General features: G+C 36.6%; 11 protein-coding genes and 1 pseudogene across 14 annotated transcripts; 9 read left to right on the top strand and 3 right to left on the bottom strand.

The window, feature by feature from the left end:
* Positions 1–14,446: 14,446 nt before the first annotated feature.
* LOC137730348 (putative laccase-9) lies at positions 14,447–19,684 on the top strand. Its single transcript, XM_068469411.1, has 7 exons — positions 14,447–14,545; positions 14,844–14,995; positions 15,600–15,844; positions 17,573–17,698; positions 18,058–18,649; positions 18,936–19,291; positions 19,545–19,684. Exons 1-7 carry the CDS (start codon positions 14,447–14,449, stop codon positions 19,682–19,684), a joined length of 1,710 nt encoding a protein of 569 aa, XP_068325512.1.
* A 28,008-nt stretch (positions 19,685–47,692) lies between these two features.
* Positions 47,693–50,737, top strand: LOC137727668 (uncharacterized). The gene is made up of 3 exons (XM_068466488.1): positions 47,693–48,089; positions 48,175–48,324; positions 50,112–50,737. Exons 1-3 carry the CDS (start codon positions 47,693–47,695, stop codon positions 50,735–50,737), a joined length of 1,173 nt encoding a protein of 390 aa, XP_068322589.1.
* A 2,297-nt stretch (positions 50,738–53,034) lies between these two features.
* Positions 53,035–60,438, top strand: LOC137729920 (putative laccase-9). The gene is made up of 7 exons (XM_068468973.1): positions 53,035–53,181; positions 53,407–53,558; positions 53,937–54,181; positions 56,385–56,510; positions 58,580–59,171; positions 59,691–60,046; positions 60,299–60,438. The coding sequence occupies exons 1-7, from the start codon at positions 53,083–53,085 to the stop codon at positions 60,436–60,438; spliced, it is 1,710 nt and encodes a 569-aa protein (XP_068325074.1). The 5' UTR covers positions 53,035–53,082.
* Positions 60,439–80,491: 20,053 nt separating this feature from the next.
* On the top strand, positions 80,492–82,825 carry LOC137727666 (laccase-15-like). Its single transcript, XM_068466487.1, has 5 exons — positions 80,492–80,596; positions 80,707–80,858; positions 80,996–81,243; positions 81,572–81,700; positions 81,864–82,825. Exons 1-5 carry the CDS (start codon positions 80,492–80,494, stop codon positions 82,823–82,825), a joined length of 1,596 nt encoding a protein of 531 aa, XP_068322588.1.
* A 3,140-nt stretch (positions 82,826–85,965) lies between these two features.
* Positions 85,966–89,526, bottom strand: LOC137729499 (uncharacterized oxidoreductase At4g09670-like). Its single transcript, XM_068468460.1, has 2 exons — positions 88,937–89,526; positions 85,966–86,772 (listed from the first exon to the last, which is right to left on the bottom strand). Exons 1-2 carry the CDS (start codon positions 89,399–89,401, stop codon positions 86,155–86,157), a joined length of 1,083 nt encoding a protein of 360 aa, XP_068324561.1. The 5' UTR covers positions 89,402–89,526; the 3' UTR covers positions 85,966–86,154.
* A 9,343-nt stretch (positions 89,527–98,869) lies between these two features.
* LOC137728849 (uncharacterized aarF domain-containing protein kinase At1g71810, chloroplastic) lies at positions 98,870–109,818 on the top strand. 2 transcript variants are annotated; one of them, XM_068467632.1, is made up of 21 exons: positions 98,870–99,385; positions 99,471–99,515; positions 99,716–99,754; positions 100,604–100,774; positions 100,891–101,043; positions 101,282–101,317; positions 101,528–101,571; positions 102,466–102,556; positions 103,062–103,103; positions 103,215–103,323; positions 103,812–103,926; positions 104,020–104,069; positions 104,202–104,280; positions 104,893–104,943; positions 105,748–105,889; positions 106,037–106,081; positions 106,606–106,710; positions 106,823–106,864; positions 107,077–107,247; positions 108,173–108,292; positions 109,415–109,818. In XM_068467632.1, the coding sequence occupies exons 1-21, from the start codon at positions 99,014–99,016 to the stop codon at positions 109,517–109,519; spliced, it is 2,127 nt and encodes a 708-aa protein (XP_068323733.1). In that variant the 5' UTR covers positions 98,870–99,013; the 3' UTR covers positions 109,520–109,818. The 2 variants fall into 2 exon arrangements, with proteins under 2 accessions (XP_068323733.1, XP_068323734.1); XM_068467633.1 differs by lacking the exon at positions 106,037–106,081.
* A 1,356-nt stretch (positions 109,819–111,174) lies between these two features.
* Positions 111,175–113,417, top strand: LOC137729744 (monooxygenase 1-like). 2 transcript variants are annotated; one of them, XM_068468763.1, is made up of 6 exons: positions 111,175–111,287; positions 111,669–111,815; positions 111,909–111,959; positions 112,261–112,429; positions 112,530–112,761; positions 112,848–113,417. In XM_068468763.1, exons 1-6 carry the CDS (start codon positions 111,205–111,207, stop codon positions 113,384–113,386), a joined length of 1,221 nt encoding a protein of 406 aa, XP_068324864.1. In that variant the 5' UTR covers positions 111,175–111,204; the 3' UTR covers positions 113,387–113,417. The 2 variants fall into 2 exon arrangements, with proteins under 2 accessions (XP_068324864.1, XP_068324863.1); XM_068468762.1 differs by having other exon boundaries at positions 112,845–113,417.
* Positions 113,418–114,933: 1,516 nt separating this feature from the next.
* LOC137729344 (monooxygenase 1-like) lies at positions 114,934–117,572 on the top strand. The gene is made up of 6 exons (XM_068468270.1): positions 114,934–115,179; positions 115,506–115,652; positions 115,750–115,800; positions 116,398–116,566; positions 116,653–116,884; positions 116,971–117,572. Exons 1-6 carry the CDS (start codon positions 115,097–115,099, stop codon positions 117,504–117,506), a joined length of 1,218 nt encoding a protein of 405 aa, XP_068324371.1. The 5' UTR covers positions 114,934–115,096; the 3' UTR covers positions 117,507–117,572.
* Positions 117,573–117,921: 349 nt separating this feature from the next.
* On the bottom strand, positions 117,922–123,925 carry LOC137729342 (cleavage stimulating factor 64-like). 2 transcript variants are annotated; one of them, XM_068468268.1, is made up of 10 exons: positions 123,682–123,925; positions 123,386–123,464; positions 122,664–122,838; positions 122,113–122,146; positions 121,784–122,007; positions 121,630–121,707; positions 121,207–121,242; positions 120,575–121,105; positions 120,008–120,235; positions 117,922–118,342 (listed from the first exon to the last, which is right to left on the bottom strand). In XM_068468268.1, exons 1-10 carry the CDS (start codon positions 123,710–123,712, stop codon positions 118,193–118,195), a joined length of 1,566 nt encoding a protein of 521 aa, XP_068324369.1. In that variant the 5' UTR covers positions 123,713–123,925; the 3' UTR covers positions 117,922–118,192. The 2 variants fall into 2 exon arrangements, with proteins under 2 accessions (XP_068324369.1, XP_068324370.1); XM_068468269.1 differs by having other exon boundaries at positions 120,575–121,111; positions 123,682–123,904.
* A 2,442-nt stretch (positions 123,926–126,367) lies between these two features.
* LOC137727663 (pentatricopeptide repeat-containing protein At2g17525, mitochondrial-like) lies at positions 126,368–129,152 on the top strand (annotated as a pseudogene).
* A 2,600-nt stretch (positions 129,153–131,752) lies between these two features.
* LOC137729209 (plant intracellular Ras-group-related LRR protein 9-like) lies at positions 131,753–133,977 on the top strand. The gene is made up of 3 exons (XM_068468071.1): positions 131,753–132,794; positions 132,927–133,093; positions 133,184–133,977. The coding sequence occupies exons 1-3, from the start codon at positions 131,778–131,780 to the stop codon at positions 133,815–133,817; spliced, it is 1,818 nt and encodes a 605-aa protein (XP_068324172.1). The 5' UTR covers positions 131,753–131,777; the 3' UTR covers positions 133,818–133,977.
* A 4,242-nt stretch (positions 133,978–138,219) lies between these two features.
* On the bottom strand, positions 138,220–142,032 carry LOC137729724 (NAC domain-containing protein 17-like). The gene is made up of 5 exons (XM_068468734.1): positions 141,482–142,032; positions 140,313–140,590; positions 139,923–140,219; positions 139,012–139,609; positions 138,220–138,779 (listed from the first exon to the last, which is right to left on the bottom strand). The coding sequence occupies exons 1-5, from the start codon at positions 141,669–141,671 to the stop codon at positions 138,415–138,417; spliced, it is 1,728 nt and encodes a 575-aa protein (XP_068324835.1). The 5' UTR covers positions 141,672–142,032; the 3' UTR covers positions 138,220–138,414.
* Between the last annotated feature and the right edge of the window lie 2,147 nt (positions 142,033–144,179).

Below are 144,179 nucleotides of genomic sequence, written 5' to 3'. Positions count from 1 at the left end.
TTTCCAGGTGAGATTTCGTGGATTTTAGCACTTGAAAGTGGTATGATTGTGTTCCTCTCGTTGTAAGCTTCATTTTGGTACCAATTTTATGAAATTTGGTTGAAAAACGAAGAAGATATCACGATTTGAAAATTTCCCGGTTTTTCGGCGCCGGAGAAGACGACGGAATATTCCGCTGACGCCGTCAGTGTGCCAGGCACGTGCCTGCGCGTGTGGCCGTGCCTTGGCCGACGCGTGGGGGCGCGTGCGGTGGTGAAAAATTATTTTAAAAATATGAGGATGTTCCTGAGGTTGAGTAGATCACGTTGGTGTATTCATACACCCCATTTGAGCATTGTATGAGAAGTTATTTCTAAAGGTTGGTTATGTGCTTTAAAATTAACGTTTTTGTAGTTGTTTCGCATATAGGTGATACCTATCCCGAGGACGAGCGTGGTCACTCGAGGCAGGGGGGCTACGACCCTTCCACATACCAATGAGTGGGCTTTTGGTTTTCCGTATATACCTATATACATATATTTTCCCAGAAATTGATTGAAATGTTTATTCATTTATATGCCATGCATTATATTACCGTTGTTTATGCATCGTTAGTTGCATTATTAGTTGTTTATATATATATATATATATATATATATATATATAGTGCGGAAGTAACAACAGGCGAAACTAACAACAGGTAAGTGCCAGGTAAGTGCGGAAGTAATATATATATATATTACTGTTGTTACTTCCGCACTATATATATATATATATATATATATATATATATATATATATATGCATATTTGGTGCTGCGGACGCACAAGTAAGTGCCAGGTAAGTGTTATTCATGTTTACATTCAGTAGTGATTTGAGATGCTTAGAGAGCTCATAACCTGCACCCCTGGTGTTAGTGCTCCCGCCCAGAGTTGGGCATAGTCCTTCACGTGATGTTCACCTCCCGCACCACACGCTCAGCTTGGATCCAAGTTAGGTGCACAGTCCTGTCGTACAGACCACTTTAGGTGGTTCCGACTCGTAGGTGACCCGCGATTATTCGCCCAGCCTTCACGTGATCGTAGAACTTGAGCGTATATATATGTTACACCCAGGCCTGTCATACAGACCACTTTAGGTGGTTCCGACTCGTGTGCAGGTCTAGTTATTGATATTGAGATTTGAGCTCTAGATTCTGCCGTACAGGTCACGTTAGGTGACTCCGGCTGCCAGACTGTATGATATTGATGTGTTTACACCTGAGCACTTGCATTCTATTTTGAGATTTTGGCATGGCATATCCTGGAGCATGATTGGCATATATATATATATATATGTATATCTATTTTCTGGGAAGTATACAGGTTTTACGGCGAGGGGTTAGAACTTATTTGTTAAATGGTTTTCAAAAAGCTTTGTTTTTGCCCACTCACGCTTTTGTTTTGCGCCCCTCCAGGTTCTAGTTGACTAGCAGGTTTGGTGGGTTCCCAGAGGACTTTCCCGGCATTTCTGACAGACGATCACCAGCGTAGGACCACCTTCGGGTGTACTATTGTCGCATCATTTTCTTTTGGACTGCATTAGGCGTTATGCTCTGAACTTAGCGTCACACTTACGCTTGCACCTATTATCATTTCATATGGAACCAGTTTTTTATTTATTCGTATTACTATTACCATTATTATTTTATTAGCTTCCGCACTGTGCACATGGTTACGTCACTTCCACGTGACGGCCAGCATGCCCTGATCTCGATCGGGGTGTGTCTTAAACACATCAAATAAGATTACATAAACTCACCAAATAAACTTTAAAAAAAAAAAACACCAAATAAAATTACATAATCTCACCATATAAACATAAAAAAAAAAAAAAAAAAAACACTAAATAAGATTACTTAAAAAACAATACACTTTATTCTTCAACCACAAGCCTTATTTTAATTATCTTCGCCTTCGTGCAATCCCCACTGGTGGTCAATCAAGTCATTCTGGCGGGTTACGTGCTAGTATGGCTCTTGCAATGAAGTGTACCGCTGAACGATCAATTCATTGTAATGTCCATCCCGTTCCAACGGCTCGTGTTGCACGGGATCTTCGGTCCGGTTATGAGCATAGTAGATTTGTGTTCTTGAGTTGTTCATCGGATCCGGCTCGTATTCATTGACGGCATCATAATCATACTTGTCTTCAACAATCATGTTGTGGAGAATAATACACGTCATCATGATGGATCGAAGAGCCTCGACATCAAACATTCTAGCCGCAGCCCTGAAAATCGCCCAACGAGCTTGCAGGATACCAAAACAACGCTCGATATTCTTCCTACACCCCTCTTGACACTTTACGAAGTGTTTTTCTTTTTCACTCTGTGGATGTGGCACTATTTTGACAAATGTTGACCACCTTGGGTAAATGCCATCTACAAGGTAGTATGGTCCTTCGTATTTATTACCATTAACCCAATATGTGCATCTCGGCCCATTTCCTTGTAGCAGTTCGTCAAACACTGGAGATTGGGCAATGACATTTAGGTCATTCTGAGCTCCTGGAACACCAAAAAAAGCATGCCAAATCCATGTATCAAATGAAGCCACCGCTTCCAAAATGATGTTTTTGGCTCATTTTTTGTCGCCATAAGCTCCTTGCCACGCACTTGGACAGTTTTTCCAAGTCCAGTGCATGTAGTTGATGCTTCCAATCATGCCAGGGAAGCCTCACATCTCACCCTTCCTCAGAAGCCTTCGCATGTCCCTTGGCGTGGGTTTCCGGAGGTACTCATTGGTGTAGAGGGCTTCAATTCATGCCAGGGAAGCCTCGCATCTCACCCTTCTTCAGAAGCTTTCGCATGTCCCTTGGCGTGGGTTTCCGGAGGTATTCATTGGTGTAGAGGGCTTCAATTGCAAAGCAAAACCGTATCAGGGACTCCAGAACAGTTGTTTTTCCCATCCTTGCGATCTCATCCACTTGATTTGCAGATGCTCCATATGCAAGCATTCGCAAGGCAGCCGTAATTTTTTGCTCAGGAAGAAGACCTAGAACATGAAAATCATCCTCTTTTTGCACAAAGTATGGATCATGGTTGCAAACAGCAATCATGATTTTATCGAACAAACTTCGTTGCATTCTAAAATGACATCTAAAACATGATTAGGGAAAATGCTGTTGGGAATAAAATAATCTTCCAAGAGATCTTTACCTCGTCTTTCCCTTCTTCTATCGATGTTTGCCGCACGTCTGGGTTTGGCTATCTGATCCACAGCTTCCATGATACGGTGGGAATGTGAGGCCCTCCGCCTTCTATGGTGATCATCCTTATCCTCCTCCATTGCGAGGGCCTCATCTCCACCTCCACCTTCGTCAAGATTGACCAATTCTTCCTGTTGTGTCAACAACCTTTTCTGTTGCTCTTGCAACTGTTTATACACTCTCCTTGAAGAAGACATTGTAAGAACTCAAGATTTGAAAACGATAAAGAAGGATTATGAACTAAAAAAAAAGATTGAGTTTAGTGTGAGGATAAATGTAGGGATGTAGGGTTTATATAGACAAAAAAAAAAAAGGATGAGGTTCTGGACAATGCCACGTGACACTACGTGATTGGTTGAAAATCTTATCGAAATCTTGGCTAAATTATTGTAAACAGGAAGTGACAAGTGACGTGTCGGGATTGGTTGAAAATCTTATCAGAAATCTATCCACAAAATAATACGTTCGGTTAATGACACGTGGTGTAACAAGATTGGTTGAAAATCTTATTGAAATCTTGCCTAAATTATTGTAAACAGGAAGTGACACGTGGCTTGTCGTGATTGGTTGAAAATCTTAGCGAAAATCTATTCACAAAATAGTACGTCGGATAATGACACGTGGCGTGACGAGATTGATTAAAAATCCTATCCGAAATTAAAACTTAATTTATTATTTTATAAAAAATATTATTAATATTTTAAATGGACTGGGTGCTAGCGCATTTTGTAGTGGTGGAGATCGTTTGTGCCAGCACATTTTTAGACTGGGTGCCAGTATATTTTTTTAGGGGTGGAGATGCTTTGACCTATTACTATTCATTAGGGTCTATTACTGTTCACTGAGTGGATAAATAGGCTGAATACTGGCGTAAAATCTTTAGAGATGGAATTACTCTTAGAGAATGGTCTGTAACAATAAATATACTCAATGAAATATCACTTTACATTGCAACGAGACATGTTGAGATAAAGTTTCGTATTGGTAGTAGAGTGAATACATACCAAATTCGTTTGACATTAAAGAATAAAATACTGTGATAATGACTAATGAATGAGTTTGATCTTATCCCATCTATAGTTGATTCCACCTGTCCTTTTGCATCTCACTCTCACATCAGAATCAAAATCTGTTACTAAGGCAATTAATTTATTTGTATTACAAAACTCTGGCTTCAACTAAGCAAGGAAGCAATCTGATTCTGCGCGCGTTTGCCAAACCTCAGTGGTCCACACTCATCTTTGTGACAGCATAACAAAATCCCTAAACAGTTTATTAGGGTCTATTATTGTTCAATGAATAAATAAATAGGCTGGGTGCTGACTCAAAGTCTTTAAAGATATAATTGTTTTTAGAGAATGGTCTGTAACAATAAATATACTCAATGAAATATCACTTTACATTACAACGAGACATGTTGAGATAAAGTTTCGTATCGGTAGTAGAGTGAATACATACCAAATTCGTTTGACATAAAAGAATAAAATAGTGTGATAATGACTAATGAATGCGTTTGATCTATCCCATCTATAGTTGATTCCACCTGTCCTTTTGCATCTCACTCTCACATCAGAATCAAAATCTGTTACTAAGGCAATTAATTTATTTGTATTACAAAACTCTGGCTTCAACTAAGCACGGAAGCAATCTGATTCTGCGCGCGTTTGCCAAACCTCAGTGGTCCACACTCATCTTTGTGACAGCATAACAAAATCCCTAAACAGTTCAGTTCTGGGCAGATTTGTCAAGGCGGCTCGGAGAAAAACAAATCAAATTTAGGAAATGCAGTGTCAAAAGATGAGTCACGGACTCCCCACCATCAGCAACGTCAACCTCAAAAGCTTACTTATTAAGAGTCTAAGGAACATTGACTAATGCTTGCGCTGCATTGGCACACACAAAATATTGCAATAGGACCAGAAAATCAGCCAAGCGTGTGGCTGCTGCAGCCTTAAGAGCACGAATATTTCATGTAATCTTTTTCATGTCCCAATTTTTCAAGGGTGACTCCCCACCATCAGCAACGTCAACCTCAAAAGCTTACTTATTAAGAGTCTAAGGAACATTGACTAATGCTTGCTCTCCATTGGCGCACACAAAATATTGCAATAGGACCAGAAAATCAGCCAAGCGTGTGGCTGCTGCAGCCTTAAGAGCACGAATATTTCATGTAATCTTTATCATGTCCCAATTTTTCAAGGGAATGGCTAGATACATCCTCGTGTAAATAATTTTATTTTATTTCATTTACCATTCTGTGAAGTGGTTTGGAAATTATAAGGATTTGGGATCAGTCCACTTGAGGAAAAATGTACTGGTATTAATTTGAAGGATGATTGTGTAATGTAATTAGTCCACACATAACAGATAATGTAATATGATATTCACAGCTGAAACATACATGGCGTATTATTGACTATAATCTTACCATTACATGTAATATTTGACAACATCGTCTAACAGTTGTAGTCTAACATTACATTTCTTGTAATTCAAAAATTAAATGTTAAGTCATGTTGTCATCAAGGACGGAGGCACCACGGGCTCATTGGTGACGGATGCCTATACTCACATGGTATGCCCAAAAAAAAAAAAAAAAAAATTCAACCAACTAAAAGGCCACCTAATAACCCATTCTAATGAAAACATTTTGCCAACGGTACCCCACCCATTATGCCATATGTACTAGAAATTAAGCATAATCTACCTGATTTTATTCTACTTAATTTAAAGTATTATTTTTGTTTACTTGCTTTATTGGTTGTTTTTCTTCTTCTTGCTTGTGCATACTATTTATTGGACCTTAACATGGTTTTGATTTATCAATGTTGATTGTTTTTTTTTTTTTTTTTTTTTTTTGGCTTAATCGGATAAATGGTCATTGTGGTGATAAGGTAATCGGAAGATAGGTCCCATGGTAAAAAAATTAGGATTTAAACCCTTGTAGTGTTAGTCCATTACCAAATTTAGTTCAAAAGTGATTTTTCTATTAAATGTAGGGATAAAAATGTATTTTATCTCACTCTTTCTTTTTATTCACTCTCTTTTAATCTCTGTAATTTGTATATTCATCTTCTCTCCTATCTGTCTATCTCCAACCATTTCGTGGGTTTTCTAACCGGCCAATTCCCATCCTTGATGCAGCCAACCTTTTCTATTTTTTTTACCCTAGCAATCAAGCAGATAGAGGAATAAGAGAAGAGACCAAATCCTCTAGCCGGAGAAATACAGTTTTAGAAACTATGGATGCATACATATATCAGGTTCTAATTCCAGATTTGAAAAGAAATCTTCGAAAGAGTGAAGAATGAAAATGATGGTTTATAAACTTGATATATTTATGCAATTAGAAATTCAAATCTCGTGTCATACATACGCAATGTGCATTAGCCGGAGGTGACATCTAGTACTTGAAATTCAAAGCATAACCAATCTAGTATTTGAAATTCAAAGCATAATCAAGGTAGCCGCTTTTCACTACAGGTTACAAACTTTTTAGCCTAGACAGGACATTGTTGAATATGATCAGTAAGAATTCAAAATTCCAAGCTAATAAAACTTTTTATCCAATTTCAAAACTCTGGAGTCTGGCCCAATCCAAATCAGAACTCTACTAATCCAGCAAGCGGCAAGCATTCGTTCTTGGCCACTCTTCAGCCCCTCAATCTCGTTTAGTGACAGAAGTCAGAGTAGATCAACAGCTGCTGTCAAATTCCGAAGAAGCTCAAGTGCTCACAATCATTTGAAGAACCTCAAGTTCTGGCTGCTGCCAATGATGGCCTCAGGCAAGAAAATACAAATTCCAAAGAGAGAGAGAGCAGAGAGACAAGGAAGGAGGTGTTCATTTTTACCCCTGTATTTAACGGACATTTAACGAAAAATCACTTTTTGATCAAATTTGCTAACGGACTAACACCACGAGGGTTTAAACAATAATTTTCTTACCATGGGGACCATCTTCCGATTACCTTATCACCACGATGATCATTTATCCGATTTGGCCTTTTTTTTTAAAGAAAACGATTTTCACACACCCATCTTCTCTCCCTATATATCTAGCCACTAGATTGAATAAATTAAAGGAAAATCAATGAACAAAAAATAAACAAATGTGTGCCTAGAAGGATAAAAGAGGTGTGTGGATATCATTTCATTTCTCTTGATAATTCTTTGTTTAATGCATCTCTGTGTTAAGCTATACGTTAATTGGTAGCTATCAAGATGAAACTCAAAATAAATAAAAATTAGCCATATGGATTGTGATGAATTCTCTGTCTAATTGAACTATAACATGGTTACATAAAGGGAAAGAGATATTTAGTAACATTGGACTGTTCTTAAAACATTATGCAAATGGACGAAAATTGTAAAGTACCATTGCACACAAAACATTATGGATTAACATATAAATATTTCGTTTAATATATATACTGCGTATGCACTTTTTAATATTATTTTGTTGTTTTAGGATGCTTTCATTCAAAAAAATCTCTTGCTCTGTCCCTGGTAGTGACACCATCCAACGTGAAGGTATGGAGCCTAAAAAGTGAATACTGATAATTGGAAATTGCATGAGGCCCCTTAATAATTTTATTAAAATAAAGGGATTACTTACCCTTTTTAAATAAAGGGTACCAGTTACTATATTTTAGACAATACCATAAAATCATATGACTCGCTATTATTTGAAAAAAGTTGACGCTTCATCTTAAACTAGTTGACTAGATGGGAAATAGCCTAACTTCTTTTGTGTACATGCTAGGTCTCTTCCTTTTTCGATGTGAGATTCATATTCTCAACATGCCCATTCACATGTGGTGAATATTGAACCCTAATATGTGGACAACACAAATTAGGTGTCGTAGAATACATGTGGTTGTTGGAATTTACACATGATCAATATGCTTTGATATTATAAAAGAAATTGGGGTTCTATCATAAAAATAATTGATAATATTAAAAGTAGCCTAACTACTTAAAAACACAAACAAATATAAGATTCATTCTTTTCACAATGCGAGTTTCACTCTTTAAGGCTCATTTATGCGAAAAAAGGAAATAATACAAAATAGGTAATCATTTAGTACGGTTAACTAATAAATAGATGATCCAAATAGTGTGCATTGCTAACCAAATAACTAAATGATTCTCAATATAGTTTGTTCTTTACGAATCCTATAGTTATGTTTGGATGAGGATTTTCAAGTTTCAAGGGATAGATGCCATATTATTAAGGAATAAACCAGAAAATGCAACATATAAGGGATTAGAAAAACCTTTCATAAGCATTACATAAGCATATGAGAGGGATTTTCTAATCCCTAATTGGCATCTACAAATTTCTCTTACATGCTTTTGTAACTCGCTCATGAGTCATGAGGGTTTTTCTAATCTCCTCTATATAACATTTTATGATCCACTGCTTCATAACTTGACATCAATCCCTTAAAGCTTGAAAATATTTCATCCAAATATAGCCTTAAGGATGACCTCAAAATGAACAGTTTTGATCATTATACATGACTCTACCACTTAGTTAAAAAGGTCCATTTGATTCAATTCATGAAGCCCACTATGAGTTTACTGCATTTGTATTTATAAATACTAACATTTCTACATGCACACGTTTTTCTGCACGCGCTCATGTGCGTGTGAAAAACCATTTCTAATTACAGCGCGGTATGCGCACGTGTATAAAATTCTATTTTATTTTCTCCATTTGTACTCAATATAGGTAATAGGGCATATATAAAACTGATTCCTCCAATCTTATGGTATATAGAACCTTAATTTGTTCAATCTTAATCAAGTATATATTTGAATAATTCATTAGAAAAAAAATTATACACCATATGGATTAAAATATAAAACAACTGAAGGCCAAAAAAATCTTGACTTATCTTTTCGGTTTTTCTCTCATTTGGTTATGTACATGTACATTTTTTGTGTCACTTGTGTTTGATAATTGGCACGATATTGTATTGAACTTAAAAAAAATACATCACTACCAAAAATTTGAGGTTGCCCTACAAAGTTTCAGGCAATGAACAAAATTTCATCGGATAACCTTCACTTACACAACGAACATTGCCAGTGGTAAGGCAAAATAAGTCAACAACATGGGTTGAGTAAAAGTTCTTAGATGACGAACATAGTTCGTAGGCCATAAAAAGATTCGCCGGGCAAATATTTGGCGCCAAAGAGGAAATGCTTTAACTGACGAGTACAAACAATACAATATGGTCTTTTTGACTTGAGTAGTACTAAGTAGTTTTAGGTTGAATGCAATAACTATAACAACCGGCCAAATGGTTGTTATTCCAAACTGTCGGTGCTTGACCTGGTATATATGATTTTCTGCCGTAACCAGAGTCGTCTATTTTTGAGTTTTAAATTCATGATAGACATTCTTTTAGTAATATCCCTGATTATTGTAAGACTTGGTTGTGTTAATATAATGCATTACACACGCATTATATATATATATACAGGTATTTTTTTCCCACGTACGAACCATCTATTTTGTAAGTCTCGTTTCATAAATCATCCTTACAAAAATTCAATTCAATCCGAAGTAATTTGCCTATTTAATTATCAAGATTAAATTTCATTATTTCTTATATAAGAAAGTATTCGTTAATTTCTTTGAACTCAATTAGATGTCTTAAACGTTTCCGATTTGGCTAATACTTTGCAATGATGAACTATGAGGTGCAACTTGAAAAATAGACGGTTCGGATCGTTAAAGTTTGATGTGTTGTGGACTCCACAACTAATCCCCATTTTTATAAAAAAAAAATGAGGATCTCTTCCCTTAAAGGCTTCCTATATATATATATATAGGAAGCCTTTAAGGGAAGGGATCCCCATTTTAAAAAAAAAATTGGGGACACCCTCTTGACCATTAGATTTGGCTTTAATGAAATTCTGTGGTTGAGATTAAATCACAAACCATAGAATCTCAACCACATAATTTCATTAAAGTCAAATATAACGATCAAGAGGATGTCCCCATTTTTTGTGAAAAATGGGGATCCCTCCCCTTAAAGGCTTCCTCTATATATATATATACCCTTTATGCAAGGGATCCCCATTTTTTGAAAAAAATGGGGATTAGGTGTGGGACCCACTTCACATCGAATTTCAACGATGCGAACCGTCTATTTTGTAAGTCTCGATTCATAGATGATCCTTGCAAACATTCAATTCAATCCGAAATCATTTGCTTATTTAATTATCAAGATCAAATTTCATTGTTTCTTATATAACAAAGTTTTCGTTCATTTCTTTGAATCCAATTAGATGTCTTAAATATTTCCGATTTGGCTAATATTTTGCAAGGATGATCTATGAGGTACAACTTGAAAAAATAGATTGTTCGGATTGTTAAAGTTCGAGTTGTAGGATAACTAATCCCCATTTTTATAAAAAATGAGAATCCCTTCCTTTAAAGGCTTCCACACACACACACACACATATATATATATAGACACACACGCCTATCATTAAAGAAATTGGCTTCGCTACACCGTGATATGTAATTATAATGTTTAATGTATTACGCTAATGGAGCAGGTAATATGTGTGAGAGAATATATTTTTGGACTCGAATCAAGCCAAGGAGTAGGTTAACTGCCAAAATTGATCTTCATCAAGAAGCACGTGATTTCATGGTAAAAGAATGTATGCATGCTACATTGCAGTCCAAGCCAAGGATTAGCAGGTCGCTATTCAAACTTGTTCAAATTAATCTCAAATATGCACATGAAAAGTTAGGGTTTAATCATAAAATCAATTGATAATATGGAGAGTATTTTAATTATTTATAAGTACACGTAAGGTTTTTTTTTTTTACTCAATATAGGATACATATATATTCTACACCTGCAAATGTGTGATGATTTTTAAGTCTAACACATGAACAAAACAAATTTGATGATGTGAAGCATGTGTGACCATTTGGTTTCACACGTAGAACAACATGAAAGTTGGAGTTTCACCACAATCCATTGGCAATATAGAGAGTAGCTATATAGCCTAAAAACTTGTAAGTACATACAAATATACAATGTCCATTCTTTCTCCAACGTGTGATTTCTGCTCTCAACAACACCTTCATACGTAAAATGTGTTAAATCCATATTATAGCATCACTTGAAAAAAGTATACAAATTATATTACAATGATTGAAACAATATTGTCCATATATATAGAAAGCCAGAAGACAAAAGTTGAATTACTCATTATTCCAAAATACTCTTCTCTAATTAGGATTTTAAAATAAAACAATTTAATTTAAAAAAAAAAAAAAAAACTAAACTAACAAAACAAAACTACCCACTTAGAGGCTAGGTTTTTTCCTTTATTTCTTAAATTTTTTTTTTAAATAAAAATATTTAAAAAATAAAAAGGAATAAAAATTATAAATAAATAATAAGATGTAAAAGAACAAAGCGCGTTACAAAAGGCAAGTACTAAGGAATGGGGAAAAAAAAAAAAAAAAAGGGGAAAAAAATATGTTCTTAGATCATTAACTTCTTCGTGCAATAGCAGGGTAACGTATTTATCCTGTCACTATCCTAGTTATTTGATTTGGCATTTACTAGAGTATTATGGGGGCGTTTGTTTGCCCTCACTAACTGGAACTGGACTGGACTGGACTAGCTATTAGTCCAATACTGTGTTTGTTCCATGCTGGGACTAACATTAATGAGACTAAAGGGGACTAGTATGGACAAAACCCTTCACTAAGAGGTCTTAGTGATACCCCCCAATAACCATGGGACTAGCTAAGACTATCCTCTATTTCTCGTCCTTGTCATGCTCAATGACCACTCCCGACAAACTCCTCGTCATCGCCGGTCACCTAGATCAATCATTAACTTCCCGACTCTCTTTCAGATCCATTTCACAACCAATTTTCATATAAAATATACCAAATTGAAGCTGGGAGTGACAAGATTATGATTTTACTTGAATCGAGGTCAACATGTGGTCGAATGTGGCCGGAAAATGGCCTGGAAGTCTCGGCCTGTTTGGGCTTCTTCAAATCCATGACAAATTCGAGCATGCAAAGCTAAAATCTCGGTCCAGGGATGGTGATGAATTTTTTGGCGGTGCTAACTTCATTCAATTTAATGAGGGTTGGCCAAACTGCAACTCCTCGGGAAAATTGGAGCCGTGAGGTTCCGTTCGAACAACGCATAGCTAGAGAGGGAGGGAGGACAGAGAAATAGAGACTGGAATCAATAAAGAGTTTGACTAGGAATGAGAAAGAGACATGAATTGAGAGGTGTGAGAGGAAAAAAAGAGGGAGAGGGTGGGACGATGAGAGAAGAGGAAAAGAGTGAGACGGAAATGGTAGGAAAAGATGGAGAAAAAGATAAGATCATAATAAAATATTAATAATTTATATATTAAATAAAATAATATTAGAATTTGTTATTATCCAGCTTCTTAGTCCAATACTGCACCAAACGCTCCACTAAGTTAGTCCAGTTTAGTCTAGTCTAAGCCAGTCCAGCTTAGTCCTTTAAGCTAATCCAGTCCGAGATAGTCCGGCGCAACAAACGCCCCCTATTAGTCTTGTTAGTGTGTCATATCACTTTTACGTTGATATCGAAAATGGAGGAAGATTCTCTTCCGTGCTATTTTCATCCTTTTCTTTCTTATCTTTTCACTTTGTGTTTTTTGTCTTGTTGTTTTTATAAAAAGATGAATATAAGATGTTAGCGTAGTTTAATCGTAACAGTTCAAGTAGGAAGGATGGGAAGGATCTCCAACGCGTGATTTCTGCTCTCAACAACACCTTCATAAATAAAATGTGTTAAATCCATATTATAGCATCACTTGAAAAAAGTATACAAATTATATTACAAGGATTGAAACAATATTGTCCATATATATAGAAGGGCAGAAGACAAAAGTTGAATTATTCATTATTCCAAAATACTCTCCTCTAATTAGGATTTTAAAATAAAAAAATTTAATTTTTTTTAAAAAAAAATCTAAACTAACAAAACAAAAATACCCACGTAGATGCTAGTTTTTTCCTTTATTTCTTAAATTTTTTTTTAAATAAAAAATATTTAAAAATTAAAAAGGAATAAAAATTATAAGTAAACTAACATTTACCTACACATTTTATGTGTATGAACACATTTTTTTAGAAGATGAGAAGGAGAGAGGGAGAGAGAGAACGTGGGGGGAGTAGAAGGTTTTTGTTTTTGGTTTTTTTTTAATTTTTTAATTTTTTTTTAATTTTTTATATTGGAGGTATTTTAACATCACATGTATGTGAGGCTTTGAAGAAAAAAAAAACAAAATTTGGTTGTGTGAAATTACATTTTCACCTCATATTTCTTATTCATGTTCTGTTTTAATTAGATGGTTAAACTGGTAATTTCGTAGAATTTTGATCGATAATACGTGTTTTATTAATTAGTAGAGATAATAAGATGTAAAAGAACAAAGCGCGTTACAAAAGGCAAGTACTAAGGAATGGAACGAAAAACAAAAAAAAAAAAGGGAAAAACAAGATGTTTTGGATCATTAACTTCTTCGTGCAATACCAGGGTAACGTATTTACCCTGTCACTATCCTAGTTATTTGATTTGGCATTTACTGGACTATTGTTAGTCTTGTTAGTGTGCCATATCACTTTTAGGTTGATATGAAAAATGGAAGAGGATTTTCTTCCCTCCTAATCTTTCTTTCTTTTCCTTCCCTCATACTTGAATTGTTACGATTAAGCCACGTTAACATCTTATATTGATCTTTTTATAAAGACAACAAGACAAAAATACAAAATAAGAGGAGCAGAGAGAAGAGCATGAAAATAGGAGGGGAGAGAATCATACTCATACATGACATATTTTGTGCGGAATTCAAGTATTAGTGCCTATACGAAGTACCAACAAAGCATAGTTGCATTGATTCAGCACCTATGTTTTCCCTTAGGTCATTTTATACTTCGTTTTTCATGTGTTTGTGGTTTTCTTTTATTTTTTTGTTTGTTAGGTACGTAATGTGATATGTTCAATCAAGTGGAAAAATAAAAAAGTGGGAAGGAGTCGTGTCTACTAATCAAAGAAGCAACTAATTGCTACGAAGTCTTATTCTATAAATTGCAGTCGAGCGGAGATCCAACTCGCACAACATCTCAAGGGCGACCTGAAGGACACAGGGTGGGAAGTTAGTTTACAGACAAACATCTGAAAATGGGGAACTGTAACAACGTGGGTTTCCTGGTCTTAGTTCTTGTAGGGTTTATGTTCCTGAGCAAGGCTAATGGCGCTATCCACTATTATGATTTCGTTGTAAGTGCTTGCTACATATACTGCATGCCAACTTGTTGTCTTGATTTTGAGAGGTCATATATTTGATTATAGTAGAAGCTGAGTTCGAATATCATTTGCCCTATTGTCTCACCCTTACTGTAAATATGTGGTTGTATTTAAAAAAAAAAATGTCTTTACTTCATATTTTCTGCATGGTAATTTGGGAACGTTTTTTATTTTTGGTTTCAACTCTTGTGATGAATATATAACATCGGATCTTTTCTGGGTATTTCACTCATCGTGAATGTGTTATTGGCTCGTTGCTGATATCTCGCAGCTGCAAGAAACAAATTTTACAAGGCTTTGTAGCACAAAGAGCATCTTAACTGTGAATGGAACCCTTCCGGGACCAACCATCACTGTTGACAGAGGAGACACCGCTTTTATCAATGTCCACAACCAAGGAAATTACGGGGTCACCGTTCACTGGTAAACTTCTCTCGCAGCCTCCCCTAGTCGTAGCCCATGGCTAGCTCTGTGTGTGAGTGCGTGCTTGTTTTTTTTTACATTGACCAAGAGTCATTGTAGTTGAAAGATAGAAAGCTTAGCTTGGTGGATACTTACCAAAAAAGAAAAAGAATGATGAATAATAAGCTCGGTGGAAAAATCATAGTGATAATTGACAGCTAAGCTAGCTAAGCGCGTTTTTAATTTAGATTCATTAAGGCTAATGAACATTGAGTAGCATTCTTTTTCAAACAGAGAGAGAGAGAGAGAGAGAGAGAGAGAGAGAGAGAGAGATCGTAAATAGTAAGTTGATTAGTATTTCATTTCCCCTCGAGTTAATGTAAACATATTGTTCGATAGAAAATAAAAAGACTGAAGCAATGGATGTGAAGGAACACCTTAAATTTGTGTCTTCTGACTTTTGTATACGTTACTTGAGTTCCCACCAATAGCTTTAATGCATGTGTGTATTGTTGTGCATCCTCCTAAAGGAATTTGTATATGCATATGGCTTTTAGCTTGGTTTGTTTTTGTTTTATAAGTAAACACATAATTCACTGCTCAATTTGTTGTTTAATTTGTACAGGCATGGAGTGAAGAACCCAAGAAATCCATGGTCCGATGGACCTGAAAACATCACTCAGTGCCCTATTCAACCAGGAACAAACTTCACATACGAAGTTATATTCTCTAGTGAAGAAGGAACATTATGGTGGCATGCTCATAGTGACTGGACACGTGCCACCGTCCATGGTGCAATTGTTATTTTACCGGCTGCCGGCACCACTTATCCATTTGCAACACCAGATGCACAGGAAACAGTTATTCTAGGTACTTTCATTAGTTTCATATCTATTAATTCTTTAATTATTTAGTTATAACCGTGTTACTTTAGGCACATAAAATTGTGGATTGATCACAATACATGCAATTACTTAATATACTTTAGGCACATAAAATTGTGGTTAAATATGATATTCTCCATTTTGAGTTGCATATGTGACCATTAAATAATGCATGTAATAAATAAATGCATATACCCTACCAAATCTTATTTTTAATATAGGTAAATCCGAAATACAATACTCGAGAACATCTGAAATTATGGAAGTGATTAGTTTATATGCCTAAATAACTTAATGAATGTAAAATGAAAAGATTTTATTTATTTTCCAACCACCACGTTACTTTGGTATATACTTTATGGTTTGGTGGTTAAGTAGTCATCAGAACTATCAGGTCTCATCATTTTTGTTATAGAATATGGATTTGGATCCTCTCTTGAGCTTAGGAGGCTAAGTCTATTGAGCAAAACATACGGATCATTAGATTTTGATCAAACGACTACAATTATTATAACTTTTAAAGGATTCTCTTGTTTGTAGCCGTTGAATTTTGATCCAACGGCCCATATGCTTTGCTCAGGAGGCTCAGCCTTTTAAACTCATGAGAGAATCTAAATCCATAAAATATCACATGATTCAAAGAATGACGTAATCGGGATTTAGATGTAACACGTGCACTGTTTATTCCATAGAACCTTCCAAAAGAGACTCTCATTGTTTTTCTTTATATTCATCGTTGAAAAGGCATCGTTCTAATAATTTTTTTTTACTAGAAAACATCCAAAAGTCGTTAATTCTAGTCTTTCTTGCGTAATTTGCGTGGTTGATATTGTTTGTAGTATGAGTTTCATATCACAGAAAAGAAATACTTTGTATTATACATCATCAATATTGTCAATTATGTTATAAATACACTTTTGCTTATAACTTTCAGATTATAATAACGCTTACCATTATACTTATTATCACTGAGTGAGTTTAATTATGAGATTTGTGTCTATTAGCTGCATATATCTTAAAATTTAAACTTATCTAATGGTGATAAATAGAGTAATAAGTATCATCATCATTTATTTTATAGTAAACCTAAATTTTCTCGTATATGTTCAACTTTAAAATATATTATAAGCAGAATAGCATATTATTTGTCTATCTACCGGATATACGAAAAATATCTCCATAAAACAAAAACTAGAAAAGCCTTTTATTAGTGTTTTTGTGGTGTCATATACGGAATCAAAATTGTCAGTATTTCAATATTAGCATAAACTTATTATGCGTGATGTGCATTGAGAAGTAAAAAGACAAAAACGGGTTGTATTTTGAAACTCTGGAACGCATTCCCTTTCCCTTTTTGCAAGTTTCCATACTGTGTAAAGGGTAATGCTAGGTAGATAAAAAAATTTAATTCAAATTTGTAAACCAAATGATGTGTCATCAATAGAAAATAAGCATATTAGCCAATACTTAAATAATAATCCAATTATAGAAAACCACATCATTTTTTATTAAAATTTAGTTTTTTTAGCATTATTCGTGCGTAAACAATAAAAAACCAACTTCCAATTTGCAAAAGATAAACAACTATTGTGGCCTTGTGGTGCAAAATTATTTCATCGTACAGTTGTACCATTGGATTTATTGTAGAGTACGTAAATTATAAATATTAAATTGCACATGTATATACATTAAAACTAAGTATCTAACTTGGCAGGATCATGGTTTAAGGGGGATGTGATGGAAATAATGGAAGAGGCTCTCGCAACAGGTGGCGAACCAAATATTTCAGATGCCTTCACAATTAACGGACAACCCGGAGATTTGTATAGTTGTTCCAATGGTAAGACTAATTAAATCTCATTTAAAAAAAAAAAATGGAGATCCCTTCCTTTTAAATGTTTCCTCTATATATATATATATATGCATTGCATGGAAAGTAAGTTTAGCTTTATTTGGTCTTCGCAAGTAAATTTAAGCCATATACTCTCTACACCAAGTTCATTATTCAAATATAAGAATACGTCATCTCATGAATAGTCTCTAAACTCCAAACAGCTGATATAGTGTTAAGTGTTTTGATTCCTTCTAAACATAAATTGTTTCTGCTACCAACCTAAAGTTTCACAAGAATCATCTGTTAGGGTTTGTAGTGATTTGTGTAAAACAAGTACTAATTAATGGATTTTGTGTTGCATGCAGAGACAACATACCGATGGATGGTTGATTACGGTAAGACCTATCTTCTCCGGGTAATCAACGCCGTGATGAACGAAGAACAGTTTTTCGCCATCGCGAACCACACCCTCACAGTCGTAGCACAAGATGCTTCATACATAAAACCTATAAACACCACTTACATCATGATAACTCCAGGCCAAACCATGGACATTTTAGTAACCGCAAACCAACCTCCCAGCCAGTATTACATGGCTTCTCATCCTTTTATGGATGGAACTAATGTTACACATAACAACAGCACCACCAGTGCAATTGTTCAATATAACGGCAACTACAGCATCCCATCAATCACTCCCTTTCCAACTCTTCCGGCGGAAGCCGATACAACTGCTGCTGATAACTTCACTAAGCAAATCAGGGCCTTGGCAAGCAAAGAGCACCCTATTGATGTCCCACTGGAAATTCATTCCAGGATCTTTATAACTATTGCAATGAATGAAAGAATTTGTGCTAATTCTTCATGTGAAGGCCCGAATAATAATGCACTTTCTGCAAGCTTAAACAATATCAGTTTCGTGATTCCATCTGTTTATGTACTGCAAGCATACTATTGGTACGTACAATATTTTTCTTCAATAAAACAATTATTGGTGATTTTAATATTTCTATTATGATGGTTATTTTTGCCATTTCAATTATGACAGTTGCTAATGCTACCATTTTTATTGCTAGTATGGGCTGCGTCTTGAAATCCTACTTGCCATGGAGTCTAAATTAATTATATTCTGATCCAAGATTGATGGAAGTAACTAGTCTCATAAGAAATGGAGAAACAGCAAAGTATAACTCCATATTTATCAATTAACGTTAAAAAACTTGACCTTCCTTCGTTTGTACAGGGGAAATAACAGTGGAGTTTACAGTTCTAATTTCCCGGACAATCCGCCTAATCCTTTCAACTACACTGGAGACGTGGGTAACAACACAATATATTCGGACTTTGGGACGAGGGTGAGGATGATCGAATATGGTGAAGGAGTTGAGATCATCTTCCAAGGAACCAACATCATCACACCCGAGAACCATCCAATGCATCTCCATGGTTTCAGCTTCTATTTGGTCGGAACTGGTTCCGGAAATTTTAACAATACAACATCACCCAAGACCTACAATTTGGTTGATCCCCCAGAAGTTAACACCATTGGAGTTCCAAAGAATGGATGGGCAACCATTAGGTTTAAAGCCGATAATCCTGGTAAGTTATATAATTTTGAGTGTACCCGTTACAACGTCACATGCATGGTCTCTCTACTGGAGAACCATATTTTATAGTCTGATACTTATAATAAATACTCAAAATTTTATAATATGGTTGGGTTGGTAATACATATTGTGATAGTATCATTCTCTTAGTTTTATAGCTACCAAAGTAACGTGCGTTACATGTTTGAGGTATTAAGGTGATTAATTAAGAGCAACCACGAAACTAATTGATTATGATTTTGCAGGAGTATGGTTTGTGCATTGCCACTTGGAAAGACATACCAGCTGGGGAATGGATACTGTGCTCATAGTTAGGAATGGAAATACCACAGAAACCAGCATTCGCCCACCGCCAGCTTATATGCCTCCTTGTTCCAAGTCTTAGATATTTGGACTCTCTTTTCTATTATCGATCTCCATTTAGAATTTTGTACTAATTATGATTTGTGGGAATAATTGTAAGATTCAAGTACTTGCCTTTGAGTGATTATATATGTTTGTCTTCATCCTGAAATCATTAAGGTAGTTTAACTGCTTAAGCCTGATTTATGAATTATGATCAATCTTTCCACGCAAAAAGCTCGTTTCAAAAGTAAAAGTGACATCTTAAAGAGCTACATGGCTCTCATTCTTTTTTCTTTTTTTTTGAAACTCATGGCTCTCATTCTTATGCAGTACTAGCCCAATATGCTAGCAACCATCTCATTTAAACCTTTTTGTTCTATCTTTTCTTCTTTCATCTTCATCTTGCAATGTTGCATGCTGATCAAATCAGCCTACTTTCTAGACCACATTTAAAGATCAATTCTACAAAGAATCAACTGAATCAGAAAATCGTTTGATTTAACTGTTCAGCTAACACTATCAAAATCTCAATGTCTGAGTGAGAAACATGGCTTGTCTATTTATTGAATAACCAATAGATGACTAATAGCTTCAGATCTAGTTTAATTGTTTCATAGATGATCTTTAAAGGGTGATGTAAAAGGTAGAATGTGGTAGCAAATTTCTGCCGCCTTCGTCTTGATGAAAATATACCTACAAAACAATCAACACCTTTGATTAAAGGCCAAAGCCTACTAAGGCAAGACCTTTAGATTTCAACACTTCCCACCAAAAGTTAAGCTTTGCATTTACTCCGTCATGAGTTCTATTATCAACACTATATCGTCCGCGAAAAGCATACACCAAGGAATATCATTTTGGATATGTCCCGTTAACTCATCCATTATCAATGTAAAAGATAAGGACTTAAATATGAGCCCTGATGTAACCCTACAGTTACGGGAAAAGTTTCGGTTTGTCCTTCATGAGTTCTTACTACAATCCTTGCTTCATCATACATATCCTTTATAGCTTAAATCAATAAAGAACATGCGTAAATCCTTTTTCATACCTTTATATTTTTCCATCGATCTTCGTAAGAGATGGATTGTCTCCATGGTTGAGCGCCCTGACATGAACGCCGACGATGTCTCTTGCCTTAGTCCATACTCAATTACTCTCTCCTAGAGTTGTATGACTCATTGGCTTAGTACCCCTATAGTTCATACTCGACACTAAAGTAAATTAAACTTTCGTATAATGGTTCTCGTTCGATCGTGTTCAATGAACTCACTCACTATTTAGCACATATATAACTCTCTTAGTGTGTCCACACCAATGACTTAACACCAATGATTCTGCAAATTGAGTGTACACGGTAGATATGTACTAATCTTTATTGATTTTTAATGCTTAATTGACAATCATATAATAAGGGACATTTATGATATGCAGGAGAAAGAGAAGATGTAACAACCCGTCCCGGGATTTACGGAAGAAAATAGGTATTATTTTGTATTTTCACTAAGTTTGGGGGATACCTTCCTTTTTAAAATTGTTTTTGAACCTTAATTGGTGAGCCCAAGGGGCTCACCCCCTGTTTTGTCCCCCGGTTCCCTTTCCCTTTTCTTTTTTTTTTTCTCTGAAAAGTTTCTCCTCTCTTCTCTCTTTCTTTCTCCGTGCTCTCTCCTTTCCCCCCCTCTCGGTGCTCCTTCCTCCGACAAGAACACACACACACACCCATGCCCACACCTATAACTCTTTTCTAACCCCGTGGTTGTGTTTTGGATGTCAAACCATGAAGAAACCACCTCGGAGACATTTCCCAGTTTTCCGGCGAGCACCGCCCCTTTCGAGGCAATTTCCGGCCAAACCACGACGAGTTGGTCGACGTGCGAGGTATCAATCTCTTCGTCTCGCTGAGTCCTACAACTTTTCTTTTTGTTCACCTAATTTCATTGAGTATTGAAGAAGTTATACTCATTTGAATCTTTACCCAGTTTCCGGCGGACACCCGTGGCTTCCAGGCTGTTTTCCGGCCAACTCCAGCCACAATGACGGAAACCAAGGGTATATTTCGATTCCTTACCTTCGGGGCTTCAATTTGGTATATTGAATGACATGTTTTGGTTGAGTTTTGAGCTTCATCGGAGCTTGGGAATTCTCCGGTCGAAAACCGGCCTTCTCCCTCCTTAGAATCCGGCGAACACCCAAGGCCTTTGGGCCTTTCCTGCCAAGCCCAAACCCATTACCCTTTTAATTAGGCCATTGGGCCGTGAGGTTTCAAACCCAAACCCATTTTCCTTCTAACCCAAACCCAACCCACCTAAAACCTAACCCAATTACCCTAACCCAAAAACCCTAAAGCCCAAACCCGTGACCCTGACCAGTTGACCCGTTGACTTTCACCCGTTGACTGGGTCAACGGTCAGCGTTGACTTTTAACTTTGACGAGTCAACGGTCAGCGTTGACTTTGACCGTTACTTTTTGGGTTTTCGTGCGGGACCCCTCCTAGGTTAATTTCGACGTCCTGAACCCGTTTCCGATGTCCGTTTTCCCAAATTCAATCGTTTGAGTAGAGTTTGACTAAATGTACCATTTATGTGCTTAGGGGCGATTATCTGTAGCGTTTCCTTTTTCGCTAGATGGCGTGGCTTTTCGACGGCAAAGTACTGTGAGTGGACCCCTTCTAAAAATGCATGTTTTGATAATATAAATGCATACATGAAAAGCATGATTTGATGATTATGTTTTATGAAACGTTTTATGAGATAACATGCTTACTGAGGCTAGTTTGAATTATACTATTTTTCCTATAACCCATGTTCTTATAGAATATCTGATGGATGACGATATGATATTTAGAACATGTTTAGAACACCTCTTTATAGTATAGATGATGGATGATTTTATACTATGAAGTTGATTTTCAATATATGTATGTTCACTGGTTTTGTACTTACCTAGTGGTCCTTTCCGCTACGGGACGTAGGGATAGATCCGGTCCGTCCCGGGCAACGGTTTGGTGTTTGCATAGGGCCTGGAGTGTGTTTTCCTCTGACTGTCTGCTCAGAGACGGGGAACTGGCATGGAGCCTGAAGAGTTATATCGGACATTCACTAGTGTTTATTATTTATGCGAATTATGATTTGAGATATTGCACGACATGCTAGGTGTCGGAAAACCTATGTTTCTCATTATATGTGTGTTTTCATAAAACATGGGGGTTAGTATGTTGATAACTGTTTTATTATATATATATATATCAACTTGGTCCACTCATGTTTGTTTTGCGCCCCCTTCAGGACTTAGAATCGAGGCATACAATCCTGACGTCCAGGCACTTCCGCATCGGCATCTTCGAGTCCTCTCGGTGTAGGACCCACTCCTTTGTTTCATTCAATTTTATATTATTTTCTTCTAGTGTTCTAGATTAGAGGTGTGCTCTGAACACGGTCCTTATTTGCATATTCATTATTCTTTTATATTTATAAGCCTTATTTATCCCTTGTTTTCAACATTTGCACTTAATAAATGGCTTTTGTCACCCTCGGGTGTCGGCCAGCACGTGCCTATCTTGGTATTCGGGGAATATCGGGGTCGGGGCGTGTCAGAAGATCTCATTAATCTAACTTATTTAGATTACAAGATCTTCATTTCATATTCTTTAGACTTACTAATTGAGCATATAACTTTTAATAAGGCAACTACAAAATTATAATATTTGTCTTATAGTTAAACTAAATGTAAGTTTAATAAGAGAAGTATTCTTTTATGGGTGGTACGGAAGTCAATAGTAGGCAGTTAAATAGATGCATGTGGTTTAATATACTAGTAGATAAGGTGTTGGGTTTCTATCTATGTGTCTCGGGTTCGAAACCCCTCCCCTCTAAATTATTGTAAAAGAAATGTAGAACACTACACTTTCCTAATGCATGTAGTAGTTTAGAACCTTCCACTTCCCCTTAATAATAATAAATAAATAAAAAAGAATTATTCTTAAAATTGTTGATGCACAAAATCGGCGAGGACTTTGGTACACAGAAAGTGTCAAGTTTGTGACCTTCGTTAGATTGCTCTGGTCATTAGTGTGGATAAGTATGTAAATGAATAGAGATAGGAAAGCAAATAACACAAGATGTACGTGGTTCACCCAGATTGGCTACGTCCACGGAGTAGAGGAGTTCTCATTAGTTGTGAAGGGTTTACACAAATACATAAGTTCAAGCTCTCTTTTAGTGAGTTCTAGTGAATAGTTTAGTACAAATGACATTAGGGATTATTGTGGGAGAATGATCCCCTTTTATATAAGAGAGTTTCTAGCTTTGTTCTGACATTGACACGTGTCGTGTTGTGATTGGCCTCTGATATCAACACGTGTTGCGCTATGATTGGCCTCTGATACCGACATGTGTCGTGTTGTGATTGGCCTCCTGGTTGGAGGAAAAGTCTTGTAGATCCTTGACGGTATGCTGTTGACCGGTACTTAGTAGTTTCGGGATTGGTCAAGTATGGTACAAACAAAAATATCTCATCAAATTATGGCTTTTCGGGCCCGCTCTAATAACAATACACTAGGAAAGTATAGCAGTGTTATGCTAATAGCAATCTAATATATATGAAAGTGAGGAAAGGGAATGAGATTTTTGAATTAGTATTAGATCGCCGATTATGAGACACCCACGTTTGTTCTGAGTATGTATGTGCTGGTAAACAGGGAAAAGTTAGGATTTGTTCACTATTGGGTTTGAGACAAGAAGTAGACAAAAACGCAGGCAATTCTCTGGTTTAAAGCTTTGGAAGGACATGTGTTGTTTGATTGTGGTCAGGAGTAGGTTAAAATGCCTTTAGTTTTTTTGAGCTCCACTGGGGATTAGTCTTATCATTACACTACCACAAGATTTGGGTTACCCTACGAAATTTGCCAGACAAAAACTAATTCAGTGGCTAACATATTTTTACACGGCAAAAGGATGCAATCGTAGGGCGAGTTTTGTCAACATTTTGCGGATTACTCAAAGGTTTTATGTGAAATCCCGTTCCCGGATTTCACTGTTTAAAAGTACGTATTACGTATTTCCTATTCTTAGTTTCGACGCTTTTATATTTACGGCGTATTTGATCCCTACGTATTTTTCTACTTATTTATATATATTTGGATAGTACTCGTCGATAGAAACGCGTCGATGCAAACAGCATGTGATTCAGAATTATAACGAAGATTTTGTAAGGTTTTGAACGTCGATGATACTTTGGTAAATTGATAATTAATTGGACATGTGATTTTTTTTGTCTAGATGAATGCCACGTGGGCACCCAAAAAAATTCTGGAACTCTGTCTCTCCTCCATTTTCTCTTCCGTTCTCTCGTTCTCCGTAGACTTCTCTCTCTCCTCTTGGCTCTCCCTTTCTTCCCGTGAAACAAACCACCACCACCACCAAAATTTTGGCTTGTTGAACACGAAAACCACCATTATTTGCATGTCCTCACCACCATAAACCCAGTTTTGAGTTTTGATTCATTGAAAACAAATCCTAACCTAGAGTTCGAAGAACAAGGTTTTGGGCCGAGACTTATTCAGACAATTTTCAGCCATCTTTTGAACTCAAAACAGATATAAATCGATTCCTCTCGTCGATTAAATAAATTTTCATTTTGGATCGTGTGATTTGGTTGAAAAATGAGAAAGTTATAACAATTTGAAGTTTGCCCAGTTTCCGGCGAACCCGTGACCTTCCAGACCATTTTCCGGCCAAACCACTATGATTTATCCATCGGGAAAGGTACCAATCTGTTCGTGTCATTCTAAGCTAGATTTTCGTTTTTGAATCACTCAATTTGGTTGAGTATTGACAACGTTATGGACGTTTAAAATTTGCTCAGGTGTAATCTCATTCTACATTTCTCTAGCTTTGTTTTGATATATTATGGGTCGAATTTGGGTGAGAAACGAGTGAGATATGAAGTTCTAAAGATTGCCCAGAAAATCTGCAAAATCTGCATAATCCGGTGAAATTTCGTTAAGGTCCGCCACTTGAACATTATAGCAATCGATGATCCGACCGTTGAATCGTCACCAAACTTTGATACATTATAGTACATAATTTAAGGACCTTAGGAACTTACGAATTGAAAATCTAATGGTTGGATCTTACAGAGCAAGTGACGTAGGATCATGGACCCTAACTTTGAATGACGGTTGATTCTCATTAAATGTTGTTGTGGGAGACTTGTGGGAGACATATGGGAGTTTTTGAGTATGTGAATTATCAAAGGAAATCTAAATGTGGACTTGTACTTTGTTTTAGGCGACAATATTGCATGACGTCTCGATTCTTGTGCTAGGGTGCGTTAGTGTGGACTCCAGGTGAGTGACTTTAATATATGTGATATTGGTGATTACCCTATTTTCATATTGTTATCCTGTGTGGATATGACTTGGTTTTATAAATATGTTTTCTATTGAATTGTGATTTTTAATACTTAGCCATTGATTTATGTTTATGAAATGAGATTTGACGTATATATTTGAAATTTGGTTTGATTTGTATGATTGGCATGTTGTGATGAAATGTGAGAGCTAGTAGTGGACCGTTAACCCATTGTGATGGGGATTTGTTGCTTCGATATTATTTCATTTCCTGCTTCGTTAATTCGTTCTAAATTTAGTATTTGTGCCTTGTTTCACTTTGTTAAGCTTTTGTAAATCGAGTAACTTGTGCCTTGTTTCGTTTCTTTGAGCCGTTGTACATTATGGTTGCTGGCCTTCCGCTCGGTTCCGTTGAGTGATTCGAAACTGGGTTTCTGCTGGGGTTCCGTTTAGTGGTTCGGTTCCCTGCTCCGTTTAGATTCCGTTGAGAGGTCTGGAATCCCTCGTGATTCGCGATTCTGTTGAGTGGCCCAAAATCGTATCCAGCTTGGATATCATTGAGTGGTTCGATATGCATTGTACTCCACGATTCTATTGAGAGGTCCAGAATCGTATCCACTCAGATTCCGTTGAGAGGTCCGGAATCCCTTCTACTCCACGATTCCATTGAGTGGTCTGGAATCGTATCTTGGTTGGATTCCATTGAGTGGTTTGGAATCCCGCTTGGTGTTTTGGTTTCGTTGAGAGCTCCGGAACCCGATTAATTGCTTTGTTGATTCTTCGGATTGAGTTTGGATTGAGATAGCTTTAGACATGTAGGCTTCGACCGAACTGTGTCTCTCTAGCCCTACTTTTCATTATGTTGTATGAGTTTATGGTTGTGAGCTTTTGTGACTTGTTTCAGACGAGCGTTGGATGTATGGGTGATTCCTTCAGGATTTTCAATGACTTGATTATGATTTCATAAAATATGATGTTATATTTGACGTTGATAAACCGAATCGATGGTTGGATATGACATACGTTGAATTATGGTCACTCACACTAGCTTCGCGGCTTATCCGGGTTGTTGGTTGCCCGATGCACCATTCCAATGGTGTAGGGATGATTGTGTATGTATTATTATATACAAGGAGCTTTGGGGTAGCAGACAGAGTTCTGAGAGCTTGGAGTGTTAGGTTACCCCTATACTTTCCTTAAAAAGATGTGATTATTGTTATTTTTAGTTTAGTATTTCAATATGTATTTCCTGGCATCCCCCAACTGTTCACCTTCGCGTGTCGATTAGGGATGTATGTCGGGATCGGGGCATGACACTTTATACGATTGACTAGTGTTGTAGGGTAAGTAGAAATCTGTAAGGCAAGAGTTTGGCGCAAAGGAAAACTTTTAGCGCGCAATTCAGTGAGCCTTAGGGGACAAATTGACCATTCATCGGCCAAGTTCAAATTTCACAACAAAGAATTTCGTCACCTAAAAATTTTAGTTCGTCTTGTAAAGTACCACACTGACACGTTACAAAACGAGTAGAAAACAAAGTTGGTTGATTGCATTGTGTATGTTATGCAACAAAGTCTTTCGTCGGGTAAACTCTGCTTAACCATTTAGCTCAGTGATAGGAACATATTTATGCTACTTAGTTATGTTGTTTCCTTGCATTTAGTGAGTTAATTACTATTTATTTTAGTCTTTTAAGCTATTTTCGTATGTTTTTAGGTCCTAATGGCAAAAGGAGAAAGAAAGGGCATTTTGAAGCTAAATGGAGCAGTTTTGGGCATGGATTGGATAGCTTAACTATGGAGCAAAGAGGATGGACGAAATTGAAGTCAAGAAGGGCTAGGAAAGGCTAAAAATCTGGAGAAAGGAGTCCAAATGCAAAGAAGATAAGGAAATAGCAAGAAATAAGGAACCTTATCCAACCTTATCTTATCCTATCCTAACCAACCTTATCCTTTCCTAACTCTAACATTATCCTATCTTATCCTATCCAAATCAGGTTGTGCCTTATATATAGCTATTTAGGAGGGATTAGTTATGCATTTAAACACTTAAACTCATATTCTAGAAGTATAAACCCTTTGTATGCCGCATATAGGCCATTCCTTGGAGGTTTAGGAGTTGTAATCCCTCCTACACCTATGCCATGAGTCCTTATCCATTTAGGTCCAGAAATCTGCCCTTTATCCCTTCTAGAAGTCTAAATTCTGCCAAAAATACCTAGTTTCCAGAAGCCCTTAATTTCTGGCGAAAATTACCTATCCCATTCCCCTTTGGTTTCTACAAAGACTTAACCCTTTTTCCATGGGATTGTGCAATCCTTGTCCTTCACTAAGTGTGCATAATTAGCCCATATATACAGCCTTATGCTGCACCCTTTAAATCATCCATTCACTCATTCATTCATTCATACTTTCAGCCATCAAACACCACAATTCACCCTACACCACCCTAGTGCTGCAAGCAAGGAAGGAATGAGAAGAAGACTTGTGCAATCTGCCATCCAAGGAGGGTTCGAAATCTGCCATTGGAGTGTGGAGCGTTTCTAGGTGTATTCTATCCTTAGTCTTAGTTCAATGTTTAAATTTAATTATCTTCGTTTTACGAACATGAGGAACTAATTTCTTTTTAGTTAGAGGTGAATTCGAAGCCATGATTATATGTTTTATATGAATTGATTACGTCCAGTTATTATTTCTTAAGGCATGAATGTGATTTGCTTATCTAAGTTATTAAAACTGGTTTATGTATGTAGGTTGGGGGTTAACACTTAATTTGCATGCATGAATTTGATGCTAGAGTATAAGGGGGTTTCATGTAACAGTTATTCACTTATATTCACGAGTAGTGGCGGTTGCTAGTCACAATCGCGTTAAGTAAATCCTTAGTATGAGTCTCATGCGTTTCATAGTGATGAATACCTTGTCAATTCTTATAGTTTTCACAAAACTTAATGACTTTTGATATGTATCTTTGTTATGCATCTCATATAAAGAACTTGAAAAAGATAATTTGGTTTAGATGCGTATTCCATCTAATTCAATGAAATAAGGAAAACTTGAGGGTTAGTTGTGCGATGCAACTAATTTGGGGCATTGTCATTCATAGTCTAAAGGAATAATAACTGGACATTGGTTTGTATGGATATATCATGTGTGGAGAAGGACCCTCTAACTAGCCTTTCACCCATTTATTTTACTTAAATTCGTTTTTCAAAAGTGTTTTCCATAAAGTTTTTGTTTTAAGTTTAAAATTCGTCAAAAACAATCCCCATTTCACTTAGTCTTCATATTTGAGTCAAAACTTGTTTTCCTTGAGTCTTTTGAGTCAAGTTAAGGTTTATTTTCGTCCAAAACACTTGTTAGAGTCTAGTTTGAGTCTTTTTTATTGTTTTGTGCTGTTTTGAGTCTTTTTAGTTTGTTTTGAGTCTTATAAGTCTAGTTAAGTGTTTTTAAGTGTAGTTTTGTGTTTTCAAGTTAGTTTAGAGTAGATTAGCATCCCTTTTAATCTCCGGCCTAAAACGATCCCTACTTTCATATACTACAATCATAGGGTTTTAATTTGAGTGTTAGAATATTTCACATCAAATTTTGGCGCCGTTGCCGGGGATTAGCAAAATTGCTAATCTAAAGTGACTCTTAAGGTCAAGTGTGCCGTGTGTTTTCTTTTCTTTTGTGTCTTTTTGTGGTGTTTGCCGTGCCCTTTAAAGTGGTTACTGATTTGTTTTTGTTATTTGTCTCAGGTACTAGTTTATGACTCGTCGTTCTCAACCCATTTGTGCAAACATATTGGAATTTAACGACGATTTTGAACGAACTTTGAGAAGAAAGAGGAAGCAACCAGAACTTAATCCACCTAGTTCGAGTTCAGAGTTCGAATCTGAATTTGAAGAAGAAGAAAGCATGGCGGTGGACAATCGAACAATCAAAGAACTTTCGGCCTCAAGGTTAGACAATGTCGTGCCTATTTGCATTCAATATCCTAGGGCAGCCCCGAACAAGACCGATGAGTTTGAATTAAAGTCAAGCTTGCTGCATCATATTCCCAAATACCATGGGCTGTCCATGGAAGATCCAAACAAGCATTTGAAGGAGTTTGAAGTTGTATGCTCAAGCATGACACCCATTAACGTGGATGGGAATATTTTGAAGATGAAAGCCTTTCCATTCTCTCTTTTGGAAAAGGCTAAAGATTGGCTATATGAATTGGCGCCCGGAACTGTTACTTCTTGGGAAAGTATGCAACGAGCGTTCTTGGAGAAATTTTTTCCAACTTCAAGAGTAATTCTTTATAGAAAGAAAATTAGTGGCATTCAACAAAACCAAGGGGAGTCTTTCCCAGCATATTATGAGTGTTTCAAAGCCCTTGTTGCATCTTGCCCACAACACCAAATGAAGGAAGAGCTTCTAATTCAATACTTTTACGAAGGACTCCTTCCAATTGAGAGACAAATGCTAGATGCTTCAGCGGGAGGTGCTTTGGTTGACAAAACACCGGTGGCTGCCAAGGTCCTAATTGCAAATCGAGCCTTGAATGCACAACAATACGAGGGACTTGGACAAAGAGACCCTCCACGGCAACAACAAATGAATGAGGTAAGTGCAATTTCTGAAATTCAATCTCAATTAGCTAATCTCATTATGCTTGTGTCTCAGGTTGTTGAATGATCCAAAATGCAAGGTGCGGCCATATGTGGAGTGTGCTCTATGTAAGGACATCTCAATGATCAATGTCCTCAATTGATAGAGAATGGAGGATGGGAGAGTGCCCATGCCATGGGGTACCAAGGTCAAAATCAACCAAGGAATGATCCATACTCAAATACATACAATCCGGGATGGAGAGATCAACCAAATTTCAAGTGGAGGGAGCCTCAACAACCTCAACAACAAGGAGGAATTCGATAGCCACCCCCTGGGATATATCAAAGGCCATTTGCACAATCTCAACCTCAATCACAAACTGCCTAACAAAACTCAGGTTCGCTAATTGATAATGATCAAACTTTTCAATTACTAACTTCTATATCGCAGAGATTACAAAATCAAAATAATAGAATAGCGAACCAAGAAAAAGAGAAGAGTGACATAAAGAAGCAAATAGGGCAGATTTCAGAGTTCCTTGGTCAGGTTAGAGAACAAGGCAAACTTCCTAGTTGAACCATTGTGAATCCAAAGGGAAGCTTTGAATATAGGGTAGGAACGTTCAACACCAATCAAGAAGGATGCATCTAGAACCACCATCGAGGAAGGAATTGGAAGGGAGCACAAGGAGCACGCCACTACCCTACAACCACCCAATCTGGCCGTGCCTAAGGATAAAATTGGCAAGATGGTGGCTGTCCTAGGGGCATTGCCACAACATCCTAGTAAGTCTCCAATCCCAATTCCAATTCCCATTTCAACAAATAGGTTGTTACCTTCTTTGGTGCAGGTTCCAAATCGATTTTAAGGTGGTGGGAGCGTCTACTTGGACTATAGGAACCAAAACACCACAATCAGGGAGGATCACTATCCCCTCTCATTCATTGAGCCATACTATGAGAACTTTGAAGAGCATGTCGTGGATGGTGCAAGCTTCCATGCCGTGGGCCCAAATGAAGCTTAAGAGGAAGGATCGTCCGGCTGGAAGACGTTAAAGCAAGCACTTCTTGGGAGGCAACCCATGCGTTCAAATAAAGAAGACCTAGGAATCTCCGGCTCTACAACCAGATTTGCGTTCCTAAACCCTACTCTTTATTGCTTTTATTTTTCCATGTTTGTCATGTTTGTTAGTTGTGTTATTTGGTTGTTTGTTTGTGAGTCTATGCTTAAAACATTCAGGACAATATTTGGTTTAAGTGGGGGGGGGGGGTAAAGAAAGTGTTTTTTATGCAAATTCGTGGGATTTTATCACCCATCATTTCTAAAGTTGTTTTTCACTATTTTTAAGTGTTTTGAAGTGTTTTTATGTGTCTAAAACAGAAAATCCAAAAATTTGAAAAACAAACAGAAAAAGAGTGTTTTGAAAACCCAAAAAGAGTTGTTTTTAGAGTCGTTTTTGTTTTTGTTTTTGTTTGTGTCTTAGGATACCTTCCAACACAATGATGAGGATTTGGTTTTTAATTGCATGACTATTAAAGAAAATTACGAACATGGATGGAAGTTTCATATGCTCTTTGGTTTATGCTTAGTTGTAGTTGACATTTACGAATTCACATGTAATCACAAAGGAAAAAAAAAAAATCAGTTTTTGTAACATGCTTGAAGGAAGAAACTCAAACTAATGCTACAACCCTGAGAGACTTGAGCCTAAACTTTATTTGGAGAGTTATTAATCTTGATTTTTTGTTTTCTAAAGTCGTTGCATGATCTCATTATTCTTTGCTTGGTTTCTACTTAGAATGCGTTTCATCACTATAGTTCCAAATACTAGAACTCATGCCCAATTCATTCAAAGCATAAAATTGAGTGCATAACATAAAACAAGATGAAGTTGTTTAGTTAAACTAGAGCCAAAAAGCCTTACCCTTTGCATATGTATTGTATGTCAACCCCTTTGAGCCTTTGTTAGCCCACATTATCCCTACCTAGCCTAGAATAGGACTATCCATACCCTTGTTCTTAAAGTATAGTGAAGCATGACTTAGAAGGAATTCCTTTTGATCTAAAAATTGCAGAAAAACAAGTGTGGGGGAAGGATTTTCGTGGGAATCTAGGGGGATGGATGATTTATGTGCCAAAGGAAAGATTGGGGCACGAAAAAAAAAAAGTTAAAAAGAAAGAAAAAAGAAGAAAAAGTTGAAGAAAAGAAAGAAAAAGAGTTGAAAATAAGTGAGAATGAACTCACAAGTGTTGATTGTTGAAGAAAGGGTCCAAAAGTTTGAATTTGACCCTAAGTTATGTGTGAATCTTCCCTTCATGTTTAAAGTTGGTTTCTGCGTTCAAAAGTGAATTCTAAGTGTTTATTTCATTACTTTGCTTACTATTGCTTTAAGAACTTTTGTTTATCCTTACCTTTCTTTGTTAGCCAATACCTTAGCCCGATTACAATCCTTTGACTTCGATCTTGATTGTTATGTGTTTCAATATATGGAGTTTAAAATTGGTTTGAGCATATGGTATCTCTGGTTCTCGCATCTAAGAAGTGGCATTCCATTCATGAGATCATACACAAGTTAATAAATTCCGGAAATTGCCTTCTTTGTTATGACATATGTGAGTATTAGTTTACATATTTACATCAATCTTCTCACATATACCTAGTGTAGGGAGTGTAGTCAGAAAATCTGTGTGAAAATAAAGTGTATCCAGTGAGGAATTGGGGGATTCTCTAAGGCATGTTACTACATTCAAAATCATGTTTTAATTGATTAAATGGGAGCTAGTGTGTGGTAACTATGGTTAAGTATATGCTCGAGGGTAGGGATAACTAAAATCTATGTATGCGGTGTTCTTTAATGTGTCATGTTCATTGGAATTCCCTAAGGTACATGTTGGAAGGTCTAGATTGTGTTTTGTTTATTTCGTTTTGCTCGAGGACTAGCAAAAGCTAAGTGTGGGGGAATTTGATAGGAGCATATTTATGCTACTTAGTTATGTTGTTTCCTTGCATTTAGTGAGTTAATTACTATTTATTTTAGTCTTTTAAGCTATTTTCGTATGTTTTTAGGTCCTAATGGCAAAAGGAGCAAGAAAGGGCATTTTGAAGCTAAATGGAGCAGTTTTGGGCATGGATTGGATAGCTTAACCATGGAGCAAAGAGGATGGACGAAATTGAAGTCAAGAAGGGCTAGGAAAGGCTAAAAATCTAGAGAAAGGAGTCCAAATGCAAAGAAGATAAGGAAATAGCAAGAAATAAGGAACCTTATCCAACCTTATCTTATCCTATCCTAACCAACCTTATCCTTTCCTAACTCTAACATTATCATCTCTTATCCTATCCAAATCAGGTTGTGCCTTAAATATAGCTATTTATGAGGGATTAGTTATGCATTTAAACACTTAAACTCAGATTCTAGAAGCATAAACCCTTTGTATGCCACATATAGGCCATTCCTTGGAGGTTTAGGAGTTGTAATCCCTTTCCTACACCTATGCCATGAGTCCTTATCCATTTAGGTCCAGAAATCTGCCCTTTATCCCTTCTAGAAGTCTAAATTCTGCCAAAAAATACCTAGTTTCCAGAAGCCCTTAATTTCTGGCGAAAATTACCTATCCCATTCCCTTTTGGTTTCTACAAAGACTTAACCCTTTTTCCATGGGATTGTGCAATCCTTGTCCTTCACTAAGTGTGCATAATTAGCCTATATATACAGCCCTATGCCGCACCCTTTAAATCATCCATTCACTCATTCATTCATTCATACTTTCAGCCATCAAACACCACAATTCACCCTACACCACCCTAGTGCCGCAAGCAAGGAAGGAATGAGAAGAAGACTTGTGCAATCTGCCATCCAAGGAGGGTTCGAAATCTGCCATTGGAGTGTGGAGCGTTTCTAGGTGTATTCTATCCTTAGTCTTAGTTCAATGTTTAAATTTAATTATCTTCGTTTTACGAACATGAGGAACTAATTTCTTTTTAGTTGGAGGTGAATTCGAAGCCATGATTATATGTTTTATATGAATTGATTACGTCCGGTTATTATTTCTTAAGGCATGAATGTGATTTGCTTATCTAAGTTATTAAAATTGGTTTATGTATGTAGGTTGTGGGTTAACACTTAATTTGCATGCATGAATTTGATGCTAGAGTATAAGGGAGTTTCACGTAACAGTTATTCACTTATATTCACGAGTAGTGGAGGTTGCTAGTCACAATCGCGTTAAGTAAATCCTTGGTATGAGTCTCATGCATTTCATAGTGATGAATACCTTGTCAATATCTGGATGAGATCAACAATTTTATTCAATTTGCAAGCAACCATGTCATTGTTGTGAATCGTATTAGGTGTCCTTGCGTGAAATGTAATAGTTGTGTTTGGATGACCCCGGTTGTGAATATTTTTCTGTCCTAACAACCGTTGTTGAGTTGGTTCACATAAAAATACAGTGCAATATGACCAATCAGAATTACAATATAATGATGGAGATTTTTAAACGTATGGTTTTGAAACCAAATGCATTGCCTGTAAATGATTCTGGGTCAAGTAAGATCTTGAAAGATTTTGGGTTAGCATATGACAAGATCCATGCATGCATTGAACAATTCTGTTTTGTTTTACTGTGAGTTCGAGAAGTTAGATAAATGTACCAAGATCCATGCATGCACGAACAATTCTATCTTGAATAAGGTGTTGTATTATTTTTCCTTACAACAAGATTGTAGAGATTGTAGATGTCGACCCATACTGCACCTCATATAAGGTGGCATAAGAAGGAACTAGTTAATGGTGATACATTGTGACATTTGGCTAACGGCGAAGCATGGAAAGAATGAGATAAGATCTACCTCGATTTTGCTGCAGTGCCAAGATATGTCAGACTAGGACTTGCTTCTGACAGTTTCAATTAGTTGGGTAATTTTCGCCTAAAGGTACATGGAGAAAGAATTTATAGTCAAGAGTCTTTGAATACCTAGGCCAAAATCACCAGGCGATTCCATTGATGTATATTTGCAGCCGGTGATTGATGAGTTGATAGAATTATGGACAATGTACAAATGTACGATAGGTCTATGGGGAAAATGTTCATTTTGAGAGCCACAGTTATGTGGACAATTAATGGTTTCCTAGCTTATGATGTGTTATCAGCCTGGAACACAAAAGGGTTTATGGCATATGCCTAACATGCGATGATGACACATCGTCTTTTTGACATGTTGGAAATGTATGCTACTTGGGTCATCGAAGATGGCTCATCTGAAATCAAGAGTGGTGTGACAAGCCTGAAACATTTGATGGGACAACAAAGTATGAACTAGACCAAAAGAATCATCCGGAGATGAGATGTTGGTCAAGTTGAATACACTCCAATTTGAGGAAGGCTCAAGACCAGTGGAACATCTTAATTGTACAAAAAAGAGTATATTCTTTAACTTGAAATACTGGTTGAAATTGAAAAGCAAGCACATTGCTAATCATATATATATTGAGAAGAATGTATGCAATAATGTGGTAGGAATGGCTCTGCCTATCGAGGGAAAACCGAAGGACACCATGAAGACTCGTATTAGTATGCAAGCAGTGGGATAAGTTCTAACATGTGGCCTACATTGGAAAATGGTAAATATAAGAAAAAGAACCCCAATTTTACTTTCAGGCTGATTGGCAAAAATGTGTCCTTAAAGTGGCTGCAAGGTGTGAAATTTCTAGACGGGTACGCTAACAATATAGCAAGACATGTTAAAATGGACACTAGGACACTGTCAGGTTTGAAGAGTCATGGTTGTCATGCCTTCCTCCAACGGCTACTTCCGATTGATATTCGACCGTACTTGGACTTCAAGGTTGTTGAGACGATAATTTATTTGTGTCGGTTCTTTCAACAACTATGTTGTAAAACGTTGCGCAGGTCATAAATAGATGATATGAAAGAAGATATTGTGCATCCTATATGTCAGCTAGAGAAAATATATCCATTAGAATTTTTCATGAGTATGGGGCACCTAAAGATACATTTGCCATATAAGGTGAAGTTTGTTAGGCCGGTGCATAATTGTTGGATATATCCAATTGAGAAATAATCTTGTCACTACATTAATTTGTTAATATTATTTACCAAGCGATTTAAGATTATTGTCTACGAAGGACAAGAATTAGCCTCACTCCTCATTGCATAAAAATTAATATAATATTAAAAAAATATTAGACATTGCACAACGGAAACGGAAAGTACTCTGTATGTAAAGATTTCTTGCCCGGTGGAACGTCCGTTTGAAGTGTCCTTAGGGTTTAGGGTTTAGAGTATAGGGTATTCGTCGGGCAAGAGTTAATAATTCCATCAGGCAAATATATTGGCATATTTGACACATTCACTTTGTGGACAATTTCCTGAGTCGGGGAAATTAAGTTCGACAGTTGAACCTTTAATATAGTTAGCAGATACTGTGAGATTCTATACACTAAAAATAAACATTAGATAGCATGACGAATCCCTTCAATGATTAGAAACTAAAATTTAATATTTGATGGTCATTTAATTTCCGATTTTTTTTTTTTTTTTTTGTGTTTTTTTTTACAACTACGCTTACCGATCCTATAATAATGGACCCGATCATGAATTTAAAATACTTATAATAGTGATTACAACAAAATGATACATTACACCTATTAGAGCTAAGGATGAAAACACCAGTGTTGGTTAAATCGATTGCATTATGAGGATTCAAACTCCAAAAATTTAGTTTTGACGATCCAAACATCAAACTTGTTTGAATATAGTACGAGATCGCAATCATTAGAATTAAAGTTGCATAGAGTACGGATTGGTTCAAAAGGTTTCGGTAAAGTTTTCTTCCCTTATATTAGGCCGAGAGCTCTTCGTTTCTGCAATTCGTTGGTTTTCAGGTGCAAATTCACTCTCACTCTCTCCATTTCTTCCCAGATCTCTCCATCTTTTCTCAAATCTCTCCATCTGTTACCATTCCACAAAGGTATCACATTTTGAAGTTGTTAAATTTGGAATTAAAATGTTTGTTCTTAATTTATATTGTGAATTTGTTATATGTGTATATATATATATATATATTATATATTTCTTATAATATTGTCAATGTGTTCTTCATTGTAAAAAAATTGGAGAGATTGTGATGGTATGGAATTAGGATGTCATTGAAGACGGGTGGTACGGCTAAGTTAGGGAAGGGGACGGATGGTGCGGGCGGATGTGAAGGGGAATGCGTTACGAGGTGACGATAAATTTTTTATGTTTGTAATTTTTTAGTACGTATCAGAGCAACTCCGTACTAAAAAACCCCCTAGTCAAGAGTTAATTCAATCCACCCAAAGGAATAGTAATTGAATGCAATGAATGGTAACTACTCAAGTGCATCTTCATCCTTAAACTGAATTGCCTAGTCAATTCGTATTAAAATATTATTAATTTTTTTATTTATAAAATAATAGAAAAATAATTTATTTTTATTTTCGGATAGGATTTTTAATCAATTTTGTCACGCCACGTGTTATTATTTGAAAGTACAATTTTTGTGGATAGATTTTAATGTAGAATTTTAACCAATTCCGTAGTGCCACATGTCATGATTTTGTAAGAATTTTATGAATATATTTTCGATAAGATTTTGAACCAATCCTGTCACATCATGTGTCACTATGTTTAGAATCCATTAGGATAGATTTCGATAAGATTTTCAACTGGTCATGTTGTGTCACATGGGATAGATTTCGAGAAGATTTTCAACTGGTCATGTTGTGTCACATGACATTATCTACAACTTCATCTTTTTCTTTTGCCCATATAAACCCTACATCCATCCTAATTCATACACCAAACCCAAACTAGCTTAGAATCCTTCATAGTTTATAAATCTTGAGTTCTTACAATATTTCTTCAAGGAGATTGTATGAAATTGATGAGCAAGAGAAAAAATTGTTGAGGAACATGAAGAATTGTTCAATCTTGAGGGTGGTGCATATGAAGTGTTTATAATGAAGAATTACATAAAGTACTAAAAATAAATAAGAAATTACCTAAAGTCTGTGTAGCTAGGATATGTGTAGCCAGGACCCCTCCACTTGTTCCCTCCTTTCTTGCACGTCTTCTTTGCACCATGTCCTCTTTTTCTGATGTCCAAAAATATTTTAGAATTCGAAGACATTCCTTCTAGAGGTTTGTTCATGTGTCACGACCTTGGTTAGCCATCATTTCTTCTCTAAGCATCTCCCTTTCTTGATTAAGTAGTTCTCTTTATCTCTCATTAGCCGTATCACGTCTCTCAGCACTTGCTAAGATTGCCTGCATAGTTGTAGCTTTTACCTCATCTCTAGCTGTGTCCCGCGCCAAGTTTAGTTCACCTTAGCGAGGAAGTTCCTCCATATATTTTGTATACTCACTCTTGGAAGAACTCCTTTTTTTCTTTGCAGCCTTTCTATTTTGAGGCCTTAAGGACTAATGAGTTGACTCTGCCACTCCTTCAGGCATCCATTCCAGCACTTCAAATGAGTCACATTCCTGTTGGTGTGAGCCCGCTTCTGGCAAAGAGTGTAGAGGGATGCCGTGCATGATAACTTTTGGACCGTTCGCACAATTTTTGTATCTAGGACAATCTTTGACAACATTCCAACATTCCTAGTGATTGGTTGAGGTTTTTCCAAACGATCTTGAAGACCTTGATTCGTTCTTGTGGCGCCAAGCTTCTCGCAAAACAAGGTATTAACCATATTCCAAACTTCTTGCAACTGCATCTCATTACTTGTAATCGGGTCGTGAGTAGCTTAAACCCAACATTCACACAACATAATATCTTCGACGACCGTCCAATTAGCCATTTTTTTGCACATAAAAGTACACGAAAAACTGTGGTTGAAAGTATTGAAAATATTGAAATGTGGTGTAATGTGGAAGATGATGGTTAGGTATTTATAGGGAAAAAAAAAAGTAACTTTTCATTTTATTTTTTATGCATTTTTTTTTATAATTTTTAACAATTTTTATTAAGTTAATTAATCTGGACCGTTGGATTTCAAAAAATTGAAATCCAACAGCCAAAAATTGGACATATGGCCAACAGTAAGAATTCTGACATTTTTTTATTTTAATTATCTGGCCGAAAAACCTGGACCATTGATTTGAAAATCGAACAATCTAGATTTTTCTATGTCACTAGCCATTGAGTTTAAATTTCAAAAATTTTTTACCATTGGAAATCCAACGGCCACGGACACGCCGCGTGGCCCATCATTCCGCGTCACTTAGTGAGCCTGTAACGAGGCCCTGCTCTTCTCTGCGTTGTCCGGTATGTGATCCCATACACAAGTGTTTCCCACGCGCCAGCTGCAAAAAAAAATTTAATTCACATGGCTGACGTCAACCTATCTTCAAGTTGACCGGGTATTGGGTCAGTCAATTTTCTGCTAGTCATGTTGCTAGCCTCCCCCGAAGGCCAGCTGATTCGATAAAGTGCCCTATGGCTATCCATAAATGGGTGTACATCTTCCCCAATGTGAAGCACGCCCTAATGATAGATCTCTCAGTAAGTTTATTTTTTAATTTAATACTTTTTGTTCAAACATGTTAATTTTAATTAGGGTTTATATTATAAATGGTCTTTGAAATTAATCAACCTCATCAATATGATCTCTGAAATTGAAAATCAATCAATGTAGTCCTTAAAAAGGGATGCCTCAAATCAATTAGTTCTTTCATTACAATTCCGTCAAAATTTCTATTATGTGCTGAGGTGACACGTAACTAACCCATTAGTCTAATTAAATATTACTATATGGATTCAAAATGTTTAAATTCAACACATAAGTGGTCCCACTAGTCTAATTAAATATTATTATATGGATTAAAAATGTTTAAATAATAATAAAATTTTTAAAGTTTTATATAATTAAAAACTCAAAAAATAAAAATGGAAAAAAAGAAGATGATGTATTGTTTATCTTCTTCTTCACCTTCCACCGGAGCAAACCATTACAGTCCCCACCCCACCCCGTTGCACATGTAACCACTGCCAAACAGATGACCCATCAGATCTAGAAACATGCAGAGGCCACCTGAATTTGGTAAAATAACATCTCCAGGTGATGGACCAAAAAAAAGTCTCCAAGCAAAAGATTCATTCTACATAACACATTTATAACATGCATCATTCCAATCCACTTACTTAACTACTAAATAATTACCCCCTAATTATTCTCCTTATGCCTGCTAATTCACATTGAGACCAATTTCTCATTCTCTTCTCCTCCTTCACAGAACCCAAATTTCGATTTTCCAAATTCAGTTTGAAATTTGGAATCGAATTCCCAAAAAACATGGACGAAAATCCCAATCCGACAAGACCACCATCGTTGCCCAAAAAGCCGCCCATTTCGTATTACGTGAAGGCGCTATCGAGCGGGCTCGGCAATACAATGGAGGCCGCATGTCTTCAATCTGTCGACGTCATCAATACCTGGTACCAGCTCGACTAAACAGACACCTACAATGGTATTGTCCACTGTGGTTACATGTACGACAGTGCGGGGTGGGGTGGGGTGCAGTTGTAGTGGTCAGTGTTCTAAAAGACCCGAGGCATTTTCTTCCAAATCGGGTGGAAAAATCGGCTAGGCTCTAGGCAGCCCTAGGCGGGTTTGGCGGTGTTAGGCGGCTAGGCGGAGCATGTGAGACCCAGTTATGTGCCACATCAGCAAATAATAGAAATTTTGACGAAATTGTAACAGAAGGATCATATTGATTTGTGACACTCATTTTCAGGGACTACATTTATTGATTTTTAATTTCGAGCCTATCTTGATAGGGTGAGTCAATTTCAGAAACTAGTTGTGATAAAAAAAAAAACCTTTTAGTTATTGTATTTCATTGCTAGATTCTTGTATCCTTATAACTAACACTTATTTCTTGTGTATTTTGGATCAATTTCAATATCAACATTGAAGAACCGGTTACGGTGAATTACGTTAATAGGTTGTAGACTATAACATTCAAACAACAGATGGTCGAGCTCCACACCCATTACAATACTTATGCAAGTCATCAAGGAGCTCTGAACCATTCGCCCGATGAATTTCAGAATAGGAGAGACTAGTGAGAGTGACTCTATATAAATTCTGAAAATAAGATATTTCGTGGAACAAGTAAAGCCATTGGCCGAGTAAAACTTTTTGTCAACAGAAACAATTACGTTTTTTATTTTCAATAAAATTGTATGGACTCTGATATTAATTAATTAAATATGGGTTTAATATTCTTATATTAATTTTTTTTTGTTAAATTTTATAATGAAATATTTTATTTATTTTTATTTTATTAAAATCTTTCCCAACCACACCTTTTTCCGCTAACAAAAATAAGTAAATTTTATTTTATTAAAAAATATTTGAGGCATTTAATTAAGCTCAAATAAATTTTTGTCCACTGTGTTCTAAAAATATTGAAATTTCATCTTGACAATCTAATGAGTAAGTTGTTTCGAATTGAATTGATTTTTTACAAGTATGATTTAGGAATGTAAACTTAAAAAAAAGACGATTTGGATAGTTAAAACTCAATGCAAAAATGAACTCCACAACTAATCTCTATTTTTTCATAAAAATAGAGTTCCCTTTAGAAAATGGGTCTATAACAGTAAATCTACTTGGTGAAATATCTTTTTACATTGCAACTAGATATTTTGAGGTAAAGTTTTGTATTGGTACCTAGAGTGAATACATACCAAATTATGTCGGCATAAAAGAATAAGTATTAATTGTGATAATAACTAATGCGTTTGATCTGTCCCATATATAGTTGATTCCAACTGTCTTTCTCTATTAGAAACCAGAGAGAGTAAAAGTTAAGGAGTGAGGGAAAGAGTTTTAGGCAGGCTACCAATGATGAGATTCATCTCACATCAGAATCAAAATCTGTTGTTAAGGCAATTAATTTACTTGGATGACAACACTATTCTTCAACTAAGCAAGGAAGCAATCTGCGCGCGTTTGTCAAACCTCAATGGTCCACACGCTTTCTTGTGATTGCATAACAAAATCCCTAAATACTGTTCAATTCTGGGCAGATTACCTCACTTCAGAATCAAAATCTGTTATTAAGGCAATTAATTTACTTGGATCACAAACTCTGGCTTCAACTAACAAGGAAGCAGTCTGCGTTTGTCCACACGCTTCCTTGTAATTGCATAACAAAATCCCCTAATAGTTCAGTTCGGGGCAGATTTGTCAAGGCGGGCTCTGAGAGAAACAAATCAAATTTCGATCTTTATTTGTATGAAAAGCAATGATGTGTCAAAAGATGAGTCACGGACTCCCCAGCACCAGCAGAGTCAACATGAAAACATACTAATTAAGAGTCTAAGAAATATTGAACAATGCGTGCACTCCATTGGCACACTCCGAATATTGCAATGGGACCAGAAAAATAGCCAAGCAGTGGTCGCTACAGCCTTAAGAGCATGGAATATTTCAATGCAATATTTTTCATGTCCCAATTTTTCAAGGGGAATGGCTAGATACATACTCCTGTAACTTATTTTGTTTATTTTAAGGAAAATTAATGAAAATGTTTGAAAACTTTGAGTTTTAACGATAAGGACAAAATAAAGAGTAACATGAATAGAACCAGGATTGACTTTTTAATGTAAAAATGTGGATTTTTTTGTTAAAATAAACAGTACCAGGAGTTTTTCGTTAAAATTCCTTTTATTTTATTTACCATTTTGCGAAGTGGTTTGGAAATTATGAGGATTAATTTGGGATCAGTCCACAGTACCCCTTAAAGAAAAATGTACTGGCATCTTCTCATTTGAAGGATGATTGTGTAATTAATGTAATTATTTCTACACATAACAAAAAGTGTAATATGATATTCACACTTAAACACTAACTTTATTATAGTAATAACAATATAATGACATGTTATATTGACTATAACCTTCCCATTGCATGTAACATTATCAAGATGTAACTCAAAATATATGTATTGTGATGAAGTCTTTGTATAATTAATAACACTGGACTGTTCTCAAAACATTAAGCAAATGGACGAAAAATTGTAATATATTGCACGTTAAACATTATGAATTAACATATAAGTTCGTTTAGTATATATATTGCGTTGAACTTTTTAAATTACTTTGTTGTTTTATGATGCCTCTGTTCAAAAATATATGTGACTCCGTCCTTGGTTGTGACACCATCCAATGTGAAGGTATATATAGAGCCTAAAAAGTGAATAGTGATGATGGGTTATGATGCCCTTTAATAATTTTATTATGTACCCTTTTAAACTTTTTACACAAAGGGTACCGATTTCTATCTTTTAGACGATTCCATAAAATATTCTAACTCATTATCTTCTAGGCTACTTGATCAGTCAATATTTTACTATATATTTTACCTTAATCTTAGTATAAATTTATTGATTATTTTGATGAGATTTTGATACTTTTTTTAATTATATTTCTAATGTAGAACACTTGACTTCCTCTTGAGCATAAAGTAATCAAACAGACGAGTTTTGGAGCGATTCCAGTTGGAGGATGTTCGCGAGTCTTTCAAGATGATTTTATAAAAGTTTCAAAATTTTCTACTCAGCCTTTGACTGTGGCAATGAAATAAAAGCTCAGCGTGCAGCTTTTCCAAATTGACGTTTCTAGACATTTTGGGTATTTTGGAGGTCAAGATGGCATATTGTAGGGGAGGCCTTTAGCTTTCAAAAGAGACCTTTTGGGACCAAATCAGAGTTCATTTGGTACGTAAAAAATCTGAATTTTAGTTTAAATAGGAAACATTTTATTTGTTGTTTTATTATTTTATTATGTTTCCTAGTTTTATTGTAAGACCTTTTAGGGTTTTATTTTGTAGTAGTATAGCCATTAGGGTTTGTAAGGGAGAGGAGGAGGCGCACTGACACACCCCGACCGAAACCAAGGCGTGATGGCCGTCACGTGAGGGTGACGTAGCCATATGCACAGTACGGAAGCAAAATATAATAATAAAAGTACGAATAAATAAAAACCAAACTACAAAACAATGTAGTTAAAGTGCAAGTGTAAGTGTGATAAACAATATTCAGAGCACAGAAAACCTAGTGCAGTCCAGAGGAACAGACACTAACTAAACACACCCAGAGGTGATCCTACATTTGTGATGTTCTGTTAGAACCACCGTAGCACGAGGCCTTTTGGGAGCTCACTGGTTTCGGAGTTCATCGGAACTCCTAAGTTAAGCGAGTAGCGCGCAAGAGCACTCCCATGATGGGTGACCCATTGGGAAGTTCTCGTGTGAGTTTCCAAAAACAAAACCGTGAGGGCGTAGTCGGGGCCCAAAGTGGACAATATCGTGCTATGGTGGTGGAGCGAGCCCGGAAAGTGATCCGCCTCGGGCCGGGATGTGACACACACTACTTTAGAGAGTTTTGACAAATCAAGTCTATTTTCAAGGTGTTTTCTATCATTGTTTTTGATAATATTTTGTTTTATGATTGTTCATAACTAATTTCTTTTGCTAGGGCGAAGCCTCAAGTCTTAGCAAGAATATGTAGTTTCTTTTCAATTTAGTTATGATATTATGCATGCATATTTTGAATTATTAATCACCATTTTAAACTATCTAAGTATCTTAGTGATTCACGACCATTAGGATATTTAGAAAAGTAATTTGATGCAATTTTGGTCGAAAGGTTCCTTGATATTGACGCTGGCTTCTTGTGGTTAATAATTGTAATTTCACTTACGATGAACACCACGTCTTAAGGGTTGCATGGTTTTTCAAAGAGTTTTCATAAAACTTAATGAGCCTTTCATGTTCATATTTCATCTGAATGTCCAGACGGGTTGCATGTTAGATATACGTTCTATATTGGAGGTTCTAAGTATGACATATAATAGGAAAGCCAAACCTTCGAAATATGCATGGGTAATTCATAAGTAATTGGAGGTTCTATGTTGAGCCGTTTATACTACAACTACGACATTGTACTCTTGTAAGTATTTTTAAGTGTTTTTATCTCTACTTTTGCAGGTGGTAAAAATTTCTATCAAGAAATTGGCGTCGTTGCTGGGGATACCCGCATGACAAGCGGAAATAATTACCACTATCTTTTAGATGATTCCATAAAATCTTCTAACTCATTATCTTCTAGGCTACTCTTTGAAGAAAGTTGACGTTTCACTATAAAATTAGTTTGACTGTATGAGAAATAATGTAACTTTTTATAAGCACATGCAAGATTTTTTTTTTTTTTTTTTTGGGTAATGTGGAATTCATATTAGTAATATATCCATTCACATCAAGGACAAAGCTACATAGGAGCGAAGGGGGCGATTGCCCCTCCGTTCGCCGGAAAACAAAGGCAGAAGCGACGCTTGAACCCCCTGGTTCGGCTGAAAACTGGGAAGCACCGCGTGGTGGTTCTAAAACCAGAAACCTGTGCAGCTCCCTGTGCACAGGGTTTTTTTTTTTTTTTAATTTTAAAATCCAGGGCAAAACAACGTCGTTTTGGGCCTGGTAAAAAAAAGAATAATTTTTTTTTGGTAAACGATGTCGTTTGGGTCTGATCAAATAAAAAATAAAAATAAACGGGGGGACCACTGGTCCCCATCCCCATCCCAATCCCACCCCGTTTCAATTAACCCTCACCCTTTTCCCATATAACAAATCCCATCCCCTACCGAACCTTTATTCCCCTTTTCCCCCACACTACAAAACCCTCCCAATCCCATATTTAACTTTTCAAAATTGTCCCAAATCCCAGAACACAAGAAAGCAGCCACCCCCACCCCCACCCCGTTCCATTGGTTGGCCACCAAAACCACTATCCAGTCCAGAGTCGAGACGCCAAGCCAGCAGCTCCAGGTAAAATTTTAATTTTAATTTATTTCAAACCCTAATTGATTATTGAATACAAAATTTTGTTTACTTGATATAGGATTATAGGGTTATACATTATATGGTTATTGATTATAGATTATTCATATGAATACTATAATTATTGATATTCTTCTTTTTTGGAGTACATAAAAGAGGATTGATACATTATATACACATATAGGAACTTGAATCATACATAGTCTAGCAAGGAAAAAAAAAAGTTGAACATGGTGAAGACTTTTACATCATATTTACATTAACATAATAAACCCCAGTTCAACCAACTAAAACCCTCATTCAAATGCATTGTTGCTGTTGGTATTGATTAATTACATTCGTAGTCTACTCTAGGATAAAAATTAAATTCTTGATTATTCATATGATTGTTGGTACTGATTAATTAAATTTGTAGTATACTCTAGGATTAAGAGTCTAAGTTTTTTTTTTTCCTTTTGTTATACAGTTACGTAATGGAACGAACACTATAAGAAACAGTGCTTAAATCCTTCTCCAAATATTCCGAATAGTCCTCCTCTTCCTTCAAATATTCCGGGTAGTCCTCCTCCACCTTCAAATATTCCGAGTAGTCCTCCTTCGAGTATTCCGGGTAGTGCACAACAAAGTGAGGTTACTGAGTTGGATGAAATATTAGCTAATCTTCCTGCAGACCCTGGACTGAGACGTCGAATGCTTGATTATCCACTCAATTGTCACGAAACAATTCGTAAATACTACCTCCAAAATGAACCTTGTCAACCTAAATCTCACATTATGCCAAGGAAAGCTAGCAACAATTGATGTTTTATCACTGGTTGGTTTGATAAATTTAAGTGGCTGGAATATAATATTGTAAAAGATGCTGCATTTTGCCGTTATTGCTATCTTTTTTAAAATGTGATTTTGATAAAGCAGGTGGTAGTGGAAGTGATGTCTTCACTGAAAAAGGATTTACAAATTGGAGGAAAGGACCCAAAAATTTTCGAGTCCATGAGGGAGGTGTTGGAAGTCTTCATAATAAAGCTATGCAACAAGCTAAAGACTTGATGACAAAAAACAACACATTGAAACATTTGTGATCAAGCAAACTGATGAAGCTCGCGTTAATTATCACACTTTACTGAGTGAAGCACTTGATTGCACAAGATGGTTGTTGCGACGGGGTTTGGCTTTTCGTGGGCACGATGAATCATTGAAATCGAGCAATAGGGGTAATTATATATAGCTTATGCGATTTTTTGCTGATCATAATGAGAAAGTTAGGAATGTTGTGTTTGAGAATGCTCCCAAGAATCACAAGTATACTTCTTCCGATATTCAAAAGGATCTTGTTCGTGCTTGTGCTATTGAAACTATTAATGCAATCACTAAAGATATGGAAGGTACATTTTTTTCTCTCTTGGTTGATGGATCACGTGATGGTTCCACTAAAGAGCAAATGATGGTGGTATTGCGTTATGTGAATAAAAAAGGAGAAGCAATTGAAAAGTTTTTGGGTGTTCAACATGTCTCATCTACAACTAGTAGCCCGCTTGAAGAGGCCATTGAGAGATTGTTTGCTACAACAAATTTGAGTATGTCCAAGTTACGAGGACAAGGCTATGATGGAGCTAGTAATATGATAGGTGATAAATGGTCTTAAAACAAAGATTTTGAACAAATACCCTCAAGCATTTTATATTCATTGTTTTGCACACCAACTCCAACTAGCTCTTGTATTCGTGGCAAAGGAAAATGAGGATGTTGCCAATTTCTTCATCAATGCTAGTAGTTTGGTGAATCTTATTGGATTGTCATGCAAGCATCGTGATGCATTTAGAGAGAAACAACAAGAACAATTTCAGAAAGCTCTTGATCTTGGTAATCTTGAAACGGGAAAAAGGTTAAATCAAGAAAGTAGTCTCATGCGTCCATGTGATACACGGTGGAACTCACATTATGGTACTATAGTTGGTATTATTGTTATGTTTGAAATCGTGGTGGATGTGGTTGAATGGATTAAAAGTGATTGCAACCAAGATAATCTCAGTGAAGCAACTAGGTTATTCAAAGACATACACACTTTTGATTTTGCGTTTCACCTTTTCTTGATGAGACTTATATTGGGAATTACTAATGAGTTATGACAAGCATTGCAAAAGAAATATCAAGATATTGTGAATGCGATGACATTGGTGGAAGTATGCAAGTAAAGACTACAATTGTCACATCACGGCCCGGGACGGATCACTTCCCGGGGCCGCTCCACCACCGTAACACGATATTGTCCGCTTTGGGCTTACCATTCTCTTACGGTTTTATTTTTGGGAACTCACGAGCAACTTCCCAGTGGGTCACCTAACCTGGGAGTGCTCTAGCCCCCTTCTTGCTTAACTTCGGAGTTCCTACGGAACCCGAAGCCAGTGAGCTCCCAAAAGGCCTTGTGCTAGGTAGGAATGAGAATATACATTTGAGGATCACTCCCCTGGGCGATGTGGGATGTCACAATCCACCCCCCTTAGGGGCCCGACGTCCTCGTCGGCACACACGCGACCAGGGTTAGGCTCTGATACCAAATTGTCACAGCCCAGCTCGGGCCCCACCACAACCTGAGCCCGACTCCACTGTAGCACGATATTGTCCGCTTTGGGCTTACCATTCCCTCACGGTTTTGTTTTTGGGAACTCACGAGCAACTTCCCAATGGGTCACCCATCATGGGATTGCTCTAGCGCCCTTCTCGCTTAACTTCGGAGTTCCTATAGAACCCGAAGTCAGTGAGCTCCCAAAAGGCCTCGTGCTAGGTAAGGATGTGAATATACATTTAAGGATCACTCCCCTGGGCGATGTGGGATGTCACAATCCACCCCCCTTAGGGGCCCGACGTCCTTGTCGGCACACCACGGCCAGGGTTAGGCTATTGGTATCAGAGCCAATCCCTGGCCAGAAGTGTGCCGACGAGGACGTCGGGCCCCTAAGGGGGGTGGATTGTGACATCCCACATCGCTCAGGGGAGTGATCCTTAAATGTATATTCCCATCCCTACCTAGCACGAGGCCTTTTGGGAGCTCATTGGCTTCGGGTTCCGTAGAAACTCCGAAGTTAAGCGAGAAGGAGGCTAGAGCAATCCCATGATGGGTGACTCACTGGGAAGTTGCTCGTGAGTTCCCAAAGACAAAACCGTGAGGGAATGGTAAGCCCAAAGCAGACAATATCGTGCTACGGTGGTGGAGCGGGCCCGGGAAGTGATCCACCCCGGGCCGGGATGTGACAATTGGTATCAAAGCCAATCCCTGGCCAAAAGTGTGCCGACGAGGACGTCAGGCCCCTAAAGGGGGTGGATTGTAACATCCCACATCGCCTAGGGGAGTTTAAATGTATATTCTCATCCCTACCTAGCACGAGGCCTTTTGGGAGCTCACTGTCTTCGGGTTCCGTAGGAACTCCGAAGTTAAGCAAGAAGGGGGCTAGAGCAATCCCATGATGGGTGACCCACTGGGAAGTTGCTCGTGAGTTCCCAAAAACAAAACCGTGAGGGAATGATAAGCCCAAAACGGAGAATATCGTGCTGCGGTGGTGGAGCGGGCCCGAGAAGTGATCCGCCCCAGGCCGGGATGTGACAACAATCCTTGAGAGATGATGACTTTGAGGACTTCTTTCATGATGTAGAAAAGTTTTATGAGAAGCATGATATTATCATTCCTAACATGGAGGATTTGCATTTTGTACCAGGAAAATCAAGGCATAAAGCTTCAAAAATCACAAACTTCCATTACTATCGTGTGGACCTCTATTTTCAAGTCCTTGATATGCAACTAAAGGAATTGAATGATTGCTTCATTGAGGTAAACACCAAGTGGCTTCCTTGTATGGCATGTTTGAGCCCGGTGAATAATTTTGCATCTTTTGACAAATCAAAAATTGTTCGTTTAGCCCAACTTTATTCTCAAGATTTTGATCGTATGGACCTCATGAATCTTCCAATTCAACTTGACAATTACATTCATGATATAAAGATGCATAGTGAGTTTTTATCATTGAGAGGAATTAGTGATCTTGCAAAAGAGTTAGCAAAGACCGGGAGATGTGAAAGCTACATGTTAGTGTACAAGGTTCTTACATTGGCTTTGGTGTTACCGGTTGCAACCGCTTCGGTGGAGAGAGTTTTTTCTGCTATGAAGATTGTGAAAACACCATTGCGTAACAAAATGGGAGATCAATGGTTGAATGATAGCATGGTTGTTTACATTGAGAGAGATGTATTTACTTTTATTGATAATGAGCTTATTATGTGACATTTTCATGACATGAAACCTCGTCGGCAACAATTGTAATTTGTTTGTATTGATTAATTATGGAAGATATTACTATATAAAAATGTAGTTGTTGCCATTTTTCTTTAACCTTGCACTCTTTTAAGTTCGCCCCTCCCTTCGAGAAATCCTGGCTTTACCACTGATTCACATGTGGCAAATATTCAACCCTAATATATAAACCCTGATTATTGGAAAACTTGGTCGTCTTAGTATGGTGCATTACCGACACATACACACACACACACACACACACATTTATCTTACTAAAGAAAAGTGGCTTAGCTACACCATGATATATATGTCATTAATGTATAATGTATTACGCAAATGGAGCAGGTAATATGTGTGAGGGAAGGTATTTTTGGACTCGACCATCAAGCCGGGAGTGCAGGTTAACTGTCAAAATTGATCTTCATCAAGAGGCACGTGATTTCATGGTAAAAGAATATATGCATGCTATATTGCATTCCAAGTCACGGATTAGCTGCAGGTCGTTATTCAAAACTGGTTCAGTTAATTGAATCAGTTGGTACTAATTTCCAGGCCAAACAAAAAACTTATACTCAAGAGGCTAATACTTCTTAACTAATTCGAACTAATCTCGGTTATGAGCTCAATAAAGTTAGAGTTTCACTATAAAATCAATTGACAATATGAAAAGTAGTCCAAACTTACAAGCACATAAAAGATTTTTTTCCTAATGTAAGGTACATATATACTCTTAACACGCTTCCAAATGTGTGACAAATTTTTAAGTCTAACACATAGCTAGACAACCCAAATTTGGTGTCGTGGAGCATGTGTGGCTATTGCACTTCATGCATGGGACCAAGCTCTGACACCATGAACAAAGTTAGAGTTCCATCATAAAACCATTGGCAATATGGAGAATAACCTAAATACTTATAAGCACATGCAATGTCCTTTCTTTCTCCCTTGGAATTTCTATTCTCAACAACACCTTCATATATGAAATCTGTAAAATCCATATTATAGCAAAGCTTGAAAAAAGTATACAAGTAATATTACAACAATTCAAACAATGTTTTCTATATACTAGCCTCTTGCCATAAATTTCCTCTTTTTCATTATATGTATAGAGTTAAAAAAATGAATTTACATGTGTTTGAAAAAATAGCTATATCAGTAACTACTCCCTCTAGATTTATTTAGAATTTTTACAGTTTTTTTTTATATAATTAAATTGCATTCTATAAAAAAATAAAAAGGGGGCGTTTTAGGTATTCTAAAAGCTTCACATTTTTTGTCTTCTCAGTTTATACGTATAGAATAGACATAAAGCCTGAAGCCAAAAAGGTGAATCGTTCATAATTCTAAAAATATCCCTCCCTAATTAGGATTTTATAATAAAACGATTTAGGTGTTTATTTTCCTTTATTTCTTTATATTTTTTAAACAAAAACTTATTTTAAACGATATAAAAAGAATAAAAATTTATAAATAAAGAATAGCAAATTGCCACACCTATGAATTTGTGAAAGGAGGCTAGTACCAAAGAATGGAACAAAAATGGAAAAGATATTCTTGCATCATTAATTAATTAACTTCTTCGTACAATACCAGGGGTTAAAAATATTTACCCTGTTAAATTATTCTAGTTATAATTTGATTAGGCATTTACTGGAATATATATTTTGGGGTGTGCTACACACACACCTCTTTTTACTTCTCACACACCCCTTGTTAAGTTATGTCCTATGATCTTCTTTAATTAAGTCAATCCGACGGCCGCAAATTAAAAAGGTATGTAGGAAGTAAAAATGGGTGTGGATAGTGCATCCTATATTTTTAGAAATTGTTATTAGTACTTCAGAAATCTCATTTGGCACTCCAAAGTTTCCATAATTAGAAAGAAAAATTCACCTATAAGGAGTCTAAAATAAAATTTTTAGAATGTTAATAACAGTTTCTATATTTTTAATCTTGTTAGTATGTCATATCAGTTTTGTGTGGAATTCAAGTATTAGTGCCTAAAGTTACCAAGTATCACAAAGCAAAGCATAGTTGCCTTGAACTAGCACCTATGTTTTCCTTTAGGGCATTACATACTTTGTTTTTCATGTGTTTTTGGTTTAAATTTTTTTTTTTTTTTTTTTTTTGTTTTTATTTATTTGATTGTTAGGTACATAAATTGAAATGTCCAATCAAGTGCGAAGAAGTCGTATCTACTAATCAAAGGAGCAACTTGCTACGAAGTCTTATTCTATAAATTGCAGTCGAGCGGAGATCCAACTCGCACAACATCTCAAGGGCGACCTGAAGGACACAGGGTGGGAAGTTAGTTTTCAGACAAACATCCGAAAATGGGCAACTGTAACAACATGGGTTTCCTGGTCTTAGCTCTTGTAGGGTTTATTTTCCTGGGCAAGGCTAATGGCGCTATCCATTATTATGATTTCGTTGTAAGTGTTTTCCACAGATGCTGCATGCCAACTTAACTTGTCTTGTTATGAGAGCATATATTTGATTCTCGTCGATGCCAAGTTCGAAGCAAATTAGTATCATTTGTCTAATTTCCTCACCTCTTATTGTAAATATGCGGTTGTATGAGTATTTATCATCACGGGTCTATTCTGGGTATTTCACTCATCCATGTGTTATTGGCTTGTTCCTGTGATATTGTGCAGCTGCAAGAAACAAACTTTACAAGGCTTTGTAGCACAAAGAGTATCTTAACTGTGAATGGAACTCTTCCGGGACCAACCATCACTGTTCACAGAGGAGACACCGCTTTTATCAACGTTCACAACCAAGGATATTACGGTGTCACCCTTCACTGGTAAACTTCGCTCGTAGCCTCCCTTAGCTAATCACAGCCCAGCTTGAATAACTAAAGACTAAACAACTAAATAGTAAAAAGGTTGAGATATTCTTCTTCATCTGTAAATAACGAGTTCAATAAGATTTTATTCCCCCACCCTATATCGTTCCATACAAAATAAAAAGACTGAAGGGTTGGAGTGTGAAGGAACACCTTAAATTTGGGTCTTCTGACTTTTGTATAGGCTAGGTGAAATTCCCATTAATAGTTTTTTTATTCATTAATGTATTGTTGTGCGTCCATAAAGGAATCTGTATGTGGCTTTTAGCTTGATCTGTTTTTGGTTTCTAGATAAACACATAATTGACTGCTCAATTTATTGTTTAATTTGTATAGGCATGGAGTGAAGCAACCAAGAAATCCATGGTCAGATGGACCTGAGAATATCACTCAATGTCCTATTCAACCAGGAACAAACTTCACGTACGAAGTTATATTCTCCAGTGAAGAAGGAACATTATGGTGGCATGCTCATAGTGACTGGACGCGCGCCACCGTCCATGGTGCAATCATTATTCTACCAGCTGCCGGCACCACTTATCCATTTGCAACACCAGATGCACAAGAAATCGTTATTCTAGGTACTTTCATTAGTTTTATCTCTATTAATTCTTTAACTATTCAGTTATACTTGTGTTGTTCAGGCACATAAATTGTGGATTGAACTAATGATCACAATGCATGTACAATTTAACGATCAAATATAGTCAGATATAATATACTTTTTACTTTAGTTGCATATATGAGCGTTAAATAATGAATGTATTAAACAAATGCATATGCCCTTGCAAGATTCTATTTTTAATATAGGTGAATGAAATATAATAGTCGGTAACATCTTATGGAGGTGATTAGTATTGTATGTTTAAATAATTTGAGTGATTATATTATTAATTGAAAGTATTAATGAATATAAAATGATAAGACTTATTTATATTTCAAACCTCCACGTACGTTACTTTGCGTATTGTGGGATCTGAAGGTGTAGTGGTTAAGTAATCATATCAGAGCTATATGGTCTCATCATTTACAGAAATCACATGATTCGAAGAATGACATAATTGGGTTTTGGGATGTAATGCGTGTACTGTTTAGTTGTTAAGTAGTCATCAATCTCATCACTTATAGCACCTTCCAAAAGAGACTCTCGTTGTCTTTCTTTATTATATGCATCGTTGTAAAGGCATCTTTTATTCTGAGGATCCATTGAATAAAACTTTTATTTTGAGGATCCATTAAACATCCAAAAATCGTTATTTTAGTCTTTCTTTCTTGCTTTTGCAGGATTGTTGGACATGCCATAACTAATAGGGTAGTTAGTCAATTCGTTGGATTATTACAGGATTGTTGGACATGCCATAACTAATAGGGTAGTTAGTCAGTTCGTTGGATTATTAATAGATACTCATTAAAACCTATTTTGATTTGATTTCATCTTACATCATATTCATCATTATCAATCTTAACTCTATATTATAGTGATATCTAATTAAATTGGTCTTAACGGGCACCCATTAACAACCCAATGAGTTGATTTGTCACATCTAACTATAACTTGATTGTGTTGCGAATTAGAATTCGAAATTTGTGTTTATCTATTGTATAGATTTTAAAATTTAAACTCATATAACAATGATAAATAGAGTGATGAGAAAAAAATATTTTCTCAATTATATTATGGGTGGTTGATATTGTTTTGAGTGTGAATTTCGTTAGATAAAAGGGTAATGCTAGGGATACCAAAATTTGTAAAGCATATGACGTGGTTGGTAAAATTTGAATTATTATTTAAGTGTTTGATTAACGTCTTTATTTGTTATTAGTGACACATCATATAATTTACAAATTTAGTTTAAAGATTCAATCTACTTAGCATTACTCTAGATAAAAATGAACATAGTATTCCACTTCAGCAATATTGTTAACTATTTTATACTGAAACCTCAACTTTTTCATATACGTTCAACTTTAAAATATATGGTAAGACAATAGCATATTCCTTGTCAATCTTCCGGATATACAAAAAAAATCTTTCCATAACCACAAATATGTAAAACAAAATTAGAACCGCCTTTGATTAGTGTATCTTTGGTGTCATATACAGAATCAAAATTGTCCGTATTTTCAATATTAATTTCCCAAACTATAATACATGATGGGTATAGAGAAGTAAAAAGACAAAAGGGTTTGTGTTTTCAAATTCTGGAACGCAATCCCTTTCCATGTTTGCAAGTTTCCATATTGTGTGAACACGCAAACCAACATTTAATTTTGACAAAAAAATGAACGACCATAGTGGCTTTGTGGGGGCAAAAATATTACATCGTACAGTTTTACCATTGGATTTATTATAGGAAACTTTAACGAAAATATTTCGGTACTGTTTATTTTAATAAAAAATAATATTTTTACATTAAAAAGTTAATTATGGTACTATTTACTTTACCTTTTATTTTATCCTTATCATTAAAACTCAAAGTTTTCAAGTCATTTTCATTAGTTTTCCTTTTATTCTAAAAGGGAAATGAATCCTCTTTGGATCTCTCCCTCCTAATCTACCAAGTTTAGGGATCCGGACCATTGAAATTTGATTCAATGACTACAAACAGGGTTCCACTTTAAAAGTTATAATAATTTTAGTTGTTGAATCAAATTTCAATTACTTGAATTCCTGAATTTGGTGGATTAGGATGAAAGGATCCGGAGAGGATTCCTTTCCTTATAAGAGTACATAAATTATTAAGTTGTACATATTATATTAAAACTAAGTGTCTAATTTGGCAGGATCATGGTTCAAGGGAGATGTGATGGAAATAATAGAAGAGGCTCTCGCTACAGGTGCCGAACCAAATATTTCAGATGCCTTCACAATTAACGGACAGCCCGGAGATTTGTATAGTTGTTCGAATGGTAAGACTAATTAAAGATTCAATTAACTTAATCTAGTTTAATAAATAATGGGGAAACTTAATATAAATCCAATTTTATGAGCCATTATTAGTTATAGTCCAATTTTGTTTTAAATTTTAGGTTAGGTCCAGTGATTTATTATCCACTTAAGCTTATTTGTATTTTCTTGCCAAATTTACCCTCAAATTGACTAATTAAGTAATTACTGTTTTTTTAATTTGTGATTAATTTTAATCTTATCCTTAATTATAGGATTAGGGATTGAAATCTCTTTTTTTCTTTTCATTTCCCCAACCGTTAATTTCTCTTTTCTTGTTTCAATTCTCTTTTTTGGTTTCTCCCTCACAATATCTTTCTTTTCGTGTGTTATTTTGCCGAATAATCTTCTTCCATAATATTCCTCTTCTCCTCCTCTTCCATAAGAATGATCAATATACATTTGATTGGTTAAAAAAAAAATTGCATTAGCGTTTTGGATTCTTCGTCTTTTTTTTTTTTTATTCTTTTTCCTATATATATATATATATTTTTTTTTTTTTTAATTTTGAAGTTCTATGGAATTAGCATTTTCTCTAGTGTTTCCTCCCTCAATATCATTTTTCTTCCCGATTTTTTTTGGTTTTATCTACCTATATCACTTGTCCTTTTTATTTTTTATTTTTTTTATATTATAATGTACATGTATCATGAATAATTGTATTTATCTACCTATATATATTATATATTTTGTTGATAATTTAAGATTAATTGTGTTTATCTACCTATACCAAAGGATTTCTTTTATAATACTCTACCCATATTAGAGATTAATTGCATATGTATCATATGTTTTTTTGTTTGTAAATTAACTACCTGCATCGCAGATTGATTGCATTGCCTACCTGCATCACAGATTAGTTGCATTATCTACCTACACCATAGTTTAATTAGATATTATTTAAATATATCTTCATGACATAATTTATATTTATGTACCTATATCATAGGTTTTTTTCTTTTTGTAATCTACTTTTATCAAGAATGTATATCACAGTAGATTTTGTTGTTGATAAACATGCCAAGAATTTTAATTTTTTTCCTTGGATATTGAATAGATTAAAGGCTTTAATGATTCAAAATTTGGATAAATCAAGAAATTTAAATTTATTTTTATTTAGATTATAAAAGAGCAAAATAATAAAAAAGATTAGTTGAACCTAAACTGATAAGGCACATGGAATTGGACTCAATTGGAAAGTAGCTCAATTTTTTTAACTCACATCTAAATGCCCCTTTAATAATATACAACGATACGCGTGAATGGTGAAGACTAGAATGTGTCTTCTTTTTGGCTTAAAGTCTAAAAGGTGTTTATGTAATAGAATAACATACAAAGAAAGTGATGGGTTTTGGCTTTTCTGACTTGTAGTTAAGTTAACATAACATGATAATCTCCAAGAAAATGATGGAAAATCACTATTCAATTTTTTTTTTTCTTGTTTGAAACGATGATTTATATTCGGTGCATCTGATTTTCTTTGTTTAGTTTAAATTGTTGAAATGATATTTTATAAAATAAAAATTAATATTTTCTTAATTCAATCATGACTGTGATCTTCCATATTCCTCAGTAGTTCAGGCTATATCTACCATCTTTGCTTAGTCAAAAAACCATCTTGTAAAAAAGACTATCAAATTTCTTAAAAACTTAAGTGACATCTTTTTTTCGTCCATAATAGAATATGGACAGGAAATACATTGCATGAAAAATGTTAAGGATAAGGGACAAAAACAGACCCAAAATTAAAAGTAAGTTTAGCTTTATTTGGTCTTTGCAAGTAAATTTAAGCCATAAACTCTCCTCGCCAAATAAATTAATCAAATGTAAGTATACGTCATCCCAAAATTGTCTTCAAACTCGATACGTACAAACCGCTGGTATAGTGTGAAAGTGTGCCTTGATTTCTTCTAAACATAATTTATTTCTGCGACCAACATAAACTTTCACAGGCATCATTCATTTGTTAGGCTGGGTTTGTAGTGATTTTTGTAAAACAAGTAATAATTAATGGATTTTGTGTTACATGCAGAGACAACATACCGATGGATAGTTGATTACGGTAAGACCTATCTTCTCAAGGTAATCAACGCCGTGATGAACGAAGAACAGTTCTTTGCCATCGCGAACCACACCCTCACAGTCGTAGCACAAGACGCTTCATACATAAAACCAATAACCACCTCTTACATCATGATAACTCCAGGCCAAACCATGGACATTTTAGTGACCGCAAACCAACATCCCAGCCAGTATTACATGGCTTCTCATCCTTTTATGGATGGAACTAATGTTTCATATAACAACAGCACCACCAGTGCAATTGTTCAATACAACGGCAACTACGGCACCCCATCAATCATTCCTTTTCCAACTCTTCCGGCGGAAGCCGATGAAACAGCTGCTGATAGCTTCACTAAGCAAATCAGGGCGTTGGCAAGCAAAGAGCACCCTATTGATGTCCCACTAGAAATTCATTCCAGGATCTATATGACTGTTGCAATCAATGAAAGAATTTGTGCTAATTCTTCATGTGAAGGCCCGGATGGAAATGCGCTTGCTTCAAGCTTAAACAATGTCAGTTTCGTGACACCATCTGTTGATATACTGCAAGCATATTATCGGTACGTACAAATATTTTTCTTCAATAAAACAATTATTGGTAATTTTGATATTTCTATCTGATAATTTTCTTTTTTTTTTTGCCATTTGTATTATGATAGTTACTAATGCTGCTATTTTTATGGCTAGTACAGGGGCACAAACCACATTTTGTATCATTCTACATGTTATAATAATAGTAGACATGGTTGATATTTTTCACTTTTAGGGTATGTTAATAGAACACATATTTAGGGGATATAATTTGAATGAAATAATAGCGTCACGTAATCATGCTCGAGTACACCAAAAAATTACAATGGTCCCTTGTAGTTGCAATTTGAATGATAATAATACTTTTGTACTTTTGTAATGTGCATCGGAGTCTAAATTATATTCCGGTCACTGAATGATGGAAGTCACTAGTCTCATAAGAAATGGAGAGACACCAAAGTAAAACTCCAATATTTTCAATTAACATTTTGATTAATTGACCTTATTTATTCCTAACAAAAAAACTTGACCGTACTTCGTTTGTACAGGGGAAGTAACAATGGAGTTTACAGAACTAGTTTCCCAAACAGGCCGCCTAATCCTTTCAACTACACTGGAGACGTGGGTAACAACACAATATATCCGAACTTTGGGACGAGGGTGAGGATGATCAAATATGGTGCAGGAGTTGAGATCATCTTCCAAGGAACCAACATCATCGCACCTGAGAACCATCCAATGCATCTCCATGGTTTCAGCTTCTATTTGGTCGGAACTGGTTCCGGAAATTTTGACAGGACAACATCACCCAAGACCTACAATTTGGTTGATCCCCCAGAAGTTAACACCATTGGAGTTCCAAAGAATGGATGGGCAACAATCAGATTTACAGCCGATAATCCTGGTAAATTCTATAATTTTGAGCACAACAACCATCACAATGTCACATGCATGGCCTTTCTACTGGCGAACGGCCATATTTTATAGTCTAATAATAAATACTCAACATGTTATAATATGGTTGGATCGGTAACACATATTTTGATAGTATCACGCTCTTACTTTTATAGCTGCCTAAGTAATGTGCATTACATGTTTGAGGTATGAGGTGATTAATTTAGAGCAACCACGAAAATAACTGGTTATGATTTTGTAGGAGTATGGTTTATGCATTGTCATTTGGAAAGACATACCAGCTGGGGAATGGATACTGTGCTCATAGTGAGGAATGGAAATACAACAGAAACCAGCATTCGCCCACCGCCTGCTTATATGCCTCCTTGTTCCAAGTCTTAGATATATTTGGACTTTTCTTTTACTGATCTCGATTTATTTAATCATGATTTGTGAGAATAATTGTAAGATTCAAGTCTTTGCCTATGAGTGGTTATATGTATATTAGTCTTCATCCTGTAGTAGCATAAGGTAGCGACTGCTTAAGCCTGATTTATGATCATTTTTTCCAAACCCAAAGCTCCTTCCAAAAGTAAAAGTAACATCTGAAAGAGCTACGCGGCTCTCATTCTCATGCAGTACTAGCCCAATATGCTAGTAACCATCTCATTTAAATCTTCTGGTTCTATCTTTTTTATTTTCATTTTCATTATGTAATATTACTTGATAATCAGAACAGTCTACTTTCTGGATCACATATCAAAAATCAATTTTGTAAAAAATCAACCAAATCATAAAATCGTTTAATTTAATTGTTAGACTAACATTGTTAAAATCTCAGTGTTTAAGTGAGAAACATGGTTCGTTTATTTATTGAATAACCAATAGATGGCTAAACGATTTCAAACATAGTTAAATTTTTGCAAATATAGATGATCTTTAAACTGTGATCTAAAAAGTAGGTTGTCCTAATTATTAAGTAACACTGCAGGATAAGAATGAAAGTCGAGAAGATCTAAATGAGAAGGTAGTTACTAATTCTTTTTGGACCCTCTTGAAATTCAATGAGAATCATTAAGAATGTCAAACGTATATCAAACCTTTTCTATATTTCCTCAATGAAGAGAGTTTTACATTGTTCCAACTTATCCAACCTGAACAGTCCAAGTGCAGGAATAATACACTTTGTGAAAACAAGAACCGAGGCCGAGGGTCTGATCAATGGAGGCCCAATCCAAAAAGCAAGATGAATTGGGGTCCCATTCCAAAATCATAGATTTGGATTTGCAAGATTAATTGGGGTCTCAATCCTACTATGTGTCAACTTTCAACCGTCAATATATATTTATGTATATAATTATTTGGGGTTTTATTATATTTAATATTTGTACACATTACTTACCACATCATGTTTTGTGAAAAGATTGTAAAAAATATATAGAACAGTCGATGTGAATATTAAATAACATATTCATGATGAACATATCATTATTTGATGTATTTGGTTGACTAAAAGACCTTTGATTAAATACTTTTTTGTGAAAATGACCTCCAAATTAAGATTACGAAATTGAATAATTTTGATAATAAATTTATACAATAAAGAAACATTATTCGCAAGAAATACACTTCCCATTAAGTAATGCTAGTATTTTTCGTATCAAAATAAAAAAAAAGGCACAGAATTGAAGTGCATGAATCAAAAGAGAACTTTGGGCTGAAATAAACTTTCCAGCAAGATACACTGAAGGCAAATAAATCCTCCTGGCCCACACAATAGCCTCTTTGTCCAATTTTCCTTTCAAAACAGTTTTGTTTACCCTCATGACCTTTTGTTTAGTTTTTCGGTTTTAGCCCATGTTTAGGCCCTTTGTGTAGTTTGTAAGGTTCATTTTTCGTTGTGTACATGATTTGGACCCTTGGCGTGTAGTTTGTTAGGTCCATTTTGCTTTGTGTTTTCGTTGGGAATATATTAGGCAAACTACACAAAACTACATTAATTATAAGTCGAACCACAATTTTATACTTTATATTTTAAATTATTGCAATGTCATATTTCGTCTTATTAATTCATTGCAATATCAGATATCCGTTAAATTTTCTGTTATGTTTGATTGCTAAATGATGAATTGGTAACCGCTGGACCCACATTCTCATCCAACTAAATTAAAAATTAATTAAATTTAAAAATTATATGTAAAAAAAAAACTGTGGGGCCTACCCCTACCACCCATGACCCCACTCGAAACCAAGATGATACTCGAACACTGTTTTCCCAAACTTTTTCCCACCAAATTCCCATGACTAATTTTTGGAAAAGAGACAAACCCATATCGGCGACCTTAAACTAGAAAAGGCATTGAGCGCTTGCGCTCCAGTGCCAAGAGCAAGCCCGGCGAGACAGCTAGCTCAAAGCGTGCTTAGCTTTCAGGATACTCTCCCTCTACCTGAGCACAAACAAGCCTCTAAACCTGAGCTCGAATTTTGATCCAAAGAGTACGACTTCGACTTGGAATTCAAGGACTCTGGTTTTGCCCTGTGGGGAAGGCTAGATGGATTGTTGATGACTTTGGCAGCGGTGGGGAGGGAGGTGGGTTGTTGTGGTTGTGGAAGGAATGAGGTGGCGGTGCGGTTGAAGAGGAGGTTGGAGGGAGAAAACCCAAAAAAAGGTGTTTGGTTCTAATGCTTGACAGAGAAAGAATGAGACATGGTGGGCCCTTTTTAGATTAGTTTTTTATATTTAAGTTGATTTTTTAAATAATTAATTTTTTTATTACCACATCAGCAATTAACGGTTAAATTGATGAATTTGTTAATATAGATGTGACATTGTTACGAATTCGTAACTTGATGTATGACATTGTAATGTTTAAAAGATGAGATATGAGTTTATCATGTGACCTAAAGTTAAGGTGTTTAAATGTAATTTATCCTAATATATTTTACCATTTGTACAAATTAAATAGGCAGGTTGCATAAATATTCTCACGCGCAGCTCGGCATCTCTAGAGGTTCAAGCAGCTGACTACGCTCAAAGCTCCTACTCGTGGCATAAAAAAGTCAAAAACATTAAAGATAGGATTAATCACCAATTCTTATGTTTAATACATTCCTAATAGAAGATCAATCCAAACAAGTAAGGAATCTTCATCACAATCAATCAAGGATGTTACCTTCATCATCCTAAAATATTATTTCTTAATTAATATCTTAGTATAATTTTTTTCCTCATCCAGCCCACAGATGACATATCCTTAGCTAATGGGAAGTTGCCACGTGTAGGGCAAAACCCTACACCCCTACACCTAGGCCAACGACTTCCTTATAATTACCTCATCTCCATCAAACTTAGGTAACCATTTGCTACGCATACAACCCCTAAACACTCACACTCTTTCACAGTTATTGACTTAGGCATAGGAGATCCAGGCCAACCCCCTCCCCCCTCTGATCTTAGGCTTACTCACAGTTGTTCTCTGTTTTGTAGCTTGCTCGGATTTGTGTCTTCACAATCCACGGCGGTGCGCAAATTTGGTTCCAACATCATTTATGCTCTATTCTTCTCACTAGATTTCTTTTTCAGATTTTCTTTTTGAAAACATGTTCTTTTAACGGAAGCAGAAAAATGAATGGTACGAAGCTTTGATATCATGTTTCAATGTTTACGGTTAACTGAAATATGAATCGATGTTATATAGTTTCTAAAGACTATAAACTCCGAGCAATATTTTCGCTAACCATAAAAATCTGAACATGATATCAGCAATCCGCATCTTTCATCTTTCTACATCCGCTAAAATATCTTGTTTAAAAAAAATAAAAAAATTAATTTGAAAAACCAAAATTCGATGAGAAGTACGGAGCATAAAAGTAAACGACAATCAACGGTTAATTTTAAATCTATGGTTTATGGGATTATGGTGGCAAATTTCGGAGTTGACTTTATCACAAAAGTTATAGAGATTACAACCGTTTCCCTTTTTTTAACGATTTAAAGTATATTTGTTTAACGGATAACTAGTCAAGTCATATTATCCATTAATATTAACAGATCGATTTCGGGTCAGGTCATATTATCCATTCATTTTAATGGATGTTACACGACGAAGACAATGCGAACAACAAAAACACGACACGAATACTAGGTTCATTAAATTTGCATCTCTTGATTGAAGATGCTCTTATATGACTTTGGTGTTGTATGCAAAGTCAAATTTGATATAAAAATTAATTTGAGTTACAATTTTATTTTTATCTTCTAAATTTTACATCTCATCTATTAAAGATCTTTCTAGCCAACAAAAAAAATATAAAATGCCCATTCCAAACTATTTTGCACATCCCATTATTAGAGATGCTTTAAAATTTTGAATCTAACCAAACTTTTCATGGCGAAGGATAATGTTCTCATAATATTTATCCATCATGGTGGAAGAGTACTCATAATTGAGAGCCATTTTCTAGTTCATCGATCTTGTTTGCATCGAGTAGCGTAATATTGGGAAGACTTGCAAGACTTGTAACGACTATACAAGGAAATATGAGAAAATAATTAACTGATTTTGAGGGTCTACAGCTGAGAATAAAAAGACGCCCAACCAAACCATGCCCATATATACCAAGTCTTTCTTCTTTGGGATTGCTAGGGTTTCACGCCACGTTATATGTATAGAACAAACAATGCGTTCAACATTTTCGCTTTCAAATGTCGAAATCTGCACATCTCTTTCGACAATGTACTAGTAAAATATCGTATCTTGCTAATACAATGCGTATGTGTGTCTTATTAGATATATATAGTGTATACCTAGAGTATAGGAGCTCAACTACCTGCAAAAGAAACTTGAACTCTTTGATTTTAATATTTTTCTCTTATTAGAAATTTAAGGCTTGGTGGCATTCCATTTAATTATCAAATTAACGCACAAATAACATGGTATTTCAGTTTGGCCTAAATTGTTTTTCATTTGGTTGCTTTGCAAGAATAATCATTGAACTGGGACTTAAAAATTGTCACATCCCGACCTGGGGTACCAAATTGTCCATCTGTCTGAGGATGATTTGTTGTACTATAAAATAATCTCGAACCCAGAGCTTCCTGAAAAGCTACCCAGAACTTAGAAGTAAATCTAGGGTTACAATCCGAGACAATACTAACAGGAACTCCATGATACTTCACAATCTTCGATATAAATAATTCAACTAATCGGCTTAATGAATACTTTTCCCTCACTGAAATAAAATGTGCTGACTTAGTAAGCCGATCAACTATCACCCAAATTCCATCATAACCATTATGTGTACGAGGAAGCCTGTACACAAAATCCATAGTAATGTTTTCCCATTTCCACTGTGGAACGGGAAGCGGCTGCATCAACCCAAACGGCTTCTTCCTTTCTACTTTGACTTGCTGACAAATTGCACACCTACTCACATACTCAGCAATTTCTCTTTCCATACCCAGCCAATAATAAAATGGTCGAATGGTATGATACATTTTAGTACCTCTGTGATGCATTGCATAAGCCGAACAGTGCGCTTCATCAAGAATTGCTTTCTTTAATTCCAAATTATTCGGCACATACATTTTACTTTCCTGCATAAACATGCCATCAGTTTCTCGAACTCTAAGATCTTTCTTTTTCCCCTAACGTCTTGCTTCAATTAACTTCTAGACTTCTACATCATCCATCTGGGCCTCAAGCACTCGATCGATTAAAATTGGTCTAACTTGGAAATTAGCAAGTAAGGCTTCCTCCCGATCTTCTACCCCTAACTTCACTCCAGTTGATCGACATGACAAGCATACAAAGCGTTAATACGGCCTTGAGATTTTCTGCTAAGTGCATTAGCTACCACATTTGCAAGACAATGGTGATAGTCAATCGTGCAATCATAATTACTAAGTAGTTCCAACCATCTCTGCTGTCGAAGATTAAGATCCCTTTGAGTAAAAAGATACTGAAGACTTTTATGATCCGTAAAAATCTTACATTTTTCTCTGTAAAGATAATGTCTCCAAATCTTCAGGGCAAAGATAATGGCTGCTAACTCCAAATCATGTGTAGGGTAATTCCTCTCATGAGGCTTTAATTGTTGTGAAGCATAAGCAATCACCCTACCATGTTGCATCAGCACACATCTCAGACCATTCAAGGAAGCGTCACTATAGACCTCAAAATTACCACTATTATTTGGAAGTGCTAAAACAAGTGCATGAGTGAGATAATACTTCAACTGCTGAAAACTCTGCTCACAATTATCATCCCACTCAAATTTAACCTCTTTTCTAGTCAATCTCATCAGTGGCAAAGCAACGACTAAAAAATCTTTAACAAACCGTCTGTAATATCCTGCTAAGCCAAGAAAACTTCGTACCTCAGTGACGGTGCTCCCAATTCTCCACCACTGCTACCTTTTAAGGATCTACCTGAATACCTTGAGCAGATATGACGTGTCCCAAAAATGCCACTTGATTCAACCAGAATTGGCATTTGCTAAACTTAGCATACAATTGGTGTTCCCTCAATCTCTTCAACACCAAGGTGAGATGTCGAACATGCTCTAATTTAGACTTAGAGTATACCAGAATATCGTCAATAAAGACAATGACAAACCTATCTAAATATGGCTGGAATACTTGATTCATCAAATCTATAAAAGTTGCTGGTGCATTCGTTAATCCGAATGGCATCACAAGAAACTCGTAATGACCATAACGAGTCCTGAAAGTTGTCTTAGGGACATCCTCAATGCTGATCTTCAACTGATAATAACCAGACCTCAAATCAATCTTAGAAAATACACAGGCACCTCGAAGTTGATCAAACAAATCATCTATACGCGGCAATGAATAACAGTTTTTAATTGTTACCCGATTTAATTGCCTATAATCAATGCATAGCCTCAAAGTCCCGTCTTTCTTCCTCACAAATAACACTAGGGCTCCCCAAGGTGAAGTACTAGGCCGAATAAAACCTTTATCAACTAATTCTTGCAACTGGATTTTCAATTCCTTTAACCCAGCAGGAGCCATTCGATAAGGAGTCAAAGGTATAGGATCCGTACCTGGAAGCAAATCAATAGTGAACTCCATCTCTCGGTCTGGTGGCAATCCAGGTAAATCATCAGGGAATACGCCAGGAAAATAAATTGTCACATCCCGACCTGGAGCCCACCATATCTCGGGCCCGCTCCACCACCATAACACAATATCGTCTGCTTTGGGCCCAACCACGCCCTCACGGTTTTGTTTCTGGGAACTCACACAAGAACTTCCCAGTGGGTCACCCATCATGGGATTGCTCTCACGCGCTACTCACTTAACTTCGGAGTTCCTACAGAACTCAAAGCCAGTGAGCTCCCAAAAGGCCTCATACTAGGTAGGGATGGAAATATACATATAAGGATCACTCCCCTGTGCGATGTGGGATCTTACAATCCACCCCCCTTAAGGGCCCGTCGTCCTCGTCGACACACCACAGCCAAGGTTAGGCTCTGATACCAAATTGTCACATCCCGACCCGAGGCCCACCACATCCCGGGCCCACTCCACCACCGTAGCACAATATTGTCAGCTTTGGGCCCCGAGCACGCCCTCACGGTTTTGTTTCTGGGAACCCACACGAGAACTCCCCAGTGGGTTACCCATCATGGGATTGCTCTCGCGCGCTACTCACTTAACTTCAGAGTTCCTACGGAACTCGAAGCCAGTGAGCTCCCAAAAGGTCTCGTACTAGGTAAGGATGAGAATATACATATAAGGATCACTCCCCTGGGCGATATGGAATCTTACAAAAATAGCCATAGAATTAAAAGTTGGAGTGAACCCCTAAAAACCCTATTTGAAAGCGAAGTATGAGTAATTATTTGTTACAACAAGGTTCAAACTTATAAACCTGTTGTTTATGTTATAAATAGGTCAAAGTTAGAGGGATAACCTTTTAATGGTAGGTGTGAGGCAGATGTAAAATGTCACACTAAAACTATAGCACAAGAGGATAACAAATAAAAGACGGAGGAATAGATGATATTATTGATCTTTTCTCTCGTTCTCTTCTTTTATATTTTTCTGTATCTTTTGATTGCAGTCGAGTGCTCTATTTATAGAGCAACTCGTATTACTACATTTGAAATTTACAACACACTTTTTTACAATATGATATCCTACATTCCCAAAGTCATTTTTCAATTTGTTATGGGAATTGACAATGTGTGTGTGTAGTCATAAACAATACCAATATTAAAAACCAAGAGGGCATTGAAAAACTCCACTAAGACACTGTGGGCATTCACTACCCATCAGCATTTTCAACAGTTTAGAAAATTTACATATATTTATGAAACGAAAGGGATTTGGGCCACACCTCATATGGTGCAATACCATTTTTTTTTTTGGCCACCTTTATTTATACAATCATCGGATTCAAAAATAAACATAAAAATAATTATTTGTCATTATTATGTATTCAGTATAATTAACATAACAATCAAACATAATTTATATGAATATATACATAAATTAGGAACACTGCACTATTTAGGTTTCATTTTGTCGTCGATAGTTGGTTGGGAATTCTGATAGAATTAACTTTTTGAAAGATAGATAATTGGTCGAGCACCTAATTACAAGTGAATAGATTTCACCATTTGGCCGCATTGAGAATCCCTTGGACTAAAAAGCAACCCATTTTGCTTCTTATATGCTAAAAAGAAAAAAGAAATATCCCTATGTTGTAAATAGTGGGTATGTTTGCCCACATGTGTATAGTAAAGACTCATATGCTAAATAGTAACCCTTTTGTAAGTTTCCTTTGAAGTGACTCTATAAATAGAGCACTTTGATTGTTCAAAGTGATGAACACCAAAAAGAGAAAAGAGAAGAAGAGGAAGAGAGAAAAGAGAGGAAGAGGAGAGGGGATAATAGAGAGAAAGTTATTTTGTACTCTTATTATTCTAAATTACAATGGAAGCACCACCGCTGCCTCGAGGATGTACTCCAGTCACACTGACTGTAGAGGAACCTCGTAAATTTTGTTTCTCGTTTTATTTATTCCACTTCACACACCGTCAATTTTACAACACGTTATTAGCACGAAAAGCTCTCGTGTCAGTGGAAAGCACAACACCACAAATCCTATTCACATATGTCGTCTGGAATCTCACAGATAAGAAAATCTTTTCATTACATCTTAAAATCTTTGTACTACTGATTTTCCTGAAGCAAATATATATATGTTGTTGTATGACTGTACATCATCCTTTGCAGAAACAAAAGAGTACAGACTCAAAATTCGTAACGAATTTGACAGCCATGTAAACAGCCTCGGAACTCTAACTTGCAAACATCGGATTGAAATAATTTCTTCTTCAAAGTTGTTCATCCACCCCGTACCTACAACATATCAAATTTTTAGAAAATTCCAACGGTGCGATCATCGTAGATGCCTGAAATACCAAACCAGTTTCCAATTTCCGTAAAAAATTAGACAGGCACCTTATGAGTGCCAAAACTCCATTTCAGTAGCTCAGATCAAAACTATTTCTTCACAAAAGTTGTTTGGTATCCTCTTATCCATATCATACTAAAATTTGAGCTAAATCTAACGGTTTGATCTTCGTATAAGTTGTTGACACTCTTGGCTTCTAAACTGATGGGAACCGTTTCGATTTTTTCGAAACTCATCGAGGAGGAATACCAATTGGAACTTATTGTTACTACTACTTCCTGAGTAACTAAAAGAACTTAGAGTTGTGAAATAAAAGCAAAAATAAAAAGAATGAAACCAAAGAAGTGGCAAACCAAGAAAATGAAAAAGCAAAAGATGAGGATTTAATCATTGCATTTTCTGTTTTGGCATATTTATGTGAATGGTGTTGGATTAAAGCTCATGTCATAAGTTCTATTTATTTAAAGCAATTTATTTAGAGTGGGTAGAATTATTACCGTTTGCTTTAAAGTTTTGATGTTTATGTGAATGGTGTTGGATTAAAGCTCATATCACAAGTTTTATTTATTTAAATCAATTTATTTACAGTGGGTGGAATTATTACCCTTTGCTTTAAAGCTTTGATATTTATGTGAATGGTGCTGAATCAAAGCCCTTGTCATAAGCTTTATTTACTAAAGGCAATTTATTTACTATGGTTGAAATTACCGCCTATTGCTTTAATTTATTTATTGTACTTTTTTTTGTTACGATAAGTACATACTGGACCCGAAGTTCCTTGATCAAATCAGAACCTGAAGTTTCTTGATCCTCATCACATAAAATGATTGGACCCGAAGTTCCATCATGCAAAAAGATCAGACATGAAGTCCCTAGATCCTCAAGATCGGACATAAAGTTCCTTGATGAGTGCGTTAAGTTTAAAGAGCCGAAGTGCCACAACTTAATTATAATAAATGACATAAGAGTCTCAATCCATAGGCTATTAAATAAGGACCAGAAGCTCCTTGATGTATGTAAGTGATGATATAATGCATATTTGCTGGAGAGTTTACATCTCAAAGTCTTGATGATTATTGCATATCACTGGGCATTGATGTTGAACGTCATGTTCCTCATGTCCATACCCAAAAATGGTTTAGCAGAAGCATTTATTAAGCGAATGAAATTGATTACCCGCGCTCTGCTCATGAAAATGAAATTGCCAAGCTTCTACATGGGGACATGTCATTTTACATGATGCAATATTAATTCGGTTGAAACCTGTTGCCGACCATCAATATTTCTCAATACAACTCGTGTTTGGGCACAAGCCAAACATTACACATTTACGAGTTTTTGGTTGTGTTATACATGTGCCTGTTGTACTGCCACAACGTACTAAAATAAGGCATTAATACAAACTGGGAATTTATGTTGAATTTGATTCACCATCTATGATTCAACATTTGGAACCTTGATTGGGGATATGTTTACCATGTGGTTTGCGGACTATCATTTTGATAAGACAATTTTCCCGCCGTTAAGGAGAGAAAATAACTTCGTTCCAGAAGAACAATGAGAAAAATATCATTCCAGAAGAATGATGAGAAAAGATTGTGCCAGAAGAACGAAGAGAAAAGACTGTGCCAGAAGAACAAAGAGAATTTGTCTTATTTTGATTCATGAAGCAATCAATATAAAAACGAAGTAAGAATAATTGAATGATGCAACGATATGCAAATCAAATGCCAGATGCATTTAATGATGCAACAAAAGTGATGAAATCACAAATACTTACTGCAAATGTGCCTATAAGAATTAACATCCCTGTTGGACAATATAATGAGGCAGTAAATGATTTATCTGTTACGCACTGGAGCGTGGCAGACCTTTAGACTCAAAAGGTTTAGTCATTTGAAAGAAGAAGAATATGGCACTACTGAACTATTGCATTCCCTAAGCATAACTGTTGCATGCCAGAAGCATGACAGTCACTGCATGGATATACGTCCGAGAAAGGACAATCCGCGGACATGGGAATGTTGATGTCTCATGCACGAAACATGATAGACATATATGCTCCAATGACTCAACTCCCAGAAGTGGAGATTACTATCCAAGCTCTATAACACTCAAGAGGAGGTTATGATCCGCATTCTCTAAATTATGAGTATCCTGGAAGAGATAGTGTAATGCCCTTGAAAAGGCAATGGATATCCAAAGAAATGAAAAGCTTTTATGCATGTGCATGCACATGAGAATATGGGATCAATGATTGATGACAACCAATGGTAATTTTGGTTTTTACAAGTAGCTACTAAATTCATCAATGAGTTGTGTTGATATTGAGTCCCATTCTTTTTCTGTCAACAAAATTATTGGCCAAAATGGAGAAAGGCAATTCTATTACAATTTTGTAAAAATGTGGAAAATAGACCTATATACTTGAATACAATACAAATAGCTAAAAGATGTTGAACCTAAAAGGTTACATATGGGCATTTGTAATACCATGAAATACACTCACATGATATGACGCAAGGTTATAAATGAGTTCATATGAATGGAGAATTATATACGAAGGGTTGTGAGTCGCCCACATCATATCTCCATAAGTAAATCCCTCAAGTATACATAGAAGCAAATTGCTCTGTATAAATCCCAAAGGAAAATGTGTCATGAAGTGTAGAAAATCCCTGAAGGATTCAAATTGCTTGAAGTAAGCCCCAAAAGGTAAAGCATAAAATGTGTAATCAATACCAATGGATGGTATAAATTTCCTTAATGAGTACTATCATTATGATATTGTTGCAACATACTAAAATCTCTTGCAAGATTTGATGATATTAAATTGGGACTCCTGAAAAGTCAAGAAAGATTATAAAGTGTTGAGAGAAATATTTTCTCGAACTGCAGATCGAACAATATGTCAACACGAATCTTATCCATAATGTTTATGATATTAAATAATCATATGGATTGAAGATTATGAGTTGAATACTCAAATGATTTAGACACTAAGAATGATCATTTATCTTCGCGAGGGTAAAGATAAATTGATATTTAGTCCAAAAGTATCACATCTTAGTGAAGTATATGCTTTATTGTATTTGGCACAATACATTGAATGAAATAAAGCTTATATATTGATATCTTCGAGAAATTACATATATATGTATACATATGAGTTAAAACAAACAAACAGGATGAAGCCTTCACAAAGGTTGCTCATGTGAAGCCTCAGTACTAGGTAATACCCTATAAGGGGGAGGCACTGGAGATTGATCATGTGGCACCCTAGTACTTGGCGAAACACCAGAAGGGGAAGGCATCAATTGCCTTCGGAATCTAGCAACGAACCTCTGGTGATCACTTTGAATTCGATTTTCGGATTCCTGTAGCTGGTCGAGTTCTCTTTTCATGCTCGTCAAGTAATTATTTGCAAGCACGTGTAACACTATATTCTCGTGCTTGAACCCTCTGATCTCTTGTTTAAGACTTGCCACCTCAGCCATCAATGATTCAACTTGGTGAGTTCGAGCAGGTAAGCGTTGGCCCATATTGGATACAAAGCCTGCACATTGAACACTGAGAGCCAAGGAGTCTTGAACGGCCGACTCATCAGACCGTTTTGAAAGGATTCTGTTATCCTTTGGAGGGAGAAGATTCCTAGCTACCACTATAGCGGTAATGTTATTCTTCATCACAGAGTCCCCAACTATAAGAAGACCATTAAAAGATAAGAATGACGGGCGCCATATATTATCGTGACGCTGGTCGTCTGTGTCACTCCTAAGACTCAAATCTAAGCAAATGTTAGATAGGCAAGCCATTTTCAGAAATGATGAAGGAAAAATGAGGTCAAATAAAATCTCAAAAGTGCAAGAAAGGGAAAATTTCTACAGGTAGCAATTTTCTGAGCCTACTCTTAAACACAATTGATGTCTCTATAAAAGAAGAGGCAACATAGCTACTTGTTCAAAGATCGAAGAGGCACCCCTCTCCGAATTTCAAAAGCCAGATTTTCCTGAATAAAGTTCGTTGGCATTTTTCAGACGCAATCTCAATTTTTTTGGATATCGCGTGCAACTTTGTCAAGGATATCTGACAAAGTTGAAAACGCGTAAATCTTACTGTTCTAATTACACTACAGTTGTTGACAAGAGTAAAGGCACAGCACCACTACTTACTATTGAAAAATCTCTATATATGTCGACCTTCGTTCTCCATAACAAGACAGACTTGCAAGAATACCTAACTCTTCCTCATCTCCGAGAATGCATCATGTTTTCTTCCTGTCCGAGAATACCTCTTCAAAACCAATCACACCAGAGCAAGATTATCTCATATCATCAGGGATGAGAGCAAGAGTATCTCATATCGTGCAATCTCTCTATCCTTTCCTTTGTCCTTGTTCTTACCTGCAAAGACAAAGATAAAGAAAGCAATATGTTGGAACCTCCACTCAAACTTCCAGTAAGGAACTAATTGCCTAGAACCTTTTCTGATTGCTTACCTAGAATTGGTCTCGAGTACTCATCTTCAACTGTTGATGGAGCTAGGTCTCAAGTCATCAACACCGCAGAATAATTGGCCCGTTGTTGGCTTTTTACACTGAAGCTGCCACGCATAGATGAGTCACCAAGAAGTGAATGACCATTCAAATTCAAGGTTTGCATTCCACTCCTGCATCAGAGGACAAATACTACAAGAGAATATGCCAAACTTGCATAGGGAAAATACCATTTCTGCAAGGGGAATAGGTAAGGCAAGTGAAAATGATACATTGAAACATGTGGAGACAAGCACAGCAAAACACGTGCCAGTTCATCCTCGACAAAGCCTAAGATCACTTGTCACATAAAGCTCATCGTGGTCCAATTTCATTCAAGATCAAGCCTAGACGACCCTTGAAGAAATCACAAGTCCGATTCAAGATCAAGTGTCCACCACCCTTGAATCAAATTCAGCTCCAGATAAAAGTAGTAAATTCAAACCTTTGAAGGAAGTCTAGCAGAAGGTCCTCCAACCCAATTCAAGAACAAGCATATGGAAAGTTAACAACAAATAAAACACTTCTTTTGGCAACTCTTCTTGCTAAGAGACTGAAGCAAAATGATAAACAATCAGCCTAAATAATTTGAAATCAGAGGGAGATACTCATCAGGGGGAGCATCCAAAACAGATCAAGATTTTAACGCGTCAACTGATGTTGATATGTGGGCATCCAAGGGGGAGTGTTGTAAATAGTGGGTATGTTTACCCATATGTGTATAGTAAAGACTCATATGCTAAATAGTAACCCTTTTGTAAGTTTCCTTTGAAATGGCTCTATAAATAGAGCACTTTGATTGTTCAAAGTGATGAACACCAAAAAGAGAAAAGAGAAGAAGAGGAAGAGAGAAAAGAGAGGAAGAGGAGAGGGGATAATAGATAGAGTTATTTTGTACTTCTATTATTCTAAATTATAATGAAAGCATCACTGATGCCCCAAGGACGTACTCCAGTCACACTGATTGTAGAGGAACCTCGTAAATTTTGTGTCTTGTTTTGTTTATTCCACTGCACACACCGTCGATTTTACAACACCCTATTATAGTAGGGAGACTTTGTGTGCTATTGTCATTTGTCACCCCACTTCACCGGATGACCTCCTAAGTATTTCGTGGCATAACAATTCTTGAATCATTGAAACTAAAGTTGCCCAATAAAAACCAATGAAAATAAAATGTCTTTGTGTTCACATGTATATTTTGAGAGAGAGAGGTTGGGATTTTGTCTTAACACAACCCACATTGATGAGAATGAGATAATACCAAGAATAAGCTCTAATTTGGAACATAACATACCAAATTAATTAAAGGAAAAATTAGGTTCTTATTCCTCATTTTCTCATATCACTGATTAAAACTTTATTCATTTTCAATTTTCAATTAAGGTTTTTGGTTTTTATTCACATCATTATTTTAATAATAAAAGGTTTACACATCGGCATATTTAAATTTTTATAATTAAAAATGGTTCATTTGGTATATTTATACTTATGGCTAAATTTTGCACCATATATTTCTATTTTTTAATTTCTACCTATTTTTTAGTTTGCAATCATTTTTTTTTTTAATTTGTACCAATTTTTTTTAGTTTTCATTTGTACCCGTATATTTAATCTATTTGTGCCCATATTTGTTAAGTTTATTTGTACCCATAATTTCTTTTCTTTTATTTATATACCCATAATTCCTTTTATTTTATTTGTACCAATAATTTAGCTATAGTGTACTATTCATATGATTATTTGTTAAAAATGTTCCAATTTTTTTTATATATCATGCACCAATTTTCTTTTTAATTTTCATTTGTACCCATATATTTAATTTCTATTTGTGCCTATATTTTTTTAATTTTTATTTGCACCTATAATTTCTTTTCTTGTATTGTAAAATTTACCTATTTTTCTAATGTAATATCTATATATTCAATTTTTTTAACCTATAATATACCCATATTTATAATAAAGTTTGTGTCTATTTTTTTAATGTAATATCTATTTACTTTTTTTAATCTATATATAATATGACACACTCCGACCCAGAATGTCCATTATGACTCCGAATCGAGCTGTGTTGGTCGACACCTGAAAGGTGACGAAGCCATAAAGTATGGTGATGTGGAAAAATAAGAATAAATTTAAGCAATCTATCCTCAATCCGAAGACTATATTTAGATGAGAATCTAATTTGTAGTCTGCCAGTTTTCATCAAAGGTTTGCGGAGGCTCGATCATCTCTCTTTCTATGATTGTAAGAGGCTTGAATCACTTGTGGGTTTACCAAAAGGATACTAATACTTGTACGTCTCCCAGTGCAGATCATTGGAAAAAGTATCATATCTGGAGGATCACTCCGTTAATTGGTCTCCTAAATGCCACACCATTGGGGGTTGTACCGACAACCCAGTTAACCTAAAAGTACCTAAAGACAAGAGTGCGCTATGAGCGAGAACGAGCCCATTTCACATGCGACGTCAAAGCATAAGTAAAGTACAGTACTATGGTTAAGGATCATACCCTCAGAGGTAGCCACCTATACTGAGATTTTCCACAAAGCCTCATCGATACGGACTTCCAACAGCTAAAACCTGGAGGGGCGCAAAAATAAGGGTGAGTGGGCCTAAAAATAAAGTTTTTAATAAAAACCTTTTGAAAACGTTAACCCCTCACCGTAAAACCCATATAATTTCCCAGAAAATAATAATACATACGTATATAGAAATCATGCTCAAGAGTAGTGAAAACCACGTATATGCCATGTTAAGTATCTCAGTAATGAAATAAGTAAGCCAGTTGAAATAAATTAATGTAAAATGATATGCCAGCCAGAGTCACTTAACGTGACCTATACAGCTGAACCTATAGCTTATTAACCAATTCCTGCACACAAGTCGGAACCACCTAATGTGGTCTATAAGATAAGTTGGGTGTAAATAAATACTCAAGTGCTACGATCAAATGAAGGTTGTGCGAAGTATCGCAAGTCACCTATGAGTCTGAACCACCTAATGTGGTTTGTACGATAGGCTGGCACCTGCCTTGGATCCAAGGTGAGCGTACGATGCAGGAGTTGAACGATCATGTGAAGGTTGGCCCTGACCTTAGACGGAGCACTAACACCGGGGTGCATGATAATGAGTACCAAATGCATCCAAGCATAACCATGTACATCACAACCACCAACATCATAATGTACTCACCTGTAGCTTGCCTGGCTCTGCAGTATCATGCAACATTATACATGACTACACCAATGCATATACTAAAATATAACGCAAGTATGACATGGCATTTCAATCACATTTCATTTTAAACAATTTCTAGGAAAAACGTAAAGTAAACATACGTATATATAGAAAACCAAAAGCCCACTTACCTGGAGTCCGCGCTACAACTCCCTAGCACAACATCAAGGCGTCACGAACGATCGGCGCCTAGAACAATTATCAAATCATGTCTTAGAATTCTTATCAATAGAACATATATTTTACATGTCATAATTGGAAAGATCCTACGTTGGATTCCTGATCCGTAAGTTTCTAATATCCTCAAATATTACGTATTATAACGTAACAAAGTTTGGTGACGATCCAACGGTCGGATCGTCAATTGCTATAATAATCAAGTAACGCACCTTAATCAAACTAGATTCATAATACTCAAATCCATGTCATATGGATGTCAAATCTGAGATCAGGATATCAATTTAGTGTAAAATAGCATCGGCGACCCATTGGCCACAAGCCATCGCCGGTGGCAGTCGGCAGCCCTGTCTCGCCGGAAAATTCAACTATTTCTAAAAATTCTCAAACTTCACAAAAATGAAGATCTCAGTAAATGGAGCAACTGTCATACCTGTGACTAATGCCAATTTGGTCGGGAAAAGCCCCAATTTCACTAAAACCCGTCGGAAACCCTTGAATTTGGGTGTTCTTGATTCGTCCTCAAATCGACTCCGACGCTCCAAAAAATGATTGGGAATTGTTTCTAGGCTCAAGGGAAGTCTATTGATGGTGGTGGGTGATAGAGTTACCTTTGGATTTGACAGTTTGCCATCCTGAAGCCGACGCACCCACCGGTGCATTTCTTCCCAAATTCAAATCCAATCTCCTCAAATTTGATGTAAAAATGGTAGAGGAAAGATCGAGATGATGATTAGGAGTCGTATTTCGGCTCAATTCGTCGAAAAAAACGATGAATTTCGTCGAAGAAACTCACGGATCACAATCGGGTTCACGGGTCAAGGGGAATAGATCCGGTTCCCCTCCTTCTTCTCCTCCCTCCTTTTCCTCCTTTCTCTCTTCTCTCATTGGTCCACCCTCACATCTCTCCTTTTCTGATTCACCTCATCTCTCCCTCATTTCTCTCATTTATCCTCCATCTCCACCGCCCAACTTTCTTCCTTTTAATCTGGGCCACACACATGGCCTTCCTAATTTGGCTCCAGAAATCTAGAGCATTCCAGAAAATAACTAATTTACTAAAATACCCCCGACTTTAAACGTTATTATCTCCTTCGTTATAACTCCAAATCATGATCGATTTGCATCCACATGTTCGTAGCGACGAGTATTACGAGGATACACCAAGAAAATGAACCTTACGTTACAAGTCAACACTTTGCCTCAAAGTGAATTTTAGTAAATTCACATTTAAAAATTATAAAAATTGTAGTAATTGGGGACGGGTCATTACATAATATACCCATAATTTATTATAAAATTTAACCTTTTTCTTAATTTAAAACGTAGCCATATTTAAAAAATAAAACATTTTATGTTTAAAAAATAAAAAATTTTGATCATATTTCACACAATTCAAATTTGAGTAAAAATTAAAAAATCCGTGTTTGATATTAATCTTTGCATAATTTAGGGAAAATTTATTAATAATGGTTAGTAAATTTTTAATTAGTACTAAAATTTAACATTTTTTCCTTCAATCAAAATATTCAAGTTAATAAGATTTTGTCTAAGATTTTGAGCAATGACACCTTAATTAAAATTATTGGTGGTCAATCATATCGCGGTCATCCACTTATTTAGACAAACTCCAATTGTCAGAGCAAAATACGATTCTAATCTTAAAGTTAATACCTTGGCTGAAAATAAAGACTAAACTGAGACATGATGCTTAAATTGTATTGTGGCCACTTATAGTGATTTACTTACTCATAGGTCGCATAGAGTTCTTTGAAACTTAACTTGTCACATCCCGGCCTGAACCCCACTACATCCCAAGGTTGACTCCACCGTAGCATAATAGTATCTGCTTTGGGCTCCTACCACACTCTTACAGTTTTGTTTCTGTAAAAACAGACGAGAACTTTTCAGTGGGTCACCCATCCTAAGAATGTTCTCGCCCAAACTCGTTTAACTTCGGAGTTCCTATGGAACCTGAAGCCAGTGAGTTCCCAAAAAGCCTCGTGCTAGGTAGAGATGGGAATATACATATAAGGCTTACAGAATCCTCACCCCTGAGCAATGTAGGATCTTACATAGCTAGACTACAACTTGAACACAACAAATTAAGACTAATTTGATGGCCTAGAACTTGTTAATATATATGTTCAGCTCCCAAAATTTTGCATAAGATGTTCTTTAAAACTTAGTTGAGCCATTCCAATTTCAAATATAGACAAAATCGTCCTAGATATCTATTAGATTGGTGCACTGACTAAATTCACCAACCAATAATTCCCATTGGTTTCTACAATGTGTGTACCTATGATTTAATCGTAATACATTGCACTTTCCAAATTCTTCTGATATGTAGAAAGTTATTATAAGTTTTTCATTCAAAGACTATATAAGTATATATAATAATTATTTTCACCAATTAAGAAAAGATCTATTAATTTTATCACAAATTTTTTGATACAATGATATATATTTAAAGAAGAATGTTACCACATTTACGAAAAAGGGACAGTGGTCCAAATAGCTGTATAGTGAGCTGTATTGACTAAAAATTTGAAATGTTCCAGTTCCACAACTTAGTTGCATGAAAAACTACAAAAAAGAGTAAAGATAGCGTCAAATAGAATAATATTTAGATACTCACTAGTGAGTACTTTATATACTCATATTTTAGAATTGGTCCAATGATGTTATAAGGCATGTTATATAACTTTTGTTGCTTTAAAAAAAAATAGTGCATATGTTATTTAATCTTTCTTGGACTTTTAAAAATAAGAAACATGTGTCATATTTTGATTGAGTCAAATAATAAAGTGAATATATATGATACTCACTAGTGAGTACTAAAGTATTATCCCGTCAATATACGTAAACTTTTGTAGGTGACCAATCCCTGTATAAATTTTCATCTTCATCTATAACTTCACTATCATTGAGATAATTATAAAAAATGGAAAAGGCATTTGTCCTTTAACTTGATGAACTAAAACTTCTATAAATTGAACAAGTGAATGCTTTCAGATGTGTTTAAGTAGAAGCAAAAGCAGAATAAAAATTATGCGGTCTGGAAAGAGAGATCATGCTGGCTTCGTGCAAATTTTATCATTACTACTACTATACTTCTTATTTGATTGTACTGCATCGAACCAGTATCATTGGGTGGTATGTACATGCTGTCTTCAACTTCTAGTGCATTCGTGCATGCCTATCTTTTATTTTTATTATTTTTTTCAGTTGTTCTTCAAGTTACTCAGTATATTTTGGATTTGCAGGTGAAAGAAGCTACGTATACAAGGCTGTGTAGCTCCAAGAAAATATTAACAGTAAATGGAAAATTTCCTGGACCAGTTTTACGAGCTCACAAAGGTGATACAGTTTATGTTAATGTCCACAACGAAGGCAGCCACAACATCACAATTCACTGGTAATATATAATTAACATGCAATATGTGACTTCCTATGTAATTTAACTAATTAATTAGTTTAAATTAAGTCTCTAAATGGCTCAGTAAACAAATTGGAGCAAGAAGTTGTAACATGTAATGCAATGTTTGCTCGCAGGCATGGAGTAAGGCAACCAAGGAATCCATGGTCAGATGGTCCTGAATACATCACGCAATGTCCAATTCAATTTGGGGATAATTTCACACAAAAGATTATATTTTCAGATGAGGAGGGAACCATCTGGTGGCATGCACACAGTGACTGGTCAAGAGCCACAGTTCATGGAGCAATCATTGTCTATCCAAAACGAGGAGCTATCTATCCATTTCCTAAACCTGATCACGAAGAAGTGCCAATAATATTAGGTGCTTTTCTTAAGCAAACTAAATTACGGCAAATAATTATATAACGGAACCCCAGTCGATGGGCTGTGTAATACATTGTGGCCTCTCCAACTCGTAGTTTACATGGTATCAGAGCCATCGATTAAACGATGAGCTACAAACATATCAATTCCCGACCACCAAAAAGAAGGACAAGAACACTAAACTCACCGGCTTATATATGCGGAAAAAGAAATAAATTTGAGCACAAGTAATCCTAAATTTACTGAGTAAATAGTATAAATATAGGCATACGTATACTTCATAATGGAGTCTCTTGAACAAACAGCTAAACTTGTTGAAAACGCAGGCCAGTGGTGGAAGAGTGATGTAATGGCGGTATTTGAAGAATTCGTTAGAAACGGAGGAGATCCCAATGTTTCCGATGCTCACACCATAAATGGACAGCCCGGAGACCTCTATCCTTGCTCAAGTCCAGGTATATACAACTATTTTGCATCTCTCCGCAGCATGCTATTTTGAGTCAAGTCTTGTACGTGACCTACTTTCACTTTGTGGATGTGAACAACTATTAATTAAAGGCTACTTCGAGTAATTTAGACTTCTTCAAATTTCTTCAATCCACTTCTTTAATTTTGCAGATACATTCACACTCGTTGTTGATCAAAACAAGACCTATTTGCTCAGAATTGTAAACGCGGCAATGAATAGCATTCTCTTCTTCTCAGTTGCTCAACATAACCTCACGGTGGTGGGAGTAGACGGGAGCTACACAAAGCCGGTGGCAAGAGATTATGTCACAATATCCCCAGGACAAACCATGGATGCCTTGTTGCTCACGAACCAACAAGTCGGTCAATATTACATGGCTGCTAGGGCTTACTCAAGCAGTACTGTTATTACCTTTGACAACACCACAACCACAGCAATATTACGATACAATGGTAACTCGGCTCCGTTTTCAACTCCAGTATTCCCTTACCTTCCGTACTACAACGACACAAATTTGGCATTCAATTTCTTTGATAGCCTTAGAAGCCTTGCTAATAAAGACCACCCAATTGATGTCCCATTAAACATCACCACAAGAATACTCACCACAATTTCAGTCAACACATTGCCATGCCCCAACAATTCATGTGCAGGACCAAATGGCACCCGCCTATCCGCTAGCATGAACAATATAAGCTTTGTAACCCCCAGAACAGTAGACATCCTAGAAGCCTACTACTATCACCTTCATGGGGTCTACAAAAAGGGGTTCCCAAATTCTCCACCACCGGTGTTTAATTTTACCGGTGAAACCCTACCATTTCTAGTACAGATACCCAGTAGAGAGACAAAGGTGAAAGTTATTAAATACGGAGCAAATGTGGAAATTGTTTTTCAAGGGACGATTGTGACTGCACCGATAGATCATCCAATGCATTTGCACGGGTATAGCTTCTTTATAGTAGGACGAGGGCCTGGGAACTTCGACGAAAATCAGGACCCATTAAACTACAATCTCGTTGATCCTCCTCTGAGGAACACTGCCACTGTGCCCATAAGTGGTTGGACTGCCATCAGATTCAAAGCCGACAATCCGGGTAAGTATTCCTAAAGTCAGTCATTAAATGATTAATTTTAATAAAATTAATTCTCAGAGACTAACGCTAACGTACCAAATTTGGGCACGACTATACGGTAATTTAATGGGTGGCAATTTTTATGTGTGATATTTTTTGACATTCTCACACGCTCCTTCATTTGTGATAAACTTTTATGTCTAACACGTCAACAACAAACATAGGTAACGAGGACATATGCGGCCACATGCTTTTTCTTCCTAATCTCACCAACAGCTAGTTAACATTTGTTTAATATATGGGATTGATAACTTTTTCTTCCTAATTTTCAATCTTTCTTTTCCCAAAAAAAAAAAAAAAAAATGCAGGAGTGTGGTTCATGCACTGCCATTTGGAGCGTCACTTAACCTGGGGAATGGACACCGTTCTCATTGTAATGAACGGAAAACAGGAGGAGGAAAAGTTGCTGCCGCCGCAACCCGGAATGCCACCTTGTTAAATTTGATATAAGTTCTATAAATTATTCAATATGATCTATAAAAAAAAAAAAATATATATATATATATATATAATAAAAAAGGGAAACAAACACAAACGAAAAAACAAAGGTGTGTATGGGTGTGATCCCTGACCTCCAAAATCATGTAGAGATAAGAAACAAAAATAAAAGGTATTAAAAACTGTAATAAATTTATTGTGTTAATCATGATTATTTACTTTATTTTGTTAGTTTTTGTTGGGTTAGATTATGGATCAAAAAAATTGGGACAAGTAAGGTTTTACCTTTTTTGAGATAATTTTGTCTGTGAGGATCAGATTGGGATCTAAACTTCAGATACAATAGATAAATATGTAATTTGGGCCCAATAGTGCGGGCTCACGCTAATCCTCTACCTTAATTTTGTCGATGGAATATAATGTTCAATTTGTCTAGTGAGTTATGATATACTCAATTGGATCGTTATTAAGAACATATGCAAGTTGATCTTACAACTTCATGAATGACAAAAAAAACAAAATATTAATCCAACTTCTAATTTGTCCTTGATGAAATATCTATCAAATATCAACTTCAAAATGTTTATTCTGATCACATTGAACTGAAGTGTGTGCAACAGCTATCACGACTTTATTATCATAATGAAATTTCATGGGGCTTCCAAGTCTAAAATCCAACTCTGATAACAAATTACAAATCCATAATAATCATAAATACCATGTGACATACCCTGTAACTCAGACTTAACACTTGGTCTTACTACAATATTATGTTTCTTGTTTCACTAGGTACAAATTGCATAAACAAATGTGAAATAACCTGAAGTAGAACGTCTATCAATGATTGAGTCTACGTACCCAATCTACATCAATGTATCCAATGACATTTAAATGACCATGTCTTGGACTTAGAAACATAAGCACTAGGTTAGAGCAGACCTCATGTATTTTAGTATGTGATTGACGACCTTATAGTAAATACTAGTAGTACGCATGTAGTTGTTGAAAACACTCAGTATTGTACATAAATATCATGGAAGATCTTCTCCGGTTTCCTTCCATCCAAATCCGGAAGATTCTTCAATTTTGGCCATTCAAAAGAAAATTTCTTTAATCTTAGCGATTCAAAAAAAAATTTAAAAAAAAAAGAACGGTCAAAAAAATGTTTGATGCCATCGGAATAGGAAGCTGCAATGGCAGCAGCGGCCATCGTATATTCTGCATCGAGGCCCCAACAATGTGTTGACGGCGGGAGGGCTTGAGAGGGGGCGGAGGTGGAGGAGACAACGGTGCGTCAGGATCAATGGCTTCGCAGTCCTGTTCGAGACAAGGTTGCGATCATGGCTTCGTAGACCTGTTCGAGGAGGAAGAAGAAGAAGCTGTGATGGCTTCATGATTATGCCGGAGGCAAGGCTTGCAGCCAATTTTCAAGATCCAGAGGATCCGGATGTAAGGGATCCGAAGAGTATCCTTTCCCTGCCTCATGAGGAATAAGTATATTAATCTTCTCAAAAGCATTGTTGTTATTTGGTACCTAATCTTCTTGCTCACACAGTTTTTTATCCATCTCAATTAGAGTATTGTGGATGCAAAGTTCGTATGGTTTGATTGACAAAATCACACATACAAAATACGAAGCATTATTAGCCTAATTGATGAACACTTGAGAAAAGCGGGAAGGGTGTCCGACAAATGGTCTTCGATGCCCAAGCAAGAAATAGTTGGAAGAAACTATATTATCATAAAGAATTCTGATTAGTAAGTAAAATTTACCTATTTCTTCGTTTGATCTAGCTATTTATAGGAGAGATTGTCGCAGGCAACTGGACAGTGAGCTCGCAGGCCTCTATGTTTTGCTAGTGTGGTGCATACCACACCCCGCTGGTATCTACACTACCTAATGGTAGGCCTCTAGCAAGTTGATGCGCCAGAGTGCACGACACGACTTCGAAGAGTCGACCTCTGGCTCTTGAGATAGGAAAGGCACATTGGCAGGAGTGGGGATACCATAGGCCCAAAGGACGCGTTGCTTTGCCCCTTAAGGTCGGATGTGGCCTGCTATTGTAATGTAAACGCATTTTGAATCAAGCTTCTTAGATTAAAGTCAAATTACAAAATGGCAATTCGACGTACCACCTAGTTGGCAGACTTGACATGCAAGTAGGTTTGATTTAGTTTAGGCCTCAAATGTTGTGAACTCCTTCCTAGCTAGGAAGATGCTATTGTTTCTAGAAAAAAGAAAAAAAGAAAGAAAAAAAAAACTTTCTTAATTTAAAACAAATATATACAAGGAGTGTTAGATAAGAAGCTGAGTTTTAAAATCTCTAAGTGTTGATCCCTGTAGTTGTTATAATGTGGAGTAATGACCCTTTTGACTAATGAACTTCCATCTAAAATTAAAAGGTTTAAGGAGGCAAAAAATAGATAGAAATTCTTACGTAATTAGCCAAAAAACCCTTTTTAGTTCAAGAATCCAACCGGGCCAAAGTTCGAAGACTATTACTCCAATTTTCTCTTAGACTTGTTCTTAAAAATTATCGCAGTCCGTCTTAAGTAGGCTTTTGTAATTGAATCACAAAAACACACGCTCTGACTAGATTTCAAAGAGTGCCAATTATCAAGGTACCGGACTTTGCTAACTACATATGTAAAGGTGATCATGCATGCTGTGTTTCTGTTTGACCTTCACTCACAATCTGTGCCACGGCCATTTTATTTTACATTTAATTCATTTACCACACATTTCAACATTAATGTTCCAATACGACGAGTTCATGAGGCTTTGAGCCGATGAGGATCTTATTACTGACACAAGAACACCCGAGCAAAAAGATAAGATGAAAAACACATACCAGATGAGTCTCGGTTAATATGCGATATCAATGGATTCAAAACCCTTGGCAATTGATGCCTTGACAGCATCGAGTATGATCTGTGTCTTCCTACTACGGGCTGGCCACTTCTTCTCAGGTTTTGCACCATTTTTAATAGCGCCTACCAAACGAGCAAACTCTCTTACCATGAGGACCTCCTGCGGAAGATCTGTGGTCACAATGTGACGACTTGGAGGTGGAACCCAACAGGTGACAAATTCATCAAATCCACTTTCTGAAGCTGCAGAAAAAGCGGCTTCTTTCTCTTCATGAGGGATAACAAAACCATCAACATGCAGAGTTCCCTTTGTACCAACAGCAGTTATATCCATCGTCAAACTTGATAAGAAAGAGCAGTGGAAGGTTGCCACTTTCCCATCTTCCCAATGCAAGGACGCCCCACAAGATAAAATCACGCCTGCTTCATTAAGTACAGGGCCCCGCAAAGCAATTACAGTTTTTGGCAGCTCATAGTTATTGGCCCACAATATTGCTCTTATACAGTACCACCCTGCATCCCCAAGAGCCCCATGAGCATCAAGGTCTGGCTTCACCCGGATATCATTCTTGAGAAATTCAGGATCAGAAGGAAATGTAAAGACAGTGTGTATCTGTGGCACCCAAAGAGAATGTTTTTAGAACAATAGCCGAACTAAATTTCAAAAATACAAGTCAAGGGAGTGGCACAAACAAAATATAGTCGCCTAATCGCACATGTTATCTAATCTCTGCCACTGCAATTTGAATGAATATACATGCTGTCTGTGCAGAAAATATTTGTAGAATGCTCAACATTATAGGAACAACCAAAGCACCAATCCAAGTGTACAAAGTCAAACAAACAAGTTTAGTCAGTCAGCATTAATATAGTACTATAGTTTCTGGATTAGATGTAATTGGGACACTCAATGCACAAAACTGCACACGCAAATGATATTACTTACAGGTTTTTAATATGAAAATCACCAAAATACTTCAAGCCCTGGGAGCCTCCAGCAAATGTCAGTAGCATGTCCTATTATAAGCGAGTACGCTTGTCTTTAAATCATTGGATTAGTAAAGCCTATACCCTAATCAATCTGAATCCAGTGTCATCGCAGTTATGTTCATGGGCCAGTCAACTAAACATTTCCCCCTTTTAAAACAAAAATACGACTAGTCCCAGCCAGCCTTACTTTTCACAATGAAGCTAATCTTTCCTTTTTTCCAGTTCAGAAGAATTCTAATCCCATCAGTTTTCTTTGAAGTACAGGCTATGGAGGCCCTAAAAGGCCAAACGAATATCTGAAGTTAGGATGTTTGTAGATTAAAAGTAATATGCGCTATGTTCTGCTTCGTGGAAAAAGCTGGTAAAGTGGCTCAAGGATAAGAAGGCTGCGAGAGTAGATGAGGGCAAAGTAGTTAAACTAATAAAACCTTATGCAGGTTCAACCAAAAAAAAACATGCAATAAATAATAGATTGGTTTCTGAACACAAATATTATGAAAGCAATGCAAAAGGCTAAAACCATGCAAGTTTACTAATCAATGAGTTTCAAAACACACTAAGCAGAACAAAGGAAAACATTAAACGAATTTGTAGTCTCATTACAATGTCTAATGGTCTTTGACACTACTAGCCCACACAATGGAACAATTGCATAACAAAATGCTAGCTGAAATTTGAAAACTAAATACTGACTTTTTTGTTGTGGTAGTGGTATAGAGCATTCACTGTAGTCATCAATTAAGGAGCTGCAACAAAGTACTGCACTCAGTTTTAATAATCAAATACTTGACCAATGCGGACAGACGCACTATCACTAGCAGAATGTTCTCTAATAAAAGTCCGTTAAATATGCATGTATTCAACACTTGCTGCATTGATACATAGAATATTCCAGTAACCAAAACACACTTTGTGTTGTCGCATCCGTAGTCTTCAGGGAAAACAAGTAAAAATTTACTTTAATGGACGTCTAATTTCAAGATCTGAGAGTAAACCTCTTTCTGTTAACGAAAACTTGAGAGATCATGCAAAGTAATCTGAGTTTCAAGAGCCACTGGTCCATCAGTGAGATTACAAATCACTTGCAAATGAGGCAATCATCCAATCCCACTTAACAGATTGGGGAATTGGGTTTAAAAACTTCATTATGTGATCCTTATGGTGATTAATCAAGGAGACATCACATCACATGAGTACGTTATGAAGCCATAAAGCCATAAAAGGTCTAGGTGATGACCCTTATCCTATTCTGTTGTCTAGACTCAGACCTAAAAGGCATATATATAAGTCGTAGGTAATGTCCTTGTCCATCCAAGCGTGTAGCTCTCAAGTTCCCAAAAGATCATGTATGACAACATCCTCATTTTCGCCAAATTTACGAACACAAGTCCATATATTGACATCCCCATTCTGCTTTCCAGCTATGTTTCAAACAACTAAAACCCAACATAACTTCAACACCGTCAGCCCTCAAATTATCCAACAAACCAACCAACAATTTCTGGAAATTTTCTCTCCCTCCCTCCTAGCAAATCCGACTGCCCGTTTTGCCTCAAAATCAACTCTCATTTTCAATATAACCTTGTTATTTCAAATCCAAAATTCTTCGACCAGGACTACAAAATTATAAACTTTCTTGACTAAAATTCTACAAGTAAACAAAGCAGCTAATCGAAAACAGAAAACAAGGACAGAAATCTATAAAAAAAAAACTGCAAAAGAAAACGGGTTTTTCTATCTTTCTAAAATTTACAATTGGATGCAGTCCAACAAGCAGAAAGGCATACCGTTCTGAGCTGACCAAAACGGTTAGCATCGGAGAGAAATTCGGACATCTTGGCAGTCCTGGGGTGGTGCATCCACATGGTACCGTCCATGATCTGCACCCCATTGGATTCGCACGCCTCAGCGATCTTGTCAAACTCCGCTACGTTGACCGCCACGGGCTTCTCGAGCAGGATGTGCTTTTTCTTCTGGGCGGCGAGGACGGCCCACCTGATGTGGAGGCTGGTGGGGAGCGGGACATAGACGGCGTCGACGTCGGGATCGTCCAGAACGGCGTCGTAGGAGCCGTAGATCTTGGCGGTGGGAGGGAAATTGTTGGCCCTGGCGAACGCCGTAGCCTTGTCGATAGAGCGGCTTCCGACGGCGTAGAGTGTCGCGTTTGGGGCTCGAGTTATGGCCCGCGACACTTTCCGGGCTATTTCGGCGCAGCCCACAATTCCGAATCGGATCGGCGTTTCGGCGGACATTTCGGCGGAGGCAGGCAGCGGCAGCGGAAGTGGATATGTAGCGTAGGTGTCAGTGTGCGCGGGGTATATATTCTGCCGGTTTTGTTTCCTACCGAATACTCCAGAAATTTGTTTCTTACTGAACATTAAGGGTGTTTGTTTTCCTTCACTAAGGCCTCGTTTGGCACGTCATATTAGATCATCAGATAGTATTAAAGTATGAAACGGACATTTGGTGAGCTTCATATTAAATAAACACCGGATTATTTAATCGGAGCCCACTTATTTTATACACCTATCCCAACCAAATCCTTCGGATAATTTAGTCGGGTAGAATGGCTCTCCTCACTTACTCCGTCCCTCTCTGTCGCTTCTTCGTCCTTCTCCTTTTCGCGCAGCACTCTCCTTCCACTCTCTCACATCGCCTACACTCTCTTGTCTGGATCCCAAGTTCATCTTCGCCTTCTTCTTCTTTTCTCTCTTTGTTCCTCCCTCCCCCTTATACACGCACATGCATCTCCCACCTCATCCGTTCGCCTTCGATCTCTGACAAGTGACAACAAAACCTTCCATGGGTTGAAGGAGGAAGACGATGATTCGAATTCTTCCGATCTGGGTTCTGACGAGGAAGTGAGCGGGGCTCCGACGAGGAACCTGTTGGTTTATTACCATTGAAAATATTCAATCTGGGATTTTAATTTTGGTTGGTGAATCGATGAGTGGGTTCGTATGGAGGGGGGATTTGATAAGTTATAGTAAATATTTCTAGTATTATTTTGGGTATTTTACCATTTGGAAGAGAATTACTCCGGCGTAGGACACAGGTTTACTGTCAAATCTTGTTCTTATGTTCAATGCATCTGGTTCTTATGTAGAAACCCCAAATCTTGTTCTTATGTTCAATGCATTTGGTTCTTTAGCATGTATTTTCTGAACTTGTTTCTTCCTGCCAAATAACAATCGGCATGAAATTTATTATGAATGCTTTGTGAATGAGTTGCCTTGCTGAGCATTTTCACATGATTGCCTCTTATTATGCAGGTTGTGTTGGCAGCTAATGACTTGCCTTCTATCAATGATGTAACTTACACTGAACTGATTGAGATTATATCAATGATGTAACCTCCTTTTTCTTATCTGGTTCAGTACCAAACACAGTATAAATAATACGGTCATTAGTTCGATAATGCACCAAACGCCCGACTAATTTAGTCAGTACTATCCGATGGCTATTTATCTTATCCGACAGAAATAGTCAGTACAGTCTGAGCTGCCAAACGAGGCCTAAAGCTAACTGGACTAGACTGGAATGGACTAAGAGTTAGTCCAGTCCCGTGTTTGTTCCCTATAGGTCTTAGAGTTAATGAAATTAGCTCTCATTTATCCTGACTAAAACAGGGCCTTGCCAGTCTTAGCTAAGCCCCCCAAAAATCATGGGATTGCTAATCCCGTCTCCAAACTTGCATAGGACGATCACATGCAGCAAGTCTTGTGAACTGCAAATCTGCAAGAATGCTTCTAGGCAACTCCGTTTGCCAACCCATGTCCAGATCTGAAACCCAGCACCACCCACTGCCTAAATCTCAACACCAAAATTCAAAACCATATATGCAAAACGATAACAACAACAATCCCAATAGCAAAATTCTTCCTTATTCCCAAAAATTCCCATAAAATTTCCAAAATTTCTTCCTTTTCCCCATAAAATTTCGGAAAAAATAGATAGAGAAGGGGAGAGAGTAGCTTTGGATCAAAGAGAAATGGAGAGACAAAGAGGGAGGGGAGAGTAGCACGGGGACGATTTGCAAGAAAAATGATTTGAAGGATGTTGTGTTGCAGGAAAAAAGATGGAGAAAAGAAGTGATGGGGGATGAAACTAAAGAGGAAGAAAAGGGAAGAACTCTCCAGAGCGAGAGGTGGAATGTCTGCTTCAGAAATAAAAAAGAAAAAGCGTGATTTAGTAATAAAATATTATTAGATTGTATTATATAATATAATATTATAGTTTATTAATTATCCTGTTTTTTAGTCCGACATTGTACCAAACGCATCACTAAGTCAATCCAACTTAGTCTAGTCTAGCTTAGTCTCTGAAGTTAGTCCAGTCCGAAATAGTCCGATACAACAAACGCATCCTAAAGATTTAAAAGTGCAGTCAGTACTATATGTATTATTTATTTAACATGTTTTATATTCAAATCTCGTAGATGACGCATTCGTCGAATCTCATGGATGACGAATTCGTTGAATCTCGTGAATTACGAATTCAATATCACTGCCCATTATTCGGCTTATTCAAACTCTCCCACCGCTTAATGTTAAAATATCGATCTACTAAAAAAAACGACTTAAAATGTTTTATGAGAAAATAATATTTTGGTTTACAAAAGCACAAAAGTGCTTCTGCCAAAAAAATCAGTTACGCTCTTCCTACGTAAAGTAATGAAGTACCTATTCAAAATTCACTGCTCTTTTAAGTACCTCTTCAAAATTCACTACTCTTTTACAAAGGATAAGGGGTTGTGATGCTTTTAAAAAAGATCGCTTATTAAAAAATATAGAACACCAATTGTGTTGGTAGAAAAAATGCTTTTTAAAGAACTGTTGCTAATAACAGTAGAAAAAAATAGAAAATTTAGAACACCAAATTTGTTTGGCAATATTAATTATTATGTCACATTCAATATTATATCATTTTTAGTTATTTAATATATCCACATAAATTTTATATAAAAATTTATCAAACACTTAAACACGTTTTTTGTTAAACGCACTTCTACCAAAAAAAAAAGCTTACCAAACATATTACAACTTTATTTTACAAATATTTATTTTTATAATACATCAATAAAAGTTTATTTTAAAAAAAACATATTTTAAAACTATTTTTACCAAAAACGTTTTTTCTGTTATAAATAGGTAAAAGTTAGAGAGATAACCTTTACTAGTGACAGAAGTGAAACAGTTGTAAAATATCACACTATAATTGTAACACAAGGGAATGACTAATAAAAGTGGGAGGAATAGATACTGATGTTATTTATCTTTCATTTCTTTCTCCTTTCTATATATATTGATAGTAGTCGGAGTGCTCTATTTATAGAGCAACTCCGTATTATTACACTTTGAAAATTTACAACACACCTTTTGAAAAATAATCTCCTTCATTTCCAAGTCCACATATCAACATTGCCAATGTTTTCATTCATCTGCCAATATTGCAAAACCAATTTGTGTGGGTGTTGAAAAAGTCTACCAAAGTTTTCAATATAACTGTGGGCATTCATTAACCCACTAGCATTTCAACATCCCCCTTGGATGCCCACATATCAACATCAGTTCCCTCATAAAAACCTTACTTGGAAAAACTCAGTGGGAAAAAACCATAGCGAAGGAAAAATAGTACAACTTTACTTGGATTGTTATGCTTATGTTGCCTTGTTAAAACCTTGATAGGAAAAACCCAGTGGGAAAAATCCTAATCGAAGGAAAAAGAGTACAACATGCATGTATCATGGATGCTTCCCCTGATTCCGCATTCTCCAAATTTATCTGATTGTTATGTCGACGTAATCTGATACTTTGCACTATCTTCTGAAACGTGCATTTTGGTAGAGATTTGGTGAACAAGTCTGCCAGATTTTCATTGGAACGGATTTGTCTGACTTCAATAACTTTAGCCTTCTGAAGCTCATGTGCACTGAAATTTTTTGGAGATATGTGTTTAGTCTTATCGCTCTTGATGAATCCTTCTTTCATTTGGGCAACACAAGCTGCATTATCTTAATGGATGATAGTTGGAGTGTCTGTCTTTGAAGGTAGACCACATGAATTCCGAATATGATGGATCATTGATCTTAACCAAGAACATTCACGACTTGCTTTATGTAAAGCAATTATTTCTGAATGATTTAAAGATGTAGCAACTAATGTTTTCTTGGTTGAGCGCCAAGAGATTGTTGTATCTCTATTCTTGAACACATATCCAGTTTGTGAGCGGGCTTCATGCGGATTAGAGAAAAAACTAGCATTTGCATATCCAACAAGGACCTAGTCATTTGTGGATTTCTTTGAGTAAAAGAGAGCCATGTTTGTTGCCCCACGAAGGTATCGCAATACATATTTGACTCCTTTCTAATGACGAATTGTTGGAGCAGAGCTATACTTTGCTAACAATTTGACTGAAAAAACTATATCTGGTCTAGTATATTATGCTAAATACAATAAAGCACATATTGCACTCAAATATGATACTTCTGGACCAAGGACCAGTTCATCATCTTATTTTGGATGGAATGGATATTTTTTAATGTCCAAAGAACGAACGACCATTGGTGTGCTGAGTGGATAAGCCTTGTCTATACCAAATCGCTTTAGGATTTTTCAATGTAAGATGATTGGTGGACCAAAATTCCACTAGCATAATGCTCGATCTACAAGCCGAGACAAAATTTTGTTTTTCCAAGGTCTTTCATTTCAAATTCTCTTTTCAGATATTCAGCAGTTTTATTGAGCTTTTCAAGGGTTCCAACTAGGTTTATATCATCGATATATACTGCCATTATAGCAAATCCAGAGTTAGATTTCTTAATGAACACATAAGGGCAAATGACATTGTTGATATATCCTTCTTTAATCAAATACTCACTGAGACGATTATACCACATTTGTCCAGATTGTTTCAACCTATACAATGATCGCCTTAATTTGATTGAGAGCATACCTCGTGGTTTGCTAATTGTTTCAGGCAACTTAAGTCCTTCTGAGACTTTCATATATATGTCAACATTTAATTTTGCATATAGATACGCGGTGATGACATTCATAAGTCGCATGTCAAGTTTTTCTGAAACCACTAAACTTATTAAGTAACGGAACGTAATTGCGTCCATTACAGAAGAGTATGTCTCCTCATAATCAATTCGAGATCTTTGCGAAAAACCTTGTGCAATGAGTCGTGCTTTATATCTTGCAATCTCGTTGTTCTCATTGCGTTTCCTTGTGAATACCCATTTGAAACCCACGGGTTTTACGCCATGTGGGGTTTGGACTACTGGTCCAAAAATATTTCGCATTTCTAAGGAATTTAATGTTGCCTAGATTGCATCTTTCCACTTAGACCAATCTTGTCTCTGTTTGCATTCATCAACAGAGTAAGGCTCAAGATCATCACTTAATATGATTTCATTAGTTACTACGAATGCGAACATGTCGTCAATGATTATTTCATTCCAATCCCACAATTCATTAGTACAAGCATAATTTATAGAGATTTATTTTCTTTTCATGTACCTCTATTTCTTCAGGTACATGTGTCTCATTAAGGACATTTTCTTTTTCTGAAAGTACAGAATCATGAATTGTGGATGTGTCATTTATTTTTTTTCTTCTTGAATGATTTCATTTGGATTCAGTGTGCCCTTGACTTTCTCTTTCGAGGGGCTGAATCTTTTGAACCTGAAGGTCTACCATGCTTCAGGCGTGCACCAGATGAATAATTTGCTAGCACTTTATTTTGTCCAATAGGGACATCAATTCTTGTAGGTGCATTTGTAGCTGATATATGTGATTTTGTTACTTTCATAGCATCATTAAATGCATTTGATATTTGATTAGAAATATTTAGAAGATGAACGATCATTTTCACTTCATTTTCACATTGAGTGCTATATGGATCAAAATGAGATAAGGTAGGAACAACCCATGACAACTCTTTCCGTTCTTGTGGAGTGGTCTTTTCTCCCCCTAACGACAAGAAAACTGTCTCATCAAAGTGACAATCAGCACAATGAGCTGTAAACTTATCACATGTCAAGGGTTCCAAATATCTAATGATAGATGGTAAATCAAAACCTACATAAATTCCCAGTCAGCGCTGGGGTCCCATTTTAGTACGTTGTGGTGGTGCAATAGGTACATAAACATTACAACCAAAAACTCGTAAATGTGAAATGTTTAGCTGATGCCCAAACACGAGTTGTATTGATGAGTATTGGTGGTTGGCTATAGGTCTCAATTGAACCAATGATGCAGCATGCAAGATGGTATGTCCTTCACACAGAAATTGATAATTTTGTTTTCATAAGCAGAGTGCGGGCTATTAACTGAAACCGCTTGATCAATGCTTATGTTAAACCATTCTGAGTATAGACATGAGGAGTGGGGTGTTCAACATCGATGCCCAATGTCATGCAGTAATCATCAAAGGTTTTAGACGTAAATTCACCAACGTTATCAAGTCAGATTGACTTAATGGGGTAATCTGGGAACTGTGCTCGTAACTTAATTATCTGAGCAAGAAGTCTCGCAAAAGCTACATTCTAAGTAGACAAGAGACAAATATGTGACCATCGAGTAGATGCATCAACCAAAACCATAAAATATCGAAATGGTCCATAGGATGGTTGAATAGGCCCACAAATATCCCTTTGAATTCTTTGCAGAAATGATGAGGATCCAGCATCAACCTTAAGTTGTGATGGTCTAATTACCAACTTCCTTTGAGAACAAGCCTTGTAAGGGTTATCATTTGAGATAGCAATGTGTCTTCTTAATAATGGATGTCCATTAGAGTTGATAATGATTCTACGCATCATGGTAGATCTTGGGTGATCCAGACGGTCATGCTAAAGCACATAAACTTTTGAATTAATGAACTTCTGGTTCATGACATTATATGATTCAACTGTCTTTATGTATGTCTAATACAGTCAACTCGTCAAACCACACAACGTCTTCGATATACGCTTCTGGGTATCATTGGAGGTAATGCATAGATACTCCGTATTTTCTGTACTTTTTGTTTCAATGTAGTATCCATTTAAACAAATATCTTTAAAACTCAACAAATTTCAAGTAGATCGAGTAGCGTATAACACATTATGTATGGACAATATTGTTCCATTTGGTACCATAATCCGGGCTCTTCCTGAACCTTCAATCATATCTGATTGCCCTGATATTGTTGTTACCCTTACTTTTGTAAGCATCAATCTTGAGAAATACTTTCGATCTCGAAGTATTGTATACGTGGTTACGTTGTTTGCAAGACAAATATCTCTGCTATTTCTCATGTTTTGAGAATGACCATAATTTTTATCCATGCTCTCTGAGTAAGGGAATTACACTTAAAAGCAATTTATAACAAGAAATTTAAATGCCATTTTTATTGAATCTAAAATGCTAATTTTTAAACTACAAGTTCAGCATAATAAAAGTACATCAAATATCAATGATTCAATCGAACTGGTATACTTCATTTCCCTTTTCCACCATGAAGTCTGAGACCTCTAGGTGAGTTGTGTTCAACTACCTTGATAAGTCACACACTGTATCAGGTATATCCATTGGTTTAGTTTGGTCAAGAAAATTGATCTCGACACCCTTCTCCTTGAGGGAGGCTTGATATAGATCCACCAAATGTTTTGGAGTACGACAGGTACACGCCCAGTGCTCGTCGCCACCACACCTATGGTAGGCTCCGTCAGAGTTTCTAAGAGTATTGTTCATATGAGCTTTACCTTTGTGGCGATTTCCATTTTTGAACTTCGGGTCTGAATTATGCCTCGGAACCTAGTTGTGAAACTAGACACTATAATTCTTGCCTTTCCCGTTCCACCGTCCTCGCCTATGGCTACGTCATCATTTATGATTATTGCCACCAGAGGATGTGGCGTTCATTTCAAAGGAAACATCATTCACTTCTGGGAATGGTGTAGATCCAGTAGGTCGGGACTGATGTTTTTTCATCAGAAGCTCATTGTTTTGTTCAGCAACCAGGAGCACAGAGATCAGCTGGTTGTATTCAGTGAAGCCTCGCGTTCTATACTACTGCTGGAGGAGCACGTTAGAGGCATGAAATGTGCTAAAAGTCTTTTCCAGCATATCTTCCTCAATAATGGTATCTACACAGAGCTTCATCTAAAAGGTAATTCTGAACAACGCAGAATTGTACTTAGCCATTGGCGAGCCTTTGGAAGAATCATCGTTATCTGGTAATTGTATCTGTTTCTCAATGTCTTCCAGAGAGCTAATGGATCTTCAATCGTTAAGTACTCGCTCTTTAGTCCCTCATCAAGATGGCGACGAATAAAGATCATGGCCTTCGCCCGATCTTGAGAAGATGAGCTGTTTTCTTCCCTAATGGTATCTCCAAGATTCTCTGCTTCTAGATGGATCTTGGTATCCAGTACCCAGGTAAGGTAATTCTTCCCTATAATGTCCAGGGCAGCAAAATCAAGCTTTGCCAAGTTTGCCATTTTCTTTTCTTTCTGAAAAAAAAAAATGAGATGTATAAGAACTTGCAATAATATGTATTCCTGGAGGTATGTAGTGTTAGAATTTTTGGTTCTTACAAATTTTTTATTTTGACATTCAGGCGAAAATGATAAGCATTTGAAACTTCTGGCTCGAGATTTACATGATGAATGAGGAGGGCAATTATACCGCACCACTCAAATAACAGGAAAATTTAAATATGCAAAGTAGGGTGGGCGATTATACAGCACCACCTAAAATTGCAATGAAATTAAACAGCAGGCAAATTTAAATACGCAGGGTAGGGTTGGCGATTATACCGCTCTACCTAAAATTTGCAGTAAAATTAGATCTGCAATCCAAGATAGGCGATGATACCGTACCATCATGGATTGCAGTAAGATTAAATTTGTAGTTCAAAATGGACGATTGTACCGCACCATCTTGAATTGAAGTAAAATTAACATAAATAAACACTGAGTTAGTAATCAAGATCCACACCAAACAAGAAATAAAAGATATATGTAACTGTTAAGTTGAGAACTAAAAGCAGGTATGGTGCAAACAGTTCTTCGCAAAGGTATATCCAGCAGTTGAGGTAGAGGAAGAAGATGAACAGTAAAATCTTTAGAGGAAACATTTTTTTTTTCTTTCAGCAAAGAGAAATGAGGAATAGTTATATTTAGAGAGTCGTGCTGATAACGTGTTATAAATAGGTAAAAGTTAAAGAGATAATTTTTACTAGTGACAGGAGCGAAACAAGTGTAAAATATCACACTATAATTGTAACACAAGAGAATTACTAATAAAAGTGGGAGGAATAGATACTGATGCTATTTATCTTTCTATTCTTTCTCTTTTTTATATCCGTTAATAGCAGTCAAAGTGCTCTATTTATAGAGCAACTCTGTATTATTACACTTTGAAAATTTACAACACATCTTTTGAAAAATGATCTCCTTTATTTCCAAGTCTACATATCAACACTGTCAATGTTTTTATTCATCTGCCAATGTTGCAAATCCAATCCATGTGAGTGTTGAAAAAGTTTACCAAAATTTTTAATATCACTAAGCATTCATTAACCCACTAGCATTTTCAACATTTTCAAATATATTTCGGCCTAAATACGGAAAACAAAAGGCCCCTTATCCAAAAAAGAAACGGCCGCGAAATGCAACGTTCACTTGCAGACAAACATTCTTCAACATGGATTTATTCATTCAATTCGTACACGACTGCATAACACGAGTGGTTCAAATTCCACAAAACCTCCTCTCCAAATTCCAATCCGCCTTCCGCTCATTTCACACACCACAACGCTCACTTTCCCACCATTCCAGTTCCTCCTCCACTTCTTCGCTTCCCTTCCAGAAAATGATTCTCCGCCTCCCCTCGCCTTCTCTCCCCTCCACCTTCCTTTCCCCTTCCGCACCAAACCCCCTCCGGCGGTTCTCTTCATCCTCTTTCCCCCGCCCCCGCCATCGTCTCTCCATTCTGCGATGCGCCGCCGGAAACGACGTCGTCGAACTCGACGCCTTCACCAAGAAGTCGGGCTACCTCTTCGAGCTCAGCGCCCCCGAGGTCAACTCCATAGCCGACTACGATATCTCCAAAATCGGCGCCATTTACCGGCGGAAGCCTCTGATTCTTCTCCGCCGACTCTCTCAGATTGCCTTCACTTTCGGCAAGTGGTTCGCGGTTCGCTACATTGATAACCTGACGGAGCGCTCTGACCGAATGTTCGAGGTCAGTCTGTAATTCTGTTCTTGTTCTGAATTTGTTATTACGTTTACAGTATTAATTAATGATTGGTTAATTTGTTTTGTTGCAGCTTAGAGCTGCCGAGCTTCGGAATATTCTGGTAGAACTCGGACCGGTGCGTTATGCTTACTTCTTCCCTCTGTTTCACTTACAATTACAATAAGCTTCTTCTGCTGAATTTACTTTGATTATCCTTTTCATGGACTTCAAAAATTCACTTGATTACAGTTGTTAATTATTTGTGATTTGTTGTTGTATAGTTGATTAGTTGTTAATTAAGTTCAACTTTTTTTATGTTTTTTCTTAATCTTATAGGCATATGTCAAAATTGCTCAGGCCATCTCATCTCGACCAGTAAGTTGCTCATACTTTACAGTTATTGCAGCATGATGTTCTTCCTACCTTGGTGAAATGTCAAATTACATATTCCTTCAGAATGTCTGCCTTCACTTTTAATATGTAATGCACTTTTCGAAAATTAATGCTTTTAAGGCCTCATGTGCAAATTGGATATTTCAGAATGCCTTGGTGACAGTTTCCCGTCACATACAAAACTAATTTTCAGAGTAATTCTCATGCATCCCCAAGATCACTATGCGTATAGGCCAGCTTCTGTAGACATTCTTGATGAATTCTCTAAGAAATTTATCCATCCTTATATATTTCATGTCTTAGTGTTTTAGTCGCTGAGATATTGGCATTGTTTCCAAAAGTAGTTCTGGGATTCCATAGTGCCACTTATCCACGAAAGTGTGTCATCTCTTAGCTCTAAAGCAGTGATTGTGCATTTGTAAACAAATAATTGATGCCTTGAGTCCTCTCTGTGGATGTTAAATTTTCATTGATTTCTCACTGCAAAGGAAGTTGATGTGTCCTGCCCAATTATATTAAAGTACTTCTAAAAATTCGTTGAAGAAAAAAGAGAGTAAAGGATCATTATTTAGTTTTTTTTTTTTTTTTTTTTTTCGCCGAATCTTAGGGTTGTTTGGTATACTTCTTGGATCCTTTTTCTTTTCCTTTTTTTTTTTTTTTTTTTTTTTTTTTTTTTAGTTTTGAAATGAGTATTCATTAATTTAGTTACATTCATCATTTCTGAAAACAAGAAATTGAATCCAAGAAGGATAACAAATAGGCCCTTAGATTTATGGGTCTATCTCATCAGTAGCTTTGCTTTTCCTATTAACTTTGCTCTTTCTTTTCAAGGACTTGATACCACCATCATACTTGGATGAGCTCTCACTGCTGCAAGATCGAATATCTCCATTTTTTACGGAAGTTGCTATAAACACAATAGAACAAGAACTTGGTTTACCGATAGAAGTGCTTTTCTCAGAGATCTCACCGGAACCTGTAGCTGCTGCTTCCCTTGGACAGGTTTGATTTGTTTATGCTTTCTTCTTGATCCTGTAACTTAGGTTTTGGCATTTTCTGTCTTTATTTTTATCTTGAAATTCAAATTCATAAATATTCCTGTGTCTCTCTGATGCTAGGTTTATCAAGCCAGGCTTCGCCGTACGGGACAGCTTGTTGCAGTAAAGGTGCAAAGGCCAGGAGTACAAGCTGCTATTTCCTTAGACATATTGATCTTGCGTTTTCTAGCTGGTCTACTTAGGAGAATAAGAAAATTAAACACTGATCTTCAGGTAATGTTGCAACATGTAACCTAGTATTGCACCACCCATCTAGTATAGTGTCAATGAGATAAAAATTTACGCATCCATTATGTCATTGATGATGATTTTAACTATACAAACAAACATTAGTGCATACCAATGTATGATACAATGTGTATGCGCATATTTTTGTTTTATTTTTATTTTTATTTGTATCTTTTGACACCTTCTTGGCTTTTCATAACATCTACGTGAACTTGACATGCAGGCAGTTGTTGATGAATGGGCATCAAGTCTTTTTCGGGTAAAATGTGACCCCTTTATGCTCTTTGTTGATTTATTGGCTTGCTACTTATAGCAGCATACTTTCAATTTTGTCATGTGTTATTACTTGCTTCCCTTTTTCATTTGTAATTCCCTAAATATCATTCTATTATCTATGATATCATTTTGGCTGTATAAGGTTTATTCTTAGAACTTTAAATTGAATACAGGTAAATCATATTGAATGCAGGAGATGGACTACAGAACTGAAGCAAATAATGGTATCAGATTCAGGTAAGAACAGGGATTTCAAATTTACATTATCTTAGTGATTGATAGTTATGTAGGAGCTAAATTCAAAGCATAATAAATAGAGCCCATCTAAACACAAGAACATATAACTGAAAGTTCTGTCTACTTTTTTTATGCAGCAATTCAATTTATGCATGTATTTGAGGTTCATTGTCCTTAAGTCTCTCTCTGTCACATGATTAATGTCTCAGGTGTTATAAGTTATACCTTATAGAATTTCTGAGTGTATTAACGTGGGTCTTTCCGGATTCATGTGCCAATTACCCTATAACAGAGGATACTTGATAAATGCCTTAGCAATAATCCCCAGGATTGTTTTTTCCTGCTTCAATTTGTCACTTTCCTTTCTCTTCCTCTCTCTGAGCTGAGATGATATTATTTTTCTCTTCCTTACATAATTGATATATTGTTATTAATTTTGTTTCGTTGAAAGGTTACTAAGCTTATAGGTTAACTAATTTAAGGTACCTCGTTTCTATCTCTTGAAATGTTATACTTTATACTCTAAGCAAATAAGTTACTGTGAAATTTAGATTATGAATTGTCTCATGATCACCTAAAAGCTTCAATTTGTAGGCTTTATCCTTTGGAACTAAGCAATAGTTCTATGCTCTTATCTTGATTCCTGCCTGATGCTTCACTAGTTAAATATGATAATGATGCTTGATAATATTCTCTAAATATTAGAGATGAAAAATTGTTTCAGCTGCAGTAACATTTTTTGGCATTGACCTTACAGTACCATCATGAAATTTTCAAAGCGTCATTTTACTTTTTCTTTCACTTCCTTGATAACCTTAAATCCTTTCCACTTGTTATCAATTTTATGATTCATATTGAACTTAATGTCTATATTGATGCTCTAATTGTGATCAGACAGCTATACGGTGGTATACCCGATGTTTTGGTTCCGGAAATGTATCTGGATTACACAACTCGCAGGGTTCTTGTGATGGAATGGGTGGAGGTAATTGCTATTGCGGTTGTTTTGTCTTTATTCACTAGTCTGGATGCCAAACCCTAGAAAGGACAACTTCAAATGACTTGGTGACCATTCTATTTAAATTATTTCATTTAATTTGAGTGCATGAATGTGAGTTACGAAACCACTTTAGATTCAGGGCTCCTATGAGCTATTGTAACTAAATAATATCAGAGTTTATTTTGTAACTATTGCACTATTAAGTTCTAAGCTCAAGTTTTGATTCTGAATTTTTATTTGTTTCTTTGTAAACAAAAGATCCTTAAATGCTGGGTATCCATGGTACAACTTTTCTCTCTCCCATTTCTTTTGTAACTTAAGGCAAAGTTCTTAAGTAAAATCACTCCTGAATATCATAAGAATTGCAACTGGTAGTTGTATGTGACCTAAGTACTTGAAATATTTTCCTTAAAGATGTATTTTTTATGTGCCGTTTAGTTGTTGATTTCGTTTCAACTTATGTTTTTATTTTTGTTTACTTATATACTAGGGGCAGAAGCTGTCAGAAGTGAATGATCTTTACTTGGTTGAGGTCATGCGCTAAACAAAATTTAATTTTTGGCATTACTCAATTTATTAATTTCTCTGATTTTTTACTTTGTATAAGTGCTAAATAAAATGCCCTCTTCTTGGTTCTGATTAGGTAGGGACGTACTGCTCATTCAATCAACTTCTGGAATGTGGATTCTACCATGCAGATCCACACCCTGGAAATCTTCTTCGTACATATGATGGGAAACTTGCTTATTTAGGTACGAGCCTTGCGCACAGGTGTCATTAACTGTACATGTTTTATACATAACAAAAGGAAATGTGTAAAAATGGTGGAATAATAAATCGTAGTTGCTGCCGAGCAAGAAAGAATAGTTACTTATGAAGGACGGTGGATAGTAGGAGCCTGTCTGAGACAAAATAGGCCTCTTACAATAACTTGATTTTGTAATTGAGTACTAGGTTTTCTAATAAAAAAAATTTGTTCAAGGAATTGATGAATTTATTTTACACATACAAAGTCATTTATAATTTTATATTGAATGAATATAACTGAATGGTAGTTTTTATGGTCACTGTTAGGCTCTCCTTAATCAATTTGTGTCTCATTGATTGCTTATATGTTTGATTTATCTGTCGTACTATGTTTGCACACTATGCCTATTTAATTACTGTTCCGTTATGTACTTACAGATATTGTATATCAATCAGATTTAACTTTTAATATCTTCCACGGTTCCACCACCAGATTTTGGTATGATGGGTGAATTTAATCAAGAACTCCGCATTGGATTTATTGAAGCTTCTCTCCATCTTGTAAACCGTGATTTTGGTGCATTGGCTAAGGACTTTGTTACTCTTGGGTATCATGTTTGTCTATTTCTTCAATTTCTGAACAGGTTTTTCTTGTTGTATTTGCTGGTAGTTACTTGGTAATTTTCTGACAAACTCTTCAGATTTATTCCACCAACTGCAGACAAGGAAGCTGTTACAAAGGCTTTAACAGGTTTCTTTTTGTGTCTTCTTGAACCTATGGATTCAGTCTGGTTTGTTGGGATTAAACGTTTAAGTTAGTGAACTCTTTGTGTGGAGGGGCTCCATTAATTGGTCTGATAAGACCTGTATTGCTGTTCTTTAGGTGTCTTTCAGAATGCTGTTGCCAAAGGGGTGCGCAATATTAGCTTTGGAGACCTATTAGGAGATTTAGGAGCCACCATGTAAGTCATTTTTCATTTCATTTTATCCCTTCAAAGATATATCTTATACATTTATAAATGAAAAGTCAACTTCAGTGGCATCCATATCATTCCCGTCATTATTATTGTTATCACGATCTCCATCACCACCACCAACATCAGCATCTTCCCTTTGATTTTGGAGAACAAAGCCCTTGAAGTCCAGTAAGGCACATGTGTTTCATCCACATTGGGGCAATGCACCCAAGATCCAATATTTCGAGCCAGCTTCCATGGAAAATTCAGACTTTCTTTTTTATGCTGGCAAACAAGCAACCATTCTAGGGGCTGTCGACGTATGAAAAACTTGTTTAACTTAAGCTTATAGAACCTCTTGTCTAAGTGGAATTTCTCTTGTAATTGGTGTAGGCAAAGTTGTGCAAGACCACACAATATTATAACTTATATTTCTCTGTTTGCCCTACTTCTGATGATATCAAGGAATCTTTGCCTTCAAAAAGTAACCACTTTCTGTCATAGTTCCTGAAGATTGGAAGAATCTACTGTTATATTGAAGTTGACTTGTGCAACCCTAGTGCTTTAGGTATTATTTTTCATTAATGACTCGATAGATTTTCTCTTTGTTTGTTTCAGGTACAAGTTCAAATTTCGTATACCTTCTTATTTTTCTCTTGTCATTCGAAGGTACTTTTGGGTTTCCACTTTCCAAAAATATAAAATGGACCTCTTGCACTGTCAAGTTATATTTGATTATGATACTCAAAGAGAAGTAATAGACTCATTCTGTGACAAGTTAAATCCACTTCACCTGATCATCACATAACTTCTTTATTTTTTTGCGACGACAATCCTTTACCAAAATTACAAATTGTAGGCTTCTAAACTTTTAGGTTCCTTGATGAATCATCTCTGCCAACATTGACCAAGTTAGAAATCGCTTAGTCATCTGGTTATCATCATATCATTGTATTGAAATAAACAGTGCTCTTCTGTCTGTTTGATGATAGTTAGATGACTAAATGGGTTTCTATTTTTTTCGGAGGATAATACTTCAATGGGATTTAATAGATGAACAGTTTGTATTATTGAATCGGATGGAGAGCATTGCCCACATGTGATCCCTTTGTTCTTGCTGTTTTTTTTGCACATAACACAAATGTGGAGGTGAACAAATATACTTCTTTTCTAAAGCATATCATGAATATTGTTTTTTATCATAGGGCACCAAGGGAAAAACTTATAATTTAGTGGGTACATTAGGCTTACAAGTCATCTATATGGCTCAAAAATTGGATCGGCAAGATTTACTTTGAAAACCTTTGGAAGCATGAACAGATCAATATATTTTGTAATACCTGGACTCAACAAGACATTTTAGTTGGATACGATAAATCTGGAATTTGTGAGAAGTTCTCTCATTTAAGTGCCTACCAAATGTTAAACAGTGGTGTTATTTTGTGTTGTTTAATACTCTTTTATATCTCTCAGCCTTGCCGTATTGGAAGGTGTTGCCATTGGCTTCAACCCAGATTACAAAGTTTTAGGTAGCACATACCCATGGATTGCTCGAAAAGTATTAACAGACAGCTCAATAGAGCTCAAGTCCTCCCTGCAGGCCCTTCTTTATGAGGTGAAGGTTTCATACAATTTTTTTCATTCTTAAGTATTTGAGTTATGTATCTTTGTTCGGTTGCTTCATTAATTTAAAACTGTCTATGTGCACCATATCCTTTGTAGTTTGTACCACAGCCTTAATTCCTAAATCCTCCCTTGTCAGGATGGCGTTTTCAATATCGACCGTCTAGAGTCTTTACTTTCTGAGGTAATAACTACCGCTTCCTATATTTTCTTAATTAGTCTGGTTTCCCAATTTTATGATTGAGATGTAGGTTTCCCGGTCTGTTTCTTGTGAAATCTCCATTACAAATGGCATGTGATTTAGATACTTGATGCATTTTGGCTCACACTAACATCTTAGTTATCTCAAATCTCAATACCTAGTTGAGAGTATTTGCCCCGCATGGGAAATGAAAGGCTTGCATTAGTAGTTTAAGATCTTGGGCCTCTACACCAATTGCCAATTAATTGTGTTGGATGCTCTAGTCATAACATGATAGCAGAAAATGCTATCCACATATTTGTCCGAACAGCTACATGGACTCCTGGTCCATAAAGAAATCTACTCTAGGTTGACCTTGAGTGTACCTCAGCTATTACCAGCTTCAGAACACGAGTAGCCTTTCTAAATTCCCCTGGTTGCATGTTAGCTTTCTAATCTTGTCTTGTTTAGCGTATGTAGAAGCTCACATGATGTTTGAATAAATGTCAATTACTGTTTTCTTGTAGGCTCTCCGTGCTAGAACAGAGAAGGTCATGTCAAGAAAGCAAGAAGATGATGCTAATTCTAGGGTAGTTGTCAAACAAGTCCTTTCTTTTATGTTGGCAGAGAAGGTACGAATGTTTACGTACTTATTTCCTATTCATCTTCAATCTGGGAAGCCCGAATCATAAAATCAATTTCTTATCTTTCTTTATTTGTAATGATATAATAATGCAATTTCAGGGTGCATTTGTGAGGGATCTACTTCTTCAAGAATTTGTTAAGGTAGAATTATTCGTCATATGCCTGTTATTTTAGTTGTAATCCACAGTATAATGGTGAAAGCATTTAAGTCGGTCCAATTTTGAATTTCTTCTTTCAGGTTACAAGTCTAATTTTTGTATTCAATTTATTTTGGTCTTTGTTCTTGCTATTCTTATCGTTGTTTGGTAATTTATTTTTTTTTCTTTTCTATTTCTTTCCACAACTGATGGTAGGGATTGGATGCACTTGGGCTGGCAACCTTGGATTCTATTATGACAAGTATACCTTTCGCTGCTACCTTGTCCATCTCAACAATGACCAATGAAGACAAAATCAACTTAAGAACACTCCGTCGCCTTCTGCGATTGCTGTCAGGGTTGCAAAGAAATGAAAACTCCAAACCAGTAAGATTTTGAGCTTGTTTGGCATAGTGGAGTTGGCGTGGTTTCTGGTTGTGGTATAGCTTAGGACTTTCCTCGGAAACTTCTAACAGTAGTTCGGTGATGACATTTATGTTTTGATATGAAAGTATGTGGAGTCTAGATATGTTAGTAAATCTAAGTTTTGATCAATATGAATATCAACTATTCTTTTCTTCTTTATCAGATGGTTTCTTTTTTCAAACAGTTTTCTGTGTGACAAAATACAAAAATATCTATTGATAGGTCATTTTGAGTGTTGGAAGTCCTTTATAGATTGTCTCCTAGATTGGTGTTAAGGCTCTTTTTCAACTTCTTTGGCCTAAATGTAGCGGCCATTCACATGTGTTCAATTAATAAATTAATTACTCTAATGACATCTCTGTGACAAACAAGAGTAGCTATTTGGATAATTGGAAAAGATGGAGGCAAAGCAGCTTTGGGGTTCAATTTAAACAATCTTCTAAATATTTGTGAATTGGAACCTTTAAAGGGAAGATATCATTTAAGAAAGTTACTTTTCACTTGGACTTACCATGTTCTAGTATGTTCTAGGCAATTTTGTTGCAATAATTTCATTTTATAGTATGACCTAAGAGTTGTTGGTCTAGCACTCAGGTCCTTGGTTTGCTCCCAAGTGGTCTGGGGTTCGACTCTCTCCCACGCTACCCACCTAGCAAATACTAGAGTTTCTCGCTCTGCAAAAGGGGGGGGCTAGTGATTAGTCTGGTCAAAGACTCGGATACACTAGTATTAAAAAAAACATACATACATACATATATATATACGAGTAAGCTTTGTTGCTAATTATTTGTATTCATTTTATTTAACACTAAAGCATGTGACTTTTTCAGTTGACGAGTAATCTTAAGATTACTAGTTACTGATCAATATCAACTTTGGCTTGTAGTTTATCAGAGACGATACCCCATACAAGAATCAGCAAACGAACTCGGATGAAGCAGCATTAGTTTTCAACCAACTTGCATCTGTTCAAGAAATTCTACCTCTCCTTTCTGTTCTTCCTGAGGTAACAAACTTGTTTTTGCACCCATGCACTCGTTTAACACGATGGTTTCTATAATAACAATAAGAGAAAACGCTAATTTACATCATTTTAATGAATGTCATATTGTACACATTACACAGCACAAATTTAGGACATCTCTTCTATGATGACAATGAAGTAATCAGAACAAAGTTGTTTTTGCACCCATGCACTTGTTTAACATGATGGTTTCTATTGTAGTACACATGGCACAAACTAAGGACACTTTTCTATTATGACAATTAAGTAATCAAACTATTCTTATACTAGGAAATAGTGTTGGTGAAAGGCGCTTGTTGATTAGTTGACATGTTAAAATACAAAATTACTCTCTTTTTGTTCCAGCCATTGTAGTTCTGGAATAACTTGATTGCTCAGTACATCGTTAGTGTTTGGATGATCATTTATGTCTCATCAATATTTTCAGATTCAATAGGACATAACAGTTGTCCTAGAGACGATGGGTGTTATTTCTCAGCAATCTCTGAGGAGTCTTCACAGAATAGGGTTTCAACTAGGATTTCAGATTTTATTAATAGAAATGACTAATTTTCGGGTGGTGGCAAAATAGCTGTTAAAAGTTTTAGGCAATAGACGCTTGTCTAGATTTAGTGATCATTTAGGTCAGAAATTGACTCGTCTGCATAGAGTTTTGTTCGTATATCTGGGCCTTGTAGTTGTCTGGGTTACTGCAAACGTATGCAACTCATTCCCTGATATTTGATCGCGTATCAGTGTGGCAAACAGATTATACCTTTTCACCAGCCGGTACATTATGTTTTTGTATTTATAGCACCTGCAGTGAAGCCAGGACTGAGAATGGGGTTTAAGGAGGTGAGGGCTGTAGATGGGGTCGGGACTTGTGGGGTGCTACCGTGCTAGGAAGTTTAATTTATTTTTGGTCACACTCAAGTGCTTGCATCATCGGGCTTCAGGGGAGGCATCGTTTTATTATAATGAATTGAAGGCGTCATCAGTTGTTTTCTTAAGTTGACTTTCGAAACAAGCCTTGAATTTGCGCCTAAAGTTAATTTGATACTATGTTAATATGAGGATTACATTTTACATGCTTGCTGATTGCTGATTGCAATTTTACTTTGGCAGCTCCCACCAGAATCACAACAGCAGTTACTTAATCTCCCAGCTGATCTTACAGGACGATTAATTTCCCGTGCTGCTGCAAGGACAATCCGAAGGATTGTTTTATGATTTCTAAATGCATTTTCCACAGCAAGCAAAGTCGCTAACTTATTCGTCATGTGATCTGTACAGAAATTCGAAAGCGCACGATAGAACTGTGACAAGCAGGAACTCAGAGAATTCCAATACCTGAGAAACTATTTGGAGCTCTTTTTTTCCTGGATTTTATGGGCTGCATTTGTTCATAAGAAAATTACATAGGTGCGGACAAGTTGTGCAAAGGTTCAAAGTGATGTCTCAAAACAATGTTTAGACCTCCTTATGAATTTAAATAATTAAGGCTAGAGCTAAAGCTAAAATTTCTCTCATCTTATTGTCTGAGGTTGATTCTCCTTTGGTGATCTCTCTCCTTCATCGTTCTCCTAGCTTGGAAATCATACGTTCTTACTTGGGCAATAAGAACTTAAGAGTTTTTTTAAACTTTACACTCTACGTAAGGGTTCCACCGAGTGTGCTGATTTGTTTGCCCCTTGTATTCGCAATGGGCCTTGCGGGTAGACCGAGAATTTACTTGAACATGAGATTGGAGATTGTCAGCGTGCCACTACTAGTTACTTCTAGTAGACGGATTTGAGTGAGGAGATTGCTTGTTTAACTTCTAATCAAAAGATTGTGCAATTGGGAGTGGCTCAATTTAGGTTCTTCTTTGCCTTGTATGATAAGGAGTTTACTTACGTAGAGAATTCAATCACAGTATATAAATGGTAAAGAGAACAAGGAATTGCTTACTTGCTTTGTATTGAAATGACAATAACAACTCAAATAGAGAACTTGTATTGAAATGGAGGAATACCTAATACCGGTAAAGACAACAAAGCTATAATGAAATCAGAAAGCTTTGAAATGAAGAGTACAGCTGTTGGTTTTCTAGAGAGAGATTGTTTTATTGTTTGAGTAACCGTAGTACGAACACAACGCAACTTGATGCAGATTCTACGTACCCCAAATCTACCGCCTTAAGAAATGACATTAAAAGAAGTCACTTGCTACGTTATACCAACCAACCTCACTTGTATGAGAAATATCTCTAAACATATATCAATATAATAATGGGTACCACTTTAATATCTGTAAGCCAAATATGTGTTACTTGATACAAGTCTAATCTAATTTCACAATAACCCTACAAAAGACCATAATTTGACTTTAGTCCAAAAAGAGCGAAATTTGCCAATTTTAAGTTACAAACAAAACCTAAGGGGATCTCTTGCGAGTCATGAGATCGTATTGATGAAATTGCGATCGGAAATTAGACGGATGTGCCATGTTATGGTATAATTTAACAAAAGTGGAAAAGAATGAGTCATTTATGCAATTTCACCTCTTTTGAAATAATATAGTTTTATGTACCAATAAGACAAAGGCGTTACACAATCAACCATACATATATGGAAAATGCAATGCATTATGAGTAGGACCCGATTAACATTTTGACAATTTTCAACAGGACACTTCACCGGGTAAAGGGTAAACAAATAAGACAAAATAGGTAAAGCATATTTCAACGAAAAACTCTGCGCGTGTGTGTGTGTGTGTTTGAGAGAGAGAGAGAGAGAGAGAGAGAGAGAGTCAACAGGTCACTTCACCGGGTAAAGGGTAAACAAATAAGACAAAATAGGTAAAGCATATTTCAACCAAAAACCCTGTGTGTGTGTGTGTGTGTGTGTTTGAGGGGGAGAGAGAGAGAGGGAGAGATGGAAATAGGTGATGAAGAGTTAGGAATCGCCATAGTTGGTGGTGGAATCTGCGGCCTTGCAACTGCCCTTGCTCTTCATAGGTTTCATCTTTCGCTACCACCTAGTTCATTAGTTCATTACAAATTTATGCTTCATGTGAATGGTTTGTTTTTATATGTAGTTGTTATTTCAAAATTTTACAGAGCTATATCAGCATAGTTATTTACATGAATACATACAGATATATGTATATTTGTATGTGTGTGTGTATACACATACATACAGTCTCCTTCCTTCTGTTGAGGGATTCCTCAAATAAGCTATTTTAGGATCCTTGTAGGGCCCACCACACTTCATATTCAGTCGTCCGTCTTTTAGGTCTTCATTCAAAGATCATCTCTACAATCCAAATTATTTGACCGTTAAATTAAATGGTAGTCGTAACAATGTATATGAATATATATTGTGTATATATCATGCAGAAAGGGGTTTACAAGTGTAGTGTTGGAAAGATCAGAATCCCTACGTGCTACCGGAGGAGGTATCACTATTCGGGCAAATGGTTGGCGAGCCTTGGATGAGCTTGGTGTGGCCTCAAAGCTCAGACAAACTGCCCTACCACTTCAAGGGTACATATGTCTATATATTCGAACATTGCTCGGCTCCTTAATTTTTTTGTAAACAAGTCTAACTAATACGAAATAACTTACTCTTGTCTATAGGGCCCGTGACATATACCTTCATAATGGCAAGCAACAAAAAATATCATATGGGTAAGTGAGTATATATGACCCCCAATTAATTCAAATAATGCTAGGAAATGTTATTAGCATTCAGAAAAAAAAAAACATTTTGTATCGCATGCATATGAAAATATACAACATGAGTGTGCAAAATGAGATTGTTAGAATGTCAAAAACAACTCTCGAATAATATTTGATTCAATAATGCCAGTCATAAAATGTTTTACTCAAATTTTATCACCAAGTGATATATTAGTACTTTAATTTCGTTAGAAATAAACGTAAGTTTGAAATCGGTTAATAAATGAAATAATATTACGTCATTTGATAGAGGTGGGGAAGCACGATGCTTGAAACGGAGTGATCTGATCACAACACTAGCAGAGAGCTTGCCAGTTGGTACCATACGCCTTGGTTGCCAAGCAATCTCTGTTAAGTTGGACTCGTTAACTTCCTATCCAACTCTGCAACTCCACAACGGAAGCACCATCAAAGCCAAGGTACATCTACACTACAACTCGATCGCTTCATCTCTTCTCTCTATCGTTACAATTTTATCAGTTTTCTAATGTCGATTAATGGTGTTAATTACCAAATCAGGTTGTGATCGGATGTGATGGAACAAAATCAGTTGTTGCAGATTTCATCGGGGTAAAACCATCAAAGCCGTTCATGTTATCGGAGGTTAGAGGCTTTACAGTTTACGCAGATGGTCATAATTTTGGAAACGAGTTCGTACAAGTTAAGGGTGACAAGAACACAATTGGAAGACTTCCAGTTCATGAAAACTTGGTCTACTGGTTCGTCACTCACCAAGTCCATGGCAGACAAGGTGCATTCTTTTTCTTTTTCTTCTACAAAATTGTATCCCTTGTTATGTGAATCGTGACCACATCAAAGAAATTGTATGTGTAGCAGATCCGTCGAAGGTTTCGAAGGATCCGGAGCTCATTCGACAATTTACATTACAATCAATACTCGAAGAATTTCCTTCAGAAATGGTAGACATGATAAGAAAGAGTGAACTAGAATCAGTATCTCAAGTGCGCTTGAGATATCGTCCGCCATGGGAGATACTAGTACAAAATTTTCGAAAAGGAAGCGTGACGGTGGCTGGAGATGCCATGCATGTGATGGGGCCTTTCATCGGTCAGGGAGGCGCCGCAGGCATCGAAGACGCCATTGTTATTGCTAGAAGCTTGGCTCCCGCATTGGCCAAAAATCACTATAAAAAATGGAGTGGAAGGAATGGAATGATGGTTGAAGTGGGAGAGGCTTTCGACAAGTATGTGAAAGAGAGAAGGATGAGATTGGTGATGCTCTCTACACAAACTTATCTACTTGGTTTGCTGCAACAAGATTCAGGGTCGATGCTTAAATTTGTGTGTTTAATCTTGATGGCTACTTTATTTAGTGATGTAATTCGTCACACTCGATATGATTGTGGACGTCTTTAAAAATATGAATTCCATCCGTTGGTTAATGTCAGGCCTGGTGCCTTGAAACCAAATTTAAATTTCATTCCCGTAAATTTGATTATACTGCTTTGTCATAAACCACGGCAACATTGCAAACAAATTTGTAAATGTTCTTTTTCCTTGTTCGCGGGGCGTCGAATCATGCACCCTCAAGACTTGAAGTAACACATAAATAACTGTAAATAACAAAACAACTGGGAAGAAACCTATTGACGATACAGATGATGAAGCGATCCAAGAAGCTTTCGTAGATGAAACGATGCAAGAAGCTTTTGTAGTTTTTGAAAATACCTCAAGCAAAGTACACAGCGTTTGGAGCGAAGGATTGTCAAAAGTTAAGTGAACATACTGTTACAGACGATCAAAATCGATTGAATCGATACCATACCTTTTGTTGCTTTAGTAAAGCAAGTTGGTGCCTGCACATGTAACAAACTAGACTTATATTATCTCTCTTAGGAAGACATTATGGACCAAACCGAAGGGAACGTGTTCGCCCCATAAATTTGCCATGGTCCTTGTGGGTGGGCCGGAAATTTACTTCAATATGAGATTGGAGATTGAACGTGTGCCACTATTGGTTACTGTTAGTCGACGAGATTTGAATGATGGAAATTGCACTATTTAACTTCTAACTAAAAGATTGTGTCATTGAGTGGAAGTGACTCAACTTAAGTTCTTTACTTATGTAGAGAAAGAGAAATTGTTTAATGCTTTGTATTGAAATGACAATAACAAATTTGAAGAGAGAACTTGTATTAAAATGGAGGAATACTTGTAAAGACAACAAAGCTATAATGAATTGAAAGAGCACTTTGACTTTAATTGAAAGAAATGAAAGAGCTTGCAATGAAATGGAAAGAGTGCGGTTGTTGGTTTTCTAGAGAGAAATTTGTTTGATTGTTTTGAGTGTCCCCTCTTTCTGCCTTGGCTTCAAATATGTAGATAACAAATTATAGTGTGAACGCAAAGCCACTTGATTCAGATTCTACCTTCCTCAAATCCACCTCCTTAGGAAATGGTATTAAAAGAAGCCACTTGCTGCATTTCACCGTCCAAAACTCACTAGTATGAGAAATATCTACAAACATATATCATGTAATAATTGGTGTCACTTGATATTTGTAAGCCAAACATCTGCCATTTGATGCAAGTCTAATCTAATTTCACAATAACCCCACTAGATACCATAATTTGACTTTACTCCCAAAAAAGGGAAATTTGCTAATTTTAAACACAAACAAAACCTAAGGGGACCTCTTGTTAGTCATGAGCTCAATATTGATGAAATTGTGAAGGGAAATTAGACGGACTTGCCGAACAATTTAACAAACGTCACCACTTTTGAAATAGAACCATTTATTTGTTTTTTATTTATTTATAAATGAAGACATTACTTGATATGATAGCAAAAATCCACAAAATAAAATAGTTTTATGTACCAATCAAAGGCATTTCACAATCAACCACATATATAAATATGTGTGTGTGTGGAAAATGCAATGCAATATTAGTGGGACTCGATTGACATTTGGTAATTTTGCAACAGGACACTTGACTAAGTAAAGGTTGAACAAAGGAGACAAAATATATAAAGCATATTTCAACCAAAGACACTGAGAGAGAGAGAGAGAGAGAGAGAGAGAGAGAGAGAGAGAGAGAGAGAGAGAGAGAGGGGAGAGGAGAAAAATGGAAATAGCAGATGAAGAGTTAGAGATCGTCATAGTTGGTGGTGGAATCTGCGGCCTCGCAACTGCCCTTGCTCTCCATAGGTTTCATCTTTCACTACCAGTTACATCATTAGTTCATTACAAATTTATTCTTCATGTGAATGGTTTATTTCAAATGTAGTTGACTATCAGCATGATAAATTACATGAATACATACATACAGTCTGCTTCAGTTCAGGAATTCCTCTAATAAGCTGTTTTAGGATTATTTGTGAGGTTCACCTTATTCGTATCTAACCTTACATCTTTCAGATATTCTCTCAAAGATTATATTTACAAATAATCACTCAAATCCGAAAATATTTGACTGTCGTATTAAATAGTAATCATAATAGTAACAGTGTATATGTTATGTATATATCATGCAGAAAGGGGTTCACAAGTGTTGTGTTGGAAAGATCAGAATCCCTGCGTGCTACCGGAGGAGGTATCGTTATTCGAGCAAATGGTTGGCGAGCCTTGGATGAGCTTGGTGTGGCCTCTAAGCTCAGACAAACTGCCCAACCACTTCAAGGGTACATATGTCTATATATTCGAACATTGCTCGGGTCCTTATATTTTTTTAAACATGTCTATCTGATACAAAATAACTCACACTCTTGTCTTGTACAGAGTCCGTGAGATATACCTTAATGATGGCAAGCAACGAGAAATGGCGTATGGGTAAGTGAGTATATATGACCCACAAATTAATTCACATAATGCTAGAAAATGTTATTAGCACTCGAAAAACGACATTCTATATCCCTTGTATATGAAAATATATGGGACAAAATATACAAGAGGATATGTGGGACAAAATATACAAGAGGATATATGGGAAAAAATACACACAAGGAGTGCATGAGCTCGTTCGGAAGTGCTTTTGAAATGACTGAAATTGTTGTTGGAGAAAAAAAATTTGGGTTCCAAGAGCACTTGAAGTGCTTCCTGCAAGAATGACTAGTTATGTGCTTCCTGTGAGAAGCACTCCAAGTGTTTTGCATTTTTACTAAGGATTTGTTCCAAAAAAAACATTTTTCACCAAAAGCGTTGTTATTCATTTTAGAAACACTTCCAAAGCGAGCCCAATATTGTTAAAGTATCAATAACAGCTCTTATTCAATAATTATCTAATTCAATAATGCTAGTTATAAAATATTTTCAGTAAATTTGTTCACCGAGTGATATGTTAGTGCAGTACATGTTAGTACTTTAATTTCGTTAGAAATAAATGAAGTTGAAAATCGGTTAATAAATGAAACACTGTCATGTCAATAGAGGTTGGGAAGCACGATGCTTGAAACGGAGTGATCTGATCGCAACACTAGCAGAGAGCTTGCCAGTTGGTACCATACGCCTTGGATGCCAAGCAATATCGGTAAAGTTGGACTCCTTAACTTCCCATCCAACTCTTCAACTCCACAACGGAAGCACCATCAAAGCCAAGGTATATATATACACTACCACTCGATCGCGATCGTTTCATTTCTTCTCCGTATCGTTACAATTTAATGCTGTTAATTATCAAATCAGGTTTTGATCGGATGTGATGGAACAAAATCAGTTGTCGCAGATTTCGTCGGTGTAAAACCATCAAAGCCGTTCATGTTAGCGGGGGTTAGAGGTTTTACAGTTTACCCAGGTGGTCATAATTTTGGAAACGAGTTAGTAATGGTTAAGGGTGACAAGAAGACAATTGGAAGAATTCCAGTTCATGATAACTTGGTCTCCTGGTTCGTCACTCACCAAGTTCATGGCAGACAAGGTGCATTCTTTTTCTTTCTCTTCTACAAAATTGTATCCCTTGTTTTTCCAATCGTGACTGCATCAAAGAAATTGTACTTGTAGCAGATCCATCGGAGGTTTCGAAGGATCCAGAGCTCATTCGACAACTGACATTACAGTTAATCGAAGAATTTCCTTCAGAAATGGTAGACATGATAAGAAAGAGTGACCTAGAATCAGTATCTCACGTGCTCTTGAGATATCGTCCGCCATGGGAGATACTGGTAGAAAAATTTCGAAGGGGAAGCGTGACGGTGGCTGGAGATGCCATGCATGTAATGGGGCCCTTCCTCGGGCAGGGAGGCTCCGCAGGCATCGAAGACGCCATTGTCATTGCTAGAAGCTTGGCTCCGACATTGGCCAAAAATTACGATAGAAGATCTAGCGGAAGGAATGGAATGATGGTTGAAGTGGGAGAGGCTCTCGACAAGTATGTGAAAGAGAGAAGGATGAGACTGGTGATGCTCTCTACACAAACTTATCTACTTGGTTTGCTGCAACAAAATCCAGGGCCGATGCTTAAATTTGTGTGTTTAATCTTGATGGCTACTCTATTTACTGATGTAACTCGTCACACTCAATATGATTGTGGACGTCTTTAAAAATGTGAATTACATCAGTTGGTTGGTTATGTCAGGCCGGCGCCTTAAAACCCAATTTGAATTTCATTCCCAGTAAATTTGAGTATATTTGTCTCTCTGTCATAAACCACGGCCACATTGCCAAGCAAATTTGTATATGTTTGTTTTCCCTTTTTTACGGGGAATCGAGCCATACACCCTCCAGCCTCAATACTTGAACACTGTAACTGGGAATCGAGCCATACACCCTCCAGCCTCAATACTTGAACACTGTAACTAAGAAAACAACTATGGAGAAACCAAGTGACGATACAGATGATTAAGCGATCCAAGAAGCTTTCGTAGATGAAGCTTTTGTAGTTTTCGGATATACCTTGAGCACAGTGCACAACGCTTGGAGCAAAGGATTGTCAAAAGTGAACGAACAAATTTTAGCAAGGGAACGTAAATTTAAATGTTGTGATCCAGACAAAATTTTCCTATTCTAACTAACTTACGGACTAGGCTAAAACACAAGCTGGCCTAAGCTTTCACGAATACGATAGTGCTCCACTGCGGATCCTCTGATCTAACTCTTTAAGTGAACATACTGTTACAAACAATCAAAATGGATTGAATCAATACCATACCTTTCGTTATTCTGGCAACCAAGTTGGTGCCTGCACATGTAACAAATTCCTGCATCAAAACCGCCATTTATGACTCTGCTACGATGGCTGAATCTGATCTCGCCGAAGCATCTGTTGGAGCTTTATTACTTCTTGTTGCTGTTCCGGAGACAATGAACTCAGTTTTTCAGGTGTTAGGCTCAAAACTTGTTGTAGTAGAGCAGACTCTACTCCAGGTGGAAGCTGAGACTGAAAGATTAACCATGATATCAGATACTCAGATCAAATGGCAAATTGGCAAGCAGCATCTCTTGCCTAGTTGTTTTTCGAAAAGAAACAAAACTTTTTCTTATAATAAACATCAACCATACGTAGATGGAGACATTAACTGCATCCTATTGTAAGTTTACATCAAGATTCTGGAGCAACCATCTTTCTGAGACAAAATTCTTAAATACGAAAACAAGGAAATGAAACTACATGCACTCACATACGACCAAAGCATAAACTCTATGCATGTGTTAGATATTGTCAATAAAAAGCTACAATTCCAGAAAAGCGCAAAAAAGTAAATTGCTAAATTCCCAAGAAGACCTTCCAATCCTCACATCCGCCTCTTTATAGTAATTCAACAAATACCCTCATTCCCAACTAATTGCTGGTCCCCGTTACACCAAGCTAGCCCCATCCCCTGAACTTATTCTTAGCACCTGCATTATCAATGTGTGAAGGAAGAGACTATTACTACATTCACAAAACCCACCTTTCATATCCCCCTCACCTTCCTATTCTATCCATCGATATCCTAGGTATATCATATGGACTGATCCTAGGCGTCAGAGTGAAACTTATCCATTATTCTGCTCCATTCCACAATGGTACATGGATCATTGAAAGGCCCAAATTAATACGCTTAGGAATTCTAAAGGGCATAATTCATGACACCTAAGACATTGATCATGTAACATAGAGAGGGTCAAAGATAATGAACATAAGAATCCAAAACAATAGACCCAGAGCACGAGTGTAAATTACATTAAGTAAAGGTAAAAACAAGCTGTCAATCATGTAGTTCTTGGATGGGCGTATCAATACTAAAAAGTTGACTCTTGCATCAGTAAATCACTTCTAAATTCCTTTTAAGTCTTTATGTTACATACACTAGTTCATCAAGAACCCACAAGTAAAATCCTTTGAGATGTTGATTAATCGCTACAGATGATTTAAACCAATAGTTCATTATCTAATTGATTTTCTTTTCCAAACCTCCATCCACTAGTTAAGAGAAAATAATTGGTCACCAAACGTTATATAGAAAATCCCCTTTATCAGAGAAAATTTTGCAATGCTTAAATTACAAAAATGTGTGGAATGTCACAAAAGTTTTCCCCAATTCACTGAGAATATAAACTCCCGCATTGTTTTCTGTCTATCTAACCTTTGAATTTATAAAATCCTATGCCTTTGGTTTGCACTTGGCTTTTCTATTAAATGCTGTACAAGCAACATGATATCAGAACAAGCAGTTCATCAGGTGTCAGGCCTAATTTTGTAAAACGTGCTCCACAACACAATATAAGTGAAAATATAAATTCATGGGAGCTCATATGTGACAGGATGTTTTGAGAATATCAATTCTCACATCAGTAAAACTAAGCCTTACATTTCAATGTATAAGATTTAAGGACTCTCCACCCATTGGCAATTGGTTAATACTTTTCAGTTGGAGGCACAGGCCTTAATATAATCTTAATAAAAATTTGCCAGCAATTCATGATACCAAAAAACCAAAACATTGTCACTGAGCATCAAGACAATTTTTCTTTTTACACAAAAATTTCCAGTTTCAAGACCAAACTAGCTGTGAAAATATGAAAAATATACTGGAATAGTAATCACCAGGAAAGACATTACCTGAGAAATCTGTTTCTCAGAGTGCTGTACTTCTTCTGACTTATGAACAGGCTTCACAGGCAAAGCATGGGGCAATACGGATCCGTTGGCAAGAGGCACATTAAGACCCATTCTTGACAAAGTGCTACTACTTCCATCATCCAATTTCATTAGCTTTGAAGGGCGCTTAACTGATTCTACTGAATCGTTAACCCCTTGAAAAGATCTATCAGCATCCTTGTTGATTACCTGTGAGATTCCCAAAGACAATGAAACAAACAAAGAAAGCAAGTTAGATAACACAAACAACGAAAAAAAACTAAAAAGATAACTAAAAGCACCAAACGATGGCAGCCAGATAGTTTTTTCACACCCTAGTCATCTGAATTTTGTAAACACAGACCAGCAACCTTCATTCAGAAATTTTATTAACAGTCAACTAAAATACAACACAACAAGCATAGTGCATTATGTAAGTTTCTGTTCAGCTTAACCAATCATTCCATCCACCTATGCAACTAATCCTCTTTTTTTATCAAAGGTAGACATCAAACTCGAAGAATTATGACAAGTACTATAAATTGGCACCTGAAAGCTGGCTTCAGATAGAGGACGAGGTAAAGAAGAATGCTGTACAGTAGCAATTGGATTAACCATCCGAGTGTTATGCCCAAAGTTGGCACGTCCAACCTGACCCGGATGCTGTATCAGAGGAGGCTGCATTTTCTGGTTTGAACTAGAAGAATTCGTAAGCTGAGTTTGGGGTCGAAAGGACAAACCACTTGAAGACTGAGGGTGTATGGGAGGAAATGTTGGAACTCCAGATTGCCCCAGCAATGGGGCCTGTTGCAAAAAGTGGTGGTTTACATGTTGTGGAAGCTGCATTCGAGGCTGCATGGGTTGCTGTTGGGGTGCAGAAAACTGGCTTCTACCCAATGGATTTTGAGGTACAGCTGCAAATTGGCCTTCTTGCACATTGGGCACCAACCCAGACTGCAACTTATTAGGTGCAGGAGGGTGCAACTCAGCGGGGGTTTGAAGTGCAGGTGACTGAGCCTGCTGGGCCTTGTTGAATGGAGGCTGTGAGGTATGACCCGAAGCTTGCCTGATATTTGGCATCTGCAACTGAAGAAGGAAAGTCAATGTCTTACCGTTAATAAGTTCAACAAACACAAGTACTTAACAATATTGAAATGACAGTTCCAGGTGGAGAAACAAACCATTTGTGGGCTCACCATTCCAAGCATTATTTGTGCCTGAAAATAAAGTTAAGATATCAACACTATAACGATTAGAAAAAGAAACAGGTCACAGCACAAAAGCACAAGTGAAAAAGGTTATCGATATGTTGGCCCTTCAAAAAGGGTACAAAGAGGAAGTAGACAAAAGAAAGGGGAAAACAAAATTCTGTCGAAAGCATGTCTGAAGGACCTCGCTGAACAAGGAAACCAGAAATATACAGCTCAATCAAATCTACTCTTCCGGGAAGTTTATGGTCAGACATCAGGGAAACCTCTCAAATGAAGTTACATATTTACAAATGAATATGCATGAAAGCTATGACGAAAGGGTAGTATCAAAAAAGAAATTTACTGGTTGAAAATCGTACCACATAAACACTATTACAAAGAGTCAAAATTTACCTGGAAGAGGGCTTTTGGCAACTGTGGCCTTGCAAGCAATAGTTGACGAGCTAGCCCTTTGTTTTGTGTAGCAATTACCTATAATAAAAAAAAAATATGAGAAACACACCAAGACGGATCCAAAACAAAGAAATAAGCTTCTTCAATTGCTCACCTTGAGCTCCGACATAACTTGATTCAACTGACCCCTAGACATTTTGGCCAGATGAAGTGTCAAGGGATCATTTGGTGATGCCAATTGATTCTGCAAACCAGACTGAGCACCACCTAGAGCTCCTGCCATGGTAGTAGCTGCAGTAATAGCTATATGGAGACCAATTGGCTGATGTTGAAGAGATTCTGCATGAACAGATGGTCCCCCTCCTTGCTTTTGAGGATCTATGATGTACCCAAAAGAAAAAAGATAGCACAATTTCAGATTGCTCTTATGTCAAATAATAGCGCAGAAAAACAAGAAAAGTAAAAAAAAAGAAGAAAACTAACCAACATTAGCAGTCAGTCCTGGTCCACCACGACCCTGCAAATGGAGAGAAAAAAAAACTTTAAGCTTACAATAAAACCAAAATTTATATGCACTAACACATACTCAATCCTGGCATAACCCCCTATTCAACTGTCACTAGCATTTACATATCAAGATGATTTATCTCACTCGTTTGGTTTATTGACTGCATTTCCTAGGAAACAGCATGCAAAACATTTAAAAACAGGGGGATATGCAAACAATTTTGTAACAGATTAACCAACTGAAATGTCTGAAAAACCAAAGAAAACAGCAAAATATAAGTGTAGTCCAGCCCTTTTAGATACTATTAATTCCAAACCAATGGTCAATATTAGACAATCCAGGTCAGACTCATCATCCAAGAATTTAGCATCCACAAAATATCCTTCAAGCTTGGTCAAGCAACTTCTAATACAAGAGAGGTGACAGTAAAAGCAAATAAACTACAGTGGTGCAAATTACATTTCAAAAAAAAAATTGAAAAGCAAGAAAATAGGGATAACATTGCAGCTATAAGTCTCCTAGTCACCTGATCTCGACTTCTATCAGTGCCTTTGTCATTTTCAGCAAAATCCACTCGTAATTGCCGGCCATTGATCTCATAACCCTGAAGATTACGACGAGCACTTAGAGCAGTCTCTTCATCCTTGTACTCACAAAACCCATAACCCTTTGGTTTTCCAGTCTCTCTATCAATAACTAGTCTGAAACAAAAAAGGAAGTATAGAAAAATAAATTAAAAATATTCGGCTAGTTCCGGAAACCCAGAATTTTGGATATTTACCAGACAGTACACCTACTTCCTAACCTACAGAATATTGTAGCATCAGCTAAACGAAAATAGCTAATAGGACTTCGCTTCTAAACTCACTTCACAAACTGAAGACACTTTTAACGTACAAACATCCTAGAACATATAGCTTCACTAGCATAAGAAAAACAACTCATTTAACATCCTTTAAAATTCAACTGCCTCTAAATTTTGCAGGTAAAGATTGTATATTTTCTTCGGAAACAATTTTAAACCGGTCTCTCAGTAAACATAAAAGCAGAATTAGAATTCAAAAGGACAGGAAGAAGAGGGTTTCCGTAAAATTGTAAATTTGTGATTAAATTATATTGTTTTTTTTTTCCTTCGGAACAACGATGTATCAGTCTCTAAGTAACATATAAAGCAGAATTAGAGTTCAATTTTAGGGTTTACATAGAATTGTAAATTTGCGTGATTGGGAAGTGAGTCAACTCACTGACCTGAAAGATACAACAGGACCAACCTCCTGGCAGATTTCTACAAGCTGTTCCTCAGTGGCATCATAAGGTATATTCCCCACTGCACCACCAAAAATGAAATTCAAAAATTACCCATAAAATTTCAACCCAATTTCCGTAAAACCCTTAAAAGATTTAAGAATTGGCATTCGTACTCGATTGAACTCATTGCAATCGATTTCGAATCAAAATCGACCCCGCAAGATTTATATAATTTTTCGACGAATTTTCTGGGGAAGCAAACAGAGAATGAATGAAAGAGAAAAAGGAAAGAGTACCAAAAACGCAGCGGTGCTGAGAAGCGGCCATGAATCTCAAGAGAAGGAGAAGAAGGTGAAGCGCTGCTTCATCTTCTTCCTCCTTACCATTCTTTCTGTTCTTCGGTTTTCTTTGGAGCTCCTCTCCTCGAGACGGGATTCGCAGAGAAGGTCGAGAGAGAGGGGGGAGCGAAGTCGATAGATTTGGTGGATGAAAAACAGAAGAAGCAAGAAACTGCGGTTTCGAATGTTTTTGCCTTTTATTTACTCAGCATGCCATGTCCCATGTCTGAAATGTTTCACTTAGCATGCCGTGTCTCATGTCTCACCAAAAAATAATTAACTGTGTTATTAATGGCATGTTTACCTCTAGGAATTAAACACCGAAATTATTTTAGGGCATGTTTATTTGTGGAAGAGGAATTTGAATAAATTTAACTGATGATGTGCACAATATAGACTTTACATTTTTGCTGACATGAATTCACGTAAGCGTGACTTTTTTTTTTAACAAATGATATTATTTATACTAAGAGGAGGGGATGGGCTTAACCTTATAATGGGATGCACTAGCAATAATGTTGTTCAAACTCGCATTTTGTTAGAATCGAACCTAAGACCTCTCACTTACAAGTGAAGAGGAATAACACTAGACTGTAATACTAGTTAATACCACTAGATTATAATACTAAGTGAGACGTGAGCATGACTTAGACATACATTAATTTATTTTCTTAATTTTAAAAAATATAAAAAATAAGAACCCTAGACCATCTCCAAAGGAGATGTCAAATTTTGAACATAAAATTTAAACTTTGACAGCTTATGTGACACTTTGACATCTTTTAAAATTTTGTTCTCCAACCGATATGTCAAATTAAATTATTATTTTATTATTTTATAAAATAAATTATTAAACTAATTTAACCAAGATGTGAGGCGGGAGCAGGCTAGTGTGGAACTTCAGCAGAGGTAGAGTGGGATCGCTACCGCTGCCGCTATTGGTGCCCAAGTGCAGTGGCGATATCAGGTATGCGTCGGAAGAGAGTTTCTCGACAAGAGGCGATCAGACGTTTGTGGGGATTGTTACTATTGTTCTAGCGCTTCAATTTTTTATCCCTACAGGTATTCAATTGAAAAATGAAAACTGGGAATTGAATGCTCATAGATGTGAAATGGGTTTTTGAAAATTTTTTAACACTGGGGATTTGGGTAGTTGTTTGATCCATTTGATCACATTTTCGTCGAGGTCTTTGGTGTAATCGGTTTACCTTTCTACTAAGTAAAAATTAATAAAATACATTTAATAATTAATAAATAACTAAAAACATTTGAAGCTGTTGTCAAATTTGATAGCAACCTTTTTTGCTGCCAATCCATGTCTTCGCCACATAGGATTTGGTACTTCGGTTGGAGAATATTAGTGTAGTCTTTTTGTACTGTTATAGTTGATGTGTACATTTTGACATTTCCTTTGGAGATGCTCTAATGATAGGAGCTCATGCGTCTGACACCCCTCTAATCTCTCCCACTAGCCTCCCATCCCACACCCTCTCTTTCATTGGATCTAGATTTCAGGAGTATAGCTCAGAGATTTATAAGTTGTGAATCAAATGTGACTCGGTCAAGTTTGTAGGGGATTTCATCAGGAATTGCTGGTTGCAAATAGAGATAGTAGGAGAATGGCCTTACCCAAAGACAAGCAAGATGCTTCATTTCTTTTACTGTTCACTTTAACGAAAAATCACATTTTTACATTAAAAAGTCAATCCTGATACTATTCGTTTTACCCTTTATTTTGTTCTTATCATTAAAACTCAAAATTTTCAAGCCATTTTCATTAGTTTTCTTTTTCATTTAAGTGGCAAGACCAAAACGATGTCGTGTTGATCCAGGGTTTTTAATTTTTTTTTTTTTTTTCTTTCTTTTTTCTTTCTTTTTCTTCCTCTCGCCGCTTCTCCCTGCCCGGTTTGCTCCATGTCCCTCACCTTCACCCCAGCCACCTTCTCCTTTCTAAATCGGAGGGAGCTCCTCAGAAACTCAAGGTAAGACGATGTACTTCCATATATGGAAATCTCCATGTTTTCTTTATTCGAGCCCCTTTTCTTTGCAATTTGCATGCACGATTGGTTGTAAATTATAATGATTTAGTTTTTAGTCCTGGAAACGAAATCCAAGGGTAGAAAGTTTCCTTGGCGTTATGCATACCAAGCGTTTGAGGAAAGTCATCAAAGAAAAACAAAAATTAGTTAATTAGGAGCTTTACGTGTTAGATGTTTAAGCTGAAGGGAGAGGAAAAGGGTTTTTCTGTTCAGCGTTTGGTTTCAACTAGACAAGAAAACCAAAATTAACATTATTTGGTAAAAGAAAAACTCAATACCTACAGTTTTGTTTTGTTTTATAGCTCCTTGTGATCAGATACTGCCGTTTTTCTTCATTAGTCCGGACTACTCAGTGGTGTGGGAAATGAACGGTCATGATTGAATTGAGGAAATAATATTTTTGCTTACTTGCCAATCTAACGGATATAAAGCTAGACTATCCGGACTATTGATGACTTACCCCCCATACTCCGTTAAAAGTTGTTTTAAACTTTGGCTTATATGTGCACGCCTTGTATGTTATTCACGAATCAAGTGTCTTCAAATGATTCCTCAAATGATGTTCGAGACCCGGGAAGTGTTGCTGAGTTGGTGCTTTTAGGAGGATGGTGGAGACCCTAAGGTACTATGCGGACTCTGCTCATGTTTATATTTCCTGTATCATATTTTGAAATATGAATCTCTGCCTTATTTTGGATATAGTAGTAATTTCTTTTATTTTCAGTTACAATAATAGTGGTTTCTTTGAATTCCATGGATAATGTGAAATTCAATTTAACCGCTGTACGACCTTACATGCAGTAGCAAAATGGCTTGGTTAAGAATGCAGTTGTAAGTTGACAGTTATGAAAAATTGTGCTAATTGGTTAGGGACCTTGTTAGTTGGTCAAAGACAGCTAGCATCTTACAACTTATAATACGGACTTAGGGACCTTGCTAGATTTTGTTAGAATGTGAATTACGATCAGCTTGGTCCCCTCACAACATATGCAGGCAGCCTAACCCAAAAGTTAGATGCAGCCGTAGAATAGAATAAATGCTACCCTCTGCCATGACTGAGGGTCCGCGGCGTGACAATATGTGCTTTAGACTAGGGAGTTTCAATGGTGATTGGTGAACAAATGATTCATTGGGGGCAAAAGCATATTTTTGGTTGTTATTTGTTTTAGTCTGAGTTTAGAATGCACTTTGGTTTCGGTGCTTATGGTTTCAATTTCATAACTGGAATGCGTATTTAATAATGCAATTATGATTTTAAGTCCTTTCAGAGTTTTTGTATTCTTGACAATTTGGGACGAAAACTTATGTTAGCATTCTTTACAATTGTATTTGTCTAGATTTTCCATTTCAAATGGGTTTTAAATATCCGGAATTAAAAAATGACCTCCAAATATTATTAGCATCTTTCTTGGCCTCCAAATTTATGTTAGCATTCTAATTTCCCACAATGGAGTTTTGGTAATCTCATGTATCATCTTATGTTGTTTAGTGTTTGATTGGCAGAAATAGATCAAGGGTAAGCCCTCGAAACCTTCAAATGGGCCTCCAAACTCCCCAAGTTCAGACACTCTCCCTCCACATACAGAGCTCTCATCCACAAGCTGCGCACCTTCCACCGCTTTGACACCATTCACCAACTGCTCAATGAAATGCCCACATCAATTGGACAACCCCCAGATGAAGACATCTTTGTCACCATCATTCGAGGTCTTGGCCGTGCCCACATGGTAAAACAAGTGATCAACGTGCTTGACTTGGTTTACAAGTATGACCAGAAACCTTCTTTGAAGGTATTCAATACAATACTTGATGTTCTTGTGAAGGAAGATATAGATATAGCTAGGGAGTTTTATAGGATGAAGATGATGGAAAGTGGCATTGAAGGCGATGGTTATACTTTTGGTATCTTGATGAAAGGGCTTTGCTTGATGAATCGAATTGGTGATGGTTTTAAGCTTTTGCAAGCAATGAAGACTCGGGGAATCACTCCAAATACTGTGGTCTATAACACGTTGCTTCATGCCCTTTGCAAGAACAAGAAAGTTGGGAGAGCGAGAAGCTTGACGAATGAGATGGAAGCGCCGAATGATGTGACTTTAATATTTTGATAACTGGGTATTGTGGAGAAGAGAATTTAGTGCAAGCTCTTGTTCTCCTAGAGAAGTGCTTTGATTTAGGGTTTGTGCCTGATGTTGTCACTGTAACTAAGGTGTCGGAAATTCTTTGCAGCAATGGCCGTGTAATGGAGGCTCTCAAGCTTATTGAGAGAGTGGAGAGCAAGGGAGGACTGGTGGATGTGGTAGCTTATAACACCTTGGTTAAGGGTTTCTGTAGAGTAGGCGAAGCGAAACTCAGTCTTCGCATTGTGGAGGAAATGGAGAAAAAGGGACGCCTTCCAAATGTTGATACTTACAATGTCTTGATCTCTTGTTTTTGCGAGTCTGGGATGTTGGATATGGCTCTGGATCTGTTTAAGGATATGGAAACATATGGTATCTACTGGAATTTTGTTACGTACGATACGTTAATTAGAGGTTTGTGTGCAAGAGGAAGGACGAAAAAAGGGTTGGAAATTTTGGAACTAATGAATGAGAGAAAACACGGTTCTGGAGGCCAAATTTCTCCTTAAAATAGTGTGTTATATGGGCTGTATAAGGAAAATCGTTTAGGCGAAGCACTTGAGTTCTTAACCAGTATGGGGAAACTATTTCCCAGAGCTGTCGATAGAAGCTTGAAAATTTTAGGTTTCTGTGAGGAGGGCGCCACATTGAATGCGAAGAAGATTTATGATCAGATGATTACAGAAAACGGAGTTCCAAGTGCTATAATCTTTCACTGTCTAATCCATAGATTTTGCCAAGAAGGCACTGTTCGCGAAGCTTTTGACCTAATGAATGAGATGATTGGTCATGGTTACTTTCCTCTTGCATCAACGTATAATCCTGTGATCAATGCGTTTTGTGAGAAAGGGAAAGTTGGCAGTGCACTGAAACTTGTGGAGGACATGGCCGAGCGAGGTTGCTCACCCGATAGCGGAAGTTATAGTCCGTTGGTAGCTGTTCTTTGCCGGATGGGGGATTTTCATAAAGATCTGAGACTGGTTTTGCAGTTGGTAGAAAAGGGCATCATTCCAAATTACCTGACATGGAACTCGTTGCTTGTTTGTTTAAGTCAAGAGACTGTATGGTTGAAGGGAAAAAGTATAATCGATGTAAATAACAAGTTACACTATATTATTGAGAATTAGATGCATGCTAGGGTCGACTTTTGGTTCATCATGTCTTCTTGTACTCCTAGTGTTTGCAAAGATTATACAAATAAAAGATTTGTATGTGTATTGTATTTGACTTGTTAAACAGTCTCGACAAATTAAATTACAACGTTCTCCTCCTTCTACTTCTTTTTTATTTATTTCTATAACACATGTCTTCATTTTCTCTCTTCTTGTATGCGACTTTATTGTACACACCAAATACCCGATAAAATACCATAATTGACAAGCCTTGACAGTCTTCAACATCATTCCAAATTTTGTGTAGCCACCCTCAACAAGCCTTTACAGAACAAAAAAAGGAAACCAATAAATAATGCAACCTAGAACAAATAACAAAGTAAATAAAGGGTTGTGTTATCCACCATCCATTTTTACTTCTCATAAGCTCTATTAACTTTCGACTGTCAGATATAATAATTGAAAAATATCAACAGAAAAAAAATTAATAAAAACATGTGAGAGATAAAAAATGAAGTGTGAAAGCACTATCCTAAATGAAAATGAAAATTAATTGACAATATTAATGCAACTAACAAAATAAATATATAAATAAAGAAATGAAGATTGGATAAGAATAAATACATCGACTCGACTCCACCATCGCAATCATAGAGACGTAACCAGGATTTGTTAATCTCTTATGCTCCATCCTAAGTTAATATTTTACTGAAATTTTAGCCAAGTTCTATTAATTTTTTTACTTTTCTAAGTTTAGTGCTATTAGTTAAAAAAAAAAGTTTAGTGGTATTATACCTAGCAATTTGATTTAAACTCATTCTTTTTCCATGAATTTACTTTAGACATTTTTTATTAATAGTATTTTTTTTTTTTGGCCAAATTTTTTTCATGATCCTTGTGGTGATTGATACCTTACTTTTAAATAGACCCTGTGGTGAAAAAACTATTAATTGTAATCTTGTGGTGAAATTCGTTATCAATCATAGTTCAAATTGGATTTTTCCTCATTCTTTTGTCATTTGAAAGGACAAAATTGTTATTTTCGTTTTTATTGATTCCATCAACCATTCATAAAACGTCATATGGACATAATTTTTTTTTATTTTTTAAAACTTTTAGAGCTACAATAAAAGAATAAATAAAGGGTAAATTACATTTTGCCCCCTCAGGTTTGGGGTCGATTTCAATTTCTTACAACATCTTTAAAACATTTCAATATCATACATTGACTTATCATTTTATTTCAATTTCATATATCCGTTAGAAAATCTGTTAAGGAAATCGTTAAGTAAAAACATGGCAAATATGGGATCCACATTTGTGCTGACGTGACTGCCAAATTTGTGCCACGTGGTAAAAAAAATATTTTTTTTCATTTCAAATATAATAATATTTATCTTATTAATAAATTTAAACAAAATATAAAAAAAACATCAAACAACCCAGAAACCCATTCCCCCCCCCCCCCTTCCGACCCACTCCATCTCCCCCAATCTCTTGATCTCCCCTCCCATCGATCCCAACACCTCCCCCCTCCCCCCCTGGGGCAACCCCCCACCCCACCCCACCCCACCCAACCCAAAAAACCCATTTTTTTTTTTTGCAGGAAGAATAGCACTCCTTCAATTGTCAAATACCAAAATCCCCTTCCGATATCATTGTTGGCTGCATGTCCGATCAACGCCAATTTGAGGTTAGAATGAGAGAAGGAGAAGGTCGCCGGAAATAGGTGGGTGGGGGGTTGCGGGGGAGGTGGGGGTGGGGTGGGTATTTGGATGGGAAGGGAGATGAAGAAAGTGGAGGAGAGAGAGTGGGTCGCCCGCCCCGGAGTGGGGGGGGGGGGGAATCGGTTTCTGGGTTTGATGTTTTTTTTTTCTTCAATAAAATAAATATTATTATATTTGAAATGAAAAAAAAAATATTTTTTTTTTTGCCACATGGAACAAATTTGGCAGCCACATCAACACAAATATGAATCTCATATTTGCCACATCATCACTTAATGATTTATTTAATAAATTTTCTAACAGATGTATGAAATTGAAATAAAATGATAAATCAATGTATCAAATTTAATGTTTTAAAGATGTTGTAAGAAATTAAAATCGACCCCAAACTTGAGGGGGCAAAATGTAATTTACCCATAAATAAACAATAAAATTACAATGTTCATATTATCCGACTTTCTCATTTTAAGAGAGCCAATAGTCCAAAATCAAGATTTAAAAAATCACAAAGTATCTCGTCGCGTTTAGATTAGAATATAAGTTATTATGCAAACATTAAATTTAGTTTCATTTTAAGAAGAACAGTGGTGGATGGGACAATTAGAGTCATGAGAGAGAAGAGGAAGGTGGTGGGTGGTCGTTGTCGCTATGGCTGACAAAGGTAGGGATTGGGGAGGGATTTTTTTTGCCCCTTCTATTTTTGTTGATTATAAAAAAGTGGAATTAGCAAAAGAAAAGAAAAAAGAATGGAATCACCTATTTACCTGACAGAAATTTCAATTTAGACTACGATTGATAACGAACTTCATCACAAGGTTAAAATTAACATTCTTTTCATCACATGGGTCGATTTAAAAATAATATCTCACCACATAGATCAAGAAAAAAAAATTTCATCTTTTTTTATAAGAAAGATGACCGGTTAGTGGCTTTGCCATAATAATCACCCGAAGCTGGAGGGGTATTTTAGTGTCAGCATAATCCATTGGCATCAGTGGAGTGACTGGACCGTAATAGTATAGTATTCTATTTTATCCAGTCGTAGATAGAAGAATTATGACATCACATGGCGTCAAAACAATAGAAGTGTCCGACCTCGTTTGCTCCAAAATTCCCAAAACGAAGAAACACAGACTCAGACTCAGACTCAGACACAGCACTGACCACCTTCTTCCTCGTCGTCTTCTTCTTCCTAATCCAATCCAATCCCATCCCAGAAGCCACCACTCACACACAAAGAACCACCACCCACTCTCCGTCTCTCCGATCCCATCCCATCACATCACATCACATCCCATCCCATCCCATCCAATGGATCCCAACCCTTCCAAATTCCCCATGCTCTCATACGTCATGTCCCGCCTCCCCTCCTTGGGTCCCGGGCCCTCAAAACCCGCCCCCGCCACTCCTCCTGATCTCTGTGAAATCCGCATCGACGCCCAGCCGTCCGACCAGCCCCCCATCCTTAACCAGATGCCCCACCTCTCCGACCCCAAAGTCCTCGCCGCCATGCAACGCGCCGTCTCCGACGTCTCCCAGACCCGTTCCGTCCTCAAAATCCTCGGCGACCGACCCGACCACGAGCTCGTCGACACCGCCAAGGCCAGGCTCGCCGAAATCGACTCCGTTTTGGCCAAGAAACTAGAGGAGCTCGTGCTCTCCCCCCGCCCTCCCGACTTTGACAGGCTCCAGTGGCGGGTTCACCTGGCCGACAAAGAGGCTCAGTTCCGCGAGCAGGCGGACAAGGACAAGCAAGGTTACAAGGCTATTGTGCAGCTCGATGAGTTGCACTCCGCCTACGACAATCTTCTCAAGGACGCCGAGCAGAGGCTAGTCAAGATTTACGAGTCGGCCATGGCCGGGGTCGTGGAAATTCAGGAGGAGGAGCCGGGCGGCGATGAGGGTTTGACCAACGGCCAAGTCCCCGAGGAGGTGGCTGGGATCCTGCAGGAGGTCTCCGGGACCACTCTGGATCGGGTCAACCTCTCGGGTCGGCAGTTACAGTTCTTGCCCGAGGCCTTCGGCTCCATTCGCGGTTTGCTCCTGCTGGATCTTTCCAGAAATGAACTCAAGGTTTGGTTTGGTTTGGTTTGATTTGATTTGTTTTGATTCTGGTTTGGTTTGATTTGATTTGTTTTGATTCGGTTCGATTAAGTTTTTGAGATTTGAGATTATGATTAGGAATTAAAAGAACATTTTGGACAGGTTCTTCCTGAGTCAATAGGTGGATTAGAGAAACTGGAAGAGCTAAACGTGTCTTCAAATTTCTTGGAGTCATTGCCGGAATCAATTGGGAGGTTGCAAAATTTGAAGGTTCTGAATGCTACTGGGAACAAGCTAAGTGCCCTTCCCGACTCTATCTGTCAATGCAGGTAAACAACTTTATATGTTTTAATCATTCGAATTTCGAGTGAGGAATGGAATGGAATGATTAGTAATTTGGTTTTGTGAAATGTGATTAGGTCATTGGTGGAGTTGGACGTGAGCTTCAACGGCCTCACGTACCTGCCAACCAACATTGGTTATGAGTTGGCCAATCTACAGAAGCTTTCTATCCAGTTAAACAAGATTCGGTCCCTTCCTACCTCTGTTTGTGAGCTGAGGTCTTTGCGCTGCTTGGATGCTCACTTCAATGAGCTCCGCGGCCTTCCTCTAGACTTTGGTCGGTTGACCAATCTCGAAATCCTCAATCTCGCCAGTAATTTTACCGATCTAACTGAGCTCCCGGAGACCTTTGGTGATTTAACCAACCTCAAGGAACTCGATATCAGCAACAATCAGATTCATGCTCTTCCAGATACCTTTGGCCGCCTTGAGAATTTGACCAAACTTAACGTGGACGGGAACCCTCTTGTGATTCCACCCCCGGACATAGTTCAACAAGGTGTGGAAGCTATCAAGATCTTCATGGCCAAGAGATGGTTGGAGATACTGGTGGAAGAAGAAAGGAAAAGCATGCTTCAGGTTCAAGAACAACAAGAAGCAGGATGGTTGACACGCAGCACTTCGTGGTTGAAGGATTACGTGTCGGGTGTTTCCGAGTATCTGGGATCTCCAAGAACTCCTAGAGATCCTGATCTTGACCAGCAGCTATGATTTCATGCAATGCCTCTTTGATGCACATAATTTGTGCTTACTTTCTGTTTCTTTGTTTATTTCGTCGCACTTGTATTTCCTGTATCAGTTCTAGCTTGGAAAAGGTGGAAGCCTCAACAAATTTTGTTCATTCAGTACAATAGTTGAACTTTCTGTAACATATATCGAATCGTAAGTGTCAAATGTTGCCAACAGTATCTCGTGGTCTGCTGCCATGCATCTTGTAGCTAGGCAAGTCATCTGTATTGTTCAATTGGATTCCACTCGTTCAATTGTTCAATTGTTTCTTAATGATATTGGACGACGTAATACGGTGTTTTTAGTGATTATAACTCTGTATTCTCGGATGTTTCCAGAGGGTATTTCAGAATTGTTAAGTAATTTGGGACAAGAGAGATTGTGAAATTCTACCAAAATCTACTGACTTGTTGAATTTCTAAGCTCAGAATCCATGTAGGTTGTACTTACAACTTTCATATGAATTAATTATTCTTTCATCAAAGCATATTGCGTGTGAAATTTATTTACAAACTTTTCAACACAATCCAGCACCAAAATCGACCAACCGCGCAATCAAATCAATCCAAAACAACGATGGATGTTTAGGGTTTTGTTTATTTTTTTTGTTTTTTGGTGCTTTACAATGTATTTCGGCCTTCATGTATCTACTTGTGTTATCTTGGTAATTAAATTTATTTTCGACCAAAAAAAAAAAACAACAATAATGGATGTATAGTAATTATCGAGTCGAGAGAGAATCGGAAAATAATTGGATTTGAGAAATGTATGTATGTGAAGGTGAGTTTTCTTGGTAGTCGAAAATTGTGGAATTTATTGAGAAATTGAAGGTGAGTTAATGAGAGAAAAAGGAGGGATCAAGATAAGCGTTTTCTCAAATACTCCCACACGCTCAGCATCCCTTAGTCCAAGCAGTTGACACAACTTCTCAAAGCTCCCCTGCTTTTGGCATGGAAAAGTCAAATGCATTAAAGAAATGATTAATTACTAAATCCTATCTTTAATACATTCTCAATTGAAAACCAACTCTATCTCTATTAAGTAAGGAATCCCTACCATAATCAATTAGGGATATTCCAATCGTCTTTCAAAATATTATCTCCTAATATTTTTTCCTTGTGCATCCTACGAATGACATTACTTGGCGAATAGGATGTTGCCATGTGTAAGGCAAAAACCTAACCTCATGGCCAACCACCTCCTCCTATAAAGATCTCCATCTTCCCCAAATTCTGTAAGCTTTTCGCTATACGGAAAACTCTAAACACTCACTTTTTTTCACAGAAACTAATTAGGCATCGGATTCTTTGATCAAATGTGTGATTGTTTTATAAGTACAACTTCGTCAAAATTGAAGACAACGTATTTTAGCTACCACTGTTAGGAACAAGTATGACCTTTATTACTACTTATAAGCTTTAATTTTGTTTTGCACGCATCTCAAAAACACAAGAACATCAAAAATAAAATTTTATACTCTCAATTTTACACTTGTTTTATATGTTAATGTTTTGATCACTTGTTTATCACTTAGTAATACAACCCTTAATATAAAAGTTTTTTTAGTCAAAATGGTCTCTGAGATTGGCATAACTCCTCACTTTGGTCCTGAAGATTTGAAATCAATAGAAATGTTCCCTGAGTTTGTCTCCCATCAATCATTTTGATCATTCCGTACAAATCTCCATTAAATAAAGATAAAATGACAAAAATACTCTCAGTCTTTGTCAAATCATTTTGGCCTATTGTTTATTAAATTGAGAGTATTTTTGTCATTTTCATCCATATTTAATAAAAAAATTCATGGAAGTACCAAAAATTTTGTCATTTTAACAAACTCATGGATCATTTTTATCAATTTTAAATCTCATAGATTAAAGTGAGAAATTACGATAATCTCAATGACCATTTTGGCTAAAAAGCCTAATATAAATATATCCTTGTATCACAAGAAGAATAACTAAGGGGCATTATATCTGTTAAAACATGATGGTTACATATGTGGTTACATGTATGCATTCAGGAATTGGAAGCTTTACTGTTTCTGTTTGTGTTGAGGACACATTAAATTAGGCCTTTTCAAACCAAGAAAAACATTTATGGTGCGTTTGTTGCACCGGGATTGGACTCGCTTTAGAGCTAAGCTGGACTGACTTCGAATTGACTAAGCTAAACAGACTTAGTAAAACGTTTACTAGACTAAGAAGCAGGATAATAAAAATAATAGATTTCTTTTTGAAGTAAAGAGTAGTGCATCTATCTATGGAACCCCGTGCATTTCAGAAACAAAGCAATTCTTACAGTGGTTTGAATATACAGACAATCCCATTGAATCAAAGATCAATTAAAGTCAGAAAACACGCTGATTAAATCCCAAATCAACCACAATTTAGTTCTGACACAATGTGAATCAAGTGTAACGGAACGATGTCCGGCTGACAATAGAAACCCAACTTTGACAAACAAATGGAGAAACCACACAAACATCATTTCATAATTTTTCAACTTAGGTAAGATGGTCCTCCTCAAGTTCTTTGGACTTGAGCTTTTCCTTCACTCTCTGTAAAAATTGTCTTCCATGAATCCAGTAGGGTTTATGCTATCAAAGTCCATGACCACGCCAATGAACTTCGCAATGTCTTCCTCATCATCTGAAGCAGCAACATTTGCTGCGAACCTACGCTTCCTTGTACCTGAAAAAGTAGGATCTAACTCAAATCACAGCTCCCAGACTCCACAAATTCCATAACTCCCACATCACAAAACACACAACTCAAAAATGAAAACCCAAAATCCGATCCAAACAACACAAAATCCTCCATTTCGAAAAACCCAAAATCAATCCATAAAACTCAGAATCCTCCATTTACAAAATCCAGAATCCAATCCAAAAACTCAAAATCCTCCATGCCAATCGATCTCTGCAAATCGACTTGGCCCAAAAATTCAAAAAACCACTAATTAGAAGCAAAAATGGAGACGACGATCGAGTTAGAAAGAGAAAGAGGACGAGCACGACTGCGACGCGAGACAGAGAACGGTCTTAATAGTTCCATGGTTTTCAGTGGTCACGCTAAGGACCGTTCAATTAAGGCTTTAGCATAGGCAAGTAAAAGTAAAATTAGGTGTATTTAATTGGAAATTTAAGATATTTCAATAGATTTATAAATTCATGAATTTTTATAGAATTTAATTGATTTGTAAAGATTTTATGTAAATTTTATATTCAATTCCCTCGAAATCTTATGAGGAGATGAGATATTTGTAGATACTTAAAATATACTACAAAATCTCTTCAATTCCCTTTAATTCCTCAATTTTTTGAAATTCTTCAAAATCATATTCTAATTGAATACACCTAAAATGCTATAAACTTGTTCCAATTCATAATTGAATATAACCAGATTTCTAAGGATTTTAATAAACTATCTTAAAATCTTGTTTCAATACACATTAAATTTCAAATAATCATTTAAAATCCTGGTTAAATACCCCTAAATTTCAAAATTCCAATTGCATACACCTCTTAATTTCATTAAAGTTAGCACGTGTAAATAACAAACAAGAGTTCACATCAAATTTAATCCAGTCCAGTCTTAGCTTAATTAAGGTAAACAAACGCACCCCTCTTAAAAATTAAAAAACCAAGCGCCCACGTCAAAACTCCTCTATATCTCCGAAGTTGAAACCATAACTTTAACGTTCAATTTCCGCTTGTAAAAGGAAAGCAAGAAAGAAGAAATCGACAGTATTATACACAAATAACACTGAAGCCCTTTTTTTTAAACTACGATCACTGTTCTCCCTTGGATACTACTTTGACAAAATTTCCCCGGGTGGCATGTCAACATATAGGCCGGGAGGGATCCATATTTCTGAAAAAAATAATAAAAATTAATTATCGGATTCACTCTTCGTCAAACTTCGACTATATGAATAGTCTATGTTGTAAAGCTCAATCTATAGATCATCCTTACAAAAATTCAATTCAATCCGTAACTATTTGGCCATTCAATTGTCATGATAAAATTTCAATGTTTTTTCTTATAGACCATAATGTTCGTCAATTTCTTTTAACTAAATTAGATGTCTCAAATACTTCTGATTTGGTTGATACTTTGCATGGATCATCTACGAAGTGCAACTTGAAAAATAAACGTTCAGATCATTCAAGTCCGATGTTGTTCAGCCTCACAACTAATTCCAATTAAAAAAAAAAAAAAAAAAAAAGGAGACCCTTTAGTCAATATTCTTAGACCTGTACATTTCCAAGAGACAAAAAAAAGAATCAAGACATGTACAGGTGCTTGGTAAGAAGCAGCAAATAAGTGAATGAGTGCAACGGTGCAAGTTTGTGCACACTAATTAGCGACCCAAAAACACATAACCTAAAAATTATATGTTGAATTTTCTATTTACAAAAAGTGAAGGAAAAACTAGGCAACTTCATCCTTTACAACCAACATTCATATAGATATTTAAAACCAATGCAAACATAATGGTTTCAAGTTACTTCCCATCAATTTTCCAATGCCGAATATAATCATATATATAGCAGCAAAACTTCCCACTTACAGACTCAAGCGGAGAGGGATCTCCCCCATGGTCTGAGAGTTGCAATCAAAACCCAAAAAACGGCACATAGTGCTACAAGAACCGGAAAGAAGAAGAATCCCCTCTTTCTGCCTGCCCTCCTAGTTTCAGAATCATTACCTGCAGCGACTGTTGTACTTGCCGTATTAATTCTCAACCTGCTGAAGCTAGACATCCGTTCAAAAGCACGATTTACCAAAGCACTCTCTGAAGCCGATGCAGGGGTGGTAGGTATAGACTCCACAAAGGCCCAAAGAGCAGAAGAGAACTGACTTGTAGCACCTGCAGCCTCATTGCCGCTTTGATTTTGAGTTGCTTGGGAAGGAAAATTTGAAGATTCATATACCACACCTAAACAATACCAGATACAAATCGCCTATATTAGCGACTACTTACAAGATTTTATAGGGACATTCCAATTTACAACAAAGGGAATGCCAACATATAACTAGAAGTGAGTCATGCAAACCACTGCGATCAATAATACATTCATAGAAACCAGCTTTTAGAAGAGTTTTGAAGCTGGAAACCTGCACTTAATAATACATGAGCATCAACAATTCATCGTCACTGTTATATGTACCTGGGGTTGAATACGAGAGAGATCCCTGATTTGGTTCTGCTCTTTCAGTGTTTGTCCACAGCTGATTGTTAATCTGAGTTGATTCTGGATTCAGCAGATGGTTAACCTGGTTTTCAGCTACTGGATTGGGTTGTAAATGGTATTCAAACTGGTCTGCTATATTATTCCCCTGAGAATTCATGTACTGATGATGAGCAACATTTCCTTCATCAATAGGCCCCAAGTCTTGAAGAAACATGGCTGCATCATGATACAAGTCGAATTCACTTAATCCATCTAGCTCTCCAAACTGCAAGTCATCTACAGGGTTCACAGTGTTTGGTACAGTAGGTTCAGGACCAAGAAGATCATCGATCTCCAAGAAATCCTCTTCATGCAGTGCAGGAGGGTCCTGGTCATAAATGTCAGGAGCAGCTGTGGTGACTTCAGATGCCTCGTAAGATTGCATTTGGGAGGTAGATGACTGCGTGAAGTCAAAGTTAGCGTCCACATTGCATTGCTGCACATTTGGATTGAACTCTCTGACAGGTTCAGCACAGATAACTTCCCTGGAGTACAGATCAACCAGAGTACTTTGGGTATCTTCTTCGCTAAGAACCTACAAAATGAAATTGTATAATGTTAATTACATGTTCACAGTGACAGAGATTTAATACATGCAAGACTAAAATCAAGCAAAGAAAATTTAAAAGTACAAACTTTCTTTATTTATGCAATCATTGTTTATCAAGATTAAGCATTTAAAATACTGATTGTGGGGACTATTGAGGTAACACCTAAACCAGAACCATCAGCCTCTACGACACAAAAATCTCATTTTAGCCATATTTGCCAAATACTCTGCAATAGCAATAAACAACTAGCCCTGCAAGAAAATAAGGGGGTACAGTAAGAAGAGAGAGATTACCAACCTGGGGTGCTGTGTAACCGTACCCATTCATTTCAGGCAGCACAGCCTCATCAGCAATCTGTTTCATGAACTCCTCGATGTCATTTAGTGCATAATGGACATCACCATTGACTTTCACATTATCAATAGAAACAACATCTACAGCTTGCTTCACTGAGATTTGGCTACCAGCAGCAGTCTTGATTACTGGGGATTCATCATCAACCCAGTCTTCTTCCCTAAATGGTGCCCCATATTGCTCACCATTTTTGGGACCAGGTCCACTTTTTTTGTAAACTTTGTAGAGAGCATAGTATTGCTAAAACAAAGGAAGAACAAAATGGTCAGTTTTGGTTTACACAATAAAAGAAATTCAAGAGCACATTGAAAAGGATGTTATTCCAATCAATACCTGTACATTCTGGCATCTCTTGAGCTCTTCCTCATCCAAGGTATACTCGTGCATCACCCAGTCGGTGCGCTCCCCACTAGGTGCACGGCCTTTGTAATAAACTAAGGTCTTCTTCAACCCAACAGACCGTGAATAGCATACAATGGTACGATCCTTTCCTGTAGCTTTCCAATACCCGTGTCTGGTTGCCCTGCTTGATCTTCCTCCATTAGGGTATTTCCAATCTCTCGGACTGAAAAAGAACCATTGCCTGTCTCCAGTTTTCAACAGAGATAGTTCTGCATATCACATTCACTAGTTAGTAACCAAATTCAATCAACTAAAATTGTGAGAGGTTAAACAACAAAAATTGTGAGAGGCTAAAGAACACAAAATGTGAGAGGTTAAACAGCTATCTAATACATAAAACTAAGATTAGCAGATGACTTAAAATTGATGAAATCAGAATCATTCAAAACCATTTCCATGCCAAACGCAATCAGGGATTAACAGGCACATCTACTTGGAATTTTAAAGTTGGGATTTATAAACCAAGGGCTAAGGAAAAATATTATATTACTTTACTCCTAACATGCGTGGCTTTATATAGCACAAACTACTGACATTATAGCAGTTTATTTGATTAGATCATAGAAAATATCACCATAGCATCCTGCAAATTTCGGAAAGTGTGTGCCAAAACAAATCTGAAAAGGAATGAAAACTCTGTTAACCAAACCCATCAACAATAACCAAAGTATAAGTCAAACCAATCCGATCCAACATGGCGAAATCCAGTCATCAAAACAAAAAATACTCTGAAACCCATCAGCCAATACACAGCAAGTAGAGAAGCAAAGCAATCTAAAAACAAAAAAACCAAAATCCGCAATGATCCAAACAGTTAAAATTAGGGTTTTAAGAATTAATGCACCAATTAGATTTTGATCCAAGGGGTTGACCCGACGATCAAGACTCTTCTCACTTGTTCTACAGCAATCAATCATAAACACAAAACTTTTGACTTACACAAAAACCGATTCAAAAAACCAAAACAAATACCCAAATTAATAACCAAACAATCAAAACCCAGAAACCCCAAATCCAAAATCATACTAAAAATCAATGCTTTCACAGAAAAACCTCTAAAATCCACAAACCCCATATCAAAAATCATACGAAAATCATACCAGGAAGTTCGTCAGGGTCCCACTTGTAGACGTCGGTCTCGGCGATGACGTCAATCTTGAGCCTCTTCTTACAGATCTTCCGCTTCAGATAGTAGAGGACAAGCTCCTCGTCGGTGGGATGGAACCGAAACCCCGGCGCGGCAAAGTGGCCGTCACAGAAAAGCGCGGCTGAATCGTCCTCCGTCACCATCGCTTCCTCAACAACAAAATCAAGACCCTCGAACAAACAAAAATCGAAAAACTTCAACCGATCAAACACAACAGAGAGAGAGAGAGGGATGTGGATAATTGAGAGAGAGAAAAGAAAAGTCCTACATAAACACAGTAGGACTCTCCTAAGGCGGAAGAGAGAGAGAGAGAGAGAGAGTGGGTGGAGGTGGTGGTCAATGCGAATAGTCAGAGGAGGAAAAGGGCGGACGAGGAGTTTTGTAGTGCGAGAGAGGGGATGAGAAGTTTCCTTGTTAATTTTCAAAGGATTTTGTTTCCTTTCGTGTGTGTGAAAGCGTGGCGGGGAGGTAAGCTGGGCGGGTTTACGGTGTTGCGCGGTTGGATGATTCGCTACGACTCTCGCTCTCGCACTCGCACTGCGATTTGTGCACTGGAGTTTAAGATATTAGGGGGCCCGCTTGGTGGTTTCCATGATTTGGTGGTACTTAATTTTTGTCTTGGTTGATAATTTTCTTCTTTTGGAAGATATGAGTTTAATTAAATTGGCTAAAACAATGTGTTTTGCATTCTAAACTCAAGTTAATTTTATTCATCGTAATTTAAATTATTTTTAGATGAATACATAAACAAAGAGACGACATAATCAGCTATAAATATAATACTTAGTATGTGAACAAAATTAGTGATTAGCGTCATATTAATTTACTAACTCATTAGCACTTGAGTACTCATGGATATATTAATAAAAATTGAAACAAAAAATAATGGATCGTCAATACTTCCTATAGATGAATAAATTTCGAAAGTGAATGAAATTATCAATGGTTACTAAGAAGAACTAAGGTCATCTCTAACCGAAGGGTCCATAGGGCCAAAAATAACCCGAAAACCGTCTCTAACCGAGGGTTTGGCCAGAGGGCTGTGGAATCTAAGAGGGCCCCACGGAATCGGAGAGGGCTGGAGGGCTGGACTGGCTGCAACCAGCCCCGGACTGGCTAGAATAATCAGCTTTCTTGTCGATTATAACCTACAGGAATGCTTAAGAAAAAATTCAAATGCAACGGCTAGCTGACGTCAGCTAACCGTTGCATTTGAATTTTTTTTTTTAGTTTTATTATTATTTTTTATTTACAAAATTTTTCCTATAACTTCTATTTTTAATTCTATTTTTTCCTATAACTTTTATTTTACAAAATTTGTTTCATTTTTTTTTTTTAATTCCATTTTTTCCCTTAATCTTCTCGTCTCATTTGCGCCCATTTTGCTTCCAATTTGGAATTGGATGAAGACCCCCCAGTTGGAATCCGAAGAGGATCCAAAGTTGGAATTCATTGCAAACTTGAATTGAAAAAGATTGAATTGAAAGAGATTGAATTCAAAGTTGTGTGAATTATAGCCTAATATCCACCCTATTTATAGCAAAAGAAAAATTCAAATCCAATGGGTAGCTAACGTCAGCATGATGTTAGCTACCAACGGCTAGCTGACGTCATGATGACGTCACTTAGTCGTTAGATTTGAATTTAAGTTGTAGTTTTTAAATAATAAATTATGTTTGGCCCTCAGTTGGAGACGGTTTTTTGTGACAGGGCTAAAACGAGCCCTTTGACCCTCTGGCCCTCGGTTAGAGACGGAGGCAAATACAGCCGTGTACTGTTCATTAAAATATTAATATCTTGGAGAATCTTGGAGGGCCAGAGGGCTAAAACGAGCCCTCTGGCCAGCCCTCGGTTGGAGATGGCCTAATGTCTTCAACAACTAAAACAAGGTCCAAAAGTCTTTAGAGGGATGAAGGTGAGCCAGCAGTGGAGGACTAAAACATTTAATGAGACGACATTAAATAATATTCCTGCCTTTAAATTAAACTAAATTAATTTAGTAAGTGAAATATCCGTTAATTATCATCTCATAATTGACTTTTGGGACACATTTTCAACAAAGGGGGAATCCAACAACTCAATGTATTACCCTTGTTAATTTGTAGGTGATTTTTGGGGCTTTTTTTTAGTTATCTTACTCCACTCCAAGCTTATTTTATCTCAGTCGTTCTCCCATTTGTAGCACAACTCTTTATTCTTGTATTTTTTTTTTCTTTCTCTCCTATATCTCTCTTTTTCTCTAACTTAAATTAAACCTCGATCAAACGCAATAACCCAGCTAAATGCTTATGATTTATCTTATACCTGAACTCAATCTCCTTTTGAACCTTGTAAAGAACTAAGAAAGAACATACAACTCACTACACTTTTATTAATCATTCTTAAAATCACTCTCCACATTTGACAAAAGATTTCCTCTATTCTTCTTTATTGTGTGTTTAACTCATAGTCTTCTTTTTTGGCTCTATATTAGTAGTTTTTTCCCATTTTTTCTTTGTGTGATATGACGTTTCTTAAAATATGAGAACACATCATGACAATATAAAAGAAAGTATAATTACTTTTTTGGAGCTTAGATTATTACCCCGTTATTATAAAATCTTGGCTCCGCCACTGGCACCACTACTATCTCTTCTCTTAATTTCCAAAAG

The sequence above is a fragment of the Pyrus communis genome, chromosome 3 (assembly GCF_963583255.1).
Source record: "Pyrus communis chromosome 3, drPyrComm1.1, whole genome shotgun sequence".
NCBI lineage: Eukaryota > Viridiplantae > Streptophyta > Magnoliopsida > Rosales > Rosaceae > Pyrus > Pyrus communis.
Note: the sequence above shows the minus strand (reverse complement) of the source record. Positions and strands in the feature narration are given on the sequence as shown.

Excerpts from the sequence above, each read along its gene's own strand:
- LOC137730348 (XM_068469411.1), top strand. The coding sequence starts at position 14,447 with ATGGGGAACTGTAACAACGTGGGTTTCCTGGTCTTAGTTCTTGTAGGG. Across the intron at positions 14,996-15,599 it reads TACGGGGTCACCGTTCACTG|GCATGGAGTGAAGAACCCAA; the intron begins GTAAACTTCTCT and ends TAATTTGTACAG. Across the intron at positions 18,650-18,935 it reads GTACTGCAAGCATACTATTG|GGGAAATAACAGTGGAGTTT; the intron begins GTACGTACAATA and ends TCGTTTGTACAG.
- LOC137727668 (XM_068466488.1), top strand. The coding sequence starts at position 47,693 with ATGCGATTTTTTGCTGATCATAATGAGAAAGTTAGGAATGTTGTGTTT. Across the intron at positions 48,090-48,174 it reads TGGAGCTAGTAATATGATAG|CTCTTGTATTCGTGGCAAAG; the intron begins GTGATAAATGGT and ends AACTCCAACTAG. Across the intron at positions 48,325-50,111 it reads TCAGAAAGCTCTTGATCTTG|AAAAGTTTTATGAGAAGCAT; the intron begins GTAATCTTGAAA and ends TTCATGATGTAG.
- LOC137729920 (XM_068468973.1), top strand. The coding sequence starts at position 53,083 with ATGGGCAACTGTAACAACATGGGTTTCCTGGTCTTAGCTCTTGTAGGG. Across the intron at positions 53,182-53,406 it reads TCCATTATTATGATTTCGTT|CTGCAAGAAACAAACTTTAC; the intron begins GTAAGTGTTTTC and ends GATATTGTGCAG. Across the intron at positions 54,182-56,384 it reads ACAAGAAATCGTTATTCTAG|GATCATGGTTCAAGGGAGAT; the intron begins GTACTTTCATTA and ends CTAATTTGGCAG.
- LOC137727666 (XM_068466487.1), top strand. The coding sequence starts at position 80,492 with ATGCGGTCTGGAAAGAGAGATCATGCTGGCTTCGTGCAAATTTTATCA. Across the intron at positions 80,597-80,706 it reads CGAACCAGTATCATTGGGTG|GTGAAAGAAGCTACGTATAC; the intron begins GTATGTACATGC and ends TTGGATTTGCAG. Across the intron at positions 81,701-81,863 it reads CTATCCTTGCTCAAGTCCAG|ATACATTCACACTCGTTGTT; the intron begins GTATATACAACT and ends TTAATTTTGCAG.
- LOC137729499 (XM_068468460.1), bottom strand. The coding sequence starts at position 89,401 with ATGTCCGCCGAAACGCCGATCCGATTCGGAATTGTGGGCTGCGCCGAA. Across the intron at positions 86,773-88,936 it reads GTTTTGGTCAGCTCAGAACG|ATACACACTGTCTTTACATT; the intron begins GTATGCCTTTCT and ends TGGGTGCCACAG.
- LOC137728849 (XM_068467632.1), top strand. The coding sequence starts at position 99,014 with ATGATTCTCCGCCTCCCCTCGCCTTCTCTCCCCTCCACCTTCCTTTCC. Across the intron at positions 104,070-104,201 it reads TGTTACAAAGGCTTTAACAG|GTGTCTTTCAGAATGCTGTT; the intron begins GTTTCTTTTTGT and ends GCTGTTCTTTAG. Across the intron at positions 106,082-106,605 it reads TAGAGTCTTTACTTTCTGAG|GCTCTCCGTGCTAGAACAGA; the intron begins GTAATAACTACC and ends GTTTTCTTGTAG.
- LOC137729744 (XM_068468762.1), top strand. The coding sequence starts at position 111,205 with ATGGAAATAGGTGATGAAGAGTTAGGAATCGCCATAGTTGGTGGTGGA. Across the intron at positions 112,430-112,529 it reads GAAGCACCATCAAAGCCAAG|GTTGTGATCGGATGTGATGG; the intron begins GTACATCTACAC and ends TTACCAAATCAG. Across the intron at positions 112,762-112,844 it reads CCAAGTCCATGGCAGACAAG|CAGATCCGTCGAAGGTTTCG; the intron begins GTGCATTCTTTT and ends TTGTATGTGTAG.
- LOC137729344 (XM_068468270.1), top strand. The coding sequence starts at position 115,097 with ATGGAAATAGCAGATGAAGAGTTAGAGATCGTCATAGTTGGTGGTGGA. Across the intron at positions 115,653-115,749 it reads ACTGCCCAACCACTTCAAGG|AGTCCGTGAGATATACCTTA; the intron begins GTACATATGTCT and ends TGTCTTGTACAG. Across the intron at positions 116,567-116,652 it reads GAAGCACCATCAAAGCCAAG|GTTTTGATCGGATGTGATGG; the intron begins GTATATATATAC and ends TTATCAAATCAG.
- LOC137729342 (XM_068468269.1), bottom strand. The coding sequence starts at position 123,712 with ATGGCCGCTTCTCAGCACCGCTGCGTTTTTG. Across the intron at positions 123,465-123,681 it reads TCAGCACCGCTGCGTTTTTG|TGGGGAATATACCTTATGAT; the intron begins GTACTCTTTCCT and ends TTGGTGGTGCAG. Across the intron at positions 122,147-122,663 it reads CTGATAGAAGTCGAGATCAG|GGTCGTGGTGGACCAGGACT; the intron begins GTGACTAGGAGA and ends CTCCATTTGCAG.
- LOC137729209 (XM_068468071.1), top strand. The coding sequence starts at position 131,778 with ATGACATCACATGGCGTCAAAACAATAGAAGTGTCCGACCTCGTTTGC. Across the intron at positions 132,795-132,926 it reads TTTCCAGAAATGAACTCAAG|GTTCTTCCTGAGTCAATAGG; the intron begins GTTTGGTTTGGT and ends CATTTTGGACAG. Across the intron at positions 133,094-133,183 it reads GACTCTATCTGTCAATGCAG|GTCATTGGTGGAGTTGGACG; the intron begins GTAAACAACTTT and ends AAATGTGATTAG.
- LOC137729724 (XM_068468734.1), bottom strand. The coding sequence starts at position 141,671 with ATGGTGACGGAGGACGATTCAGCCGCGCTTTTCTGTGACGGCCACTTT. Across the intron at positions 139,610-139,922 it reads ACGGTTACACAGCACCCCAG|GTTCTTAGCGAAGAAGATAC; the intron begins GTTGGTAATCTC and ends TTCATTTTGTAG. Across the intron at positions 138,780-139,011 it reads TCTCTCGTATTCAACCCCAG|GTGTGGTATATGAATCTTCA; the intron begins GTACATATAACA and ends GGTATTGTTTAG.